General features: G+C 50.9%; 10 protein-coding genes and 1 non-coding gene across 14 annotated transcripts in view; 7 read left to right on the forward strand and 4 right to left on the reverse strand.

Annotated features, from left to right (window-relative positions):
• Positions 1-26,561: 26,561 nt before the first annotated feature.
• Positions 26,562-28,315, forward strand: LOC130596216 (cbp/p300-interacting transactivator 3). The gene is made up of 2 exons (XM_057403580.1): positions 26,562-26,647; positions 26,871-28,315. Exon 2 carries the CDS (start codon positions 26,883-26,885, stop codon positions 27,498-27,500), a length of 618 nt encoding a protein of 205 aa, XP_057259563.1. The 5' UTR covers positions 26,562-26,647; positions 26,871-26,882; the 3' UTR covers positions 27,501-28,315.
• Positions 28,316-34,844: 6,529 nt separating this feature from the next.
• STX12 (syntaxin 12) lies at positions 34,845-46,487 on the forward strand. Its single transcript, XM_057403583.1, has 9 exons — positions 34,845-35,002; positions 38,087-38,156; positions 40,014-40,113; positions 41,908-42,045; positions 42,919-42,962; positions 43,593-43,698; positions 44,173-44,245; positions 44,414-44,496; positions 45,036-46,487. Exons 1-9 carry the CDS (start codon positions 34,891-34,893, stop codon positions 45,126-45,128), a joined length of 819 nt encoding a protein of 272 aa, XP_057259566.1. The 5' UTR covers positions 34,845-34,890; the 3' UTR covers positions 45,129-46,487.
• Positions 46,488-47,594: 1,107 nt separating this feature from the next.
• PPP1R8 (protein phosphatase 1 regulatory subunit 8) lies at positions 47,595-58,571 on the forward strand. Of its 2 annotated transcripts, XM_057403581.1 has the most exons (7): positions 47,595-47,711; positions 51,995-52,055; positions 54,488-54,641; positions 55,259-55,479; positions 56,126-56,270; positions 56,973-57,037; positions 57,986-58,571. In XM_057403581.1, exons 1-7 carry the CDS (start codon positions 47,650-47,652, stop codon positions 58,337-58,339), a joined length of 1,062 nt encoding a protein of 353 aa, XP_057259564.1. In that variant the 5' UTR covers positions 47,595-47,649; the 3' UTR covers positions 58,340-58,571. The 2 variants fall into 2 exon arrangements, with proteins under 2 accessions (XP_057259564.1, XP_057259565.1); XM_057403582.1 differs by lacking the exons at positions 47,595-47,711; positions 51,995-52,055; positions 54,488-54,641; positions 55,259-55,479 and adding an exon at positions 55,755-55,921.
• Positions 53,362-53,527, forward strand: LOC130596224 (small Cajal body-specific RNA 1). Its single transcript, XR_008971489.1, has one exon. It is a non-coding gene; the product is annotated as a small Cajal body-specific RNA 1 (non-coding RNA).
• A 5,520-nt stretch (positions 58,572-64,091) lies between the features above and the next one.
• On the forward strand, positions 64,092-69,682 carry THEMIS2 (thymocyte selection associated family member 2). Its single transcript, XM_057403405.1, has 5 exons — positions 64,092-64,221; positions 65,567-65,745; positions 65,807-65,966; positions 67,351-68,460; positions 69,588-69,682. The coding sequence occupies exons 1-5, from the start codon at positions 64,128-64,130 to the stop codon at positions 69,680-69,682; spliced, it is 1,638 nt and encodes a 545-aa protein (XP_057259388.1). The 5' UTR covers positions 64,092-64,127.
• A 1,691-nt stretch (positions 69,683-71,373) lies between these two features.
• RPA2 (replication protein A2) lies at positions 71,374-74,798 on the reverse strand. Its single transcript, XM_057403406.1, has 9 exons — positions 74,777-74,798; positions 74,593-74,708; positions 74,412-74,513; positions 74,216-74,329; positions 73,499-73,573; positions 73,078-73,191; positions 72,680-72,787; positions 72,431-72,525; positions 71,374-71,995 (listed from the first exon to the last, which is right to left on the reverse strand). Exons 1-9 carry the CDS (start codon positions 74,796-74,798, stop codon positions 71,911-71,913), a joined length of 831 nt encoding a protein of 276 aa, XP_057259389.1. The 3' UTR covers positions 71,374-71,910.
• Positions 74,799-74,873: 75 nt separating this feature from the next.
• SMPDL3B (sphingomyelin phosphodiesterase acid like 3B) lies at positions 74,874-82,925 on the forward strand. The gene is made up of 8 exons (XM_057403584.1): positions 74,874-74,925; positions 75,022-75,235; positions 78,945-79,042; positions 79,556-79,699; positions 80,240-80,412; positions 80,581-80,761; positions 81,292-81,425; positions 82,329-82,925. The coding sequence occupies exons 1-8, from the start codon at positions 74,874-74,876 to the stop codon at positions 82,710-82,712; spliced, it is 1,380 nt and encodes a 459-aa protein (XP_057259567.1). The 3' UTR covers positions 82,713-82,925.
• A 1,324-nt stretch (positions 82,926-84,249) lies between these two features.
• On the forward strand, positions 84,250-86,584 carry XKR8 (XK related 8). The gene is made up of 3 exons (XM_057403397.1): positions 84,250-84,539; positions 85,053-85,249; positions 85,792-86,584. Exons 1-3 carry the CDS (start codon positions 84,259-84,261, stop codon positions 86,529-86,531), a joined length of 1,218 nt encoding a protein of 405 aa, XP_057259380.1. The 5' UTR covers positions 84,250-84,258; the 3' UTR covers positions 86,532-86,584.
• Positions 86,585-89,363: 2,779 nt separating this feature from the next.
• Positions 89,364-121,404, reverse strand: EYA3 (EYA transcriptional coactivator and phosphatase 3). 3 transcript variants are annotated; one of them, XM_057403585.1, is made up of 18 exons: positions 121,282-121,404; positions 110,670-110,763; positions 109,061-109,104; positions 107,959-108,038; positions 107,465-107,531; positions 106,664-106,806; positions 102,163-102,300; positions 98,548-98,630; positions 97,733-97,916; positions 95,748-95,887; positions 94,703-94,786; positions 94,027-94,116; positions 93,041-93,099; positions 92,346-92,506; positions 92,037-92,151; positions 91,508-91,629; positions 91,141-91,241; positions 89,364-90,408 (listed from the first exon to the last, which is right to left on the reverse strand). In XM_057403585.1, exons 2-18 carry the CDS (start codon positions 110,700-110,702, stop codon positions 90,328-90,330), a joined length of 1,725 nt encoding a protein of 574 aa, XP_057259568.1. In that variant the 5' UTR covers positions 110,703-110,763; positions 121,282-121,404; the 3' UTR covers positions 89,364-90,327. The 3 variants fall into 3 exon arrangements, with proteins under 3 accessions (XP_057259568.1, XP_057259569.1, XP_057259570.1); XM_057403586.1 differs by lacking the exon at positions 102,163-102,300; XM_057403587.1 differs by lacking the exons at positions 97,733-97,916; positions 98,548-98,630; positions 102,163-102,300.
• A 2,694-nt stretch (positions 121,405-124,098) lies between these two features.
• PTAFR (platelet activating factor receptor) lies at positions 124,099-129,566 on the reverse strand. Its single transcript, XM_057403588.1, has 2 exons — positions 129,020-129,566; positions 124,099-125,849 (listed from the first exon to the last, which is right to left on the reverse strand). Exon 2 carries the CDS (start codon positions 125,789-125,791, stop codon positions 124,730-124,732), a length of 1,062 nt encoding a protein of 353 aa, XP_057259571.1. The 5' UTR covers positions 125,792-125,849; positions 129,020-129,566; the 3' UTR covers positions 124,099-124,729.
• A 5,057-nt stretch (positions 129,567-134,623) lies between these two features.
• The window catches only part of DNAJC8 (DnaJ heat shock protein family (Hsp40) member C8), an 8,301-nt gene continuing 4,914 nt past the window's right edge, over positions 134,624-138,010 (reverse strand). Inside the window, exons 6-9 of the mRNA XM_057403589.1 lie at positions 137,435-137,506; positions 136,486-136,577; positions 135,922-135,997; positions 134,624-135,406 (exon numbers count right to left, since the gene is read on the reverse strand). Of these exons, the coding sequence (XP_057259572.1) occupies positions 135,284-135,406; positions 135,922-135,997; positions 136,486-136,577; positions 137,435-137,506 (363 nt within the window). The 3' untranslated portion in view covers positions 134,624-135,283. The remainder of the gene's footprint in view (positions 135,407-135,921; positions 135,998-136,485; positions 136,578-137,434; positions 137,507-138,010) is intronic.

Consider the following 138,010-nt stretch of genomic DNA (forward strand, 5'->3'; position numbering starts at 1 on the left):
CGGCTCCTCGTCTGCAGCCTGCAGGAGAAAACCTCTCATCTCAGATACCCTGGAAGCAAAAATAAAGAGCCCTCGGTTACACGAAGTCCTAAGGGGAGCCAGGAAATACGGAATTCCAGCTGAACAGAGACTTCCTTTGAGCAGTACCAAAAAGCTTGGAAATCGAAAGGGTCTTCATTTCAACCTAAAGCACAACACAGTAAAATTAATTTCTTGAACTCTTTGTCTCAATAATACAGTTAATTTTCAGTACTTAAATACATTTGGGGCAGAAGTCCCAGATGAGGTCTCGGTTCCTTTCAATATCTTTATGTTTCTGAGTGCGAGCAAATGACTGAGCTGGAATCACTTCCTTTTGTAATGAAACGGGATTTCATCCCAACTCTTTTTGCCTTCGTTTCCCGCACCTTTGTCCGGGGCCATTCCCCCCCCCAGCAATTCACACCTGCATGGGAAGGCATTTGTACCGCTTCACATGCCCTCGGGCATCTTCCTCACAAGCCAAAGGGTACGGAACATCCTTGGTCTGAGCAGACATGAGGTCAAGATTATTTTAGGAAGGTCATTAGTCACCTTCTAGCTTTACTGATGCACTCAGCATCCAGAATCCAGCACCCAACACCCAGCACCCAGAATCCATCACCCGCAGCACCAGCATCCTGCACCCAGCATCCAGAATCCAGCATCCAACACCCAGAATCCATCACCCGCAGCACCAGCATCCTGCACCCAGCATCCAGAATCCAGCATCCAACACACAGCACTCAACACACAACATCCAGCACCCAGCATCCAGAATCCAGCACCCAACACACAGCATCCAGCATCCAGCACCCACCACCAGCACCCAGCATCCAGAATCCATCACCCGCAGCACCAGCATCCTGCACCCAGCATCCAGAATCCAGCATCCAACACACAGCATCCAACCCACAACATCCAGCACCCAGCATCCAGAATCCAGCACCCAACACACAGCATCCAGCACCCAGCACTCAACACAGAGCATCCAGCACCCAGCACCCACCAATAGCATCCATCATCCAGCACCCAGCATCCGACATCCAGAATCCAGCACCCAGCATCTGACACACAGCATTCAGCACCCAGCATCCAGCACTCATCATCAGGCACCCAGCACCCAGCACCCAGCACTCATCATCAGGCACCCAGCACCCAGCACTCATCATCAGGCACCCAGCACCCAGAATCCATCCCCAGCAGCCAGCCCCACTGCTGGGCTGTCAAGCAGGCAGAAGCCCCAGCCGCACGGAGCCCATCTCTGCCGGCACCAGGAGCAGCTCAAAGGCGAGCGTCCCCTCTCCATGCTCTCCGTCGCCTCCCATTCCCTTTGAGCACAAAAACACAACAGAAAAAGAAAGAAAAGAAAGAAAGAAGAAAGGGGGGGGGGGGGAGGAAAGAAAAGAAAGGGGCGACTTCCAGCCAGGCAGTGAAATGCCATCTGTCTCCTGACAGCTCATGTGACACTGACAGACGTCCACTGCGAGCCGGAGCCAAAGGCACAGCAGCCCGTGGCCGAGCATCCCTTCCCCAGCTCCATCCCGACCGTGCCGGAGTCTTTGAGATAAGAGAAGATAAATCAGGCTCATCCCCTCTGCCCTTCCCACCGGGAACGGGCTGGAAGCGGCAGCGCTGGACTTTGGAGCAGGGCAGTCCCCGCGCTGGCTCTGGGATCCCCTGGATCCACCTGCTTCCCTTTCCAGCTCCTGGAGCACAAAGGCGCAGAGCAGCCGGCAGCCCAACCGCCGAGCGGCCCCCAGGGACAGCGCGGCGCTGACCCGGGGACCCTCCGGATGGAAGGGGCAGGGAGGACAAGGCTGCCCCGGCTGCCACAAAGGGGGGAGCTGCAGCTCCTGTTTCTGGGAGCACAGATGGCCCGGGATGACACAGGCACTTCCCAGAAAGAGATCCGGCCCGAAGCAGCCCCAGGCAGGCAGTGGGGAAGCCCCTGTGGAAGGGGAAAAGCCCCAGGTGTCACCAGTTTCCCTGGATTCCCCAGGGAATTTAAGGGACCTTAAAGCTCCTCCAGCTCCAACCCCTGCCACGGGCAGGGACACCTTCCATAGAGCAGCTTGCTCCAAGCCCCTGTGTCCAACCTGGCCTTGAACACTGCCAGGGATGGGGCAGCCACAGCTTCTCTGGCACACGGCTGCCAAGCAGACCCCCAGCATCACCTCACTCAGCATCTTTACAGCATCTGACCCCAGGGGTCCATCTGACCTCTGCAGCTATCCCTAACCCTGCAGTTACCTCAGGTGACACCTTAAGTCACTCCAAGCCATGTCCTGTTCCCCTCAATGCCTGCTCTGCCTGTGCTTCCTGGGCTCTTGCAGGAGGATGATGCCTGTGTCGATGAGGACCAGGGCTCAGGGCTGCCTTCGAGACAGGGAGAGTGCCACTACACCAAGGGCTTTGAGCCAAGATAAAAGGGTCACAGGGTGCAAAAGGCTCTAGGGAGACCCTGAAGAGTTTCTTGCTGTAGCAGAGGAAAAAGCTCTGATCATGCTGTGAATGATGGCGTGGGACTGGTTGGCCTCAGGCCATGGGAGGGATGGAGACAAGCCAGGTAGGGCTGGGAGGTGAGAAGCTGCTTCCACCCCAGCCCTGCAGGAGCCACCAGTTCTGGGTATGGAGAAACACTGCGAAACAGCCTGGCCCTGCTGTGTTTAACCTGGCTAATGATTAGCTAGCTAGGACGTGGCCATCCAAGGGCACACAGTGAAAACAGCCCTTCTGCCTTTGCTTACACAGCACACACAGCTGGGCCATTCCCACAGCCAGCACCCAGAGAGCCACAGCAGCAAGGAAATGCCAGCTCGGGAGCAGCATCCCAGGGCTTGGGCTGGGAGAGCAGCCTGGAGGAGGCTGCCCGACCCAGCTCTGCTCCGAGCATCACCCCAGCAAGAGCTGAGCCCCATGTACGCAACGGCATCTCTCTGCAGAGATGTTTCTGCATCCACAGGCAATCCAGGGAACCGGGATCTTGCTCTTTGTCCTTGTGGCATCCATCAGAAGCTGAGTCAGGAGTTTATGGGAAGCTCTAAGGTCACGGAAGAGGCTTCCTTGTGTGCCTCGTACTTGGACACCCCAGGAGGTTTGCTCCAACACCCTTGTCCCTGCCCAGAGAGCAGGGGCTTTCAGCTCCAGGGGCTCCTGCATCAGTTCCACAGCAGATTCCTTCCTCTCGCTACCCAGTTCAGCCTCCCACGTCCCCAGGATCCTGCCTGCAGGCTGCACACAGCTGCTGTGATGAAGAGCAACAGGTCTTTGACTGGGATGCGATCCCATCCCTGCAATGAGGGAGTGTGAAAACTGATAAACCAGAAGGGATCCCCGCCTAGCTGAGGAACCCCCTTCCGAAAACCTCTTCCAAAGCCACTCTCTTAAAGGTTGGATCAGTTGACCCTTGAGGTCCCTTGCAATCTGCTATTTGAGGATTGATTCTCTGACCAGAAGCTGAAGGCTTTCTCTGTGCCTCTCTCTCCTTTCCTTCCTATAAATTTTTCCTTTCCTTTCCTTTCCTTTCCTTTCCTTTCCTTTCCTTTCCTTTCCTCTTCCTTCTTTTTCCTCCACATCCATCTGAATGACAAAGGTTTCTGGTTGCAGTCCTCCTGAGGACTCAAACAGCCCGGCTGCTGCTCACCACTTCCTGACTGGCAGATGAAGGTAGATAAAGGGAGAGCTTTGCCTGTGGCCTCTGTGTTGCTGTGGCTCGTGCAAGGCCCGGCCAGGAGCGAGGGGGGATCTGACCCACATCAATAATAACGAGCAGCATTTTTAAACCAAATCATCTGGAAAATTCACAGATGATTCCGTCGGTTCCTTCTCTTGTGTCACCGGAGGCTCATAAATAATTCAGCCTTGCTCAAATATTTATGGAAATCCATTTAGCCTCAGTCCAACATCACCTCCCTCGGAAAACAGTTTCCTTTCCTATCGTCTCCAATGCAAACCGAGTGTCCCGTGTCGCACCAAACCTCACCAGGGCCAAGGGCACCTCTGTCCTCCCAGTAACATACCCAGCACCAGCCCAGCTGAGGGGGTCCCCAGCCAGCTCCGGGGCCATGGGATGATGCTGTGAGCACCCTCAGCTTCACCATGGGGATGTGCCCTGGCAGAGCCGCTGGCACATGGAGGGCAGCTCCTGTGCAGGTACCACCCGATGCTCAGGGCACTGAACCTGGTCCAGAGGAGAGGCTCCTGGAGGTGATGGAAGGTCACAAAGCAAACTGCCACAGGGGCCTCCCTGTACCCGCTCCCAGGGCAAGCTCCATGGGGCTGCAGGACCCACTGAGAGCAGGAGGACACAAGCCACGACCCAGCACTTGCATCCCGCTTCCCTGCCTCCTCTCCGGCTCACACAGCAAGGCTTCCCAAGACCTCTCTTTCCCCATCCACACGGCAAACCCACCCGGCTCTGAGCACCTCATTGATCCTGCTGGGAGCTCAGCAGCTCCGTGGGCTATTCTTGTCTCCTTATGGAAAACCCACTTCAAAGGAGCAGTGTCTGAATCTCTTCCAGCACCTTCACTGCACACAAAGAAACTGGACAAACCCCCAGGGTCAAAGAGCTCTCTTTGAGCTTTCCCCTCTCTTCTCCAGCCTTCACTTCTTGGCTCTTAATAAATTATTCAGCTTCCCTAAATACACAGAGGGGTCCCATTAACAACTAATTTTGCTTATTTAAAACAACTGTGTAATCAAACCACTATAGTGTTTGGCCTTTCTCATAGCCCTGATCATCATCCAGGGGTCAGATACGCTCGGAGGATGACTAAACAACCATACAAATCAAGATCACCCACTAGCTCAGCCACGGGAAGCCCGTGCCCATATGGAGAAGCCACATCCTCTCCAGCCTCTGTGTTCCCTGCAGCTTCTATAAGCATTACCTCTTAGGAGGCCACTTACCTGGCCTCTCCCCGAGTTTCTGCACCTATTTCTCTCCCCTGCTGCACTTTGCCTGGAACAACATGTGGAAACCCTGCATTGGTTCCCAAAGGGCAGGCAGCTTAAAGGGGAAAGGGCCATTGGAGCTCTCAGACCTGGCACAGGAAAGCTGCAGCGAGGCTCTGCCTGCACACTGAAGAGCAGCATGCTGCAGTCTGCCTGCAGCTCCCGGTGCAGGAACACATCTCCCTGAGCATGGGAGACAAAGGCATCAGGATGTGCACAGATGCTGACACAGAAGAGCTTCAGCGGGAATAATCAGCCCTCGTTGGGAGAAAATCCAGGGGAATTTTGTAAGAAAAAGGCAGGTAGAATCCTTTTCCTGTTTGTTGGGGTTTTTTTTCCCTCTCCCATCCTGGAGAAGCCCCTCTCCTGCCCAGCATTTATGACCTGAGGCCTTGGGAAATGGGCTCTCTTTGTCAGACTCCTGATTCATGACACACTGGGAAGAAATGGATGCTCCTGGGCTGCAGGGTCCTGCACTGCCTGACATTTGGGATGGCACCTAAGGATTCCCCTGCGTTCACAGCCCCGTTGTACAAGTGTCTGCACTCAGTGCCAGGACATCACCTGCTCCCTCTGCTCCATGAAAGCTCCATTCCAAAAGGGGTTAATTTGTGCCCTCTTCTCCCCCAGGCACAGTTACACAATCAGTCTCCAAAGAGCTGCTTGGCTTTCTCCTCCCTTCTCCAGCCTTCACTTCTTGGCTCTTAATAAATTATTCAGCTTTCCTAAATATGCAGAGGGGTCTCATTAACAACTAATTTTGCTTATTTAAAACAACTGCGTAATCAAACCACTATAGTGTTTCACCTTTCTCATAGCCCTGAATTATTCATGTGCTGGGAATCTGCATACCGATTTATTGATTCTTAAAAGGGTGCGTTTTTCACAGCCTGGAGAGAAAGAAAAAGGACCCCTGGTTCTTCTGGGTTTGAACATTTTGGCCCAAATTCCTTTTTAACAAATCCTATGGTGTTTTCCTGGGAACAGACAACAGGGAAACCCCCCCAGCATCACCTGGAATTCCAGGGTGCAACAAAAAGGGGGGTGTTTCCAACACTGCAATTCATCATTTGCAGAGTCTTGACTTGCAGCCTTATTCCAGAGTGCTAATGGCTTAGTGCTGCCGTATCCATTACACAAGTGACTTCTTGGTGCCTTCGGGTGCTCCCATACAAGCCACACAGCAGAATGCCTGGGAGAGGAAAGAACATGCATGCAAAGCCATCAGTATCACTGGATCCAATCTGGGCTTACCCCACAAAGCAAGCCCTGAAGGTCAAACAGACGACGGACCCCAGGAGAAACTTCCTTTAAACAGAACAGCAGGAACTTGACAGAAATCCCAGTTTTACAACAAGGGCCGTATTAACCAACCCCCTGCTGCAGCACTCGCGAGCAGCCAGGAGCAGCTCCAGTGACACTGCTTCAAGTGCATCTGAACACACGCTCTCAAGAGCTCATTCTGTACAGACAGCAGCCCTGAAACAGCAGCTTCTGGGGAACATTGCCAAGACAGACAGCAGGCAAGGAAAACAGACCCGTTTAAGCCTGGATGCTTGAAGAAGTCCTTGGCAGAGGGGCAAGAAGGTTTTGGCTCCTGTTGAAGAAGCAAGTTTGCGCTCTTGTTTTGGGCAGAAGGAGGTCTGAGTTCAAATGCAAGGCATCCAAATTACTTCAGCTAGGAGATTGCTCAGGAAAGAACAGAAATGTGGCAGGATGGGTCACTTAGCAGAGGGCAATCCACGTGTGCTTGAGACAGATCCTATCTCGCTCCAGGGGTCACAGCAAAGCAAGAAGAGTCCCATTCACGACCTTGAGATCGGAATGTGCACTCCATGGCCCCTTTCCACCTTAACAGGAGAGGAAAAAGGCACAAATACACTGGGTTTACACAGAGCACACTGCTGGTGGGCACCAGCAATGAGGACAAGGAACATGGAGCTTCCTGCAGAGGTTAATACGCCTCCAAAAATCAACCTGCTTAAGAGCTAAGTGCATCCCCTGACTGTGATGCAGAACTGGCCACCGGGTCCTGTGGAGGGTGGAGAAGGTGCTGTCCTTGATTTGCTGGGTGAGAAGGAGCCAGTCACCTTCCTCTTGCAGACCTTGTTATCCCAGGTGGAGCTGGTTCTATTTACCCACACTCATAAGTACAGTTTTACAGCCTCAGGTTAATGCTGGTTTTCAAGTGACTGCACTAAAGTCTCATCCAGCCCTCAGCACCCATCCAGAGCGCCCATCCTCTTCCCCAGCGCTTCAACTGCAAAGCAACACAGATGCATGAAGAAGCTGATACAGGCAGCATCAAAGCACAGCTCCTTCCTGCAGCTGATCTTCAGAGCGTGCTTCCCTGGGACAAACTCCTCACGCAGCACCAGAGAGGAGGAGATCACTTGACTCCTCCTGATGCCTTTTACCCATCACAGCTCTACCTGCTGGAGCATAGTCCAGATCTGCTCTTCAGAGATAGGTGTCTGACCTGCTCTTGACACCGGTGTCCAGGCAGAGCCCGACTGTCCTGGGTTCAGCAATAGCAGTCGTTTTTCTCCTTCTTAGTAGCTGGTGCAGTGCTGTGGTTTTGACTTTCAGCCTGGGAACAGTGCTGATAACACCGATGTCTTTAGTTGCTGCTCAGTAATGTTTAGTCTGACCAAGGACTTTGTGAGCCTCATGCTCTGCCAGGGAGGAGGGGAAGCCAGGAGGAAGCAGGGACAGGACACCTGACCCAAGCTAGCCAAAGAGGTATTCCACACCACAGCACGTCATGGCCACTACATAAACTGGGGGCAGTCACCCGGAAGGGTTAGATCACTGCTCGGTCGGGCTGGGTATCGGTTGGCGGGTGGTGAGCGGTTGTATTCTCTTCCCTTGTTATTTCCCTTATCATTATTGTTGTTGGTGGCAGCAGCAGTGGTTTGAGTTATACCTTAGTTACTGGGCTGTTCTTATCTCAACGTTCTTCTGATTCTCCTCCCCATCCCTCGAGGAGGGGAGGGAGGAAGGGGAGGGGGGGAGTGAGCAAAAGGCTGCGTGGTTTCTGAGCGACAGGCTGGGCTTAAAGCACACCACCAGCACACCCATTCCCTGTCTCCCCATGGGGAGATGAAGCAGATGAGACCCAGAAACACCCTGAGGACCGATGCACGAGCAGGTTGTTGTCGCACGTGTCTGAGTAGCTCCCTGCTGGACCACAGCGGGTGTGAGCACCGGTGCTGTCCGTTCACTGCCTGCTGCCCTCTCTGCCTGCCCCGTGGAAACAGGGAGCGGCAGGGAATGCCTGGATTCCACAAGAAGCTGAGGTACTCGTACAGGCAGCATTAATTACAACTCTTTAACATTTAATTACAGGTTCCCTTGGTTTCCACTGTATATTTACAGCTAATTCCTCTGTGTTTCCATAGCTCAGATGTGAACTCATGCTCTAGCAATGGCAGAAACACTCTTCGTGTTCCAGACCAGCTCGTGACCTTAATGATCCATCCCTCATCTGCAGGCCCCTAGAGAGAGGCAAGAGGAAGAGCTGGGTGTTCCCACCCTCACCCTGGCTCCCAACAGCATGTCCCAAAAACGGCCTCAAGCAGCTTCGAACAAGAATCCCCTTGAGATCCAAGAGTTGCAGAGTTGAGCCTTTAGGGCCAGTAATGTACAGGGAAGCTGGGACCTTCAAGGACACAAGACCCTGCTCCAGTGGAGCTCTTTCTAAATGGACTGCAAAAAGGATCTGACCTTAAGCAAAAAATCTGGGAGCTGATTGCTTGCAGAGTCACCCTCGGCGCTGCACCGAATGCCCACAGTGTCACAGGGATGTATGCGGGCACAGTGCAGCAGGGACAGCACGGGGACTCATATCGTGAAAGATCCCATCACATCCCTTTAGAGTTCCCTGTTCCCTTCCCATTCCCTGTGGTGTGCTGCTGCCCACGCTCGGGCAGAGGGTCTAAGCTGCCACAATGGGTTTGTGCTCCCCTTGGCGTGGCTCCATTGGCAGGGTGCAGTGAGAAGGGAGCATCCTTGTTTCTGCACCGGTTCCAGCCCTCTTCCAGGAAGCTGGACCTGCAGAGCTGGGCTTCAATTAGGACTTCAGACGCCCCTCTGGGCACTGGATGCCTGTTGTCTCGAGGCAGCTGCTTCCTCCAGCTGAATTAGGGGTCCTGTGACCCCACATTCTGTAAGCTCGACCCTTTTCCCCCAGCACTTGCCAAAGGGACAGGTCCAAGTGGACAGGAGGCACCTCGTGGTTCCCAGAACCAAACGTCACCCCTGCCCTCCCCAGACAGAGCCAGGGGAACACTCCCTGCCTTCCCTGGGAGCCGAGCTGCCACGGCAGGGATGCGCCCATGGGATGAGTGTGCAGCAGCTCCGCTCTACAGTGCTGAGGAGCAATGAGATGAACCCTCCCTTGGAAGGCAGGGAGCAGCAGTTGCCTTACCCATCCTCCTGCAGTCTTTTCCCATGGATTACACTGGCCCTGACTGTAGAGGGCTTGGAAATCTCTGTCTTATCACATCTAACGCACAAGCACCAACTGGCTCGAAGGGAACAGCAGGAAAACAACCCAACTTGCAAACACAAACCAGCACACATGAGACTGCTGGAGCTGCTTGGAGCACACAGCAAGCGTGCTCTCAGCTTGGCGCCATGCTCCCAGCAGCAAGACCATGTCACAGTGGCCCCTCCACCAGTTGCCCCATTAGGATCCTGCAGTTCCTTGCTCTGCAAGTAGCACTGGAGCTGCTGCATCCCTTCAGACGGCACTGAAAGAGAGAAAGGAGCAGTGACGTTCGTCTCATGGAGCTTGGAGCCCTGTGGCTCTGGGCCCCCAGCACCTTGGAAGCCCACATAACACAGTACCGGGGCTGTAGTGACAAAGAGGTCTTCATTTCTGTAAGGGAAGAAGGAGAATACACGCAGCACAGGAGAAACGTGACCGCTCCCTGCTGCACTCTGCCCTAGTTGGACGCAGACGAGATAAATCCTACTGACTCCCAGCTCATTCTCCTCCTGCTCTGCTTTTGCTCAGGCTAGCACACGGATACCAACATGCAGAGGCATCTGCATCGCCTGCTCATCATCGCTGCAGCTGGCCCCAGAAGAGCTAAGAGATCCCTCCGCAGCCAGGGCTCTTCTATCTAAAACCACCCTCCAAACCACAAATGGGATGGGTTCAACCACTGGGCTAAGCAGTGTGCGTGGGAAGGTGGGAATGCAACCGCCTCCATCCCACCACGCTGTGCAGCAAAGGTGATGGATGTGGGCCCAGAAGCTCTGCAAAGCAGCAGTGGTCCAGGGTGTGCTGCCTCTGAGGACACTTGAAGGGGAGGGTGGCTGCTGTTTGGAGCATGGCATGGAAACCCTGGCTTTCTTGCCTGTGTTGGTTACCCGGAGCCACCGAGGAACGGGGCTGCCTGGTGCCACCACTGGTTCTATGAGCTCTTCTAAAGAAGCATCCTCGCTGTGCCACTGGAGAAACCACCTGATGCACAACCACACCACTTGGGAATCCATCTCTCCTCTGGCACTTCCTTGCCCAAGCCAGCCCATGGCAGGCCTCAAGTCAGATGGTCGCAACAGGGCATTGTTTAGCCCATCCGCTGTTTCCCAAGGACAGATCCTTCACATCTTGGCTTAATGACCCAGCAGAGTCATCCAGGGAGTCATTCAGCCCTGGGCCACGTCTGGCCCCTCGTCCTTAGGACAAGACACAGCCATGCACTGCAATACAGAGACATGCCTGGAGCACAGCACAAAGACCAGCCTTAGACATCAACCAACCAACTGGCCCCGGGACACATGGATCTGTCCCTAGCAGGTGGCATCCATTGGTCCCTCTGCAGCCTGGAGAGACATGTCCTGTATGACAGCTGTGAAAAGGCATCTCGGTTATGACAACTGGGTGGAGAAAACACAAGGGGGAAAGTATCAGTCCCATCCTGCAAAGCACAGTCCTCTCCTGCTTGCCCTCCTTGTGGTTTGCTTGGGTCATAGAGGTGCAGGAGCATCAGGGTCACTACCCTGGGACAGCAGCTGTGATGGGGAGGAACCAGAGGTGGCTCCTGCCTGACTGCCTCATCGAAGCCACTGCTGCCAACTGCTGCTAGGACATCTTGGACCACTGCAGGGTGCCAGCCAGGGGACATCTTGCAGCGTAACCATCCGTGGGATGGAGGTTTCAGCCCAGACTCCCAAGCGCTCTCTCCTGCCATGCCATGCTCTTGTAACCCCCATGCTGCGCCCTGCAGCCCGTGTTCACTGGGAAGAGCTAGGTCTCCCCCATCACATCTGGTCCATCCTCCCCCCGGCCATGATCCCTCATGTACAAGCTTTTAACTACTTCCTTATGGCTCAGCCTCTTCACGTTCACCGTGGCCACAGCCTGGACACAGTTCATCAACAGCCCAACACCGGGGGTTGCTTTGTATTCAGAATTGCTGGACGCTGAGCAAGGTGCAACCCAGCTCTCATTAGAGCCAAGACAAGGACCCCTCTGGCCTTGGGAGGCTCTGAATGAGTCCTCACCGGCTCTCGGTCTATATGCAGTCTCATTCTTCAGCTCAGCCAGGCCCAAAGCTTTTCATTCCCATTTAGGGGAATTACCACATTTGCCTGTGTTTGTTACAAGCATCAGAATGAAACTCTTTGAATTCCATCTTAATGGGATCCTGCCCCTAAGGGACTAAACCTTTTTCTTCACAGCAGTCTCTGCCTGAGCCATGCATGAGTACTTGGAGACCTTCCCAGTGTTTACCTGGAGCTGCACAGAGCTGCCATTAGTTGAACTGAATGAAGTTAGAGCCTTTATGAGAGATTCCATCAAAGCTCCCCAGCGCTGCTCCTGCCTGCTGGGACTGAGCTGCAGGTGAGGCTGCTGCCTCTTTGCACCAAGGCTGCACCCGAGCTGCACCGAGGAGGAGCTCTGGCGTTGTGGATGGGCAGGAAGAAGGACCCGGTGCTGGTTAGAGCCCGTCAGCTTCCCGAGCCACTTCCAGCAATTAGGCTGAAGGACTCTCCTACTAAATTGACACAAATTGCTTCCTTCCCTCCTGTTCCTCGGAGCAGAGTCAGCAGAGCCTCCCCCAGAGCTGCCCATGCTTACGGTCAGGACAAGCCGTTCCTGAGACATCCGGGTGGAACCCAGATGCACCCAGGCAGACACCAGCACCGGGCACCCCAGGACCCTCATCTTCATTAATAACCAAGCAAGAGATAGCAAAGATATCGACCTTCAAGGAAGGTACACGGCGGGTGGAGCAATGTCCGCTCACAGCCCTGGAAGCTGGGCTGGGGTCAGGAATCGTTTGGATCGTTGCTAATAGATCCTGGGGGATTTGTGGACAGGCTGCTTCCCCTTTCCCCTCGGCACTGTACACTCATTCCTCTGGCTCTAATTTGGACAAGGCAGGACGCAGCCTTCCCCAGCCCCTGGGATACGGTCCCTTCCCATGCAGCAGGGCACCGACTCCAACCATGCCAACAGCCATTGCATGGGGCTGATTTGGATGAACACAAAGCTCTGTTTCCGAGGTTCTTTTCCCCCGTGTTAGCTCAGCCAGCACTGGCACAGAGGGAAGCAGGATCATGCCAGCAAGGGCAGGAGCCCTGGCAAGGTCGCAGAAGCCTCCCCTTAGATCAGCTCCTGCCACGTGAAGTGGATGGGACAGTTCCCCCCCTCCCTGCCTGCACGCCGTGTTCCTTCTCTTCCCCGTGTCCTTGCTGTAATGCAAGCTGCACCTTTCCATGGCAGAACAAACACGTTTTTCCTCTTGCAAAGCACCCTGTGACTGCATCAGAGTCCCCATCTCCCAGAGGGTCCATCCCCAGGAGGCAGAGCAGCAGGCAGCCTGCAGAGCAGCACGATCCACAGTGCATCCTTTGCATAGCAGAGGATGAAGAAGCAGAGCTTCCCGCAGCGTTCCCAAATGACAGGGATGGCATGGATGCACCCAGAGCCTGAGGAGATGAGCATGGACCTGCCCAGGCAAGGGTTTCCTGGACCACTTGGGCTGGGGAGCGTGGCAGGAGGGACCCAAAGGTCTCTTTTGCTCCAAGCAAGTTGTCAAGGGGTTGTCAAAGCAAGTCCTTGGGCTCAGCTTCTAATCGTGACAAAACCCAAGAAGGAACTCAAGCTGCCCTCCTGGCCCATCCGCTTTTCACTCAGTTGAAGGCCTCAGGAGGGTTTCCTTACACCTCCCCTGCTTCTGTCCCCATCCTATACGTTGGTCCCTTCGTGGTGGACACTTCATTGGCAAATGCAATGGGGCAGGGCCGTGCCTGAAGCCCCAGCACAGGGACCTTCTTCCCATGAGGACCATGCCGTGGAAGAGCGTTTGCTCTCGCTGTGCTAGCTCCCGGAGTTCACTCCTCTCAGGAAATGCAGCATTTACAATTTAAAAACATTCTGTCGATTTTGGCAGGTTTTCCATCTCCAAAACCTGTCAGTTTCCCCCCCACCCCCCCCAACTCCTCCTGGTCCCCAGGCCCACGTCAGTCTGGTTCTGAACCGCAAACACAGTGCTGCCACTTCCAGTCAAACAAAAATCCCGGGGCCATCTGATCGATAGCATCAGAGTTGCTTAACGATCATTTCAAACATCATTATTAAAAGTCACGGGGAACAGGGTTGCTGTGCTTTGCCATCTGTGCTTGAGCCTGAAGAGGTGACATTTCTGTCCAAGTGAATCCAACCCAAGACCCTTTTTCTTCGGTGACAGCTGAGATTGAGCTTGGCATCTCCTGCAGATGGAGCTTCCTTGGGGATCAGAACTTGCACGAGCACCAATTCTGTTCTCAATTTAAGCCCTGGGGCTTCCCAAATGCAAAACCTCAGGCAAGTTCCTCACAAAATGGCATGCAATATGGGCTTGGGGCTTCCTTCTCCTTCCGGCTCTGCCTCATGCAGCAGAAACCAGCAGAGAGCTCTTGCAGATATGGAGTGCAATAAATGAACCATAACAGGGGCTCAGGGAAGTTATCATCGGCCCTACTTGAGGTTATGCCTGGAATACGGGGATCAGCATTGGACCCCAGCTCAGGAGGGAGGTGAAACCTCTTGCCATGGGCAGGGACACCTTCCACTACATAAGGTTGGTCAAGGCCCCATCCAGGGGCCAGAGGGAACTGGACCATGCCCATGCAAGCTGATGAGCCTCACCTTCCTGGTGATCCAGCTGGGAGAGGGGAGGAGGGTGGCTTATTCCCTTGGAATACCCTAAATGTGGCCCCAGAGAATCTCCATCAGCCTTGATGATGAGGAGATGCACTGGGTGGTCTGTGGGTGTCTCCATAGGTGTTTTCCATCACCTGCTTATGGGTTGGGTACAGTCACCTTGACACATCTTCCCTTCCTCTCTTGGAGCTCTGCTGTCGGCAGGGGCTGGGCAGCAGAGCCAGGGGAGTGATGGCACAGTGAGAGGTGGCCCTTTCTCCTCCTCTCTCTGGAGATCTCAGTGGGTGCAAAGCCCTTGGAGCCACCCCAAACCCCCTTCTCCGGGAGTCCCTTCGCCATTCAAAGCAGCATCTTCGCACCAAACAGGCGTTGGTGAGACAGCGGCTGGGTCTGTCCCCAGCAGAACCCCACAGGTTGGGGTTCCTGGATGCACCTCACCCTCCTCCTCCTGCCTTGGTCCATGGAAAACCCACCCTGGCTTCCCCACGTGCTGCTTTCTAGAGCCACGGCAGTGCAGCTGGTCTGACGTGGAGCAGCAGGGCTTGGCTCTGCATGGGAGCAGCCAGTCCCTGCCTGGGGAAGGGGCGAGGTGTGCACAACGTGGCAGCATCTTCCCGCTGCCACAGGCAGCTGCCTGCACGCCGAGGATGCTGCTCGCTGGGGGAGCAGCTTCCTCCCCATGCCGCACAGGAAGCGATGCGGTATTTATAGCCCTCGTCTTGCACAAGCTCGGGAAAAACCCACACTCAAACCTACCCCCCATGCACCAGGGCTGCACTGGGAGCTGGCACCGCTGCTCAGCACCATCCTGGACCTGCAGGTCCTGAGGAGGGGTTGGAGGGCTGTCGCCACCATACAAATGTAGAATGGTTTGGGTTGGAAGGGACCTTAAAGCTCATCCAGTTCCAACCCCCTGCATGGGCAGGGACACCTTCCACTGGAGCAGCTTGCTCCAAGCCCCATCCAACCTCACCTGGAATAGAAACAACTCTGCACTTGTTATTTTAGGTAATTCTGAGTTTCCATTTCTATTCTGAGCCTTCCTTTAAGTGATTTTCTGCAATCACATAAAGCAGGAAAATATTGGGATTTCAAAACATCCACTTCAAAAGGAAACATGGGAATGTTTCACTCCCAAAGAGCTCTGAAACAGGTCCAATTACAGCTCTGAACTTTACTTCCCTGGATGAATTCTGCTCCATTTGGCCCAGTTCCACGATTTCTTGGTAGGTTTGTATAGGCTGAGGCAATACCAGCTGTAGGAAATTTTTCCCAACCAGTCTGGCCCTAACATCAGTCCTCTTCCAAGCTCAGCAGTGTTCATTTCCAGTTGATTTCCATGGGACCGGGGTGTCTGAAAACTCAGTCCACCAGCAGAATGCTCTTTGCTCATCCCCCCTGTGTCCTGTCTCTGCAGCTTAGGGAGAGCACGCAGAGGGATCTCCACCAGCATCATCCCAAGGAGGAGACACAGCTATAGCATCACTGTTATCTCCATCAGTATTTCCAGCGTGGTGAAGCTGGCTCCTGGCACTGCGGGCAGACATGGGTATGAGAGGCATGGGCACAGCAGGACTCGGTGCAGCATTCTCTCCTCTCCCATAGACATTTTGGAGGGGCCACAGAGGCCATTTTGGGTGCAGATCATTACAGCACTGCTCCTGAGCACATCGGATCTATAGCAGTGATACCCCAGGAGTGAACCCCAAGAGCCTCCCATGCTCATGTGAAATCAGACAGCGCTCAAAGCCCATCAGGACAGGTCCAAGGAGTTTCATTTCTGGAAGGCTACAGTCTTCAACCTTCTTTACATGCAGTTTTCAATGGCATTGGAGCCCGGAGCTGGTGCAGGCCACGTGGCAGGGAAGGAAACACATTCCCGGGATCACCAAAAATGGGAGAGAAAAGAAAACCCAACAAAACGCTCTTGTTCGGCAGGAAAGGAACCAGGAACAAAAAACCCATGCAACCAGGGTGCCAGCCAAGTGAAGGGGACTCTTAACGGCTCCTCTCTTTCATAACCTGCTTCCCTTGGAGAGCGGTGACACAACACAGCTCAGCGATGCGGGCAGCACTGTGCATGGAGACCTGCATCCTCCTCCACGCCAGCAACCACCAGTGCTTCTAGCCCTGCTGTATCCCTGCGAGGCAAGCCAAGGTTTCTGTTCCCATACTGCAACCTGATGGATCTCTGGGAGGTAAAGGCTCAACACTGGGGCATCTCAACATATGCAGCTGTGCAACTCCTGACGCTGGTGCCTTAGTCCACAGGGCAACTGAACTGTGGTACAGAGTCCTGTGCTCAGCCATTGCACACCTTCATCAGCTGGAGATATGGGAGAACTGCACAAACTCTGGTGGGGACCAAGGCTGCTTGAATCTGAGCCACCCTCCGTTATCTGCTCTGGCTGAGGACTTCCTCCTCATGAACGGTTCGTTATGAAGGGTCATTCACAACGAGTAGCCACTCCTCCCCAGGGGAGCACCCAGGGTTGCATGGTGCCTCTGAAAAGGTGACCACAGGAAGCCCTGAGGGTTCAGCATCTTGTCCTGCTTCCGAGAAAGGAGGTGGCAGATGACCAAGTCCATCTGCACTATCCCCACTCATCCCATCCCATCCATCTGTAGTGTCAGGGGCATCAACAAGGTAACCAAGAAGGACTACACCAAAGAACGTTTTACTTTATAGACACAATACATGAAACATCTGTGCTACAGCTCTGTATCCAGGGCCTTTTTCTGGATGAGCAGAACCCATCAACAGTCTTGGCTGCAGGGAGCTGATGGTTCCAGTATCCAGCAGGGAACGTAGGAAAGGTTTCTGATGTGACGGAATGCAGAACTGGCATGGGTTTTGCCATTTTGCCAGTGGCATTCCTCATAGCTGAGCCCACAGGGGCTGCCAGCAGATACCCCATACACCCTCCTTTAGCCCGCTGCCCCTCTCTCCATGCATAGCTGTTGTCAGGAAAGGTCTGCTTGGCTTTGGGAGCTGCGGAAGACGAAGCCCTGGAGCACAGGGAACAGGTTTCCATGGCCCCAGCTTCCACTGGCAGTGTGCAGAGATGCTCTGCCTTTGCCTGTGAGCCATCACCCCTGTCTTCACTGGGAAAGACCAAGGCTGAGGCTGCATCTTGAAGATAACTGCTAACATGGGAATATTTACGCAGGTCTCTCCTCTGGAGACAGGCCAAGCTGCCTGTGGTTTGTGGCCTCCACTGACAAACGTTACAGCAGAAGACAGTGTTTGTTTAACTGCTTGTTCTGTCAATACTGTAGCTTGCAAAAGCCCAGAGATTGCACAGCCGGAGCCGGCCATGTGTTGGAAAGGATCAGTTCGTGCCCCAAGAGCAGGGACTGTCTTAAGGCGAGGTGGGACTCTGCCAGGCTTCATTCCTTTCTGATCATAGAATCATGGGATGGTTTGGGTTGGAAAGGACCTTAACATCATCCAGTTCCAACGCCTGCCATGGGCAGGGACACCTCACACTAGACCATGTCACCCAATGGCTCTGTCCAACCTGGCCTTGAACACTGCCAGGGATGGAGCATTCACAGCTTCTCTGGGCACCCTGTGCCAGTGCCTCAGCACCCTCACAGGAAAGAACTTCTGTGTTATATCTAACCTGAACTTCCCCTGTTTGAACCCGGATCAGGGGGTGGGAGGGTGGGATGGGGGGGTCCCTGCTTTCCAGGAGCTCTGCTTCCCTGCTACACTCTGAGCTTGGAGATCTCCAGCATAAACCTGGCCTGGCCTGCATGGGTCCGACCGTGCTTTCAGCAGCAGCTCCTGCACCCCAGGTCTTTCCCTGCGGGAAGCAGGCATCCCTGTATTCATTTCAACTCCTGCTGTCTTGCTGATAGTTTCTTCCATGTCTGGCCCCAACATGGTGCCAAGTGGGGTATGATCCATTGATATCAGTATCTAGCCCTGGATATCAGTATATAGCCCAGGGTTGCAAAAGCAGAGCGAGTAAGAAGCCATGTGGTCCCTGCTCTAGCAGGTAGCTGTGCCCATAGGCTCCTGCCAGGATGCGGGTGAAGCCTGGGTGGAAGAGGTGAGCCCGGCCCGGGGCCAGCAGAAGCAGGGAACCTGCTCCTTTTGGCCTGTCCCTCCACAGAGCTCTTCCACTGCCCCCTCTGCAGCCCAGCCCCGCTTTCCTTTCCTCCTTGCCGAAGGTTTCAGGGCTCTCTCTGAAGTGGCTGGAGTCTGTTGTGAACCAGAACCCGAGCGCTGCGCTGGGAAAGCTGCCGGTTGCGTTGCTTCTTAGAATAGCAGCTCTGGTGGTTTTTTTTCTAAGCCTTATTTATAAACTGCTGCTGTTTGGGGTTGTGTTTTTTTTTATGACAAAGATAGCGAGTTCAGGAAATCAGCAGTGGTTTCTGTTATCTGGAGCACAACCACGCGAGAGAGGGAAGAGGGTGTCACCTCCAGGAGCCGGCTCATGGAAACTCGTATCTCGCTGCTTCGCCCCTTGAGAGACAGATATTTATAACCCCTCACGTCTCCTCTTCCTGCTCTTTGCTGTCACCAGCTTCAAAACTTGCTCATTCTTTCAACCCCACCAAAGTAGCCCGTGGGGGAGGCCCCCACTCTTCCCTTCCCCACTTTCCATGGTTAATTCATTGCTCACACGTTGCATTGACCACGGTCGCACCAGTTCGGGCCATCTCCCATAGACCTGACCTCCTGCCATGCCATGTCCTGGCCTTGAGGGTACCACATCATGCCATGAACATCTCCCGTTCCCCCTCCTCGGCACAGCTCAGGTTCACAATGAGCACTGATATGTCAGACCCAGCCAGAGCAGAGGGATGCAGCGAGGAGGGGTGGGCATGGGACAGCCCATGGGGACCTCTCTGACCCAGTGCTGGGTGTCACGGTGGTCAGAGCATAAGGGCATGGACACCCACGGTGGGTCCAGCTGCGTAATGCGGGGTGCAAATATACCAGCAGCAGAACACACTGAGGCATCCCCCACAAGAAGAGAAGGTGTTTGGAAGCTCAAAGGGATCTCAAGATCAGAAGGGACCTTATAAGAGTCTTCCAATACCTAAAGGGGCTACAGGAAACCTGGAGAGGGGCTGTGGACAAGGACCTGTAGGGACAGGACAAGGGGAATGGCTTTAACCTGCTAAAGGAGAGATTGAGATGAGCTCTTAGGCACATGTTCTTCCCTGTGAGGGTGCTGAGGCACTGGCACAGGGTGCCAAGCTCTGCATCCTTCATCAAGCCAGGGACCTCCTTGCCATGCAGCTCTCCTGCATCTCGCCCTGTGCCCACTAGCACCAACTATCCCCAAACCACATCTCCTGGAGCCCAGACAGGAGGAGCACAATGAGAGCAAGAACTACAAACGCCTTTCAAAAGCACACAGCATGGCCTGTGGCAAACAGGAGGACGGTTTCTCTCCCTGCCTGGCACTCCACTGCTTTCACCAGCTTGTCCCTTACACAACAGATGCCTTCAGCAATCAGTGTTCCCAAAAAGGGCAATTGCGCTTTAATCCTGACAATGGCAGCAGCAACACGAGCTGTTTTCCTAACATCACATATGCCAAAAGCTCCCATGGATTTCAATGGCTACCGGCCAGGAGCGCACATTTTCGGGCAGTGCATGTTTTCAGGTTACTCCCAATAAACTCATCACTCACTGAAGCATCCAGACCATTTTCCTTATTACAAAGGAAACGTGTCCATGGGGGATCTGCGCTTCCTTTGGCCACAGGTCCTGATGCTTTGGCTGACCTCCAGACATCTGGCCCACATCCACTGCACCGGGCCAGCAGTGCTGCTTGAGCCTGCTGGCACTGGCACCCTGCTGACGCAAGATGACTGAACTGCAGGCAGGTAGGAGCAGGATGGCTGCTCCGTGAGAGGTGCACAGAGGTGTTTCTGTCATCACGGAGGTTTTATTCCTTATTGCTCAGAAACGAGCCTGCAGCGTGAGCCAGGGTCCAGCACAGCTCACCCCTGATGCAGCAAGCGGACAAAGCCCAGCAAAGCCCTTTACCTGCTGCCATGCACAAGCCTCCATGCCCAAAGCTGCAGCCACGCGCTACAGAACCTGGAAGTCTCTGACAGCAAAGGCTGTGATGCTCTGCCCTGGCTTCGGAGGACGTTGGTCCCCAGCTGGAACTGGGGCTGTTCCCAATGGCACAGCCCAAGAGGAGCAGCTCCTGCTGCAGGCAGCCATGGGACTGGCACCGCTGCCCATGACCACACTGTACATGGACACCCTCCACCCTCTGATGCTGTGTGATGCCAGTCAGGTGGCAGCAACTGGATTTGTTTTCAGGAATACTGAGGCGATGAATAACAAAAATAGGAACCTGAGGAACAGGTCCCAGCGACCTGGATCCCAGGAGCAATCCCAGGACTGAACTTTCAGTTGCCCTGAGTCATCCACCCCATTCCTCCCCTGGCCACGCAAACCGGAGCCACCAGGCACACAGCCCACTGCGAGCTCACCACTTCCCAGGGCTGCCACAGCCACTGCTCAACACTCAGACTGGTTAGGAAATGAAAAGGCACTTGGGCAGGAATGAGGTTGGAGAAGCACCGTCATAGCCATGAGGGTCTGGAAATACCAGGCAGAGCATCATTGCTCCATCGACCCAGGGAAAACAACCACTGCCATGTGCAAAGGAGGTTGCATAACATGAAGGAAAGAGAAGGCAGATAAACAGCAACAGCTATTTCTGATGATAACAAAAGAAACTCCACACTGCAGCCCCCCCCCCCCCCCCAGAGAATCCCCACCACGGCCCTGACTACTCCACACTTCCCAATACATGACAGTTGCGTGAGGCAACTTGAGCAGAGCAAAGGAACCGCCACCAGCTAATCTGCCTCAAGACAGCAGCAACACAGGCACCAAGAGATAAGAAGAAATGACCTAAAAGCTCTCTGACTCCATGCTGTGCCTTCCAGGAGCAGTCATTCAGCTAGGAAAGCCTCACTGCTGCCCGTCTCCACCAGTCCCACTGCCATGCATGGGATGCCTCCATGGGAGGAACTGGCAGAGACACAGTGAATCAAACAGGGCCCCAGGAAGAGGTAGCCTTAACGCATGATGCCTGACTCAATAGGCTCCTTGCCAAAGAAACCACAGCACGCCTCTCTCCTTTTGTGCTTCAAATACAGCCTGAAGGAGACCACAATGACCAGGACATGCAGAGAGGCCACATGGGCAGAAAGATATGCCCAGACAGCAATGGGAGCCAGGCCTCAGGCAAAGCAGCTTCTTAACCTGAAGCAGACCTGTGGATGGCTCACATCAGAGATTACTCCTTGTCTTTAACAGGGAAAAGGACATGCGGGGAACCTGTGAAGGATGGTCATGGGATTGAAGGGACCATGCAAGAACAGAGCCTTGTGATATGAGGGGCTATGAGGGTGCTGAGGCACTGGCACAGGGTGCCCAGAGAAGCTGTGGCTGCCCCATCCCTGTCAGTGTTCAAGGCCAGGTTGGACACAGGGGCTTGGAGCAAGCTGCTCCTAGTGGAAGGGGTCCCTGCCTGTGGCAGGGGTTGGAGCTGGAGGAGCTGTAAGGCCCCTTCCAACCCAAACCATCCTGAGATGCTGTGATTCTGTGATGTTGCATGTGGACCATCCCTTTGACACTAGAGCCAGCTCGGTGTGCTGGTTCACAGGATGCGGACCACAGACACCACATGGAAACCTGGAAGACTCCAAGGTGGAAAGGAAGGAAGGAAGCCCCCATTGAGCCCATGCATGCTGGTGGCCCAGCCTGTGACCAGTAGGACAGGATCAGTGCCCCGGTTTCCTTGGCTGTGCTGCACAGGCAGGGTGACAGCACAGGGGACACGTGCAGCAGAGGCAGGAGCTGGTGACGTGCCTGGCCCCGCACCACGTCAGAGGCCATGCAGGCAAACTGGTCTGGCAGCTGCCTGCCCCTGCTGCCCCCAGCAGCACCCTCGGGGCCAGGCTCAGGCTGTGCATCCCTGGCTGGGTACTGCTCACTCCAAGGCAGGGCTGGCTTTCTGTGGCCAGAGCCCACACGGGAGGCCCCTGCAGGGTGGTAAGTGGGATGTGAGGGCAGAGTGGGGACAGGCTGTGTGTGCCTGGGGGTCAGGAGCCAACCCAGCTGAACTGGGGTTGGCTCTGCCTCAGGACTAGAAGCCTTTTAGCCCTTTGAGGTCAAAGTGCAGCCAACGCCTGCCATGGCACAGGTCCGAGCCCAGAGCGGCTGCACTGGCACAAGGTGAAGCTGCAGGGCAAAGAGCCAGGATTCTGAGCAGGACCTTGCCAGGTCCCACATCAGCTCTGCCCGCATCAGCGAGGAGAGGCCAGACCCCAGGCTCCCTCCTCCCCAGCCCCACGAGGACATCCCAGGGGGCACACGGCTGTGCCAGGCTCAGCTCCATCCCAGAGATGGAGAGCACAGTACAGCACGGAGCAGGGAGCAGGCAGCGCAAGGGGTGCGAGGCAGAGGAAAGCAAACAAGAGAAAGCAATTGAGGAAGCTCATGTCTCAGCCAAAGTCCAAAGCGGGAGGCGCTTGCAAAGGACACTGGAAGAATTCCAGTGATGTTATCTACCCCCACAGAGCAAGATTGGCCCGGAGGAGGAAAAAGGCCATTAGAAGAAGTTGTTTACAAGCCGGGCAAGGCAGCTCAGTGGTTGGAACACAGTAGCACTGGGGTCAGCTGCTGGCCTGGCTGCCACTTGGCAGGAAGCACCAAACCCCTCCATGCCCTGCTCTGGTCTCCATCACCTTTGCACCGTGTAGTGGTCCAGGCAGGTGAGTCGCTGTAGGTGCACACAGGGAGCCGTGCATCCCCGAGCACGTGTGCAGCGAGCTCGCACACAAGGCACGTGTGTCTTGGCAGCTCCCAGCGAGCTGAGCGGAGGCACAGCCTGCCCTTCCTCTGCTCCCGAGTCACACAGGTTAATGGCAAACACAGTGGAAGGTGGCCCTGCCCGTGGCAGGGGGTTGGAACTGGATGAGCTTTAAGGTCCCTTCAACCCAAACCAGGCTGGGATTCATTGGTTCCATCATCTCAGAGCAATCCAGAGACTCCGGTCAGACAGAGCTATACTTGATGACAAGAAGCTTAATATTTAATGTAACTTCTACATCTTGGCTTGTTGATGGATTTATTTAAAGACAAACTGGAGAAACTCCATTGGAATTTGCTCCTGGTTCAGTGTTTACAGCACTATGGCCTCTGCAGAGCGGGTGAGCTGCAAACCCTTCCCACTGCCCCCTTCCTTCTTCACATACCCAAAACGTAGAATCACAGAATGGTTAGGGTTGGAAGGAACCTTAAGATCATGCAGTTCCAACCCCCTGCCATGGGCAGGGACACCTCATGCTAGGCCATGTCACCTAAGGCTCTGTCCAAACTCGCCTTGATCATTGCCAAGGTCAAGGGATGGAGCATTTACCACTACTACGTTTACCACCATGTAGGTACCATCTTCACATGATGAGGGGCAGATGAGCTGAGGACACAAGGTTTATGGAGGAAAGGTAGATGGGAGATGGCTGCTGCCATGTTATGACTGCCTTGATGTTTTATAGCTGATCCTCCTGTTCGCTGTGTGCCCTTGACATTCTCCACCCTTGATGGAGCAAAATGCCTTAGTGATTCACATCTGGACTCCTCCAGCCCAAGATCTTCATCCATTGCTGCAAAGCCAACAGCGTGCAGGAGGAGCAGCTCACCTGATGCTGGTAAAACAATACTCCAGGAATCCTCTGTGATGCAGCTGAGAGCTCCAAGGAGTTTCAGCTGCTGCGAAGGTGATTTATGCACACTGCTGCCCTGCATTTGGCCATGGCCAGACTCGGATACAGCAATGACAAGCACTCGTATCTGCTTTGAAACTTGCAGGAGCTCTGCAGGGCCGAGCATTGACACAGCTGGGCGCCCAGTACTCTTTGGGTTCCTCAGATCCTTCCATCTACACCCAAATACAAAGCTCACATGATTACTCCAATCATTCTGCAATCTCCACGCAGAGATGAGTCCCACCCCACAGCAGTGGGTGGGTTGTACAATGAATTGTACAGTGAGAGTCGCTTGGGCAGAGGAAATCCCCCCAGAAACCCTCAACCCACTCTCCATTCATCAGCACATCCTACATCCTGCAAAGCTTTTTATACAAATGGTCTTTTTTGCTTCCCTCCCCTCAAAACTGAGATCTTGGGTTGTAGATCAGCAACTGGAATTAGCAATTAGCAGAACCAGTTCTGACCTAAGCAAAGCATTGCGAGATCAAGCGTTCACGTCTCTGCCCGTGCCACCTCTCTGGGAGCTTTGGGGACCTGATGTTATCACAGTAATGCCACTGGAGCTGTGCCTGATGATCGGGGGTCAAATACGAGGAGGCAACATCTTACCTAAGTAAAAGGAGAGGTGCCACAGCATCGCTGTGCATCAGGCTGCAAGCACCCTCCTAAGAGGGAAAAGGGAAGGTCTGCAACACGCTGGGGGTCAGATTCCTGAGCTAAGGCCCACCCACATGAATGCCTTAACCTGGACACACACACAGAGGAGGTGATTCTAGATCCCCAGTCATGCAGAGCCAAACCGGTGCCACTGGAGCAGCAGTGTGATTAATTCCCAGCCTGGGTAATCCACCCTGGATAACTCCGGGCTGATGACACCTGTACAGCCAGATTGGGCTGTCCCACGTCAGGAAGCCGTGAATGACACACTGCTGGAGGTGGTTTGTGTGCTGACCAGCTGACAGCCCCAGACAGTTTATCTGCTCCCCCAGAAAGGCCAGTCTGTGCAGGGCCTGTGACAGATGGCACCTCCATGGAGGAGGGCCTGCAGCTCGAGTCACTCACCGTGCCTTGTAAATACGGATGCAGTAGCTTGAGTCCTTCATGCTTGAGACCTCAGCACAAGGAACCACGGCTTGTTCTGGGCCAAAAAGACCAGTGAGAGAGATGCTACCAGGACTAGTCTTTAGCTGGGCAGAATGAAATGCATCAAAGTCTATGCTGGTCCCTATAAAGTAAGATATTACTGCTTTAAGAGCAGTTTGCATGACACAGAGCACAGGAAGGTGGCAAACAGGGAGGCTGTGGATCTGTGGACGCTTCCCTCCACTGCGATGCCCCTTCCTACCTGCTACTCCTGTCCAAGAACTCCTGCTCAGGACCTGCTCTACACACCGCACCTCCAAGTGGGAGAGGTCTTTATGGCTGGATGCACCTGCAAAGATGAGGGCAGACACTCCTCTTGTGCTTGTTTCTCGCCTGGGTGTGCGTCTGTGTGTGCACTCTCAGGCAGGTCTATGGGAGTGTTTGTCACAATCTCCGGAGTCAAAACCCAATCATGATGTAATTCCAGTAAACAATTATCCAACTGCTTCATCGGCTGAGGCTCCACAGCCTGAAACTCATCCCAGGCCCAATCCTTACCCCAAGGCACATAAGTGGGGTAGAGAACAGGGATGACCCAAGTTTCCTGCAGCCAAGTATCCCTGAAGGAATCATGGTGCCCACACCACACTGAGGGATCCACGCTGGGGACACCATCCCTTGTTCCAGCCACCTCCATGTCCCTTGCCCTTGTTGATGCTGATATGGAAAAGCAGAATGGTGCACGCACCATCTGTGGGCATGGTGACACCAGGCACAGCACGGCTGGACCATGGCACCCTGCTCAGGAGCAGAGTTTGGACTTGGGGGGATGCTCACCCTCAGCAGGGTATCAGTGGGAAATTGGGGGTGCTGGCCCCTGGCACTGGATGCTGTCTGATGCTTTCCTCCCCAGCCTGCCCGAGGTGTCTGCACCTCAGATCCCAGGGGGAGCACCCAAACCCAGCGCTCTGATTGTGGGGATTTGCCAACATCATAGAACCACCTGTGTTGGAAAAAACCTTTAAGATCATCAAGTCCAACCGTTCCCCAGCACTGCCAAGGCCACCACTAACCCATGGCATTGAGCGCCTTGATTACACAGTGTGTGAACACTTGCAGGGACAGTGACTCCAGCCCTGCCCTGGGCAGCCTGTTCCAATGCCTGAGCACCCTCGGGGAAGGAATTGTTCATAATCTCCAGTCTAAATCTCCCCTGGAGTAGCTTGAGGCCGTTTCCTCTTGTCCTGTCATTTGCTCCTTGGGAGCAGAGACCACCTCCGGGCTCCATCCCTTCAGGCAGTTGTAAAGAGCAGTGAGGACCCCCTGAGCCCTCTCCAGACTGAACACCCTCAGACTCGTGCTCTGGTGCCCTTCGTGCTGGAGACAGCCGGTCCCCCTCGAGATGGGCTCCGCTGGGACAACAGAGCGCGGCTCCCAGAGCCCGGCAGCGGCCGCCGAGCCGCGGCGGAGCCAACGAACCGCCCCGTCGGGGCTGGGCAGCCCCGCTCCGAGCTCCAATGGCTGGCGGGGGGCCGGGCCCGCCCCTGCCGCGGCTCTATAAGAGCCGGCTCCGGGACGCCGCGCATAGAACGAGCGGAGCCGAGTTCCAGCCGGAGGTTCGCTGCTGCCGCTGGAGTTGCTGCCCGCCGGAGCCCCGGATCGGTGCGTACCCGAGCGGGCAGAGCCCGGCTCCTCGGGGCGGTGCGGGGCCGCGCTTTGTCCGCGGGCAGACGGAAGACAGCAGCGGCTCCCGGGGAAGGGTGCGGAGCGGCGCCTTCCCCCCCCGGGGCGGCGGTGGGGATCCTCGTTCGGAGCCGGCTCGGACGGGTGCGGGACGCGGTGGTGTCCGCCGGAGCCTTGCCCTGAGCCGTGTGTCGCCTTGCAGGGGCCTGGAGCCATGGCCGAGCACATGATGATGTCCATGAGCCACGGTGGCAGCGGGCTGCAGGGTTACCGCATGGGGGTGAGCGGGCTGCAGGGACCCCCGCAGCATGGGCAGCACGTGCTGAGGACACTGCCTGCCGCCGGTCAGATGATGCCCTATGGAGGGGCCACCATGGATGGTGCGATGAGGCCAAGACCCAACCTCAACGGACAGATGAGCCACCACCAGATGCAGAGTGCGATGATGTTCAACAGCCCCAGCCAGCAGCAGCAGCAATACATGGGGCCGGTGGGCACCCAGCAGCTGATGGCCAGCATGCACCTACAAAAACTCAACACCCAGTACCAGGGTCACCCCCTGGGTATGAGCAATGGGCCCATGGGAGCTGGTGCCCAGCAGTACAGAGTGGGGCCAAGCCAGCACCCAGGCATGCAGCACATGCCCTCATCAGCGCTGACCTTGAACGTTATGGACACTGATCTCATAGATGAGGAGGTCTTGACATCCCTTGTCCTGGAACTGGGGTTGGACCGGATTCAGGAGCTGCCAGAGCTATTCTTGGGACAGAACGAGTTTGACTTCATTTCAGACTTTGTTAGCAAACAGCAACCCAGTGCCATCAGCTGTTGAGGAGCTTTGAGCTCCTCCTTGTGTCTTGGTGGTTTTGAGTTTGTTTCTAACTTCCTTCTCCACCTGCCATCCTCCTCCTTTCCCCTGCCTTGCCCTGCCCTGGATTCCTGACCTCCCCAAAGAGACAATCATCGGACACTGGCTTGCAATGGATTGCTTTTTGTTTTTTTTCCTTCTGTGTGGTTTTTCCTGTGTGGGAGTTCCTGGGGAGGGAGAGTGCATCCCAAACAGAGCAGATCAAGAGCTCTTGCTGTAGAGCTGCCTCCAAATGGCATTAACGGGATTTCTGGCTTAAGTAGAAGTAATGGACTTACGACTTTCCGCACCTCTGCTTCGGGTGCAGGCAGCGATGGGCAGCCCCGCTGGGAGCTGGATTTGCTCAAGGATTCTGTGGTGCCAGTGAAGTTAAAGGATCCCCTGAGAGAGGATTGTCTCCGTGGTGCATGGTTTGAACCAGTTTCCCCTTGCAGACAGGGGTGGGGTTAGATATTTGTTGGGACTTTCTACTGTGACAGTAAATAGGTCTTCAGTCCCGTGTGTCCAGCTCGGAAAGGGGGCACTTCCCCTGCAGCAGGCTTTTCTCTAACTGGCTGAGCAGAATAAAGGATGCCTTGGGGAAGGGTGTGCATACGTGCCTAAATGTTCATCTCTGGAACTTCAGCTCTCTGACCTGTACAGCCAATCAGCTGTAAAATATACCAAGTGTTTGAGGTTGATTCAGGCATAAAGGCTTAAAGCTGCAGTCTGGCTCCACTTTTTTCCACCTCTGAAACCAAATAAAGACCACGAAGCTGTATATTCCAGTTCTAATCTTATTTATTTTTTTTTCCCTATGATTATTTATTTGCGAAGGGCTGCTTTTTGTTATTTGGCTTTGGGACTGCTAGGAAGGATGCATGGAGAGTACTGCAGCTTTAAGATGCTGGCTTCCAAAAGCAAGCAAGCAAAGCCTGGGCTAGTTTTCAAGCTGCTCTGCAAAAAGTCACTTCCCCCCCCCGAGAGCTTTGTGCTGGACGCACAGGACTGAGAACCCAACACCTTTCCGAACGTGATAAAGATGACTCGGTTTCTCCTTCCCGCACTCAGGAGAGGGTCAACGGAAAGAAGCCGGTGGGGTTTTGTTTCCACCGCGGTCTCTCGTTTCCAGGCTCCTGTTAACTCCGGGTTGCTGCTGCCCCCTGCCGCTGTCAGCTCCTCTGGCAGCCCCCCCCCCTCCCTCAACCCAGCGCTATTGTACAGCCCGGTTTGCAAATAAAAGCTGACCCATCCGCGCTGTGCGTTCGTGTGCTGCTGTCGCTGGGGCTGAGCCAGCACCCGAGCTGCCAGGGTTCTATTTCCAGCCCTCACAGTGTGGCCGGCAGGATGAGGTGCTGCTCCTCGGCACTCGGGGTGAGATCCTAGCGGGAAGATGCTGCTCTGGTGCAGCCCTGCTGCTGCCTGACCCGAGGTGCTCGAATGAGGGGTGGTCCTTATGCTCCTTCCAGACCAAGCGCAGCTCTGCCACGAGCTCTCTGATGCAGTTTCTATAGCACAAGGGCTCTAAAACCAGGACATTCTTCGCTCTACTCTTCCAGAGCTTAGCTTGTTCCTTTTAAAGGTTCCCAGCCAGTCCTTCTGCAGACTTCACATGTCCTTCTTCTGCCTTGCAGCAATGGGGCTGTGGATGCTGGTACTGGAGTGGCTGCATCGCTTAGACCCCACTTTGGGTTGCCTGTCTGCGTCCCTGGCCTTGTTCTTTGCCCTACTCTAGAGCATTTGTTAAAGTCCTGTTCTTTTGGTGGTGATGCCTGTGCAATCTGGTCAAAAAGTCAATGGCAGGGCTTGTGTTGCAGGTGGGCGAGCCTTGCTTGGGATGTGAGCCCTATGGTGATGGGCTGGTTGAGGCCTAGAAGAGCTTTCCTGTCTCTGTGCACCTGCAGAATAGCAGAGGGCTTGGTCAGCAGATTGTGGGTAAGGAGCAAGGAGCCTGCAACTGCATTTGTTCTGTATAGTAAAAGTAGCTGAACCCCAGAACAAAGCAGCATGTCCCAGTGCTCCAGTGCGCTGGAAATGGGCTGCTGATTGAAGCTGCAGCAAGGGAGCTGGTGTGGCTCCAGAGGTGTGAAGTGACTGAGGGGTGTTACCTCTTCATTTCCTCAAAATTGACACTGTTAATCATGGTCAGCCTCTATGATTTCCTAGGCCAAAACCACTTCTGATTTCTGCTGCAGGCCCGTTGAGCTCTGCTTTTCCCATCTAGTTCACTCTGACCTCTCCATCCAGCAACAGGCAGGAGGGCAGCAGTGTGATGCCCCAAAGCACTGGTATCTTGACAGGCACTGCAGAGCAGTTTGAGAGCTTTGAGGACACAAGTGAACTCCTTACTTATGTCCACTTGTGTCTCCTCGCCGGAAAGTTTGCCTTTACAGAGAGCTGCTGGGAAACACCTCTCCTCTGAGATACCCTTCTTGGGATAGAAGGAAGGTTCTCCAGCCCCGCTGCCTGGGGATAGCTGGGCAGAACCACCTTGTTCCCACACCTAGGCTGGATCCTCTGCTATAGTCCAAGTGGATTTTGTAGCTATTCCTGTGCAAATCACATCTTGGGGCAGCCTCTGGGAGGATGCGAGTGTGAAAGTACAGCAAGACAATACATTGCTCTCCATCCCTGTATTTGACCACATGTGCTCTCAAAGTGAAGTTTGCTGATAGCACTCAGTGATTCAGAGCAGCAAAGATGAAAGCCCAGTGCAGGGAGCTGGTGAAGGATCTGCTAACATATGGGCAGTATGAAGAGTCTGTAAACACATAAAGATTTGTGTCTGTCTTAGGAGGCTTCAATAGCAGCAGAGTTAAGGGGTGGAAGGCTGACCAGGTATGCACTATCACACGTTTGCCTTGTGTTTGTGTTCTGGTAAAGGCATCTACTAAGGACAGCGCTGGGGGCAGGATGTGATAGTGTCTGTCAGGTCTTTTGGTTTGACCCAGGACACCTCTTATGCCACAGGATGTGGTAGGTGCTGAGACACATGGCCTCAAAGATCAGATAGACAAAAGACATGGGGAAAAAATCCACCCTAATGAAAAGATCCTGTTTCTGAGTCAGGAAGTCTTTGATCCAGGAAGTCTTTGAGCCACAGATCAGCAATGGAGAGCGATTGAACCTGGGAAGGACCATGGCACATGTGTCACCATCCTCTGCCCTAGGCGCTGCTGTCAGCCACAGGTAGAAGCAGTGCTCTGCATGCCAGGAACCTGTGGTGTGACCAGCAGAGGGGTGACCCATGAGCGTGTGCCCCCACTCTCGCTGCCCATTGCAGCCAAAGGGTTTAACCTCAAGTGAGAACTGCCAGGGAAGGACAAGGCAAAAGCCCATCTAGCCCTACCTGCCCTCTGGGACTAGGTTGTCAGGGAGGATTGATGGTCCTCAGGATGCTCCTTCACAGCTTTCAGAAAGGAGTGGTCCAAGGAGTTGTGAGCCACAGGTTATGTCTTTACCATGTTAAATACCCTGCTGTGGACCTACCCACCCTATACTTGCAATCACTTGTTAATTCACAGGTACGTTTTACTTCAGCAACACCTTCTGCCAATGAAATCCACAGGGCAGTTGTGAAGATGTAACCAAGCTCTTCATAAGAAGCTTAAGCTCTGTGAGCTCCTCTTCATTTTAAACCTGCCACCCACTCACTGTGTTGGGTGTCCCAGTTCCCAACCATTTCTTGGTCACCTTCTCCATTTTATAGCCCCAGTGATGTTCCCTCCTGAGTCTCTCCCCATTCAAGGATCACTTTGTGTTGTAGATTGTTTTGAGCACTTGTTTCTGCCCTCTCTCTAGTTTTATGGGATGGAGGAGGGAACAGCACTGGTTTAAGCCATAGATGTGTCATGGGTTTCTCCAATGCTATAATTAGATCTGGTTGTTCCGTATTTCCATCATTCATCACAGAATCACAGAAAGATTTAGGCTGGAAGGGACCTCTGGAGGTCACTCAGTCTGCTCCAGGCAGGGCTGCACTGAAAGGCAGGGCAGCTGCTCAGGGTCTAGGCCAGGCAAACGTGGAAATCATATTTCTTAAGGATTTCTTAAGGATCTTAAGGTCTTTTCCAGCCCTAACTATTCTATGATTCTATAAATCTTCAGAGACTGGAATTTCTCTGGACACTTAAAAGCTGAGGGTCTCTTCTGGGGCATCATTTATGGCACATTACAACACTCCTGGTTTTCAGATGCTGGTTACACTCTGCCGTTAGGTTGCTTCATAATTGCTCCACCAAGGTATGGACCAAGTCCTGCTTTTCCTGTTTCAACTGCAAATACAAATGACAGTTGATTGCAGGGCACTGTAGTGAGTTGAGAAAAGCTTTGACAAGGCAGCCAGCTCCTGCTGCTGGTTGTGTGTGAAGCTCAGCAGCACTCTCAGTGTGCAGGGGGCTGTGCTGCATCCTGCAGCCTCCGGATGGGAGATTGTTTCCTTCCCAGATCTGCCAGAAATGCCACTGAGTTCACGTTTTCAGGGAATTCTGCAAGCTCAGCCTGCTACAAGAGTGCGTGACCTGCTCGTGACCACTGGAATGCCACAGGGGTGAAGGGACCTCAGTTTTCTGATCTTCTCCCATTCTTGGCTCTGACCCACGTGTCCATCCTCACTAGTTCAGCTGTGTTTGGTGTGTGGAGCCACACTGACATCTGGCTCTCTGTTTATGGATGGAGAGTTGCATAGTCTGCCCCATCCTCTCCCAGCTTGTGGTGCTGCTGGATGGTAGCATTATCTTTGATTTACTGACACTTCAAGGATGCTGGAGAGGGGCTCTTCATCAGGGATTGCAGCGATAGGACAAGGGGTGATGGGTTCAAACTGAAACAGGGGAAGTTCAGATTGGATATAAGGGAAACCCTCTGCACATCTCTACCTTTCTCCAACACCACCAAGGCATCAGAAGGGGACAGGGAGGTTTTCTTTCACTCTTTCAGTTTAGGTCAAACCCCTGTGTATGGCTTTGTATTGCACATGGACTTCTGTGCCGGGCTACTAAGAGCCACAACTAAAAGCCACCCCATCACTGGGAAAATCTGGGTGAGGCTGTGGTGCTGCATTGTGAGCAGTGCCAAAAGCAAACCTTGTTTGCAAAGGGACACAGCACTGTGCTTTTAATAATTAAACCTAGTCCTAGCTTCCCTGGAGTTCCGGTGGGGTTCCAAAGAGGATCCCATTGTCCCTGAAGGAAGAGGAGCTCAGCAGTGCCCACAGAGCCACAGGCCTGCTGGGGCAAGGCAAGGCAGAGATGCCAGCATCCCTCAGCAATTAAACTGGGTAAAATCCTAAGAAAGGCATCTCGTGGAGATGAGTTTTGAAGGTGCCTATTTCTCTCCTTTGCCATGGAAAGAGAGCTAGCTCAGGCTTGGAGACTGCATTTTAGATATCTTGGAGCAGACAAATCATAGAATCAGATCCTAGAATGGTTTGGGTCGGAAGGGACCTTAAGATGACCTAGTTCCAGATCCCACCTCCAGTGTGTGCATAGAGGGATTGCTGAACTGTTGAGTAGTTTGGAAAGATGCGACTAAACCTGCTGATTTCTGCCTGCACATCACAAGCATCATCCCCTCCGGACAAGCACAGCTGCTTCATGCATTAAAACCACGACTGCCACAAGGGACTGATTTCTCCTGCAAAGCCTTTGCAAGGATGCAGGGCTCTGAACAGCACTGACTGCACAGCCAAAGAGGTCCAAGCTGAATTAGACCCTCAGTGGCGTTTGGTAACTCCAAAGGGTCACGGAAAGGTGCCCCCAGGAGATGGTCAGCACGATCTGCTCCATCTGCTCCTGTCTGAAGGAGCTCAGGGTGAATTCAAGGCAGCAAAAGAAAAGCTTCAGGATCCCTCCCTGCCCCCTTGCAAGGGCAGGCTCAGCACAGCAGCCTGATATAAATAGCCGGCTTCAGGAAAAGGCACTTTCCGTTCTGGTGTCAGTGCACTGTAAAGAATAAACAGCTTTCAGAGCTGAAAAAAGCCCTCCTTATCGTCTCAGTATGCAAAACCCTGCATCTGCTACCGTGCGTGCAGCCAGCTCAGGCACTCGGGGCACGGCAGGAGGCTGCTGGGTGCAGGCAGGGGAGCATCTGTAGGGTGGAGGGGAGGAAAAGCGCTGCGGAGAGCTGGGTTTTGAACTTGGCTGTGGTGTCCACTGTAGGGACATGGAGTGAGAAGCCTTTCCTCCCTGTCCCGGCATGGCTGTCCCAGGGGAGGCGGGACACTGGGGGCTGGTCACCCAGGGGCCATCGATGGTGGCACAGGCACCGCTATCCAGCCGTGGTACCCAACGGAGCCAGGCGGGCAGGAAGGGTCCCAGCCTCCCAACAGCACCCAGGGACACGCAGGGACCCCCATGGGCAGATCCCCATGGGCAGACCCTCAGGGGCGCGGGGAGCTCCCGCGGGGCGCTGCTGCCCCCCGGTGGCACCGGGCGAGATCGACAGCCCAGGCCTTGCGAAGCAGAACGCGGTGGGAGCGCAACAGGGTCACCGGCGTCTGCCCGAAGCTATTTCTGCTGCTTTAACTCCTTCTACAACCTCCTTTTTGTGCCCCATGAGTCCCCCCATCCCCTCTCCACGCTTCCGCTGGAGCAGAGCCTGTCCTGGTCCACCAGCCCTGCTCCAGGTCCTGCTCCCGCACCAGGACCTCGTGTGCTGGGGATCTCCCACCCCAAACCGCTCACCAGGTCCTGCAAGCACCTATTGATGCTTTCTGCGTCCTGGATCCAAGAAGCTGGACATGCTGGGGACAGGACATGGCCCAGCCATTAGAGTGGCACAGCACCAAACCCGTGCACCTATTGTCGGGGAATGGCTTCATTCAGCCTAAATCAGAAGTCAGATGGCACAGGTCTGCTTCGAGCTGTGCCACAGACGTCCTGTGCGGGCTCAGACAAACCTTTTCACCTCCCCTCCATTCCAGTTTCCCGTCTGCTCCACGATGCTCGCAGGGAAGATCTTCTTCCTAACGTCTGATCTCCATCTGCCCTCCGCATCAATCCCGCTGTCCATGTCACTGACACACGCTGCACAGCTCCCGTCCCAGCACTCTTTACAAACTCATCACGAACTTAAACGGACTGATTACAAATCCTGGGTCATTCTGAAAGCCGGGAGCATCCCCTGCATCCCAGCGGCTCTCCAGCAGGATTCACGCAGCACACGGGCTGCCCTGCTCCGCTCCGCACCCCCAAACCGGGCGCTGTGGCCTGTGCTTCCCGAGCTGGGGGACCCGGGCCAGCTCCCGGTGCCCCGTTGCCATGGCAGCCCGCGGGCTTGCAGCGCGCAGGCGCCGGCGGCCGCGCCTCACGGATATGCGGCGGTGGCGCCTGCGCGGAGCGGTGAGAGTCGGGCCCGGTGCCGCTTGCTCCCGGCCATGTCGCTCGGGCCGCTGGACACCGCCCGGCCCGGGCCGGCCTCCCCGCCGAGGGACTTCGGCGGCATCATCCAGACATGCAGCGGCAACGTGCAGCGCATCGCGCAGTACAGTGAGTGCCGGGGCCTCCCGGGGGTGGGGGGACAGCAGGGAGCGGGGCCGCGTCCTCCGTGCGCTGTAACCAGTGTCCGCCGGCCCCGGGGGATGCGCGTTCTGCGCTCCCGGTGTCGGTGTCAGTGTCAGTGGTGCTGAGCTGCGCCCTTCCCCTGTGGGACGGAGCTGGAGCCCCCCCTGTCATCCTGGGAGGGCCCGGCCGCTCCTGGGCCTGTAGGAGCCGTCAGCGAGGTGTGAGGGGCCGGGGTGGAAGCAGGGAGGCAAAGGTTGTCACCCGCCTCGTGCGGGGTGTCGGGGAGAAGCTGCTGGAGCAGAGGGATCTGAAGGCTGATGGAACCGGTGTCCAGTGCCTGTTAACTGCGCTGACAGGGTTCATGTTACATGAATGCGGCCTGGTTTGGGTTGGAAGGGACCTTAAAGCTTGTCCAGTGCCAACCCAAGGACCCCTTCCACTAGCGCAGCTTGCTCCAAGCCCCTTGAACACTGCCAGGGATGGGGCAGCCACAGCTTCTGGGGCACCCTGTGCCAGCGCCTCAGCACCCTCACAGGGAAGAGCTTCTGCCTAAGAGCTCATCTCAGTCTCCTCTCTGGCAGGTTAAATCCTGCAGGGAAGCATTCTGCTGAGCAGACTGTGGTGCAGTAAATGGTGCTGCAGTTTCTCGGTCATATGGTTGTCATTAGAGAAAGTTCTGGCTATTGTAAGCTAATGGTTAAAATCCTACTGCTGATTGCTGAAATATTGCTTGCTAAATTAGTCCCCTCCAAACGAGTGTTTGACATAACCCCTTCCTAAAGATACTGCCTTTGCTAAAAAAGGCAATAACTGTCCAAGTACCCGTGTGTTTTAGGGGTGAAGTCAGTTGAAGATGTTGGCTCTTCTGAAAGTGAGCTCCTCCGATTCAATTATACAGCGCTATTAATGTTGCTGCAACTGCTTTGCTTTTGCTCAGTCACGGTCATTTCCTCTTGGTACAGGCATGGCTGGTCGTTGAGTCCCTCAAATACCACTGGCAGTCTGGGGATTTTCCCTTCCGTGGGACTTCCACAACCCCCTTCTAAGTGCTTCAGCTTCTCTTTCTCATAGGACAGGTTGGCACTGTCTCATGACCAGCAGCTGTCCTATCTCAGTGCTCTGTCTGCTTCAGACAGAACAAATGGCCATTCAGCTTTTATCGGGGTGGGTGGGAACACACAGCGCATCTGACTCAATGTTACGGTAATTTACTTTATTACATGTTTTATAAAAGCTTTCCATTCAAGCCTAGGAGGAGATACCAAAGCCTTAAGCCTGTCCTCATTTCTCCTTTCATTCTCTGTCAGGAAAACAGGAAGCAAACAATGGGCACTCCTTTTGGGAAACTGTAGACTTAGCATTTCACAGAAAACACACCAGAAACTGGTGACCTGAGCAGGCAAAACTGTTGCTTGCAAGACAGTTGCATGAACTGAGCACCTAGAGCAGAGGTTGAAATGCTTTAAGTGATCTTAAGTGTAGAATAGTCAGTATGTGGAAGGCTTTAGAGTCTAAAACTGAAAGGGTTTGGAGACTGAAAGCTGTTCACCGAGGGGGAAGTCTCTGTCGATACATACACCAGCTGTCCAAAGAATAAAGACGAAGAGCTTCAGCCCCGTCCTTTGGCCTCCCAGACACTTTGCTCTCATTTTGCTCAGCAATTCATGCATTGCTGTTGGCTGAGATAGACTAAACGCAGTGAACTGCTGAACCTGGCTCAGACCAGGGCAAAAAGCCCAGCGCCTGGCATGGAAATGGGACTCACACAAGCATCTCCTCCAGTGGAGGAAAAAATACATCCCCGAGTACCTTGACACTGTAGTGCAAATGCCATGTGCAAGGTGATACCTGCACACAGAGCATGGTCTGTGTGCCTGAGTCAAGTTAAATGGACAGATGAACTCTTCTGACCCTGCTGTGGGTGACAGAGCTGTGGTCTTGCTGCTAGAAGGCATCCTCAGCTCAGTGTATATGGAGTTGCTAAACAATCCTTCATTGTATGAGCTAACAGAAGTCTACAATTCTCAGTGAGACCCTCTTGCTGGGTGCAAAGCTGGAATTCTTGCCTATTTACTGATTAAACCACATTGCAGCCCTCCTGAACTGCCACTGTTACAAGCCATCACTTTAAAAGTGGTCATTGTATGAATGTGATTTTCTTCAGCAACACCTTTAGCCAACTGCAGTGGCTTACTCCAGGCTGAAAACAGGAATTGCAGCAGTATGATATCACTGAATTACTAAACTCATGGGGTATTTCAACTCAGTTCTGCTGCCCTTTCTATAATAAGCTGCACCTCCTCAGCTTTGCTTCTCTCCATGATGATGGGGTAGCATGATTTCATGGTCGATTTGCACCCATGGAACCTTGTACTGCTGTCGCAAGTGCTGTACCCAGCATCTTTAGTAATGCTAAACATTGTGCAGCCACAGAATAAAGCAGATCAGTTTGTTAAGCTGTCAAAAAAAGTAATCTTCTATGGAAAAGGGAATGGGGAGAGAACTTGGTACTTGCTTTTCAGGCACACAGTGGTTTGATGTGGTTCATTGTGTGTTTGCATGATCCCCAGTGCCTATACAAGGAAAACAGTGGGAAAACGGGAGGTAGGGGAGAAAGAGGGCTGGAACAGCTCTTCTTGCTACCGCATGATGTCAGATTGATGCAAACTGACCATGAAGTGCACCAGTGCTATCTGCTGCTCTTGAAAGATTGTTTATGCCGGTGTTGTGGAAGGTTTGGGCTATTATGAGTAGGCAAATTCAGATATAGTTTAACTGATAGGAAGATGAATGCACAAGGTTTTAGCCCCACAGACTTGTCTTCAGGGGATGTATTGCTTGCTATCACTTTCTTATCTGAAAGTTAGTCTGTTAGAGTGGATCATGTCTAAATGGGGGTGTTTAAAATACACTCTGCATTTAAAGCAAAGAACATAAGCGCTGTCTTACCAGTGTAAGTCAAACATTGAGAGGAGCCCTATAGGGAAAGCTAGAAGAATACATTAAAGAAGCAATAAAATACACTAGAACTTGTCTTACTAACTCATCATATGATCTCTTTATCTTCAGCTGCGCAAATAAGGAATTTGATGAGCCAGCTGGGAACCAAGCAGGATTCCAGCAAGCTTCAGGAGAACTTGTAAGTATTAAATAAGCTAACATTTGTATAGGTTCTCTTCCATTTCTGTCTGTATTCTTAGAGGAACTGGGTTACTTGCTTTGGCGAGATGCTGTATTTGATAGGTTTAATAAAGTCCTACAAAACAAACGTGACTAGATGCATTAAGTAGTTTACTAGATGAATTAAGGAGTTAATTCTGGAGAAGCCATTCAAAACTGGTGGATAACAATGGTTAGAAATGGTGTAGCTTATTTTAAAAGGGTAGCAGCCCATCAGCCATGCATTAGCTGTACTCTTGAGGACTAGCCATAGTAGCTTTGCTTGTGGTTTAGATGAAGATAATGCCATACTAGGTACTTGGTCCTCACGTAAGAGCAACAAAGGAAAATGGGAAGGAAGACCCATAATAGTTGAAAAAGTAGCTGTAGTACAAATGGATTTAGGCACTACAAAGTTTAGCAATCTTGTATGGCAGCTAAAATGGCACATGTGCTTTCAGAAGAATATGTCAGCAGAGGGACAATAGAGGAGACATTAAGCAGGTATAGTCCAGACTGATTCCTACAGAGACTGAACAGGGAGACTGTAGGCCTGTGCATCTTCTCAAACTTGAAAAGCATAAATAGCAAGTGATGAGAAGAATAATTTCTGGAGTCATAAAAGGAAACTTGAAAGTTCTTCCATTATCTCTTCATGTGACTGTACCTCCAATCTTGGAATATGCAACTTCCCCATCTTTTATAACAGCTGTTTTTTGGAGAAGTTCATATGCTACATTTGAAGGATGAGATTGGCCAGGTTGGGAGAGAAAAGAATTTGTTTGCTTGAGCTGCTTGGTTGACCCAGTCTGAATTGAATCAGATTGAAGAACTAATCGCTAGTGACCAAACATGTAATTTTGTTGTCAAAAAGGCCCTCTTCAGGGTGAGAACGGTTGCACTCCACAGAGCATCAGCTGCCATACAAATTGTATACAAAAATGCAGGGGTGGTTTATTTGGCTCACATACTGCGGGTCAACTTACACAATAGTGCAGCCTGAATACTTTCATTTTTATGTTTATTGGGCTGTAATGGGTGACTTTCACTCACTTGTATCCATTGAACACTAAAAGATGCGTTCTTGGTTTAGTGTTTTGTGTCTTCTAGTTTGCAGTATTAGCTTTTACGCATATGGCTGCAAAATACAATATGTGGTTCTGTTCTCTGTGAAGCACTGTTTCTTATAAACTGCATCTTTGTCAAGACATCACCTTGTACATCAGGGGCACTAGTGTCTCTCTGTAATGTGGTACAAAGGAAGGTGCGGCTGCACCAGATCCTGTGCAACAATAGCTGTGAACTGCAGCTGTTGGAATTGTTGGAAACATAAAGGCTCAAGGGAAAGCCTTGCATTTCTCAAAGCAGAAGCTGGATCATTCCTCTCTGACCACCAATTGGCACATAAATGTAAGAATTGAGTATCTCCCAGTCTGTACTTTTATCAAATGTACGTGAGCCAATGGTGGTTGCCAGGTGAACAGTTAGTTGCCAACTGTACCACAAGGAATTCACTCTGAAAGACCGATTGTGTTCACTGAATAAAGTTGTCTCTCCCTTGAATTTCTCTCTCTTATGCCATGGGAGAAAAGTCTTTTTAAAACTACCAAATTACACCAGTTAGCAGGGAGCACAGAACTTTGAATCTTTTTATAAATATAGTCCAGAGTCAATGGTAAAAGCTAAAAGTACATCTCTCATCCATTAGGATGACAAAAAAACCCTAAAGATGTGTGATCTCAGGACCCCTATTCAGTCATTATTCTGGAAATTGAAATGCTCAGAGACTGCTTTTTAGGCAGAAGCTTGTGTAACTGCTTTTGAACTTCTGTTTCAGACAACAGCTACAGCATTCTGCAAACCGCCTTGCCAAAGAGACCAATGAATACCTAAAGGAGTTGGGGTCTCTACCGCTTCCTCTGTCCGCTTCTGAACAGGTCAGCATATAGAATTTGGCTGGATCTACTTTTAAATCGCTCATTTCAGGAAACTAGCTTAGAGCACAGCCTCACAAAGCTTGAACTGGCACATTCTGGTGAAGAATGGTGGTGAAGTAGGGAAACAAACCGAGTACATCCCAGGTGGTTATACAACACTGGGAAAACAGTATTTCCCAGTGGCAAATAGGTATAAAACTTGCTCACATGAGAGTAAGAAGCCCTAAATGTTTGGGAAGAGCTGAGCATGTCTTTCGGAGTACATATCTGAAAAATAAACCTGTCACAAGGTGCCTGGTGATGTGAGCGTCGTTTTAGGATAAGAACTCCTTGCAAACTGCATGACAGTGTGATCATGCCTAAAAGCCTTCCCCTGCATGTGAGGGGAGAAGTTGACTCACCTTGCTCATATTTGAATACAGGAAAATACAGCAAGGCATTGATTATGACTTTCTCTCTTGCCAAATGGTCTTTTGAGTTCCCCCTGCCCATGGGAAAGAGAAGGAACAGTCTTCTGCTGTTGTCATTTTCCTTCTGTTTTGAATCACTGCCATGCTTTGTGATACTGCTGTGGGATGATCTGTGGATATGGGTCAGCAGATGTTGTCTTAGTCTGTATTTAAAGGTTTATACCAGTTGTATGCATGGCCATGGTTTGCCTGATTGTTCAGCAGTTATTTTTCAGTTAATCTCCCCCTGGTGAATAAATTCCCATCACGTGCATAGCACTGAATGCAGCAGCGACTTTTGAAGCCTAATGAAGCCTGTGGGAACAGTCCAGTCAAAATCTGCAGGAGCTGGCATCAACATGCTGAGGATCTCCTCTGGCAGAAGGGCTGTTGCTTCCAGACAGCTCAGATGGAAGCTGCAGTGTATTCTGAGGCTGCTGTAGTGACTTTAGAATTGGAAAAATAAGTAATTGAAAACATTTATTTCTTTGAAATTGCTATTGAATTGATACAAACTTGTTGAAGGATTCCGATACTGGAAAGCTGCAATTTGAGACACCTGTTGGGAATCTCTCTAATGGAAAACATAAGAACTGACGAGAGTATAGAGTGTCCTTTGGGATAAGGTTTTTCACAACTTCTGGTTTCCTGTAACTGGGATGTCACAGCACTCAAAGCAGATGTCCTGTAGTGGCTGAATAATTTGATTCTGTAAAATGAGGATGAAACAGGGTACTGCAAGTAATGTATTTGGAGAACAACTAAACTGAAATGGTTATTGGGACTAAGGATGTTCTCTGATCAAATATCAGCAGGCTTGTAGTTTGGCATGGCTGGAAGAGATGGCTTACAAAACTGTGGTCACGGTGTTGTCATTAATCCTGGAAGTGTGGGGCTTCCTATATTTGTAAGAAAGTTAAGAAGGGGGATGTCTTACCAGGACAAGAGCAAGTTAAGTACTACCAGGTTGGCTAAGTAAAGAAATGGGGGGTAAAGGCATTGTAGGTATCCAAAAGGTATGTAATTAAATGTGGGAGATTACTGGGATGTGGTCTGAATAAAAGTAATGGCGTAGAAGACCTCTCCGTCAGACTTCAGACTAGGTTGAAAGAAGAGAACCTGATTACACAGAGCTGTTCTGCACTAGGTAAGGCATAGAGCATTTGGCACAACTAGTTAAAATATGGTGGGCTTTTTGTTCTCTCCAGTGCCCCAGAATGCTGGAACTGAAAGACACTTTGAGTGCCAGCATTTGTTGTTGTTTTGATGGTGTTTTACTCAGTCTGACAGTTCCATTATCATGAATGGGAGTATCTGAACACTTCTTTCTGTGTCAATTCTTTAGCGCCAACAGAGACTTCAGAAAGAACGTTTAATGAATGACTTCTCCGCGGCCTTAAATAACTTCCAGGCAGTCCAGAGACGAGTGTCAGAGAAGGAAAAAGAGACTGTAGCAAGGGCAAGAGCTGGCTCCCGAATCTCTGTAAGTATTTGGAGGAATTCTGTATTGATAAAGCAAGTCTTCTGAGAGATCTTGTACTTCACCATCTTGTACTAACTTCATGTCTACAGGCACATTGCCGAGTGTAGTTGATGCCTCAGTGCATCAGTTTTGTCATTTAAGACGTTTTAAGTAGGCACTCGTTTCAGTGTACCCCTTGTCAATGTTAGCAGAGGAGGGAAGGAATCCTGGTAGTTGGAAATGTTGTGGAGGATGAGATGCACAGTCACAGTGTAGTTAATAGCAAAGTATCGCAGGCTTGCTTTTTGCTTGACGTCAGCCCTAGATTATAACTTTTAAGAGGTCAGTTGGAAGCTTTCCACACCTTAAATTACACCTTACGTCTCACACAATGTTTATTTTCTTATAGCTTCTGTCTCACTACTATCTCCAGTGTATGTTCAAAACCTCCCTGTTATGTTTTCACAAATCCCTGTAGCTACTAAATCCTCATAATAAAAAGGCCAGTGAAAGCATTTCTCTCCCCTTGCCTTGGGGCTCTGTTAGGTGTGCGTTCCGAATTTCTACCAGGGAGCACATTTATCCTTTGGCTTATGCTCTAAATCTTTTGCTACATGTTGAGAACAGATGTGACAAACAACATCTGAGTAAAGGGACTCGCTGCTTCTGATTGCGCAGTTGCCTCTGATTTGCAGAGATAATCTGAATTTAAAAACTAAATGTAAAGGTGAGTCTAGATCTAATCTTAACTAACTTAAATCTGGAAGCTAAAGGGACAGTGGTGTTCTTGGAGAACTCTCTGCACAGTTTATGCCTTTGTTTTCAAGATACTCCTGTTGATTTACAAGGGGTCTTGGTAGTCTGTGAGACTCACAACTCCTTTATCTCTTCCAGGCAGATGAGCGGTTCAGAGAAGAACAGCTCGTTTCATTTGATAGGTAACAACTTCTTGTCCTTTGATGTTATACTTTTAACTATACAAATGACTAAGGTTTTGATGCAAGATATGTCAGTGTAACCTGGGCCAGGCTCTGCTAACTGAATGCAAAGCAGAAAGATTTGAAATGCAATTATTACAGCACTTGTAATACACAACGTACAAAATTAACTGCACACAACAGGATTTTATCCTCCTTAAATGTCGCTTGTGTGATTATTGCCCTGAGGAAAATAGTCACCTTTCAGACAGTAACAGTGTCTGTCATAGTAGATAGCTAAGTTTGTAAAATGTTGTGTCAGCTCTACAGTGTGGTAAAGAGGACGCTCCAGAAGCTTCTGTGATCACTGTGCCTGTTTCTACTGTATGTGTGTTTGAGAAAACTGGGATGAAATCTGCTGGCCCTGTCTGTATAAATCCTTTAACAAGAGACCTAGCTCACATGTCTCATCCCTCTGCAAATGTTGTCACAGATGAGTGCTGTCTCTATACAGTTGCAGGACCAGGAATCTGGGGGTTGTTCTGTAGGAAACCTTTCAAGTTTCAACTCGCTGCTGCTTTACTTACAAAGGGAGGGTGGAAGTCCCTGTGCACAGAGAAAGAGTTGTAATTTCTTTCCATCTCTTTCCAGTGGTGAAGATTGGAATCAAATGCAGTCTCAGGAAGAAGATGTGGCAATAACTGAACAGGACCTTGAACTCATTAAAGAAAGAGAAACGGCAATCAGGCAATTAGAGGTGACCAGTAGATCCTGCATAGTTAACAGTATTGGGAGATAAGCCAAAGAGGTCATGCAGTGCTAACTAATGGGATGGGCTGAGGAGATCTGAAGGTGGAGGAACAGAGTTCCTTGTAGAGAGGATTGATGCCAAGATCAATCTCCCTGCCCCTGTGGAAGGAGAATAGGTATATTTTCCTTCAGTGTTGACTGGTGGTCCTTCAGATGGTAGAAGCAACTCATGGTACAATGTTCATCTCAATTCCATACTGTGCTAATTGCTAGTGGAATGAATCCAATATCCAGTGGCAGGAATATTGTAGGCTCCTGTGTTAATCCCAGCTTCCACAGATAGCAGCATCAAGTCACCTCAGTCAGTGAGTGATGGCATCTGTTCTGACGCTTTGAGCAATGATCAGAAGAGGTACTAAGAATGAGGCTTAAAAACATTGGAACCAGTGTTTGTTGTAACTTGTTAAACTGTTATCTTCAGGCAGACATTTTGGATGTCAATCAGATATTTAAGGATTTAGCCATGATGATTCATGACCAAGGAGATATGATTGGTAAGTGTGTTTGGGTAATGGGAAGTCTCTTCTTAGTTCCATTGCATGTTTTGCCTACATAGATTAAATTTTCTAGTATTTTGCATAAAAAGGCTTGCATTTCTGATTGATTTTCTTAAACACTGAAGGTCTGAAGTGTTTTACATTGAGTTCTTTATTTTTCCATAGATAGCATAGAGGCAAATGTGGAAAGTGCAGAAGTCCATGTGGAGAGAGCCAGTGAGCAGTTACAGAGAGCTGCCTATTATCAGGTAAATTCTGTATTGTCAGTGTATAGTTGAGCAGTAATAGGACAGGCATAGCAAGACACATATAGAGGTTTGCAGCACACCAGACAACCCAAACCACTCTGTGATTTAAACTGTAGAAATGCAATACTATTTCTATACCAACCCCAAGTGACCAAGAGAAGATTGTATGAGAAAACTACTGAAGATGTTTGGCTTTCTTTGAAGCTGTACTCTGGTCTAATAGGATGAAAAGTGGTAGGTGATGTCACGTTCTCTTTTTGTAGCCAACATGCAATAAAGCTGGCATTTTCCTTTAGAGAAGCAGAACTTGTCACATTCTGACTTAACTGCATCTCTTAGACCACATGCTCCTAAAACTAAGGCATTTATCTGTAGGTTAAGTAAAAATGTTCAGACTACACTGGTTACTTCTCTTGAGTAAGCATGGGCATCTAGTGCTCTAGTTCACCAAAGTTAGCACCATTAACTGATAGACCTGCTTTTTCCTCTTGTCATCTGCTTCTGGTGTCAGTGGCTTTTCTTGTTTTTCCTTTTATTAGAAGAAATCCCGTAAGAAGATCTGCATCCTGATTCTTGGTCTTGCTGTGACTTCTGTAATCATAGGATTCATTATCTGGCAGGCAACAGGATGAAATCTTCCCATGGAACCTAATCTCATTGCTGAGATCTTTTCCCCTCCCTCAGAGCGAGCAGGCTGTCAAGTCTCAAAATTGAATTGACCACCCTGAGAGAGCACAAGCTGGAACTACTTCTAGTCATAGATATTAGCAACTAATGTGCAGATAACTAGTATTTGGAATTAGTGAGCCATGGAGACGGTATTTATCAGTTTATATACAAATTATATTGTTTTATGTAACTAAAATCTTGTGGGTTTGCTTTCTGTAATGTATTACTCCCTGTCCCAACTGTATGCTGAAGTGTGATCGATAATTGGAGATGTCTTCTTGTTGACGAGTGGCACAACATTAACATTTTATATGTATAGGTAACTTTGTTGGACTGGAATAAGAATGACATTCAATGATGGCACACCACCGATTCACATCACCTTAATCCAGCAGTTTCTAAAGTCTCCAGGATCTGCCCCATGGTTTTATTAGTCTCCAAGTGGCTGTGGCTCTAGATTCTCTTCAAGAGGTGTTGTTGCCAATTGGAAAGGCAAGAAGTATGCATGGGTGATAGCTGGAACCACTGGGTGCTGGTCAGTTCACCTTTGAGGCTTGTAATTGTGGTGGTGAATTTTTTTGAGCGTGGTTGGGGTTGTTCTTTTCCAAAATGCCTCATTTGAGGACAGGATCTTCTTTGACTTTTAATCTAACACTGCAACTTCCTTAGAGACACTAGCTGGTGGTTTATTGTTGGACAGGTAAATATCTTCCAATGCTGACTCTCAAGCACTAGAAATACGAAGTTTTAGCTGTTCACTCCTAAGTGGTTTTAGAAGCTTCCAGGGAGAAAATCACACAAAGATGAGGAAGTGGGCACCTGAGTTTACAGGATAGACGAGTATTAGCTGAAATCTTGCTTCTGAAGAAGTGCTCTTGAAGCTCACTTGTAGTGCACTAGTAAATACTATGTGGGGCTTGTGAACACCTGGTCTTTTCCACTCTTTATGAACCAGAAAGTGTAGAAACTGGCTGAGTGAGATGAGGTGCTTTTCAGGCTGAGGATGTGTGTGCAATGGAAAAGAGTGCTGGTTCCAGCTGTCTTGCTACCCGAGCTGGACAGGATCTAGCAGCCACTCCCCCCTTCAACGTAGCTCTGAGCTGACATGCACTGAGGGAACACTAATCTGCCCAAAGCCCAATGGAGTGCGGTAAATGCAGCATACTGACCCATTTTGTATTTAATCCTTATTCCATGTCTCCTGTATAATAAAGTAAATGTGAAAGCTGGGAAGGGAGCACGTTCTCCCACTTCCACAGTGGTTTGCACTATTGCGCCGTCATTCCATCGAATAACCGTCAATAAACACTTTTAAAAGCCTATCTTGGAGCTTCTGTCTCTTGCAGTTTGGACACTGGCACTCGTTTGTGGTTCCCTCTGTAAGCAGGGTAAAAGACTTTGCATGTTACAGCTGTCTTTCCACCAGCTTCAGGTCTGTGGTCTCTCATTGTGAAGAATGAAACAAGTGAATTGCTTTCACTTGGACACACACAAAGCTCCTGTGCAACAGTCGAGGGCAGAAACATGAATCTGATGCCTAGATCAGTGTTGGGTCAACTTTGACTGTTTGCCTGTTGCTGCAAATTGGAGTCTTTGCTGAGCCTGTCCAGTGAAATCAGACTTGAAAACAAGGAACCAGTGTGTGGTTCTGCTCCTGATTCAAAATAACTCCTATATAGCAGAGCCTGGGGCTTTTTGTGCTGCCTGCTGCACTGGGACAGTCCTCTGGATGTCACACCTCCATATCTTACAAAGGAGCCTGGGTACAGTATTTGTAGGATCCATCCTTTCTTGGGCCTGTTTTGGTCCTCTAACAACTGGCATTGAGGACACGAGTCCAGCTCGCTGGACTCAGCATGGCTGTAATGGCTTGATACTTTCTCCTCTTTCTTTCCATCACTGAACCTAGCAGTAGGGCTGCTGCAGGAGCTATTTTTAGCAGTCTTGGCTATGTTCCTGATCATGAAGAACCACCAGACCTGCCATGGCTGCTGCTGCAGCATCCTGGCGCTCGGCTGTGTTTCCTACCACTCGGAGCAGCTGGGACCTGGCTCTGGTGCTGGCTGTGGGAGCCAGCCAGGGGATGAGGCCTCTGGGAAAGGGCTCTCCGTGGGGATACTGGAGAAATGGGAATGATCCTAGAATCCTGGAATGGTTTGGGTTGAAGGGACCTTAAAGCTCCTCCACCTCCAACCCCTGCTACGGGCAGCGACACCTTCCACTAGAGCAGCTTGCTCCAAGCGCTGTCCAACCCGTCCCTGAGCACTCCGCTGTCCCGCACCATGTCCCCCGCGTCACTTGCAGCCCCGTTTCTCGGCCGTTCATTGCACACCGAGTCCCGGAGCCGCTCCCGGTCCCCTCGGACCCGCTCCGCTCCCGCGCCCTTCCCCTCAGCGCCTCTCGCCGCGCAGTGCACGCTGGGATCGCGCCTCTCCTCCCGCCTCCCGTCGTGCCCCGGGCGCGCCTGAATGGGGCAGACACAAGATGGCGGCGAACGCGAACCCCGCCGGTGGCGGAGGCCTCTCGCTCTTCGAGTGCCCCAGCTGGTGAGCGGCGGGACGGAGCCATGACCGGCACCGGGGCAGAGACTGTGGCTGCCGCACCGGGCCCATCGCGTCTGCGTTTGCCGCGGGCTGCCGGCCGCGCCGGGCCGGGGGAGTGGCTGTGGGGCCGGGGCGTGGGGCGGGAAGGGCCCGGGCCTGCGCTCCCGTCTCCGCGGGGCCGGTGCTGTCGCTGGCGGAGCCGGGAGCAGGCCGCGTCCAGCGGCTACCGCGGCTTTAGGCTGCTCCCGGCGATGCTGCGGCTTCAACAGAACGGGTGATGGAGCGCAGATTCAGCGTTGTGCTCGAGCTGTGTGTGCAGCACGAGAGATCCATCGGCTTGAGGCTGGCCGGGGGGGGGTTATTGCATTAAAACCCCGGAGCAGAGCGGCGTGTGGGAGCAGCAGGGTCAGGACCATGAGTATGGCTGGTTTCGAGCCGTAGTTGGAGGGGATCTCTGGAAATCAGCTGCTCCTGCTGCAGGCAGCGCCTTGGGTTAGGTTACCTGGGCTGCGTTTGCTTTGATTTGTTTAATGCAGTACTAAATAGATCTCTGCTGTGCCGTCGTCTTTGGGGGTTGGAGCATTGATTGTCCTGGGGTTGTGCAGTTGTGTTTTAAATGACATAGAAAATGAGACAACGTTATGACTGAAAAGTGAAGCATTGGTGGGAGCTGGCTCTGTATGTGCATGCACAATTGCAGGCTTTAATTGCACAGTCATCTGAGGTTTACCACAGATCCCCTGCCTCTCCGTGCTGCGACGATGGTGCTCAGTGAATGGATGCTCAGTGAATCTGCCTTATAATTTAACCTGGTTTAGGAGTGCCTGCTTTAGCTGGTAAAACCATCTCACCCTCTCACGAGGAGGAATTGCTCCTGTGTTTTAGTAGATCATTTGTGCTGAACGTACCCAGTAAGAAGCATCTCTGTGAGACAAGATGGTGCTCCATAAAATGATGGCATGATAGAGTAGATAAAACCCGATTCTGGGTGTTCAGCCTGATACTTGAAATACCTCTTTAGATAGATATATTTTGTACAACAGTGTGCACAACTTGCATTATATTCAGTGGTAAATCTGAATTACTTCTGCCTTTGCAAGCTGTAGGTTGACCAGCTGGAGAAGTAGAACTTTTGCAGTGCTCAGTTGCAGTTACTTGCGTGCTATTGCAGAAGGATTCCTAAATAAATACCACCTAAAGAGAGGATTGTTACACCTGCCTCTGTGAAGGCCTCTTTAGTTACATATATTCTGGTTTCTACTGCAGACAGGGCATGTCTTGCATAGCTTCACTGGGCTGGTGCTGACCTGATTTGGGTCTGAAGCACATCCTGTTGTGTTGAATGATGGAGACATGAGGGCAAAGGGGCGTTAGGGGGATGATCCAGGCTAGGGTTTCACACCCAGGAGTGGGAGGTTGTGTTCAGGTGCCAGGCTCTGGTTTATGCTGACATTTCTCAGATTTTTGGCAAGTTGCTTTTTTGCAGCCTGAATGTCCTTTTGCTGTTGTGTCTTAAAATCCATTTATTTCTGGTTTATTTTTCTAATCTGCAAAAAAAAAGTAGATTCAATTTCCTGTTAAAGCTTTCTGTGACTTGGGGTGGATCTGCTGAATTGCAGAGTCTGGCTCACAGTTTTAACGTGTTTGCTTCTTTCAGAGCAGCCCAGAGAGGACGCAGGTATGATAATTGAATTGAAAAACTGCTATGGAATTGAATCAGTATTGATACTGGGTGATGGGTCTTTCCCAGCAGCAGGCCTGGACCAGTAGTATTGTTATTTGAAGCTCTGACTTCCAGAAAGTCTCAGTGTATACGTATCTTGCAGGATCTTTGGTGTCTTGCGCAGCACCCAGAAGTCTTCTGTTTAGGTAGCAGTATAGATCCTGGTACAGAGAGCTTTGGGTGACCAAAACCATGGACTTGCAGAGGGGCTTTGTGGTCAGTTGCAGCTTCTTCTGTAGTGAATTAGCTTCAATGTCATCAGCCTATATTAAAATCAAGATCAGAGTCTATTTATCTGGTTTTCTGCCTCTAAGCAGATCTGGTTTGGGGACTGCAAACACCAGTTGTACGAGAAATGGATCTTAAATGTAATCAACAGAAATAGCTTTTTTCCCTTGCCTTTAAATTGCCCATATTTTTGAGGTTTGCCTTAATCATCGTACCCATCTTTCCTAACGTGATTAGTGGTTTAGTATCCAGTTTCCAGAAAAGACTTCCACTCTGAAATTCAAGGTTTTCAATCAGTTCAATTTCCAGGGTTGAAGTTCTGCCTTTGATTTAGTTTTTGTTCTGTTAGAAGGTACTTCTTCAGAGTCCATAAAACGCATTATTCTTTCTTTTCTTGTGCTTCCAACAGTTAAACTAGCTCGAGACAATGACAAATGAGGAATGTTGTCTTCATAGTGCTTGTTTGTGCCAGCACTTGTGTATGCATCCACTGTAATTCCTCCCTAAGTGTTGGCAAAGGCATGGGCTGTGCATTTGAAATGGAAATAAAGGTGTTGCCGATACTGTGGATCAAAATTGAGCCAAACCATGACATTGGAAGATGTGTTCAGATAACAATGACATACCCTGGTGTTACGAAGATTTTTGCTTTGCTTTTGAGCTGATTTTAGTGAGTAAAAGTCATTCCTGTGTGGTACAGATGATCCGGGGTGTAGTTTTGGGGGTGACCCTCAGATGTTTAATGACCACTGTGGTCTAACCTGTGTTTGGGATGGTGAATCTTCCTTTACTCCCTCTCTCGACGCACCAGGAGTTGGGAGGTTGTTCTGGAACATACACACATTTGAAGTAGGGTGTTTTAAAGGTAACAATGATTTCAGTTGCTTTGAGCCAACAACAGGCTATTCCTGGCTGGGATTGTACACAGATTTCTGGAGGGGATGAGCTTTAGAGTTCTGGAAGTGCCACCTTGTCCTTGAAGTTGGGCATGGAGATGCATACAATAGGCACACAGGCCAAGATTTTTAGGAAGTAGCTAAATTTAGGCTTTTGAATCCACATTTAGAAACTTAAATAATTGACCTCATTTTAAACTATAACACAACAGAATTCAAGCTGTCCTGTCCATGTCTTTCATAGCTACAGCTCAGATTTTCTCTTTCAACTGGGTATGACTGAGTCAGTGCTGTTGGAGAAGGCACTGATGAAAATAGAGAGTCTGTTACCTGTGCTTAATAAAGCTCGAGTCAAACCGAACCAGATGCCTTAGGGAAACAGGGACCTTAGTGTGGGCCAGAACAGAGCTTAAGCTGTCTAATAAAATAAAACCAACACTGCTTTTCACTGGGTAGAGGATTTTTAAAGAGGCATGGTACTGGGGAGCCCTCCCTTACAGCTGAAGGGAAAGAGCGAAAAATATAGGATGGCAATGAAAGGGTTTGATCAGAAATGTAGGATGGAAATCAAACTGTCAGAATAACAAGGCTGTGGAGCAGCTTTCTGGTAGGCATAAAGGTTACAGTCGTGTCTTTCCTTCCTCTGATGTCTACACTTCCAACATACCTGTTCTCTGAAAAAGTAGGAATAATCTTACCAAATAGTCAGTGCATTGTTCCTCACTCCTTAATATTCATTTTCCTATTTAATTCGGTGCTGTTTCATCTCAGTTTTTGATGCCATAAACCCTGTAGTTCTCTCTAATAGAATATTTATGGGCCCTGCTCTCAGGAATTAATTTTTTGTACACAATTTCCAAATTTCACTGTATTCCATGGAGACTTTGCTCCTGAGTAAGTAACCAAGGGAACCAGTGGGAACCAGTAGAATCGAGTTCTGTGCGGAACTGCATTGTAACAAGAAAACATACATAGTGCCAAGGTGAAGTTAGGCAAATGCTTTAATACAAATGGAATGCTTTGTTCAGTCGAAGCAGCCACGTCTCTCATCAGAAAGCTTCCATAAAATACTCCTAAAACACAGTGCAATTGTTTTGTGTTCAGGATAAGTCTGTAATCGCCAAGTTTGAACCATGAGCTTTTTGAAGTGTATTTCTTACAACTGAAAGCTTGGTGGGAATTATTTTAATGCTTCTAAGAGCAGAGGGAATCATAAATGCCTGCCATCAACCTGCACGGGTTTGTAAAAAATGATGAGTTATGTGTTGGCCAAAGGCATCTGCAGGGAGGAGAAAATGAGGAGATTTTCGTATTTTTCCCCCAAATAATCCTGCTTACATTTGTGTAGGTTTGAGCTGTAGCTCTAATAGAATATTAGCTCTAACCCTAATAAATGTTCTATGAAGTGTTTTGATGCTATATTTTCCTTTCTTTTCCAGGGCAGGGAAGCCACCACCTGGCTTACATCTGGATGTGGTCAAAGGAGACAAACTCATTGAGGTATGAAAATAGGGTTTGTGTGTATTGGGTAGATCATGTACATAGGCGTCAGCAATAGAACATTTCCCAGCATTTTCAACACTTCCTCATGAGCATTTAGCTTCTCTCTCGTGTTCATGATGTTCACATCAGTTTATTTTACTCTGAAACTTCAGAAGGAAGGGAATTCCATCAGTTATCTTCTGATTAGATGCACTGCGCAGGGGTACAAAACTGCCCTGCTCAGGTAGCAGACAGTGACAGTTGGCTTCCTGAAGGTTAAACCTGTCTTAATAAGAGAGAGAGTTAAAGTAAAATGCTTCCAAACTTAATTTTGGATTAAACTTGACATTTTGTTCCCTACAAGACGCTTACAGAGTACTGGGACTGCATCAGGGCTGGCCTTAACTGACTCTTTCTAGGCACTGTAGCATTCAGACCCTTTGCATTTGTCTTCAATCCATAACCCATGGATTCTGCTTCTCCAGTTCTGAAACTGATGCGTGTTCAGAATCAGTTTGAGAGATCAGAGAGCTGCAGTAGGCTGCAGCTCAGCCTTCTCACTGCCATGCCAGCAGCACCAGCTGGGTGCAGGTTGTACTTGGCATTGGGTTTTCCAGTCTTCCTTTCAGGCCATGTAATGAAATTCAGTGAGCAAAGCCAAATGGCTTTGTGACTTTGGGGGTTTTGGTGTGTGGCAAGTGGCCAGACATAATGCAGCCTTCCCACCTGGGAGACTGATTCTGTAAGATGGATTTTCTCTTGTCATATTTCCTTTGGATTCTTGAGCTTGGAGAGGGAGCTTTAGGATGAAAGGGTTTACATGGACTTCTCTGCTAAATGAATCCTCTGGTGCTTAGCAAATGTCTGTCACAGAAGTCCTGCTCAGGACTGAAAAACAAAGCAGCAAAATGCCATATGGAAGCTGAGGGTGCACCATTGCTTTTGGTAAGGGATGGGCAAAGTTGGTGTTGATAAATGTCAGTCATGAGGCGTATTGTGCTGGTGGTGTCAGGCTCTGAGGCTCTGCTGGCCAAAGCTTTTCTGAGGCCCAGGCTGGCTTGGCAGGGAAGTCCTAGTGCACTGTTCCATGCAGCATCCATGGGTGCTTGTGTGGCTGCCTTGTGGCCTTACACACTGTACTGGTGACAGCTTGAGTCCTCTAGACTGCAGTGTTTACATCAAACAGTGAGCTGTGCTCATGTTTGGGAGCTGTGCAACACATGAACAGCATTGAATGTGATCCATCTCTTTCCCTATTTGGTACATGTGGCAAATAGCTTTTCAGTTTTATGGTAAGAACTTTATTAAATCTTCCTGGATTACTGAGCACTTGATACTAACCAAGCCATCCGTATCGGAGGCCTTGTGCTGAGGTCTGTGGTACACCATGTGATTGCTGGGTCTGAAAAGTGCTACATTAAAACAAGCCATGAAGTGTTTAAGCTCAGTGTGTAAAGGAAGACACTGGGTTATAACTCAGAGGCACAGAAAAATATGGAAACTTATCTTGGAGTAAAGGCAATAGAATTATTTTCCCCTGTTGATTTGTGACAATATTTCCAATGTATTAATTCACTTCTGTATTTGCAAAATCTCTTGAATGCTGCCAAGTCAAAGACAAAGGGAATGGCTTTAACCTGGCAGAGGGGAGACTGAGATGAGCTCTTAGGCAGAAGCTCTTCCCTGTGAGGGTGCTGAGGCGCTGGCACAGGGTGCCCAGAGAAGCTGTGGCTGCCCCATCCCTGGCAGTGTTCAAGGCCAGGTTGGAGCAAGCTGCTCTATGGAAGGGGTCCCTGCCTGTGGCAGGGGTTGGAACTGGATGAGCTTTAAGAAAATGTAGTAGAAAATGTAGTTCATGTGGTTTTTTTTTGCTTGGAGATAAGGCAGAGGAATAGAAATACTGTGTCTTATTCCAAGCTGTCTCATTTTCTGCATGACTTTGTAGTGCTACAGAATTTAGGTGCTCATAGTGTCAGTCTTTCTGATAGCTTGAAAACCCCCCAGACCAGCTACCTGTAACTAGTCTGATGCATTGGATCTCCAGCTGACCAAAACTAGGAGCTAACAACTGAGTGACGTGAATGCTACTGCCAGAGTGGGAGATCCTTCCTCGTCCCACAGTCCTGGTGCCTATATCAGCCCTTTGTGGGAATACCCATCTGCCTGAAGGCAAATTAATTCAGTCCAGTATGGCAGCAGAAGACTTAACGTAGCAGAGGAGTGCTTTGGAAGCTGAGAACGCTGGGACTTTTCCATATTCAGCTGCTCTGTTTTTACAAAGAGAAGATTTGAGTTTCTGTGTTTAAGTGTCAGGCAAAACTGAAATATTGATGAGCTGTTGATGCTGTGTTTAGAACTTGCTCTGTTTATTCATGTGCTTGAATTTTTTCAGGAAGACCCACAAGGTGATAGGAGTCTAATACACTTCTCTGTTTGATATTCTACCTCAGAAACTCATCATTGATGAGAAGAAATACTATCTCTTTGGGAGAAATCCTGATCTGTGCGATTTTACCATTGACCACCAGTCTTGCTCTCGGGTCCATGCTGCCTTGGTCTATCACAAACATCTCAAGAGGGTTTTCCTCATAGATCTAAACAGCAGTAAGTAATGTGACATTTAACCAGCTAGAAGCACAATATTTCAGTGCTTAAGCATTCCTGAATCTGAGACACTTTTTCCTTTGGTGGTGTTGTTTCGCTGTGTGGATAGATGACTGTACTCTGAGATGGCATCCTAGGGAGAGATTGTAATGGGTTTGGAGCAAAGAAGTGATTGCTCCAGTGAGCTTCCATCTGCTTCACTTGGTGTTTAAAAGAACATTTCTAGACTTAAGAGGCTAAGGGAAAAGAGGAAGGTGACTTTGCCTTCCCTTCAGGATTTCATGAGGTTTTCTTTACTGAGGGTGGTTTCCCAAGATCTAAAACCTGTTTTTTCCACTGAGGTACTGATTCCAGACATGGTATCTTGGGACCTGTAAGAATCCAAAAAGTAAATGGTGTTTGTACTTTGTTTCCATGACTTTTTGGGGACTTCTCATGCGTGTTACCTTAGTTCATGAGACGATGGGTGGTATGTGCATAGCTTCTGTTTTCAGAGTACCTCAGGGACTTGTATCTCAGAGGAACCCTGTAGTTTCTGAATTTCTCAAGACTTGAACTTGAATATTTTGAGCCCAAGCTGATAACTAACAGCCTGTTTTGCATTTTGATGTTCTCAGCACATGGCACATTCTTGGGTCATATCCGTTTGGAACCTCACAAACCCCAACAGATACCCATTGACTCCACGGTTTCATTTGGTGCTTCTACACGGGCATACACGCTGCGGGAGAAGCCTCAGACGCTTCCATCGGCAGTTAAGGGAGATGAGAAAATGGGCAGCGAAGATGAAGAGCTGAAGGGCTTGCTGGGCCTGCCAGAGGAGGAGACAGAACTTGACGTGAGTGCAGTGTCACACTCTACCTCGATGGTGTTTCTAGCTAAACAGATAGCGTTCCGCTTTTGTTTGCTTAGGTTCAGGCTCTTCGTTTCTTGGCCTTGAAGGTGGTCCAAGGTGTGTTCTGCTGGCAGATACACACAAAGTGTCTCATTCTGCTGTGATCATGCAGCTTCCCAGAATCCACTGACCTAATAATCCTCTTCCAGTGGTCTGCTCACAATGGCTCTCCGGGGAGTTACTCTCTCCCCAGCTACCCCAGGTCAAGGATGATTTCCCAGTAACTGAATGCTGCCCTGTTTCCTGCAGTTAACTAGAGAAAAAGGAAAAAGCAGCACATGTGGCATTCACAGAATTGTTGAGGTTGGAAAGAAACTCTCAGGATCATCTAGTCCAGTCCTCCAGCTAAGCAAGGTCACCTACAGCAGGTTGCCCCAGGATCATGGTCAGTCATGTTCTGAGTATTCTCAGGCAGATACCATAACCTTTCTGAGCAGCCTATTGCAGTACTGGAGCACTCTTTCTTCCTATGGTTCTAAAGTTGAAACTAAACATTGTGCTGTGGTTTTCTGATACGCACAATTGCATGGTTAAATGAAACTTCATACGCTACTTGCTTAAACTATTTCATCTCCATTTTTATCACTAGAACCTGACAGAGTTTAATACGGCCCACAACAAAAGAATTTCCACACTAACCATTGAGGAAGGGAACTTGGATATTCAGAGACCAAAGAGAAAACGGAAGAACTCCAGAGTGACATTCAGTGATGACGATGAAATCATCAATCCGGGTAAGTAGTTTGCTTTAGTCTTTAGTTGATGCCCTTAAGGCCCCCTTTCCAGTGTTCTCATAGGGATTCCTCCTGGCTGCATATGGATAAGAAGAGAAGTTTGGCAGTCGATGTTTGGGATCTGCTATTTTTGAGAAGCTGCCACATGTCTCACTTAAGTCTTTGACTTAATTCAACACCAGCCAGAAAAACCATTTTAATTTAGAAGGTTATGCAGTTCAGTGCTCAAAACATCCCAATGTAAACAGCAGTCTTCTGCATTACAAAAAGGATAATGTTTTCAGAGTTTTGGAGCCTGTACCTTGAATTCCTTCAACTCCTCCTTCAAGGTTCCCCCAAGGACTTCTGGGGATGGCTGCTGTGCCTTTGAGCATGTGCAGGGGCTTGTCAGCTGCAGTTTTCAGCCCAGAACTCCAGTGTGATCAGAGAAAGCCACCCATCCATACATTCACCTCCCTGTTCTCCACTGCAGTTGAAAGCTTTTCTTACCAGCATATCTCATGAGCCCACCTGGAGCCAAAGCCACTAGGTGTCCTCCTGTCTCCTCTCTTCATCTGGGCATGCTTGTGCTTCCTGAGCATCACTAGAGGACTGGCTTGGAGAAAGTCCATGTACTAGTTCCTCAGTAGGCTCCTTTACCTGACAGATGCTCTGTCTCTTCCTGTATTCTTACTGAAGGCATTGCTGTTCTTGCTTTTGCAGAGGATGTGGACCCTTCTGTTGGACGTTTCAGGAACATGGTACAGACAGCAGTAGTCCCTGTTAAGGTACAGAGTAACTCAATTTTCTAATGAATGCATTGCATTGATGAACTCATGATTGATTACATGAACTCATTTTATGACTTATACCTTGAGAACATAATGTTCTGTGGTGAGAAGTGTTTTAGTGTTAGCAAGTCGTGTTCATGTTTCACAATTGTAGTCTTTAGTAGATTTGACTGTTTCCCTTCAAATCCAGCTTTTGCTCTTTAATAACACGTGGGAGCAATGGCAGTAATTTTTCCCTCACAAAAAGAGACACTTCCCAGAATTCCAGTACAGTGGTTCTAGGCATTGGTTAAAGTTATGGGAAGCGTGGAAAATAGAAAGTAAAAAAGAGAGGTTGTTTAAATCCTGTAAGTGCTGAAGATTTCCTAAGGTTGTCTACTAGAACTAGCAGGGTTTAGCTGTTGCTCCAAGACTAAAGTGTGTTGCCTGTGCTATATTTAACTTGAATATTTGTAAAGCTTCAGAGTAGCTAAGCAACAGTGTGATAGTGACTTCACTTGTTGCTGGTATGCATGAAATAATGTGTGTGGAAAAGGGTAATTCTACATAAACCCCAGGCTGCAGGAGATCCAGATGATCTCCTGCAGACAAAAACACCCAGGTGATCTGGGAGTTCCAGTTTGTTACTGGGGGGAGGAGGGTCTGTGTTACTGACTAAAGACCTCCTCAGTCTTGTGTTTAGGACAAGCTCAAGACTGCCAGGTGTGTATAGGAGATAAAGAAGTGCTCAGACCTGATCTAAGTTCAGCTCCTGTCACCCCTTCCTGCATTGTGCACCTTTAAGAGTTTATTATTAAGTGGTTTTCAGAGAAACCCAGAAGAAATCTACTGGAACATGGTCTGTAACCACTTTGCATGGCTGGTCAAGGTGCCTTCTGGGGGCCAGTTTCTACAGCTTGCTTATTTCATGTATTCTGACTAATGTTAAAATGCTTCCGTCTCCAGAAGAAGCGGTTGGAGAACGCAGGCTCCCTGACCACAGATGATTCTGCATCACGACGGATGCAAAACTTCCCCTACAGCGGAGGATTGTACGGGGGTCTACCTCCAACCCACAATGAGGCAGGGTCCCAGTCGCACGGTGGCCATGGGACAGCACTCATTGGTGGCCTGCCAATGCCCTACCCCAATCTCGCCCCAGATGTGGACTTGACTCCTGTTGCGCCCTCAACAGTCAACATGAACCCAGCTCCAAACCCTGCTGTCTTTAATCCCGAAGCTGTGAATGAACCCAAGAAGAAGAAATATGCAAAGGAGGCATGGCCAGGCAAGAAGCCAACCCCTTCCCTGCTGATCTGAGCTGGAGTTTGTGGAGTGAGGGTGGGAGTCACGAACTCCAGAAACTGTTGCTGTGCAGTATCGTCTTTTTAAGATTTCAATGTCCTAACCAGATGTAATACCAAGATTGAAGAAGTGAAACATCCTTTAAAGATCTGTCTTCAAACGTTTTTATATGTCTGTTAAAGGAAAAAAAAAGAATTACAGCTCCCATCTCCTTTTGAACAAAAATATCTGGCAGCCTTTTCTTCGCCATTACTGTCCCCAGAGGTCTTTACTCTCAGTTTTGATCCAGAGGTTGAAGGGGCAGCATCACACAACTTTATTCTCATTTATGGCATGACCCTGCAAATCCATGTTTGGAGGCGGTGTGCTCACTACAAGTCATGTTGTTGCCACTGGACTTGCACGTAGCAGGTCAGCTCTGTCAGAAGTGAATGGTTGTGGGGCCAAGCCTTTCAAAATCTCATTAACAGGAGTTCTAAAACTTGCAAAATATAGGTCAGCTTTTCTTTTGTACATTTTCCAAACCCACCAATGTGTGGGACATTGTTGGGGGTTTTTTTTGTATTACTTTAGTTCAGCTACAGCTTTGGGGTTTTTTCCACCTCAAACACTACAGCATCCCATTAGTTCATGAGGACATGGAGTTAATGGACAAAAATAGATGGGTTTCCCAAGCTGTGGCCCAGTATTTGGAGGACTAAAGGGGTGCACATGTGGGTGGATGGGAGCTTGTGTTGGTGCTACCGGGCATGGGAAGCCTCAGAGCGTTTGAAAGGTGGGTAGGCACTGCCTATAAATAACCAAGTCAGGTTGATCTCACTCCCTGTGATCACTTAAGGTGGAGTTAACCCAGAGGAAACCAGTTCCTTTTGAACTTGGTGGCCCTTTTAACTTAGATAGTTCCATTTGTATTTGCAAATGGAAGTTGTGAGCTTAGAGCATGTGTGAGATGCAACAAGAGACACACAAAAATGACCAACCATCAGCATGTTTAACAACTAAAACCACAATCTGCTGGTTTGGCCACATCCCTTGGTTCAAGGGATGAGAACACAGTGCTGCTTAGAGCTAGAATATCAGTTCTGAGTAGAGAATCTGCCTCACCTTGAATAAAACACTGCACGAGTTGGTTTTATCATAGTACATTTTTTTGACTACTTCACTTTCTCCTATTGAATAAAATAAGCTTGATTTGGATTGTAGCTCTGACACTTCAGATCCTCAAGTTTAGGTTTCACCACCTGATTCACACGTATTGAGACACAGTATCTTCTCTTTATACCAGGTAAGGCCAGAGCTCTGTTTTGCCTGGATTGTTTTTACATTGGATAATGCAGTTCAGCTTTGTGGTGACATTCCTCTGTTGTTTGGGGATTTCTCCACCACAATGACAGAGTGTGCCCAGCTCTTCATTCCATACAGTACTGTGGCTACCTGGCCAAGTTGAGGTGTGCACATCTGGTGGTTGCTGGAGCAGTGTGACAGTGCTTCTGGTGTGCTGTGTGCATGGGACCTGGTTTGGACACATGCTCCAAAATCAGTGTGACTTCTGTGTCTGAAGAGTGATTGCTATCATGTTCCTGAGCTAAAAATGAGCTGGGAGCTACCCCGTTCCCAAGAGGGATGGCTTCAGAGACTGGTTTGTCCCCCTCCCTGCACCATCTAGCTCAGGCTGTTAGATGGGTGAGCACAGGAACTCTGCAGGATAGTTGTGCTGCTGTGACTCTGATTCAGTCCTCATTCTGCTTCCAGACACTCCGTGTGGACTGAGAATCTTTCTCCCTTTAGGTTTGCTTCTTCCTGGTACGTAGAATTGTCTTTTTCCAGCCAGTCTGCTTTATGAAGGCAACTCTTTAGGGTAAGGCTAGTTAGGGCAAGTGAAAAGTCGAGCAGGTTTTCTTCTTGGTTTGGTTTGGTTTTTCTTTTTGGATGGGTGGTTTTTGTTTTGTTCTTTGCAAGGTTTTTCTTGAAAAGGGAAGCTTTACTGCTCATTGCTTTTCAAGCTCCTCTCCTCTCTGGGTTTGAACAAGCTCTCATTATTGTAGAGCTTAGGGGACACAGCTGGTACAGGAGGGGACGGTGTAACATCTAGGGGCTTTGTACAGATGTTTGTACACTTGTGTAATAGGCCTTTTCACACTTTCTGTTGAGCTTTTTACCTGTAACCTTTACTATGTTGTAAATTAAATGCAGATTTTGCCAGCTTGGAGAGTGTAGTGTGTTCGTTCCCAGCCTGCGCTCCCGCAGCTGAGGCTGTACCTTTATTCTGTGGCTTATGGGATGGATTTGTGCTGTGGCCAAGTGCTGCTGTCACTGCAGGTCTTGTTCATGTGGCTGGCTCAGGCTGCAGCTCTTAAAGCTGCTCCAGCTCCTCTGCTCGTGACCTGCTTTGCTGCCTGGTGCTGCAGTGCACAAGAGGGACACTTAAGAGTGGATTTTAAACAGCAGTTGCCTTTGTTTTGTGAGTGAAGTTCTACCAGCTTCTGCCATAATCCTCCCTCCACAAAAGTTATTTAGAGCCCAGTTTTGCTCTTCTTATTGCCCAGTTTGTTGCCTATGGCATATAGAGGAACCTTGGATCTGAATGCACCGTCCTTTGTCACAGTGGGTCTGCAGCTTGTCCCAGACTCACTGGGGAGAGCTACAGTGAAAACCAGTAAACTGGGACTTGGTTAAAGGTGCCTGCAGGGGAGGGTTGAGCTGTTTAGGCTGCAGATGAGTACTTCTCAATGCAGCAATATCCACTGGGCAGTTTCATTCCTGTGTCAGCAGGAGGCTGAATCTTCACAAGGTGTACAAGCTGCTGATGTGCGTAGGTAAAAATAGTTGGTACAGGTCAAGTAGTTAGCTTTGTGGTCTGATATTCTAAGTGTTGGTGTGGTTAGCAGTTAATTTCCTGTGTTAAAGGAAAGGAGTCTGCTTGCATGATAATCTAAAGCACTCTCTGTGATGTGGAATGCAGACCAAAGAGGTAAAGTCTGCAGCTAACTGAGCTATAGTGGTAGTGTTTTCCAGGCCCATTTGTCCTTACAGCATTACCTGGATTGTCATTGTAACCCCTCTTCAATCTTGGTTTTAGAAGGCTGCAGTACCCAGCAGGTATCCCAGGAGCTAGTAACACACTGATGCAAGTTGTTCTGTTCCCAGTGTGCTGTGCACTAAGGTACCTCTGTGTTAGAGACCTGCCTGAAACAAGGGCTTCTTGGAGAGGAGGTGAGTTTTCCCTGGGCCCTTTTAGGAGAGCAGGAAAAGCTTCCAGCACGGAGCAGGTGAGTGAGCAGCCACAGCGTGCACGCCTCTGATCATACCAAGTGCTTTGAGTCACCTGGGAGGCAGCAGTGCAGGAATACTCCAGCCATGCTGGTGAACTGCAGCAAGAGCTTCCCTCACCCCCAGAACTTAACAGCTCTTCCCTTGTTTCTGCTGAATCAGCTGCTCAGGAGCAGCTTTGTGTAACTTACATGAATTGTTTGCTGTGTGCTCATTGCTTCCCGTTGGGTGGTGGGGTTTGGGGTTTGTTTTTTGGGGAGGGGGATGGAAGAGGGGAGCAGAATAACCAATTGCACGAATAACCAGTCTCTAGTAAAAGGGCTATGTCTGCCTAGCCTGTCTTTTGCAAAAGGCAAAAAGCAAAGCTGATAGTAACATGACAAGTGAGTTTCTAGCTAGCAGTTTCCTCATTAGCTATCACTGGGCCCATCTGTTAGAGAGTTTTTATGTTTTTCTTGTTACCTCTTCACAACTTTATCTCAGTTACTCAGTGTGCAGAACACAACCACTTACACCAAGATGCAGGCTTTACAGTTGGCTGCTGCTGGCCAGAATCCTGGTCAAGGCCCTTGCTTGTACCTGGTTGAGCATCTGAATTTCTGCAAACCCTTTCCAACAGGCTTTTCACCTCCTCTTCTCCGTGCTGTTAATGGTAGGTGTGTTTTGTTCCTCTTGGGCAAATGCACAACCGGAGGGGAAAAGGCAACTGCATCGTTTCCTGGCTCACTGCATGAGCAACTTCCTCTGGTGCAACTCCCCTGCTCCTGCTGCTCCCCATCCTCATCACCCGTGTTGGAGCCTCACGAGGGTACGAAACAAAACCACTCATGGGAAAGGAAAGCTCTTCCCACAGCGCGTGGGGAGCGCTGCTGAGGGGAACCGAGGGCTCTTGGTGGAAGGGGCCGGGCTGGTTTCACTGAGCACTTGAACGGAAGCCGCAGCTCCGAGGGTTTCACTGGCCCTGCCCTCGAGGGCACCTGCCTGGCAGCGAGCAGGAGGAAGTGAAAACATCCCAGCCCTTCCTCAGCTCAAGGCTTGGACAGGTTCGCTGCCTCTTCCTCCCCCAGCTGCCCTGCTGTCCCACAGGCATCCCAAGCCTCCCGAAGCCCTGCAAAGCAGCAGCCTCCCTGGCTCATCCCCTGATGTACTCGGGCTCAAGGCTAAGCTCCCAGCAGAGGAACACGGGCATCATCACCCCCAAAGCTCAGCCTTATGGCCTGCAGTGAGCTGTCTTCACCATCTCTCTGCCTCTCCTCACTCCCCTTCTCTTGCAGCCCTTTCCCATCCCTGAAGGGATGCTGCTTCCACCTTGGCTCTTGTTCTCCATGGCCCATCCCTGGCTCTTAGCTGCTGGAGCTCAGCAGCCTGGTGCCTTGCTCCTAGAAGCCTCTTCCAGGCAGGAGCCAGTGGGCTTTTGAGCTGAGCTCTCACCCTCTGCTCCATCCTTGTAGGTTGTCAAGACTTTGACCTCTCTGACTTGCCCTGGTGGTAAGGGTAGTGCAGCTCCGAGTGTCAGTTTGTCCTCTAGATGTTCTCTAGATGTCCCTGCGGCTGTGACACCCGGCGTGGCGTGCTGCAGGCGCCTCGTGCAGGGGGAGTCTCCATGTGCCTGCACTCCCTGTCAGTCAGGTGGCTTCAGCCTGCACCGAGTGATGGGAAGCACCAATTCCAGTCAGCGCAGCCACTTCTGCAGCTGGAGGCAAAGCAGAAAGAGCTCTCTTCCTGCATCTCCCGAGTTTCATTTCCATGTTGTCCCATCCTGCTCCCACTCCTAGGCTGCAGCTTCAGGGCACTGTGACTCATAGGGCAAGCTGAAGGAAAACCCTTACAGAGATGAGCAGCAGCAGCAGCTCTCAGAACCCATGGAGCTGGTGGCTGCAGGGACCATGGTCGGATGCTTTGTTGAAGGATGGGGATGTCTCTTCTCCTGTCCTGGAGACATGGGAATTTGGGTTTGCCTTTCCCATGGCTGCAGTGACCAGAACCAGTGACTCCCCTCTCCTGACACGCTGAGCACAGCCAGGACGTGATGTTTGTTATGGGGGTGAGTGGGGTCTGAAAGCCCAGAGGTGAGCCGGGATGGAGGTGCCGGTGTGTCTGTAAAGGGAGAGGGATGTTTGGACACAGCCCTTTGCTTCCTCCGCAGCGGTCTACCCAGACCTGTCGCACAGCACCATCGCTGTCTGGCCCCAGCAGGGCAGGAGGGTCCATGGGAAATGTGTGATGGGGACAGCCTGGGTGGGACACGACCCGGCAGAGCTGGGGCCTGGTGCCTTCATCCACATCACCAGCAGGGCCGGGACGGGGGGATCCCAAGCCGTGATGGAGTCAGGAAGAGGACTGACCCGCAGCGCATAGGTCAGGCCGTGCAGGCTGCAGAGGTGCTGCTGGCGCAGCTCTGTGGCCAGAAAGGGAAGTCTCCGCTGCTAGAAACAGAAGTGAAAAGTGGGCAGAAGTGAAAGCAAAGCTCAGATCTGCTTCCCACACAGTTCCCATCTCTGCAGAGCGCCCTGGAGCACCCAGCAGCACGGCCATGGAGCCCCTCTCCCTCCAGGAATACATCTGCTCCCTGGACCCCACCACCCTGCCCCGCATCCTCAGGATTTGCTCCGGTGTCTACTTCCAAGGTGAGTGCTGGGTGCCCCCTGCCTCCAAAGGGTGCCCCAAGGCTGTGCCACCTCCCTGTGCCCTGCCACCAGAGAGGCACAGGGTCCCGTGCCACCACCAGACACTGTGTTTAAGCTACAGCTGCTTTCAGTTATGCTTTTGGGGCACCAAACCCCGTCCAGGCTGGTCCTTCACTTCCTGCACTGCCCTCATCCCAGGCAGTGAATCACCTGCTGGCAGCAGGTCTGGCAGGGATGGAGTGTACCTGAGGAACCATTATCCCTGGCCCCAAGGGGAGGAGACCAGCAAGGGCACAGAGCCTGGTCTGAGCATCCTGCTTCCTCCTGCACCATGTCCCTGGAGGCATCTTAGGTGGAGGAGAAGCCTTGGCTGCCGTGGCTTTTGAAGAGCAGAAGTGGTTGGGGTGGCCTCACTGCTCACTTGAGGTGGATGCTCAGCTTTCCCACAGGCTTCTGGTGGCCTCAATGACATCTTAGTGTTGCTAAATGAGCAATAATGCCGCTGCTGCACCGGCAGCAGACCCCCTGTCCTGCCCTTGCTGCAGTCCTGGTGAGGCTGGTGGTGCTTTCTGCTTTGCACAGCAAGGGCTTTGTCCGAGGTTCATCCCAGAGAGGTTTGGGGTGCACGGAAGGTTTGGTAGCAGCTCAGTGAAGGCAGAGATTTAAAGGCACCAGGGGGCATTGCTGGTGTTGGAGGGTGCTGAGAGGTGAGAGCGTAGCCTGAGGAGTTCCTGTGCCCCGACTGTGAGCAAGCCCTGAACCTTTCCTGCTGCGTTTCCCCTCCGAGGGGCATCGGTTCAGCCTCCAGCCGCTCCTGCTGTGCTCTTCTGCACTGCTCTTTACCCCATCGCAATCCTGCGCAGCTCCCAGCACTGGAAGCTTCCCAGGACACGGGCTGTACAAGCTTCCAGGTATTCCTGATTCCTTGGAAACACACATCAGCCCAAGAGAGCCCCCTCAGCCAGCCCGGCTGTGTGCTCCTTCGGCTGCCGGTGAGCGGTGCTGGACCCTGGGGATGAACCCCTGTGGCACCCTGCAGGCGCCGTGTCCTACACCGATGCTGTTCCTTGACCCCTGGTGCTGTTTCTGGGTTTCCTGCTGTCACTGGAGGTCTCGCTGCTTGTGGTTTTCGGTGGCAAAGCTTTGGCTGGGTTCCCAAGATGCCAAACAGAACCGCTGCCGGTCATGGCCCCTTCTCGGGCTCCTCTCCCAGCCTCCACTCGCCAGCTCTGCGCTGGAGCTGGATGAGCTTTGAGGCCCCTTCCAACCCAAACCTCTCTGTGGTTCTATGGAGCGCTGGAGGAGGCGTTTCCTTTGAGGACCCCCCCCTTTTCTCCCCCCATAGGGTCCGTGTACGAGATCTCGGGCAACGAATGCTGCTTGTCCACGGGCGACCTGCTCAAGGTGACAGCCGTGGCGCTGCAGAAGGTCATCTGTGAGGATGTGGGCACGGGGCAGACCACGGAGCTGCCACCGACCTTTAAGGGTGAGCGGGGCTGCCCTGCCCCATCCCGCACCCCAGGGGTGCCCCTTCCCCTCTGCAGCGCCCATGGGCTCAGCCCCATCGCCCCCAGGCGTGTTCCAGCCGGCACCGTCGGGACCCGTCCCGGAGGGCGGCAGGGACCGGGGGCTGACGCTGCAGCAGGCACTGGGCAAGGGGCAGTCACAGCCGGTGCTGTGCCGAGACCTGGGCCCCCGAGCGCTGATCCTGCGCCCCGTCTATGAGGTGCACGCTGCTATGGACCGTGAGTGAGCAGGGCAGTGGGTGGGGTGGGCATGGGGGGTGTCGGGGTGGGGGGTGCCCCTGGGTCAGGGCAGGGAGCGCTGTGGGATGGATGCGGTGGGGTTGGATGGGATGCTGTGGTGGGGTTGGATTGGGATGCTGTGGGGTTGGGATGGATGCTGTGGTTGGGGTTGGATGGGATGCTGTGGTGGGGTTGGATGGGATGTTGTGGTGGGGTTGAATTGGGATGCTGTGGTGGGGTTGGATTGGGATGCTGTGGGGTTGGGATGGATGCTGTGGTTGGGGTTGGATGGGATGCTGTGGTTGGGGTTGGATGGGATGCTGTGGTGGGGTTGGATGGGATGCTGTGGGGTTGGGATGGATGCTGTGGTTGGGGTTGGATGGGATGCTGTGGTGGGGTTGGATGGGATGTTGTGGTGGGGTTGGATTGGGATGCTGTGGTGGGGTTGGATGGGATGTTGTGGGGTTGGGATGGATGCTGTGGTTGGGGTTGGATGGGACGCTATGGGGTTGTGCTGGGACGCTGTGGGGTTGTGCTGGGACGCTGTGGGGTTGTGCTGGGATGCTGTGGGGTTGGATGGGCTGCTGTGGGGTTGGATGGGATGCTATGGTTGGGGTTGTGTTGGGACGCTGTGGGGTTGTGCTGGGGCGCTGTGGGGTTGGATGGGATGCTATGGTTGGGGTTGTGCTGGGGCGCTGTGGGGTTGTGCTGGGGCGCTGTGGGGTTGTGCTGGGACGCTGTGGGGTTGTGCTGGGGCGCTGTGGGGTTGTGCTGGGACGCTGTGGGGTTGGATAGGATGCTATGGTTGGGGTTGTGCTGGGATGCTGTGGGGTTGTGCTGGGGCGCTGTGGGGTTGGATGGGATGCTATGGTTGGGGTTGTGTTGGGACGCTGTGGGGTTGGATAGGATGCTATGGTTGGGGTTGTGCTGGGACGCTGTGAGGTTGTGCTGGGATGCTGTGGGGTTGTGCTGGGGCGCTGTGGGGTTGGATGGGATGCTATGGTTGGGGTTGTGCTGGGGCGCTGTGGGGTTGTGCTGTGGGGTTGTGCTGGGGCGCTGTGGGGTTGTGCTGGGACGCTGTGGGGTTGGATAGGATGCTATGGTTGGGGTTGTGTTGGGACGCTGTGGGGTTGGATAGGATGCTATGGTTGGGGTTGTGCTGGGACGCTGTGGGGTTGGATAGGATGCTATGGTTGGGGTTGTGCTGGGACGCTGTGGGGTTGGATAGGATGCTATGGTTGGGGTTGTGCTGGGACGCTGTGGGGTTGCGCTGGAGGTGCTGCAGGGTCAGGAGCCTACACCAGCTTGGTGCTGGGACCGCAGAGGGGGTGCCTGTGCTGGGCTCCTCTCCCACACGGGGCCGGTGAGAGCTGCGCTCCCGCAGTGCGCAGGGACGTGGTGAAGATCCCCTCCACGCTGGAGGTGGACGTGGAGGACGTCACGGCCGAGGCGCAGCACGCCCGCTTCTCCCAGCCGCTGCTGCTGAGCGAGGTGCTGGCCATGGCGCACGTGCTGCCGGTCCAGGCCGAGATCCTGGAGGGCCCGGCCGGCCCCGCCGTCTTCCAGAGCTCCTGGGTGCCGCGGCTGCGCCAGGGGCAGCGGCTGCAGCTCCACGGCTGCTCCGGCGCATGGCGAGTGCTGGCCTCGGCCCCGGGCAGGCGCCGCCATTTCCTGCTCGCCAGCACCTACCGGGGCCAGCTCCGGATGCGGCCGCGCCAGTTCACGGGGGTGCAGGAGCTGGCGGCCGCCGTGTGCCCGGGCCGGGCCCTGCGCGTGGTGGTGACGCAGGACTGCGAGGGACGAGGCCTCCACGTGCCCCCGCTCAGCGTCGGCGACCGCCTGGAGGCCATGGGGCTGCAGGGGCACGGCCCCGGCACCCGCCTGCGCTGCCACCGCCACAGCGGCGACGAGGAGGAGGAGGAGGAAGGCGAGGAGCTGCTGCTGCCGCTGGACCTGGGCGGCAGCTTCGTGGAGGAGGCACGTGGCAGCAGGAGGTACGGGCTCGAGGAGCTGCTGGAGCGGCGGGCGCTGCCCTGCGACGTGCGCGTGGTGGCCCCGGACCCGGCGCTGGCGGGGGACGCGCTGGGCACCCTGCCCGCCCTGCGCCTCGAGGTGCGCCTGCACCTGCCCGTCCTCGTGGGCAGCTTCTGCGAGGAGCCCGAGCAGGGCTTCGAGGTGCCGCCGCGGTGGATGGACTGCTCCGTCCTGCTGCGCCAGGGCCCCGTGCGCCCCGCGCCCCACTGCGCCCCCGTGCAGGAGCTCACCGAGGACTTCTACTACCGCTTGCTGGCACAGCTGCCCCGCAGCGAGGCCCCGCCGCCCCCCCGGCCCCCCAAGCCAGTGCAGGCGGGGATGGCACCAAGGGGGAACCCCCCCTCTTCGGCACCCCAATCCCCTGGCCCCGCGCTGATGGGTGCCTGCGCGGCTCCTCCAGTGCTGCCCCAGAGGAGCGCTTCCAGCCTGTGTGGACAGCGGGGGTGCCCCGGGGATGCAGGTGAGCCGGGTGATGTACGCATGTGAGCACGTTTGTTGTACAGACCCAAGTCTCAGGTGTGAGATGCTCTGAGCCAGCCTCTCACCTTGCAGCGCCTGCATCTCATGTCTGTGGAGCACGAGCACCCTACTTCAGGCTGGGGCAGTGGCCAGGAGGGGTGGTGTGGTCCCACGCTGAATCCGAGGTGTCTGAAAGCGCTGCAGCCCGTGGCTATTGACACCACGGGTGCACATGTACCTTTTACATGACCGACAGACTGGTTACCTGCTCCCATGTCCCCAGCCTGATGGATGGAGGCTGATGCTCTCAAGTGAGGCTTTGCTCATGAGGCATTCAGGGGAGCCAGGACAACCGCTAGGCATTTATATAACTTTTATTTTTATTGAAATCTGACAGACATACCCACATCTTGATTCTCATTACTTAAATCCACCTTGAGAGACTCCAGGATTTTGGCTTCTCACCTCACACCATGTGCTTCATAGCGTGTGACACCTCCTGGTCCCCCCCATGGGGCTCAGCACAGAGATGCGCTGCCCAGGCAGGAGGATGAGGCCTCCCCCCCAGCATCAGTGGGTTGTGTTTAACTGGGGGTGCTGGTGGCCACCAGTCCCTGGGGCTGTCCTCATGCGGACCTGGGCAGGGATGCTCAGGTGATGTCTGCACCCCAACAGCCAGCTGGGCCCCCGTGGGGGCTGCACCTCCCCATCCCCTTGTCCCAGATGCAGGAGGGAACCCACAAGTCGTTGCCCAACCCCTGTGTCCTCAGGGTCTCCCCCATCCTCCTGTCCCACAAACACAGGGGCACATGGGGAGGCCACCCAGCCCCATTGTCCCACACAGGGACCATGATGAAGGGCAGCAAGGCTCGACCTCAAGGGCGATGGGGCAGTAAACACCGCCGCAAGCCGTGGACCTCCACCCCCCAGATCACAGGAGCTGTGGCCCCAGAGGCTGGTGTTTGTGGTAGCAGAGCATCACGAGAGGCCCTTCTCCCCCTGCATCCTCAGCCCTCATCATATCCGCGTGCAGCTCAGACGGGGGAGGTTGGCAGAGCAGGTCGGGGGGTCCCCCATGAGGTTTGTGGTGTGCAGGTTCCTGTCCACAGCCTCTGCTTTCTCTTCCAGACCCAGGAAGTGACAGCTCTGAGCATGATTACGAAACCATCGACGACGCCATCCAAAAGCCAGTGCACAAAATGCAGGCAATTTTCCCCTTCTAGTCCTGCACCCTGTGAAAGCCACCGAGCCTCCAACCACCCCGAGACCTTGTGTGCCATTGGCTGCTTGCAGAGGCTAACTCCAGCCCTGGGGATGCACAGCAGAGCCCTCAGTTGTCTCAGTCCTTGCAGAGCAGTGCCCACGTTCCTCAAAGGCAAAGCAGCCTGCATGGGCCAGCCCCGGGCACAGGATGAGTCCCCTTGTTGCGCTGTGCCCTCGGCTGTCACCCGTGGGACTCTCCAACAGCACCAGAGCAGCATGGTGCTGGGTGGCCACTGAGATGCCAGCACAGGCCCTGGGACATGGACCATGCTCTGCTCTGCTGACAAGGGGGCCTGGGCTGGGATTAGGGGGTGCTTCCAGGCGGGTATGTGATGGGGCCAGCACATCTGTGGCACGTGGGGAGAGGTGGAATCATGACAAGGCCCTTTAACACAGCACAAGCTGTGCCCCAGTGCACCCAGCACCACGGCTTTGCAGTTGCCTCTCAGAAACCCTCTTCTCTAAGGCAGAAGCTGCGTTTTTCTCGAGGGCAGCCAAAGCTGCTTCTCCCTCTGGCCTCATTTCTACACCAAGGTTGTAGAAACACTGTAAGAATGCGGTGGCTTTGGGTTTTGCGGGGTTTCTCACTTAGGTTGAACTGCACTTGGAGCTGGAAGCAATGTCTGTCCTGTGGAGCCCCCTCCTGCTTGCAGGCATGCTTGTGGCACTCTTTCAGGCTCTTGGCACCTAGAAAGGGGCCAATGAGCTGCCCTAATGGCATTGGATGCAAAAATATAACCTGAAACCCAAATAAGGACCAAAGTTCAAGTTTTCTTTCCCTGGAAATTTGGCAAAAGCCCCAGGGAAGTGGCAGAGACAAAGACCTCATGGTCCTGATGTGCATTAATGGAGAAGAGCAGCTGCTGAGGGGAGAGCTTTATCCCGAAAGCAGGCAGGGGTGTCACTCCTGTATCACGCACTGCACTCCTTTCCAATCAGAGCTGGAAAATAAATCATGGATTTCACTTCAGATCAAATTGCTGGGTTCTTTCCCCTCTCCCAGTGGAGAGCTTTGATTTTTCAGTTATTCCTCACTCAGCGCCTAGGGCAGAATCCCAGTGCTGCAGAGAGGAGCTCATTCATTCCAACTTGGCTCGACTCCCATCCAACCTGGCCTTGAGCACTGCCAGGGATGGGGCAAGCCACAGCTTCTCTGGGCTCCCCGTTATCTCCACCCTGACACATCATCAGCAAGAACCCTGCTGGTTCCTGACTTAATGTTATGCTTCAAAGATAAAGAAGAAAAACCTGTTCCAGGCCATGCGGTTAATGTGACCTTCAGCTAAAATGCCTTTGGTGGCAGAAATGATCCCAGCTCCATCCCTGGCGGTGTTCAAGGCCAGGCTGGACAAAGCCTTGGGTGAGATGGTTTAGTGTGAGGTGTCCATGCCCATGGCAGGGGGTTGGAACTGGATGATCTGAAGGTCCTTTCCAACCCGAACTATTCTATGATTCTATTTGTAACACTGGTAAGTGGCACTTTCTTCGCTAGTACTAACAAATTATTTGTCCAGACATTTACTTTAAAAACTAAGGAAAAAAGAACTAAAAAAACTCCAAAAGCAGGAGCTGGGTTTTACCCATATGGGTAGGTTCTGGCAAGGCAGACAGTGTTCTTTAGGGAAGAAAAGCCGCTGAAGCCACACACAGACAAGGCTACCAAAGTTAGAAGTTTACTGGAAATGTTCAAAAGCTCTAGTAACCAGATCACCTCATAGTACAAATATAGATCTAAATGTATAAAGTAAACCAGGGAAAAATCAAATCATGATTACTGTACCTCACTGGAATCTTACTCTGGGCTACCCACTTTGTGAAGGAAATGGAATGAAAGCTGAGTCAGCAAAAACAGCTCTAGAAACAAAAGACAGAACAAGGTTTGAAAGAGGTTCTTTCTAACACAGGCATCCTCTAAGAAGTCAAACACAAACTGAAGGCTCCGAAGCTTTGAAGAGCTCAGTCTTCCATATCTGTCCATGCTTTCAAGTCACTGCATATAACTGACTCCACTTAATAGAATCCTACACGTTTTGCTTATCCTTGATTTCCAAGGAGGAGGTGCTCAGAATAACTGGGACTTTCAGAGGCTAGAAAGGGCAAAAACCACCTTCCATGTCGCAAAACTCAGCAGGATAACTTGAATCACGGACGAGCATTTGCTTAGAACTAAATCCAGTTGGAAGCAGCTTCACTCAGCATCCGTTGACTTGTAGTGATCATCGTCCACAGTGGAGTAGATGTGTCCCTCGCTGCTAAGGAATTCAACAGCTTGTCTTGAAGGAAAAAAACAACCCAACAATTGCTGACTAACTCTTATCAAGCCCCTCTACTGATTTCCTAAGCCTCAGGAAGAAGTTGTAAGAGACAGCAAAGGAGAACAGAAACAGCCTATTCCCAAGCTTTGAGCAGCGTGCAGAGAGTAAGGTAGGCCTTGAACAGGAGAAACTACTGCTGAGACACTGAAGCACTCCTGGTGCTGTTGGTTTGCTACTGAGCTGTGGGGAGCAAAGCACTTTATCACCCCTTCAAGTGCCACTGGCTCATTCTAAGCTCACTACTGCGTCCTACTGGGAACACCTGAAATTACCAGCGCTGTTCCACAAGCAAGGATCAGGGCTTGCTCACTATTTCCCTCCCTGCCTCCTTTGACCCGACTCCAGGAAGGACTCCCTGCATTTCCAGAACATCCTTTGTTTCTATAGACTTACTTGATGGTTGACATGCTGACGTTGTGGAGCTGAACCTTCAGCTCTTGAAGACTCATACCTTCTGGGACAGGGCAGCTTTTAATCAAGTTCAGCACCTGGAAAAGCAAGAACCACCATTAGCACACAGCTGAGCTGCTCTTATCGTGGATGGAGAACAAGGCTGGGAAAGAACCATCCACCTTCAAGGAGTCACTGAGCTTTGTCCTACATCACTGCAGCAGCCTCCACTGCGGAGCTGTTGGCACCTACCTGAGTCTGGTGCGCTGTGAGCCCGTTCACTGGCAGGCTGCCACCTCCTCCATAGCCCCCCACGTTACCCATCCCAGTGCCGAAGGACTGAGGTGCTTTTGATGCTGACTGAAATACAAGAGTAAAACTGCTGTGGTGAGGCTGGTTAAAAGACTCACTGTTACTGCAGTAATTACAAACAGACACCCCAAAGAAACCACTGGAAACAGACTGCAACACAATCGCTCTCTCCAAGGAAGCCAGGATTCCTGTTACACCTTCAGTGCTCCACCAGCTTTAAGCTTCCCAGCCCCACAAGTGGTCTACAACTTCCCCACAAACCAAGAGGTCCCTCTCTCTGGCAGACAACCAGTGAGCCAGTCAGGGCCAAGAGCAAATGAGGATCTTCAAACACATACCATAAGATTTCTCCTGAGGATCATATGTGCATTGACAATCTCTACCATGTGTGTGGTGAACTCGTTCATGTTTTCCAGAGGCATGATCTTAAACGCCACCAAACTTTTCTTATTCTTTCAGGGAGGAAAAAGAAGAAAGGAAGGAATGAAAACTAATACCACAGCAGCAGGAAAGTGCCAGAACCCCCCCTGGTGGTGGTAGAGACAAAGACAAATGGCATGCCTAGGAAGAGCAGCTACCTAAACATAGCCACACATAAAAGAGAACAAAATACTTGTTCACTGGAGTGCAATGAGAGGATGAGCAAGGACCACAATGAAGTGGATATTCTAAAGGAAACCCGCTAACACTGAGCCAGATCATCAGGCCACTGCTCCAGCCTCAGGACCTGGTACCCAGCCATGGGTGACATGATCTTACCTGGAAAGACCGAAGATGACCAGCAACTTTGACATAAGTTCCTGGAGGTACCACCACATTCTCGCTACCCACTTCCTGACAGAGAGGAAAAGGAGAAAGGGGGGGGTTTCTCATTCATAGTTATACGTCCTAATAGATGGCTTAGGAAAGGAGGCTTATCTCAAGCAAACACAAATGGCACAGCCAGGAAGAGCAGTTAGATAAGCGTAATAAATAAAAGGGAACAGAATACTTGTTCATTGGAGCCACCATACATGTGCTTTGAAGGTGTCCCTGCCTATGGCAGGGGGTTGGAACCGGATGCACTTTAAAGCCCCTTCCAACCCAAACCATTCCAGGATTCTATGCAAATCTCTGTTCGCTCTCTGTATTTCCATGGGAGTCCTGAGCACACATCTCTCAGTTCAGCTGTGAAGTAATGGTTCCGCTTCAGCTACTACACTCTGTTATACACAGTGATTCAACATAGAATTACATGTGAATTAGAAAACAGAAAGGTCACAGCACACCAGTGATCTCTGCTCCAGCAGCATCTCCTGTGGATTTCAGATACATCACCCCCTTAAATGCATCCACATCTTTTTGCTCAAATATCCTGGGAGAAGCAGGGAATTGGACATGATGATCCTTATGGGCTCCCGACCCCATAGCTTCCCTCCCTTCACTGCTCCCAAAAAGCTTTCACTGAAGCACATCTGTAACGCATCCGAGCCTTACGTCGGTGTCGACCCACTGCCTGACATCCATCGGGGCCGCCGTCATGTCGTCCACCTTGTACAGGATGTTCGTCGGTGCCTTCTCCGCATGCCGGATGATCCCCACGATGGTGACCTGTGGCGGAGCAGGCTCCTCTGTTCACCCGGGGAGCCCCGGGGCCCGCCCGCCCTCCCTCCCTCCCTCCGCAGGGGCTCACCTGGGCGATCTCCACGTCGCCGATCCGGAAGGTCTCCTCGACCTGCTCCGCCGCCAGCAGCTGCGACACGGTGCAGGGCACGATGTTCTGCGAGCGGAGCCGCTGCAAGGGGCGGCAGGGCCGTCAGCGCCGAGGGGACCCCGCGGCCCCGGCCCTGCCCCAAGGCCCTGCCCCGGCCTACCTGCTTCTTCTCCGCCTGGCTGCCGGCCGGGGAGCTGAAGCCGCCGCCGGCGGGGGAGTTGAAGCCGCCCGCGGACCTCGCGGCGCCCACGCTGCCGTAGCCGCTGTCGAGAGCACCTGAGGGGGGGAAAGGGAGCGCGTGAACGGGTAGCGGTGGCCCCGCACCCCCGCCGCCATCACAGCACACCCTGTGTGGACTGCGGACATAACCCCCCCGCCACGCCCCGCCTTGTCCCGATTCAAGCGCTCCGTCTTCGGCTCCCTTGGAGCTGCCTGGGTACCATGCGCTCCGCCGCGCTCCTCCTGCTCTGCCCGCTGGCCGCCGCCCTCTCAGGTAAGGGGAGGCCGGGCGGGGGGTCCCGAGCGGTGCCCGGTGGCAGCACCCCGTATCCCGGCCCCGCTGAGCCCCGGCGTGTCCCGGCGGCGGCAGGGCGGTTCTGGCACATCACCGACCTCCACTGGGACCCCGACTACGACCCGGCGGCGGGCGCAGGGCAGATGTGCCCGTCGGGAGGCTCCCGGGCCGGACCCGCCGGAGGACCCTGGGGCACTTACCTCTGCGATGCGCCCTGGCGCCTGCTCGCCTCCGCCGTGCGCGCTATGAGGAGCCTCCTGCAGCGCCCGGACTTCGTGCTCTGGACCGGGTGAGGACGGGAAGGGGACGGGGCTGGGAGGGGGATCTGTGCCCGGCCGCCCCCGCAGCTCCTCGAAGGCACCCGGGAGACTCGTGTGACCTAGGGGCTGTTCTGATTTAGGAGCACCAAGAACCTCAGGTCTCCTCCAAGTGGTCTGCAGAAGGGCGTCCCCTATTGTATGCCACGCCGTAGTAGCACCGTTACATCAGGCTGTGACCTGCTGTCACCTCCAGCCCCAGTCTGCAGGGCTGTTTTCTAACCCCGTGTTTTCTGCCTCTGCGGGTGCTTGTTCCTACTTAGAAGCAGTTCTAGAGCCTTATGACTTCATGTTGAGTCTTCTTTTTCCTTCAGACTCGTTCACCCCGTTGTTGGACATCATTCGATGGGCTTGTTAACAGCCCAGGGTCTGCTGCAGGCGCCATAAGCATGTCAGTGAGAAGGCAGACTCTGAGGCAGACCTTGATCCCTGCCTTGGTGGAGGCATTCCCTTGGTTCAGTTACACAGTATCACAGTATGCTAGAGATTGGAAGGGACCTCAACAGATCATCTAGTCCAATCCCCCTGCTGGAGCAGGAACATTACACAGGAATGCGTTCAGGCGGGTTTGGAATGTCTCCAGGGAAGGAGACTCCACAACCTCCCTGGGCAGCCTGTTCCAGTGTTCCGTCACCCTCACTGAGAAGAAGTTTCTTCTCAAGTTTAAGTGGAACCTCTTGTGTTCCAGTTTGTACCCATTACCCCTTGTCCTGTCATTGTTTGCCACTGAGCAGAGCCTGGCTCCATCCTCGTGACACTCCCCCTTTATATATTTATAGACACTGATAAGGTCACCCCTCAGTCTCCTCTTCTCTAAACTATAGAGACCCAGCTCCCTCAGTCTTTCCTCATAAGGGAGATGCTCCACTCCCTTAATCATCTTTGTTGCCCTGTGCTGGACTCTCTCCAGCAGCTCCATGTCCTTCTTGAACTGAGGGGCCCAGAACTGGACACAATATTCCAGATGGGGTCTCACCAGGGCAGAGTAGAGGGGAAGGAGGACCTCTCTCGTCCTGCTAACCACCCCCCTTCTAATACACCCCAGGATGTCATTGGCCACAAGGGCACAGTGTTGGCTCATGGTCATCCTGTCATCCACTAGGACCCCCAGGTCCCTCTCCCCTACACTGCTCTCTAACAGGTCGTTTCCCAAGCTATACTGGAACCTGGGGTTGTTCCTGCCCAGATGCAGGACTACACTTTCCCTTGTTATATTTCATCAAGTTACTCCCTGCCCAACTCTCCAGCCTATCCAGGTCTCGCTGGATGGCAGCACAGCCTTCTGGCGTGTCAGCCACTCCTCCCAGCTTAGTGTCCTCAGCAAACTTGCTGATAGTACACTCAATTCCCTCATCTAAATCATTGATGAACATAGTAAATAATACCGGTCCCAGTACTGCCCCCTGAGGCACTCCACTAGTTACAGGCCTCCAACTAGACTCTGCCCCATAGACTACAACTCTCTGGCTTCTCTCCTTCAGCCAGTTCGCAGTCCACCTCACTGCCTGATCATCCAGACCACACTTCCTCAATTGAGCTGTGAGGATGCTGTGGGAGACTGTGTCAAATGCTTTGCTGAAGTCAAGGTAGACCACATCCACCGCTCTGCCATCATCCATCCACCGTGTTATTTCCTCATAAAAGGCTAAGAGATTGGTCAAGCATGATTTCCCCCTGGTGAAGCCATGTTGACTGCCCCTCATAACCTTCTTATCCTTGATATGCCTTAAGATGGCACCAAGGATAAGGTGTTCCATCACTTTCTCAGGGATGGAGGTGAGGCTGACCGGTCTATAGTTACCCGGGTCCTCCTTCTTGCCCTTTTTGAAGACTGGAGTGACATTTGCTTTCCTCCAGTCCTCAGGCACCTCTCCCGTTTCCCAAGACTTGGTAAAGATGATGGAGAGTGGTCTAGCAATGACTTCCGCCAGTTCCCTCAGCACCCGCGGGTGCATCCCATCTGGACCCATGGATTTATGGATGTCCAGATTGCTCAACTGGTCTCTAACCCATTCCTCATCGACTAAGGCAAACCGCTCCGTTGCCCTGACTTCATCTAAGGTCTCAGGGGTACAGGGCTCTTCAGGACTGCCTGCAGCAGAGTAGACAGAGACAAAGAAGGCATTCAGTAACTCTGCCATCTCTGTATCTTCTGTCACCAGGGCACCCATCCCGTTCATCAGTGGGCCTACATTGCCTCTGGTGTTAGTTTTATCTGCCATGTATTTGAAAAAGCTCTTTTTGCTGTCCTTGACCCTTCTCGCCAGGTTTAATTCTAAGGAGGCCTTAGTCCTCCTAGCTGCCTTCCTACATCCTCTAGCAGCAGCCTTATATTCCTCCCAAGTGGCCAGCCCCTCCTTCCATGACCTGTGAACTCTCCTCTTCCACTTGAGCATACCCAGCAATTCCCTATTTAGCCACACAGGTCTCCTGGCCCTCTTCCTTGACTTCCTACGTGTCGGGATGCTCCGATCTTGAGCTCAGAAAACGCAATCCTTGAATGTCAACCAACTATCTTGGGCCCCTTTACCTTCAAACAGCCTTGCCCATGGGATTTCCCCTAGCAATTGCTTGAAAAGGCCAAAGTTTGCCCTGCTAAAGTCCAGGGTTGCAATTCTACTTGCTATTCTACTAGTCCTGCCACACAAGATCCTGAACTCCACCATCTCGTGGTTGCTGCAACCAAGGCAGCCCTCAACCCTTCCTGCTTCGACCAGATCCTCCTTGTTAGTGAGGATGAGATCCAGCAGCGCTCCTCTCCTGGTTGCCTCATCCACCATTTGCAGGAGGAAGTTATCATCCACACACTGGAGGAACCTCCTGGGTTGCTGAGTGGTCCTTCCAGCAAACATCAGGGAAGTTAAAATCCCCCACGACGACCACGGCCTGTGACTGTGAGGCCGTTCTCAGTTGCCTCATCAACTTCCTCACCCTGCTCTGGTGGTCTGTAACAGACACCCACAACAGTATCCCCCCTGCCAGCCTGCCCCTTCATTCTCACCCACAGACTCTCAACTCGCTCATCATCTGTCCCTGGACAGAACTCAGTGCATCGTAGCTGCTCCCGCACACAAAGAGCAACCCCACCACCCCTCCTGGCTGGCCTGTCTTTCCTGAAGAGGACATAGCCCTCCATGACTATATTCCAGCCATGTGAGCTGTCCCACCACGTCTCTGGAATTGCCACCAGATCATAGTCTCCCCACTTAACACGTTTCCAACTCCTCCTGCTTATTTCCCATGCTGCGCGCGTTGGTGTACAGCTGAATGAGAGTTGGTGTTCTGCTGTTCAAAGAGCTGCGTTACCAGCTTTGCTTCACTACTGCCAAGCAGATGCTCACCTGAGATTACAAAATGCTGTTTCTCGCAGTGTTTCTTGCCAGCTTTAGTGTCTGTTAAGCGCACCAAGGCAGAGTGAGCCTCCACTTCCTATGCTTACGTGTAGGGTTTTCAAGGCAGAATAACGTGGAACCTGTTTTCACTTTGAATAATTCCTTGGAAACAGACTGCAGTGCCTTGGCCAGTCCCTATGGTGGTGGTTCCTGCCCCCAAAAGCTTCAACTATGCCCCTTTATTTTCTAGGAGGCACAAAGAGAAGTAAGCACGTTTCTCTGTCTGGCTCATCGCGTGAAGCTTATGCCCTGTTAGTCACAGACAGTGACTGTGCTTTTGTTCTTCCAGAGATGATACTCCTCACGTGCCCAATGAGAAGCTCGGAGAAGAAAAGGTTCTGCACATAATAGAGAAACTGACTTCTCTTATAAGGGAGACGTTTCCAGGTGGGATCTGAGGGGATGAGAAGGGCAGAGGGGTACAAAGCCTGATGGGAAGAGCTTACCAGGGTGGAGAAATGACAGAATTGGGGAGGGGAAAGGCACGGTAGGGCTGTGGTTGCTGGGACTTGTTTGTTCCCTCCCTGGTTGCTGTATGGCGTGAGGCATGTCTGAATTGAGGCGTCTGGGGCGTGCTCAGTGGTTCAGGTGAGCTCAGAAGAGAGGGAAAGGAACGCTTCTGTCGTTAGTCATTGGGACAGAAAAGGCTGCAAGATTTCCTTGAGCTTAATCCGTGTCAGCAGTGGGGGAAGGAGCATTATTGGTGGTGAGAGCTCATGAACTCACCTGCAAAGCCATAGCTTGTCCCAAGGAGGGGTGGTCTTTGCAGACAATGCAACCAGGTGGCTGTTTGCAAAGCCCTCAAGTCAGGTGGTTCTTTCCAAGCCTGTGAGTACCTCAGGGAGCTTTAGTGCTGAGGCAAGCATGGATTGCTCTGCACCTCCTTTTCTCTGCCTCTAGATACCAAAGTCTACGCGGCGCTGGGCAATCATGACTTCCATCCCAAGAACCAGTTTCCAGGGAAGGACCACAGGATCTACAGCCAAACAGCTGAACTGTGGCGTCCCTGGCTAAACAATGCTTCCATTACTCTCTTCAGAGCAGGTTGGGTACCACTAACTGATGTTGACAGGACTCTGGGGGGTACGGGTGGTTAGGAGAAAGCCATGAATGGTTTTCCCTGCTTCTATGCTCAGAGCAATAGTACTTATAGAGTATGTGTGGAGAAAGGGCCCTGTTTGATGCTGATTTCTGGCACTGAGCTCTCTTGCTTGAGAGAAAATAAATGTGTGCTTTAGCAGTGACTCATTTTCGCAAGTTACTGGCAAGTGTCCCTCCAGAGGATGCAGTGGGATGAAGAAGGATCTCCTAAGGAAGCTGCTGGTGTTGGCAGCACTGTGGCTTCCTGAGCTGCCCAGCTCCTGGTGCTCCTTCACCTCGAGAGCCATCGACGTGACAAGAGGCACACGAGGGGAGGAGTTGCTCCAAATCCCCATCCTGGAGTGGTCACAGCACTGCTGGCCCTGTGTGGGGATGGTGACTCTGCCAAGGGGATCTGAGAGGGATGGAAACAAAGGGCTCTGGGGCCGTAGCAAGCAGCGTGAGCAGAGCTGCAGCTCTTGCCCTCTTGATTGCATTTTTCAGGAGGTTTCTACAGCGAGAAGCTGCCTGGCTCAAGGACAAGGGGGCGAATGGTTGTCCTCAACACCAATCTGTACTATGACCAGAACAATGAGACTGCTGGTGAGGAGGATCCTGCGGGGCAGTTCCGGTGGCTGGAGGAAACGCTGACCAACGCCTCTAGAGCAGATGAAATGGTATTGAAAGAAATCCATATGAAATGGTATTGAAAGAAATCCATAAACTCCGTAGAGGGCTTCTCCCAGCCTGGCAGCTCATCCTGCTCCGGCTCTCCCCTCTGCGCGGTCACAGCAGGGCAGTGGGATGCGTGGGCTTTGCCTTCAGTGCAGCTCTTGCCTTTGTAGGTGTACATCGTGGGCCACGTCCCTCCTGGCTTCTTCGAGAAGAAGCGAGGCAAAGCCTGGTTCCGGAGTGGCTTTAATGAGCGATACCTGCAAATGGTGCAGAAGCACCACAGGGTCATCGCTGCTCAGTTCTTTGGGCACCACCACACGGACACCTTCCGGATGTTCTACAGTGATACAGGTACCGGTTCTGGTTGGAGTTGTCCGTGGCTGTTAGGCTGAATGCAGCTGAGAAGCCAGAAAAGGCTTGTGAAATGCTTTGCTCAACGAGAGACAGCAGTGGTTTTGATCTCCACCTCCAGTCCTCCTCCAAAGAGGAAGGAGCAGACTTTGTTGTTTCCCCTCAGTGCCTTGCAGCTTCTTGCCCCCCTATTGATGGGGTTTGGACATCAGCCAGGACTTAAGGGTTCAGTTACGAGTCTGTGTTGGGGTTACAGGTGCTGCTCTGGTCTCCTTTGCTGAGCGCGGTTCTCTTCCGCCTCAGCCCTCGCTGCATGAGTCTTTGGCAGCAGTGGAAAGCTCTCATCTGCAGCAGTCCCATGTTCAGTCCCTGGTGCCATTCCAGGTGCTAATCTTTGTGTATGTGGTGGTGTGACTCAGGCTGGTGGCAGAGCTGCTGTTTGCAGCAGGGCGCTCACTGCAGTGCGGACAGGGTGTGTGTGGCACTACCCAAGGTCTCCCATTCATGGGTTGTTTTGCCCTTCTGTTCAGGTTCTCCAATCAATGTCATGTTCCTGGCACCTGGAGTGACCCCCTGGAAAACAACATTGCCTGGAGTGAAGAATGGAGCCAACAACCCTGGGATTCGGGTGATCGACTACGACCCAGACACCCTTCAGGTGTTGGTAGGGGATCCCTATGTGCTGCACACTGCTGTCCTAGGGCGGTACTTCAATTCCTCCACGTGGTTTTAAGAGGCAGGACTACAGGAGCCAAGCAGCTATGTGGGAGAGGACCTCAACTAAGATGCTTGTCTCTTGTGTAGCACAAGGATTTAGCAAGAGCATCAGTGAGTAAAGGCAGGGTGACCCCAGCCAACCTGGGACCAGCTCCCCAGGGCAGCACAGGACAGGTTTGGTCGTGTTCTTCATGCCTTTTAGCTAGTTTCCTTTGGCACTTGGTTTGCTGGCCGGGTAACTTGGATTGCAGAACTGCTCTTTGAAGACACACACTTGTCAAAACCCCCTCCAAAAACTTTTAACCATCTAGAAAATGATTTAGGCCTCCCTCCTTGCGGAATGGATTCATTTGTAATGGATCTGAATTGAGGTGGATTGTAGGGGCAGCTTCTGCTCCCTGTGTCTCTTATTTGTAGAGGATGGGGTGTCCGTGCCTTTCTTTGCAATGGGTAAAGCAGCTCTGTAGATGCTGTTTATGGCATAAGACATGAATGCTAAAATAAGCTGTGGAAGGCTAGGGAGGTAGTGGGGCAGAGGCTGAGAACAGAAGCTGTGAATCTTCAGTTGATTCACAGCTGACAAAATGACCTCCCTGAGTCAGTAACACTCCTCCAGCCTTGGCTGGCAGTAAATAACAGGCCAGGCTCAGTGTCCTGATGTGTGCAGGAAAAAGTGGAGCAGAGAAGAGCCATCCCTGTACAAACAGGATGCCTTTGTGGTGAGCTCTGAGGTGCCTGTCCCCAGCTGGGCAGGGGTTTGGTGCTGCCACCCAGGCCATCCTATCCCATGTTTCACTCCAGGACCGATCCTCTCTTGATTTGTCCTCGTTCTGTTTTTCTCCCTCTGCAGGACATGGTGACTTACTACTTGAACCTAACTCATGCCAACTTGATGGAGGAAAAGTCCCCAGTGTGGGAGGAAGAGTACCGGCTGACAGAGGCCTTCCAGGTCCCAGATGGCTCTGCGCACTCCATGCAGACAGTGCTGGAGAGGATCCAGCATGATCCATACTCCCTGCAGCAGTACTATGAGTTCAACTCTGTCAGCTATGATCTGGCCCCGTGTGAGGAGTCCTGCCACATCGATCACGTCTGTGCCATCAGGGAGCTTGATTTTCCACGTTACGAGGAGTGTGTTGGAACCAGTAGCTCTGCCTCTGCCCTTGTTGGCGATTGGCCCTTCTTTTCCTGCTTGCTCTTAGGGCTCATCAGTCTCCAGCAAGCGGTGCAGTGACTGAGAGGAAGGGGAAATGGAGAGAGAGCTCAAGTTGACGAGGCGCATGAATCGGTAATTGTGAATGTTTTGGCACTGAGAATCCACTTGGAAACCAAGATGGAATTGGTGGCTTTTACTAAAAGCTCTGTGATACTGATTTTAAATTGTCCAGAAAAGCTTCAGGTACAAGGATGGGGCAGGGACCGTCACAAAACCTTGTGCCAGGCTGACCTGCACAAGGAAACCGTCTTCCTTCGCTGGCACTTCCGAGGTGAGCTCATAAATCAGAAGAGGACCAGCATCAGTCATGGACTTCACCCTGGTGGGTTCCTCACATCAGCGCCCGCTTCTCCTCAGGGAAGACCACGACTGGTACCCGGAAAAGTCGTGTTTTGGTGGCCTCGTACAGCAGTTGCCTCACCCGTGGCTGCGGTGGGATTGGCTCTTCCTGTGCCAGAGGATGAGCTTCGGCAAGCTTGGGCTGGGAATTCCACGTGTCGGTGCCCAAGGTGAGGCTCCGGAGGAAGAAGCTGGATTGTTATCAATACTGTAGCCAATTTCGGTTTAAAGTATAAGCTTTATTAACCTGAGTAAGCGATAGCAGATAAAACAGCCCTGGCTGCGCTGGCTGCGCCAGGGACTCCTCCGCTCAGCCCAAGACACGCACAGGCGGTCCCTGGGAGGCGGTCCTTTATCTTCTCCGGTTCAAGGCCCCAGCCAATCCTGTCGCCGCGCCTCACTCGGATGTTGACGTGGCTCTTCCCCATTGGTTCCCTTTGTTGCAGGGGTCTCACTACCGAGAAGCTTCGGGAAGTTTCGAGAAGCTCCCAGAGGCTTCGAGAAGCGTCCGCTGCCAGCCTGCTCACCGTCACAGCCTCCTCCCCTCAAGCGTTGCAACAAGACACTGCTTCGAGCCACCCGGCCCCCCTTTTCTCTCTCACAATCCTGTGCAACACTACAACTGACCTCCCCCCCGTTACCTACAGAGTACAACAGGTACAGAGTCATCAAGCAGTATTGTTTCACATAACGACAGCCACAGAGTGCCTCCGTCCCCCCAGACTTCTTGATGAACAAACCCCACACATTATTGTTATTATCTTTTAAATGAAAATTGCAGAGCATAAACAGCTTTTCCCTTCGTGTTCTCCCGCTTTGTCTGCACTTGGGTTCTTCCTTCTGCTGGGCATTGCCTGCTGACCTTGCCCCCTTCCCTGCTCGCACCCTGAACCACACACACGTGGTTTACCGGGGCTGTGCCAGCTTCTCCATGAACCTCGAGGGCCCCAGCCCAGCGCTGGCGCAGGGAAGGGAAGGGACACCCGTGTTACCCGTGACACGCAGCTCGCCCGGCAGGGCCGCGGGTGGCAGGGCAGGGATGCGAACGGGATGGGCGCTGCCAGGGCAGCCGCAGCGCGCCGGGTCCATCAGTGCCGCGGGCACCGGAGCGGGCGCTGCCGCCGGGGTTTGCCCCGGTACCGCCCGGAGCGCGAGCAGGGCGGGTCCCGGGGGGGCGGTGCTGGGCGGAGCCGCGCCGGGGGCGCTGCGGGTGCCGGTGCCGCCGATGGCGCGGGCGTTCGGGCCGCTGCAGCTCGTGCTGGCGGCCGCGGGGACGGCGGCGGCGGCGCTGGACGTGTGCGCGGACGGGTGGGTGGCGGCGGGGTACGCGCGGGGCGGGCGGCCCGGCCTGGCCGCGCTGGTGCTGGCGCTGCGCGCCGCGGGCTCGGTCCTCACCCAGGCCTGCAGCTGGCTCTGGCTGCGCTCCGACCCGCCCGCCCTGCGCCCCGCCGCGCCCCCGCCGCTGCTCGCTGCCCTGCACCTCCTCCAGCTCGGCTTCCTCTGCAGGTACCGCGTCCCCCGGGACCCCTCCGCTCCCCGCCCCTTCCCGGGGGGGGTCCCCGACACCGGGGGATGAGGGTGGAGGTCCCCGGTGCGGCCCGGCCCCGCTTGGCGCCGGCTGCGTCCCAAAGCCCCGGCTCTGCTCCAGCTCCTGAGGCCGGAGCTTTGGAGCCGGGAGCGCCCCGGAGCCCCCTCCCGTCCCGTCCCGTCCCGGGCTCTCCCCGCTGTGCCGGGGCCTTGGAGCCCCGAACGCCCCGGAGCCCCATCCCGAACCGTTCCGGGCTCTCCCCGCTGTGCCGGCGCCTTGGAGCCGGGAACTCCCCGGAGCCCCGTCCCGTCCCGGGCTCTCCCCGCTGTGCCGGCTTCCTGCCGAGCCCGATGCTCCCCTCAGCGCTGTGGCCGCTGCCTGGGAAGGGGCGGGGAGGGGTTTGGGCAGGAACGGGGGTGTTTGGAGCCGTCCTCCGGGTCCTGCAGCGCTCGCAGCCCGCAGCCCCTCAGCGCTGCCCTTCTCCGGCTCAGGTGCCTCCATGCGCTGAAGGTGGGCTGGAAGGTGTGCAGGGCGAAGGAGGAGGCCGGCGAGGAGCAGAGCCACATGGCTTTCCTGTGCCACGACATCAGCATGCTGCGCCTCTTCGAGACCTTCCTGGAGAACACCCCGCAGCTCACCCTGCTCCTCTGCGTTATCCTGCAGACCAACAAGGCAGAGCCCTTCCAGGGTGAGGGGCTGGGGGGCTGCAGGCTGGGGGTCAGAGCGGTTGAATGGGGCAGACGGGATGGGCTGGGGTGGCTGGGTTGAAGCTGAGGGAGCTCCGTGGACCTTCCCCTGCATGCCCTGCAGGGGGGGAACTCGGGAGCCCGCTGGGGATGCTGAGTGGATGTGGATGTGGATGTGGGCATGGGCAGAGGGGGGAGCGCAGGGCACCAAGGAGGTGCTCTGAGGGTGCTGAGGTGGGGAGTGTCACTGCAGTGGAAGGGGAGCCGGCATTCGTTGTGTGCCCGTGTGTGCTGGGGGCTGCCCTGGCCGGGACTGGGCTCTGCGGAGCTGCTCGGCCCCATTGCTGCTTCCCCATCCCTTGGGAGAGGCCAGGTTCTGCCTCCACCATGGGGAGCCACAGGTGCTGAGGCTCTGCCCCCACTGCAGGAGCTGCTTTGGAGCTGGTGGGAAGCTCATTTTAGCAATGCTGGGCATGGGGGGTGGCTTGAGCTGAGCCGGACCCCGCTCAATCTGCCCTCAACATCTGCACCACTGTGCTTGCAGGACTGGGGCTCTGCGTCACGTTCCTGTGTGTGACCTGGTCTCTGCTGGACTATCACCAGTCCCTGCGCTCCTTCTTGCAGGATAAGTACGAGCTGAGCGTGAGCTCCTCCATCGTCTACTTCCTGTGGAACCTCTTCCTCATCTGCCCCCGCATCCTGACGGTCGCCCTCTTTTCCCTGCTCTGGCCCTATGCTGTGGCTGTGCACTTCCCACTCGTGTGGCTGGCCATGTTCCTCTGGGTGAGCCTGCAGGGCACGGACTTCATGGAGTCACCCGGCCCCGAGCAGCTCTACCGGGCCATGGTGGCCGTGATCCTCTACTTCAGCTGGTTCAACGTGTCCCCGGGGAGGACGCTGCACCGCAGCATCATCTACCACAGCTTCATCCTGGTGGACAGCACGCTGCTGGCCCTCTCCTGGCTCTGGTGCCGCTCCCCCTCTGAGGAGCACTCCTACCTCATCCCGGTGGTCTCGGCAGCCCTGCCCTGCTACCTGCTGGGGCTGGCGCTGAGGGTCACCTACTACAAGTGGCTGCACCCCAGCCTGCGGGCACAGGAGGACCGCGGCTTTGACGAGGTGGATGCCAACGGGACGAGCGGTGGGATGGAGCTCCCGTCGTCCTCGGAGCCAGACCTCGTGAACAGGCGGATGCGGTGGCTGGTCCAGACCCAGTTCTCCATCTCCTGGCCCGTGGGGCAGCACTTCCTGAATGGGGCTGCTGCTGCGGAGTCTGCTGCCTGAGGCCCGTTCCTCCAGAGTGACTTGCCCAGGATTTGTTCATCCTGCTCCTGGTTCTGTTCCCCCAGGGCTGTTTTGGGCAGCCGGGGGGGGCCCCACATCTCCCCTGGCTGTGCCCTTGGGTTCGGGCCATGTGGCTGTGCTGCCTTGTAGCTTTTCTTTCTATTTATTAGCTTTTTGAAAAAAAAAACCACCCCAAAACAAGGCAAGGGTGAGTTCTGTGTGTGCCGCTGCTGCGGGAGCCAAGCTCCCGCTTGAGCTTCCTGTCCCCAACCAGGACCTGCCTCCTGCTTTGCTGTCGCGGTCAAAGACTGCCCGTTATCATTATCTCTGCGCTCAGGGAGGGACAGGGAAGGGATCAGGCGGCAGGGACAGCAGCCGCAGGGCGGCTCAGCACAGACACCTCGGGGTCCCTTTGCTGTGTTCCCGCTCCCTGGCCCGTGCCTCTGATGCTGGGGGCAGGCTGGAGGTGGCCACGGCCAGGTCTCAGCTGTAGGGGTGCGATGTGGTCGCTGCTTCCCCTCTGGGGCTGCCCCCGGCTCCGTGCCACCACCTGAGCAGGGCCCAGCACATCCTGGCTGCTCCCCATCACCCACCCTCCCGGCAGGACCCTGTCCCAGGAGGGACCCCCCCACACACACACTGGGGCAGGGCTGGGGGAGGCAGCTCCCTTCACTGCTGCTCCTATGGCAAGATGAGCCCAAGGCCAAGGCCAGGGGCACGGCAGCAGCGGCTGGGAGGAGGGCTCATTGCTGGTGTTTGTGCAGGACTATCCAAGCACCGTGAGCCCCCCCACAGCCACCACAGCAGAGCCGGTACCTCTGGGTGCCTCCACCGTTGCCTCCCATAGGACCCCCCCCTTAATGATGCCGGTGCCCCCAAGCCCAGCCCTGGGGGTGCAGGGGACAGAAGAGGCTGGAGCAGTGACTATAGAAAATAAAGACTTTATTTGTTTTCCAGTTCACAGGACAGTTCCCATTGCAGACCACGAACAGGCAACGGCTCCGCAGCCAGCGGTGCCCAGGGCTCGTCCCCGTCCCGCTGCAGCGGGGCTGGGAGCGCAGCAGGGGCTGCACTGGGGCCCTGCTGCTCCCAGCTCACCCCTGGAGGCAGAGAATAGAGCGGGGCAGGGGGGGTTAAGCCTCAGTGGTGAAGCTGGAGGGGAGGCAGCAGCACATGGGGGGGGCACAGCACTGCTGCTGCCCCTGCACTGGCTTTGGTACCAGGTCAGGGGGAACAGGAGAGCACAGAGACAGGAAAACCCAGAGGGACAGAGCTGCTGCTCTGGACCCACACGAGATGGGAACCCTTAAAAGAGCCAGGGCAGCCTGTATTAGACATGAACACAGAACGTACCAACAGCCTCCAGTTAGACAAGGACTTCACATACATTCAAAGACCAGTGTGGAGCATCCCTGGCTGCAGCCATTCCACACTCAGGGAAAAGGCTGCTGAAATCTTAGCATTCCCTTAAAGCAGTTTGAAGTCAAGGCAGCTGAAGGTGAGCCTGGGGGGGCGGGGGGGGGCAGCACCCCCTCTGCAGCCTGCTGCAGGCCCTGGGGAGCCGGGTGGTGGGAGGTTAAGGCACAGGGTTTAATCCCAAAGTTCAACTGCAGGAGCCAGCGTGCTCCCACCAGGCTGGGACAGCTCCAGGAGGGCTCTGGAAGGGCTGGGGACCTGCAGGATCCAGCACAGCCTCTGACTACGGGTGAGTCCTGACCCTCGGTACCGTTTCAGCCCCTGGGAGCAATGGGGCTGCTCCTTGGCACAGCACATTTCCCACAGGATGCACTCCAGCTGAGGGAGAGACCCCCAGGTCTCTTTGTGGACCCGGCCACAACGGAGCTGCAGCCCTGCAGCGTCTCTGCTTGCTCTGCACGGGGCCCAGGCTGCTGTGGAACCCCAGCACACACCATGGGGACATGCCTGAGCTCCCCATGTGCTGTGTGTGGCAGATGGAAGAACATCTCCCATGGGCTCCTGGCTTCTCCTCAACCCAGCCTGCTCCATCCCCTCCTCTGAGCTGCTCAGTAACACCCACAGCACGAACTGGCTCCTCTAATGGGACCGGAGGGCAGGTTGCTCACAGGCAGGTCCTAGACAAGGGGCATGGTCCTAAAGCAGAGTTCCTGGGGAAATAACAGACCCAGAGCGTCCACCTGAGATCAGAGCACGAGGCCAACAGCTAGCAAGGAGCTGGATGGAAAGCAGAGCCCTCTTGTGACCACCAATAGAATCTCCTCTGATCAAAAACCAGGAAGCAAAACTGGAGGCTGGGACATCTGAACCCCGGTGACACCTCTGTGTGCAGCCCCTGAGCGTCAGGGATCCAAACCCCCTGCTCCAGGCACATCTCCATGATGGTCCCCAGCACTGATGGAAATCGCTCCTCAGTCACTAATGCCATGAAAGGTCTGCAGCAAACGCAGCATCCATGGCTGTGGTACAGCATCCTCCCTGCAGCGCCGTGGGGTCAGCCCTGGCCCTGTGTGTCCCAGGAGGGTGATGCTGGGCTGGGGACCGGAGGTCTGGAGGGGTTTGGGCTCAGCAGAGGTGTGTGGTGGGACAGAGCAGACTTCTCTACACAGGGACCCCCCAGCACTGCCTGGGTTGGTGGCCTGGAGGTACAGGGAGGAGGCAGAAACCACTGAACCTAGCCTGACCTGGCACAGTTCCTGGTTCCTGGCACTGCAGGGCACGGACTCCAGCCTCTTTCCAACGAGCCATCATTCCCAAAGCCAACGGGCTCCAGGCTGCTGAGGCACAGTGTCTTCCAAAAGCAAGTCCCTTTTAACAAGGGGTTTGTTTCTAACTATGTCATTAGGCAAAGAAGAATACAAGAAAATGGAATCAGATTCTACTAAAAGGAACCTCTTCTCACAATGAAGTCAGGAAAGTGGAGGTGAAGGTTAATAACCATTCCCTTCTTCGTAACACCCATCAGGATTCAGTCCTCTCAAACTATTCCTAGTCCAGATGAGGGCTGTTCCCACTGGAGCAGTCTGCAGTGCTGTTGTGCTGTACCTAACGTTCACAGGCAGTTGTATTCCTGGTTCAGGGAAAATCTGTGGGATCTATGGCCTGGGTCACGGATGGAATCCAGCGATCTGCTGCTGGTTAACAGGCTTGAGCACACACTGACTGGAAGCCATCAGGATCAACTCAACACCAGGACCTTCCTCTACAAGGACCCACGTAGCCCAGGACCATTCCCCTTCTCTATTTTCCAGTAATCCCACACTGAGGAAATAACATGAGGACACTGTAATAAATTAACTGCTTTGAACACCCAGGGAAGGAGAGAGGACACATTTCACAGCAGTGGAGGTATTTTTGCCATTTTCATTAGTATTTCCTATGAAAGGCCCACAGCTCTCATTGGAACAAGGGAGCTTCAGCTCTGCCATCAGGATTTCTCTATAAAAATAAGGTTTTGTGGTTACTTGGGTTCTACAACTAAGCTGAACAGAAGGGAGAAAGCTCCTACAAGCACTTGTGTTGGCTCACCCTCTCCCTCCGGAGACTACCTGCTAGAGGAGCTCAGCTGGCTTCTGTGAGTCTCTTCTTCAGACGAGCTCCAGCTCTGCTGAGTCCAGAGCTTCCTCATAGGACACCTCTGTACTTGGCAAGGCCCCTGCTCCTGAGGTCGTGCCCTGGGGCCGCGTTGTGCTGCACAGTTCTCCTTGGGTATGTTTTCTTCATCAAGCTGAAAAGTGAGTCCCCAAATGTACGAGGTTTCTGCCTCCCCAGTGCTGGAGAGGGCTTGCAGGAGCTGCAGTCACACCTTTGCTCCGGCTTCCTACAGGAAGTCTAGCTCCAGGGCTTGGTGAAGGGACACGAGGTCTGCGTGGTTTGTGATCCTCCAGAAAGGCATGTTGTGCTGTAAGAGACGACAAAGGCAGCTTTACTGGGCTGATTTCACAGCGAGGTGGAAGCAGGCAAGGTTCAGCTGCAGGGTTGTGCAATGCGAGGTTGTGACACACCACATTCAGGAAGGATCTCAGCTGCATGGTGTGTATCTGAAGCCTGATCTTGTTAGCACATCTATTTATGACAGGTACCAGCGCTAGCAGCTGCTTGGCATGCTCCTGATGGAAACCCCAGCTGCTGCTTTACCCTGGAAAGCCTTTCCTGGGAAGTGACAACTCTGGCACGTGGCAGGCATGTGGAGCCTGCAGAGGTGATGTCCTGACATCAACCTGTGTGCTTCACTGCCTTTAGTTGGCAGGACTGAACAACCAGTTTGCTCCTTGTTTGTCACTCGGACCAATGGGAGATGCTCTGTATCGATCTGGCCGATGACAGACGCCCTCTGTGCTTCTGAGAAACTGCATTTATCCCAACTAATAGCTCCATGATCAAGACATGCCACATCAAGATACTGTCTTACAGGGACAATGTTATACACAATGCTAAACAACAGTAAAACGCAAACTTTAAACCCCCAAGCCACAGAATTCCCCCTCTTAACGCAGTAAGATCTCTCTTGCGTCAAAGGCAAAGTTTCCCCTTGGCCTGAAGAGTTCAGCCCTAGAAAGAGGGTCCCTGCAGAAAACAACTGCAAACTTCCCTTTGCATGGACCCACATCCCAGCTCTGCAGTCAGAACTCACCTGCTTAGCTGCCACCTCTTCATCTCGCCCATCTCCAATCACCACATAGGTGACTTTCTTTCCAAACCGTGACACGATCCTCTCAAAACAGCTCTCTTTACCTGCCAAAGGAATCCCACTATCATGAGCCTCAGGCAGAGAACAGGCAAAGCCTGAACAGGTCCCTTCTTCCCAGCACAGAAACACATTCTCATCTTACTGGGAAGCAGATAACACCCAGTTCAGCTTGTGAGGCCAGAAGCCATCACTTTTACATGGCCAGAGGGACCACAGCAGCCAAGGGGGCTGCTCAGCTGCAGGAACTGTGTTTCCTATATAAAAATCCACAGCAGACAGCCCAGTGCCAGGCACCAGCACAACCCCTTACCTATTTTTGTAGCACTATAAATATTTTCAATGGGAAACACCTCTCCCAATCCATAGAGGAGAACTTTGGCAAGAGCTGGCACCAGCTGGGTGGTTGTGATCAGGATGTTCTCACAGTTTTTCCTGAAAGAAGAAAAAACACTTGTAAAAGCCCATCTATGGGCAGTGGTGCCAGGGCCACCCTGGGCAGCTTGCTCAGCTTCCCAAAGTGCCACGTGCTTCACTGTCCTGCCTTCAAGAGGCTTGATTTGTGGGTTTGGTTTGGTTGCTTTTTGTTTAAACCAGGAATTCTCTGGCAGAAATGGAATTCTGTGTGAGCACAGTCCTATTATGGGGATCATCCTAAAACACATGATGCAGTAGAAAAACCCCAAGGAGTGGAATGCCTGCTCTCACTCCTTTTGCTTGTCAGTACCTGTGACAAACGTCAGCAGTATTACACACAGGCACTGCTGCAACACAGCACTCAACACCAATCAGAGTGAGAGAAAGGGCTGAGAAAGCAATATACACATTTCCAGTTTCCATACCTGGACTGTATGAGTAGCAGGGACTTTAGTGCAGTTTCCAGCCAGGAATCTGTTAGCACTTCTATATCAGTCCTTAGCTGCTGCAGAGCCTCCCTCTTCTGCGGGCTCAGAAGGCCTGCAAGGCAAGAGCCACAGGTTTTCCCAGCTGAGTGGGCAAGTCCAACACAGAGAGGGGCAGCCCAGAGTTCAACTGCCTCTTCTGCAGTAAATAACAGCACTGAGGGCACCTGGAAGCTGAGACTGTTTCAAGGCAATGGGAGAAGCCACCACAGGTTGAGTGCTCAGATACTGGTGTAGGTGAACACTCACCTCCAACATTGGTCTTGTACTTGTCATAGATCTCTCGCACCCTGCGGTAGCGGAAGGCCAGTTTTCGCATCCAGTCCACTCCTCCCTGGACACCAACTGAGGAGCTGTGGTTTGTGTTACTGCCTGAGCCACTGAAGCCATCCGTGGAGAAATTGTAGTTGCTGTTTCAGAAAAGCAGATGTGAGACGTGTTCTGCCTCAGCAGCAGAATCACTGCAGCTTTCCTGGGGGAGGCAGGCTTGATGGCAGCAGCTAGAAAAGCACCTTGAAGAGGAGCTCTGCTTCACCACTTGCCCTGTATTTCTCTCTCCCTGACAGACAGGCACTTCTCAGACCTTTCCATGAGCCCACCCAGCTCTCATACCCTCACCCCTCTGACAGCCTGCACAGTCAGCTCACAGATGGATGTAAATGAGACTGTCAAAGCTCAAGATCATGAGGTCTGGAGTGTTGGTTCTCCATCACTGAGCACACAGGCAACATTCAGCAGTGGACAATATAATTCACACTATAATTCTGAAAGCCTGCATGTTTTGTAGGTCTTCAAAGAAACCCCCCCCAGCAAACAAACACCATTTGCCAAGTGTCAGCCCTCGCACAATGCTGACCTCCCTCCCCTAACCTCATTTGGGTTTGAAGTCCCCACAAAAACCAGACTGCATCAGCTATACATTTCAGACATTCGTCATACAGCACCTTAAATCCTGGCCATTGTCATCAGATGCCACATCTTCTATGTGTACCTGGTCACACTCCTGTTTAAGAAACAAAGTCATGTCATAATCCACAAACAGACTGAAATTGGCAGGTTAAAGAACATGTGATCTAAACCAAGCCTGTATTGGATGCTTTGTTTCTTTCTGGGGCAGGGAGGTAACTGTCATTACCACCTTTGCAAGCAGTCACAGTCACTTAAACTTCATTTAAGTTTCTATTTGCATCAACAAACCCATCATTTTTCCATGATGTGCATCAGTGATGCACCTAAAATTAACCGTTCACTGTTCATATTCAGCCTTCAGTGGAAGTGGTGTGGAACAGTGAGATGTATTTAATTTGGCAAAGAATACTGTGCATGAAAGAGGATGGGAGTTGATCAGAAGTCCTTGAGGCAGGATAGGAATGAGAAGCAGCAGAGAGAGCTTGCAGGAAGGACAGATGGAAGGTGCTGTGGGACCTCCTCACGTGCAGCATGCCTATGGAAGCGTGTCCTTCACGCTTGTTATGCTGCCAGTGTAATGTCCTGAGACACTGGTTGAGATGCACAAGCTGTGCTCTGTCCTTGGCTTAGTCAAAGCCCCTGAGATCTGACATTCTCAAGGTCACTTTTTCCCCCACATCTCTGCTCTTCCTTTCAAAACAGAATCTGTGACAGCAAAGTGCTTACCAGTCCGGCGTGCAAATAGAAGGCAAAGCAGAAATCACTCCTCTTATTTATACAGGACCAAGTAGAAACCCACCAGAGAGCTATGAGAGCTCATGAAACTAGAAATCTGCAGAATGCCTGTCTCAGCTAAAGGAGTCCACCTCTGATTTGGTTGTGCCTAGAACCACTTCAGGTTTGCAGACTGTTGTGTTTCAGCACTAAGTGGCTTGGAAGCACAAGAGCCCTCACAAAGGGTGCAGTGCAGCTCTAACCAGGTAATGTGGAGCTTTGCCTTTCAAAACCATTTGCCACGTACCTCCAAGTCATTGAAAAACAAGTGGGTGTCAGCTACTTCAAAAATCATCTCCTCCATTGACAGACCTGAGCCAATCACTATAGTTGGGTCCTGGCAAAGCAGAAAGAGGTAAATTCACTGTGGTTACAGGCAGGAGTAAATTGGGATCAATCTTCCACCAGTTACACTGCACAGTGTTTCCACTGCCTATCAAGCCTGATGTAATTCCATCTGCATTCAATGGTGTAAACTACAATTTCTCTAATATTTAATATTTCATACATTGACCCAAAGTGTAATAAAGCACTGCAGCACTGCACAGCAAAGCACTGCAGCACTGCACAGCAAAGCACTGCACAGCAATGCACTGCACACCAGGGACTGCTGCATTGTCAGAGGCAACACAAACAAAACATTTGCAAGATCTTCAATACATTTTAAAGGAGAAAATGTCCTTCCTTTCATTATGTACTGTGACCTCAACGATTCCCAATGATGGTAACAGTCTGACTTTTAAAGACTGTGATGTCTGTGTCCTAGCTCTGTGTAAAGCTCAGAGTTTAGTGCTCTTTCCCCAACAAAAGTATCACCTCATACATTTCAACCAAATTATCATGATCTGTTCCTTTTGCAAAGATCAATATTTAATTGTACACGACAGATACACTCTTTCTTCCACAGAGAAGACAATTATTACCTTGCCATATTTTTGAGCATAAGACCCTGTGAGAAGCGAATGGAAGATTATGATGGTCTCATCCAGGTCCCAGAGAAACACTCGCTGCACAGAGAACAAAAGCAGGTTAGAGCTGAGATACCCCAAGCACTGAGCTACAATGGAGCAGCAAGTTTTAGGGTTAATTCTGTGGTTAGTTGCTGCATGCTTTTAACAGGTATGAACAACAGTATTCATGTCACAGGCTGAACGCATTAAACTTTCAGCTTATTGCGGTGGAGTTTATATACTGCTAGAGCGCACCAACACACTTCAAGAGTAAGGCTCTCTTGGTCAAAACTGTTTCCAAAAGCTTTTCTTGCTTTTATAGTTATAAAACCAAATCAGAGTTCTAATGAACTTTAGAGCCCTGCTAGGGCAGTTTACTGCCTGTGATCTGGAGAGCACCTAGTAAATGACTTTGGTGTTTATCAGAAACACCTCTGTTATGATAAATAAGTAGGATCAGCTGCCATGAGGAATAGCAGTTTCATATAGAAGGACTCTGATAAACTGGAGAACTGGACTAACAGGAACTAGAAGTTCAGTAACTGAAGAATCTGCATGTGAGGTAGAATAACCCCTTCTATGGGTCCTAGCTGGGAGGAGCTGGAGGGTGCAAGTGCAGTATGAGCCAGCAGCACTCTCTGTGTGATAAGATGAACTGCCAAGTGTGCCTGGCTGATAGAAGGAAGGTGCTGTCTCACCCTACTTGGCACTAGGAAGGTCACCCCAGATGGCAGCCCCCGTTCAAGACTTATGTGAGGAAACCAGAGCAGCCAGCAAAAGGCTGTCGAGATGGTCAGCAGCCTATAGAAGAGGCTGAGGGAGCTGTGATGATTCATCTCACCAAAGAGGAGACAAGCAGACCACAGCTAATTAAAAGGGAACTGAGAAGATGATGGAGACAAATTGTTCTCAGTAATGGCAGATGGAAAATTGCCATGGAGACAGAATGAAAGAAAGAGGACTTTTACCACCACACTATTCTGCAATGCTACCTATAGAAAACAAGATTACTATTTACCTCCAGTTCACTGTCCTGTGAGGAAGAAGTATCTGCTTTCCTCTTTCCCCTGTTCTTCCCAGGGATGTTTTTTCTTGCCTGCTCATCTAACTCTTTACTTGCTGTTGCTCTTGATAATGAAGGACTTGTGGATGCATCTCCTAGAAGAAAGAAATCACAGAGGTCTCACCCCCCATCTCTCAAAACAAAACACCAACATAAAGCTGATAATATTTGGCCACAAACCTTTGCGAAAGGAAGACGTTACCTTGCTTTATTGATGCAGTAGTAGTTGAACCCTTAGTAGAACATAAAACATGAGTTCTTTGTCCCATCATTTCAAAGCAGCTCTGTTTCCTCCATTCAGTACACTAGGACCAAGCTACTTACTGCATTCTGCCTGCAGCACAAAGCCAAGGACAGAGCACCCTCCACCCCAAGGCCTGTAACCCCTCAGGTGTCTCACAACCATGGATCTGCTTTATTCCTCAATGGTTTCTTTTAATACTTCTTGAGAGAACACCAGAATCCCTCAGTCTGGAATGAGTGTACAAAGGAAAGTATTTCAAGATGCTTCTCCCTCTCAGATTTCCTGGTCAAACACCTTTTGGAGCAAGCAGCACTATACAACACATGCTGTTACCCCCTCCACACTATTTGCTCCTGTGCCACTGAAAGCCTTTGACTACCAGTTAAATAATAGCCAGAGCAGAGAGTTACCTGGAGTGTGGTAATCACACACAAATGCACAGCGTGCTGGGAAACACACCGCAGCTCCATTGCCCTATCTGAGAATTAGTAAAGGATAACAGGGACGAATTGGTCCAGGAAGCACAGATATGGCCAAGCACCATGGCCATGGCTGATGGAGATACATGATGGAGCCTATTCTGCTACTGGTAAGAGCACCCTTCCCAGGGAAATGGTAGAGCACCACCATAAAAAAAAACATAAAAATCAATGCTTTGATGTGCAGAATGTTACTGCCATGATGGGAGATACCCTCTGAATCCTTTACTAAGAGTTCAGGCAGAAGAGGTAACATCCCAGACCTCTGCCTGATTAATTCACAAATAGGACCAGAACTGTAGTGAGAAGGCAGAGGGCAAAGGGGGCTTGAGAAAGCCTGAATTCAGTCTGGGTCTTTCAAGACAAGACACAGGAATTCCTTTGGAAATTCATGCAAAATGTTAACCTTGGAGAATTTCAGAGCTAAGAAAATGGCAAGAAAACATTAACAATTGGGTCATTCCCTGGCCAGTGCCTTGAAATAACAGGTCAATTCCACAGAGTTGCAATATCAACTAAGAAACATTCTCATGGGTAAATCTGATGTTGCTCACCACAACTAGAAGGCAACTGCTTCCTGAAAGAGGGCAAGAAGCTGTGATAACACATCACAGTGTGGTCAACTGTCATTTCAAAACCACTTTACACGATAAAGCAGAAAGAAAGAAAGGATGTGTTTCTCAGCACATCAGCAACAACTCGTTGAGAGGTGATGGCCAAACTACAGCTCTTGACAAGGCATGTGGGAGTCCCATCATGGGACTAGCATCTATGCCATGGCTGTCACGCAATCTGAATACCTGGCTGCGGCATTCAGGTTCAGAGATCCTGGAGCTAACAGGAGCTTTGAGAGTGGGTATCATCCACTGCCCTGCAGTGAACACCCAGCCCCAACACATGTCAATCAACAGTCCCCAGGTAGCTGCTGTTGACAACTCTTCAAGCCACCCCTGGAATTCCCTCTCTCTAGGGCATCCAGAGCATGTACTGGGTGTCTCCTGAATTGTCATAGTTATATATCTTCCTATACCTAAGCTCTTAAACCCTGCACACCAGTGAGACCAGTCTGACAACAGAAGGCAAATATCCTGTCTGTCCAGGCCAGCATGCAAAGGTGCTGCAATTACCTTTTGGACAAAAAGCTTTCCCCATGTGTGCACTCTGCACTGTTTATGTCAGGTACTCTGCAGGCACCCTGCTAAAGATCCAGCCATTACCAGAGGAATGTCTCTGCACCGCCCGTGTAGGCACCATGGCGCTTGGCTTCTCGGCTGGGTACGTGGCTGTGGCTAACGCAGTGGTCTCTGTGTTGCTCTCTGCTGGTGTCACCACTCCAAAGCCAGAACTCGGGTAACACGTCTGGTACTGACTTTGGCCAAGGATTGTGTAGGTGGGATAGTCCTGTTAGAGGAAAGGATGAGTTGTGACAGGTGACTTCTTTCAGAAAACGTTCTATATTAAGATGAGTTTTATGCTAGAATGTGCCTGTGAAAAAGAAATCCCTGCAAGAGCAGTCAGACTTCATACGAGCTCTTTCTGCGTATCTAAGACATCCCCAAAAAGGGTTGAGAGCTCAGAGTTCCCAAGGGCACAGGCAGGTCTGCGAGCAGTGACAGGCACTCCTCTTTCTCCACATTCTTCACAAATGAATTCATTATGAATGATGTGACAGTAACAGGGCAGTATCAAGTGGATACCGCGGTGTCACTCCCCTCTCTCTGTGCTCTGCTATTTGTGGTTTAGTCTTGGGTTTTATTTTCTGATACCAGATGTACTGACAGCAACAGAAAGTGGTCTTGGTACTGGCTGAGTGTGCAATACCAGACACAAGAGCCGCAGGATAAACTGCCTTTACTCATGCCCTGACTTCAGCAAGCAACTGTTTTGCATGCTGTGACTAAAGGTATCCATTTATGAAGACTATTTACTTGTTGAGATCACTGAGCACCTGAAGCTGTGCTTGAGGTCTTTAATTTCTGCTAGTTTAATTTTACTGATGCTGCACATAAACATGATAAGGAAGAAGTTTTACCTGTGAGATGCTGGCTACTGCTGACGTGGAAATATTGACAACAGTTGAGGATGTAGAGACTGGACTGGCATTGGTAGTTGATGCTGTAAAATGAAGAATTACTGCATTAAATGCTTCTAGGAAAGCACAAGAGACGAGACCAATCCAAGCTGTGAAAGAAGTACTTACTATGTGCAAGCATCTGTGCTCCCAGCAGCACTCTGCTTGTAACAGCCATAAAAGAAGTGGGGTGTACTTTGAAACCAGTAACCTTTCAACTGGGCTTAGAGGGAAGGAGAGCCAATACACCTGCAAACCCAGGGGTTTCAGAACCCTTTCCTCCACCCCTGCCAAGCAATTGGAGCATCATTAAAATGGCTTCATATCTTGACTAGAAGTTTGGAGAAGACAACAACCACCTTCTGATGTTCAATAGTAGCAGACGAAGATGAATCAGGATGAATCAGTGAAATGAATGTGAATGTCTTTAAACGAGCTCTGATAAATTCTCTCTGCATTTGACTCAACATATTTTGTCTCATTAGAACAGGAAATTGAAGGAAACAGTAACAATAGTTCCAATAGTATAAAAAGGGTGTTTCCTACTAAGGAAAGCAGCGTATTTCCCCAAATCCCTGGGACACTACAGATGAGGCTTTCTGCAATGATTTGTCAACAGCTTACAGGTCAAATTATCAGAGACAGGTATTTGGGAATATGAATTTTAAGCCTTTCTGTCACTGCATTCAGTTCTTCCAAAACCCAGAAGAGGCTGCTCTGGGAACACCAGTCATTTAGTAGATTGTGTGGTTTTACACTCCATTGAACACCACTCCACGTGGGGGTTTGGGGCCCTCGAGGATTAGTGAAAACACAGAATGAAATTAGCATGAGCAACATCAGGGTGTACTAAAGCGGGTGCCACCAAGAAATATTCTCTTTTGCTAAACCTTCTTTCTCTGCACGCAAATAAAACCAAAACTCACTTTCAGATGCTTATGAAAACACTTGCAGAAATCCACAGTCTTGCCTCTACTTTACCATCACTGACAAAATCCCTCCCTTTCTGCAGATGACACCCATGGGGAATTCACCCCAAGCCTGAAGAACTCGAGCTTCTGAAGGCTTCAGTCTTTCTACCCAAGGAAACAGACCCCACCATGAACTCTTAATGTACAGTGTGTTATGTCAAGCGCACATGCTTCCTGGTGAACAGCTCCAGCAAAAAGGAATGGATCCAAAATACGCCTCAAAAAAAGATGAAAACCAAAAGGAACAGACCTTGAAAGAGGTGCAGAAATACAGAGCATCTACAAGAGGTGAGCAAGGAGAAGGGTGGCATCTTCCTAGAAGCAGAAACAAAGGTAGCCCCTGGGAATCCCCACATAGGAAGGAGCAGCAGTGTTCAAATCCAGATGGGAGAGAATACGGAAGAGAAGACTTAGAAAATGGAAGACAAGCTGCACTGAGCAGCAATAACAGTAATGAAGACACTCAAGTACCTACAGTAGCTGTGCAGCTACTAGGAGCACAGTTGTGAGAGTCAGGTACCCATCACAGATACTCCTCATAAGCAACTGTTGGAGAATAGGGGTTAGTTTCCTAATAAAACTCCTTCCACCTATCCAGGTTACAGGAACAATCAAGGCTGTTACAGCTAAAGAGAATGGCACTTCCCAGGGCACTGTGAAGAGCAGCTCTCCAGAGAAGAGCCTCTTCTCTGCAGATGAGCTACATGGAAGACACTATTGTACCACCTCTCTCAGGATGGTCACAGAGAGCACACAGAAAGCCATTCTCATCTGTAGTGCTCTGAAGAGGCTGTGGCTGACCTGAGATAAAGAACACAAGAAACCATGGAAAAAAAGATTCCAAGTGCTGGGATTCTGGTAAAAACAGGTTCCCTGTGTATGAATTTCATCTTTAGCTTAACCCTGGTCTCCTTCCAGTGTTTCTTTATTACCCTTTCTCTACCCAGTGCTACACATCAGATCCTTACAAACAGCTCCCACCACAGAGACTAACGTTCTTTCTGCACTGGGGGTCAGATCCTTTACCTGTGAATGGGCAAAAACCATGCAAAAACCTTTGGCATGGATGTGCCAGAAGGGACCAACCGCTTCATGGCCTCAGCAAACCCAAATACTGCCTTGAAGATGCTGTAACTCTCTTCTTTCTTCCCAACATCCAGACCTCATTTCAGACCTTGTATCTCTACCTCCCCTGCCTTATTCATCCTATTTGGTTTTGCTTCAGTTGTTTTCAAAGATGCTTCAAGCCCATTCTTGTGCTGGGAAATGGCAATGAGTGCATTTCATGTCTCACTTGGCTGCCCTGCTCCCCCAGGGCAGGAAGAGGTGAGGCAAGAAGCAGCCATTCCTCCCCTGTCACTCCCAGTGCTTTCAAGCACCTCTGTGATGTACCACCATGGCCAAGCACAGCAAGCAAATGCTCAATCACTAAGTGCACTTGGCACTCATTAGATCACATCTGGACGCTGCATTGGGTCTGGGGCCTCAAGCACAGCAAACATGTTGATAAAATTCAGTGGGTCTGGCAAAGAGGCACCAAAACACTCCGGGAGCTGGAACATGCACCCTGTGAGGGGCAGCAGGGGGAGCAGGACAGCCCAGCCTGCAGAAGAGATGGCTTTGGGGGACCTGCCAGCAGCCTGCTCCTACCTGCATGGAAGTGATGGAGAAGACAGAGCCAGGCTGCTTTTGCAGGGGCACAAGCAGGAGGAGGAGAGGAACAGTCACAATGGGAAACAGGGGATGCCCCAGGTTGACAACAGAGAAAAGGGTTCTCTTTTGTGCTGACAGCCAGGCACTGGAACTGGAGAAACCTCCATCCTCAGAGGCTTTTGAGACCCAAGTGGACAAAGCCCTGAGTAACCTGGTTCTGAACTCACAGTCAACTCTTCTTTGGGGCTGAACTAAAATTCTCCTGAAGTCCCTGAGTTATTCTATGAAAACATCACACAAGAAATAAAGAATTCTTGAAATGCTTTTTAAAAAACTACAGAGACAAACTTTCACAATTCATCACCCAAATAAAATGGCAAAAATCCCACCTAAACCCCCCATGTCAATTTGCACATATTTGCCATAAGCAACAATGTTCCATTACTCAACCAAGTGGCACATTTACTCCTAACAACTGCTTTGGAAGCTGGTGAAATTCAGCACCTGCCTTCTCTGATGTGGCACTTCCAGCAGTTGGAATATTTGAAGGCTTTTCCTATAGTGAGAAATTCACTTTCTACCAGATCTACCAACCTGGGCAGTGTGTGTGCCACACTTTAGTTCCTGATGTCAAGCTAAAGCCCACCATAAAGAGTTTTAGCTGCAAGAGCATTTGCAATAAAGGCATGCAAGAACACAACATTTAGTCTCATCTCCCCTTCCCATTTGCTTTTCACCCTGTTAAGTCCATCAGCATGGCACCAACAAGCCAGCCTGGTGCATACAGAGGTACGTAGCAAACACAAACCCAAACACATACACACACACAAAAAAAGAGGCAAAGCATAAAGAAGCATGCACAAAGCAAGGACAAACGTGCAAGCCTCTCTAGTTGTGGTATCTGGACTCAATTAGGTGGAGAGAGATGCAGATAAAAACCATGCCAAGTTACCTTCAATGGAATAAGAATAATGTGCTGGGCTGGGCTGGCTTGTGGTTAACCCTGTAGTGCAGGTAAGAACACTGTGCTGACTTGTAGATGCAGTCTGAATTAAACCACTTTCAGGTTTCATACCTGGCCACAGTGCACCTGAATCAGATAAATTGGACCAGTTACAAACAGATCTGCTGGCACCAAAGAGCATGCTGCGACCTCAGATGCAGATTTTTGCTCATCACAAAAGCAAGTAACAAATGACACATGAGAAATGTTGAATTTCTGACTGTCAGGCTGTGCATGGGTTAGACCTGCTGACAAAAAGCCTGGAAAAGAGAAAATTAGAAGCACCAACAAGACCAATTTCCAAAGCTTGCAACTAAAAATCTGGTAGTGTCACAGAAGGATGAACCACTCATCAGTGTAAGGAACCTGCTGATCCCTCTTTGGTGCACAGCCCTGCAAAGGACCTCAGCTGTACATGCTGAGGCTGAGCTGGTATCTATCAAGGTCAAGGACAACGCTTCCACTGCTTTGCTGGGCTTTGGGTTGAGTATGTTAAAACAAGCCACAAGTCAGTAGCTTCCACAGACTGACAACAGCAAAAATAGAGCTTAAAACAAGGGAAAAAAAAACATCTAAATGTTTCATCTAGATTTCCTGCTGTTCTGGAAAGCCTTGGTAACAATACTGGGCAGAGCACAGAGCCAGCAAACCACTGTAGTTCCTCTGTTCAAGGCACACAACAGCACTGTGGGTCCAGCTCAGGTGCCGCATTAGGGTCTAGTCTACTGCACTGACAGGGTAAAAACAGTGTCCTACTGAAGCAGCTCAGCTCAGGCCTGGTTCTTCAGGGCTCCTCAGGCTTTTGTTTAAGTGTTTCCAGACCTAGAGTCAAAGTCAAAGGCATTTGTCCCTGGCCCTGGTTAGAAAGCAGGAATCAGTTGAGAAGATCTATGTAAAAACAAGCAGAAGTGTGCAAAGCAGAGGGACAAAGGACGTGTGGAGCTAGACACAAAGTTCAGGGCCAGCAGAAAGACCACCCTTCTCCTTAAACCCCCCCAACACCAGCATCAAGACCTCGAAAACCACCTGCAGCCTTTCACACAGTGTATGTAGCAGGATAAGCCTCAGGCTATGAGCTCCACTTCTTACCCAGAAGACATGGGAGATGCTGTAGAGCTGGGCAAGTGCAGCTCACTCCATGCTGCTGCTTTGTCAGAATGAAACTCTTCAGTGGCTCTTTGATTTATTTACATACCTGATCTCAAACTGTCACCTATGAGTCAAATTAAGTCATTCACCTATCTGTACAGCACACCAGGGTTTTGAGTCTTCAAAGCTGTGTCTTCATTGCTGTTTCAAACCTCTAGAACCATGTTAGCAAACAAAAGGGAAGGGCTGATTTAAGAAAGTCCAGAATAAAACATATGGGAAACAAACGCTCTAAGGAGAGTGGGAAAAGCTGTATTTGTTTAGTCTGGAAAGGGAGTGCCATGATCTTCAAATAGGTGAGGAGTTTTTAGAGGGAACAGTAACGAACAGTTCCTTACAATGCAAGATAGATGGACAAGGAGCCAACAGCAACATAATGAAAGGGTCCCAGAACACACAGAAGTGCCTGACAATGAAACACAAACCACCTCTAATGCATGAGGAGTTAACAACAGGTCAGACACACACAGCAGATGTGCTTGCAGGGGTGGTTGGATGCGAGTGCAGGAACTGATTCAGGCTGTGTGGTAAAGCATCCTTCAGCCCCTGCTTTCCATGACTGTCTCTGTCATCTCTCAGTACAGACAAGTTCTACTTCCATACAGCAAGGCACACTCTTGGCATAGTGGCACACATCTGTCCCTCTCATTCTGCAAGACAGTGATAATAAGACAGCACAGTCTTGAAGGCGACAGAGAGGGGGAAACAAGACCCCTCTGTGTGCAATGGCAGCAGCAGGAGACATCTGTGTACGTGGAAAGGCCCCAGAGGATAGCCCATCACCTGTAGTTTCCTGAGTTAATGTAAACCATCACATCCACACTGCTTCTACCACCAACATACAGCCACATATAAGCAGCTCGTATGTCACTACTCTCATTTTACTGCTTCTTTAATGAAACCTCTCTAGATCACAAGTATGTCCCATACAGAACAATACACTAAAAACCATCCAAAAAGTACCACACTACAAGGAAAGGTGACAAATTGGCAAGAACATGGGTCATCACTTCTCTGAAAGCATCATCATGACCCAAGTGTTCTCAAGACTACACTTGTCAACTTGCTTGGACTTCATACTTCAAATACACCTGTTTTGTTCCAGCTAGATAATCCATGATGCCTCCTTCTTTTTTGGCATGGAAACAAATACACAGTAGAAAGTCATGCAAAGCTCTGGAACAGGCCCTTCCATAAGGGTAAAACATCTGATCAGGCTGGCCAAGTCCTCACCTGCTCATGGACATTGTGAGCAGGAACAAACTGTATCACTCCCTCTGCACTGTGCATGCTCAGTCCTTTACCCTCCATTGTCCATCTCATCCATCTTCTCAGTATGATCAAGCAGGTACTACTCCAGTATGATGTCCATTACTCATAAGATGACTTCTAACATTCTCCTAACACTTAAATTCAGACTAAAAATACTGGTATTTAATAACAGACCTCAACATCCATACCAAGACATTTCAGTAATTGATCACATTTCAAAAGATGTTTAACAGAAAGAAGTTCCTCTGAAGTCAACAGAAATGATGACCTCTTGCCTTGGTCTTAAGGAGAATTTCTCCTGTTACATTCAGAGTATTATACTAAGTAGGGAAGCACCCTTGAATTCCAGAACCTTGGGATAAAACAACCCAAAACACATCCCCCCAGTACAGCCACCACTACCACCACCACCAAACATCACATACACGAAACATTAACAAACCTCCCCACATCCTTCCTACTCCCCTAATTTTAGAATTAAGTCTAAAACACCTTTTCAAACATCTTGGCCTAACACTTCAAGAGAGCATTTCACATATGCACACAGATTTGCCTTAAAGAAACCCAACCACACTACACAGTAACACACCTGAGCACTTCCAAAGCAGCCCCCATGCACTGTCCACAGCAAACTATCAATAAACACCAAATAAATGAAGTCAAGAAAACCACCAGCCACTGTTCAGATACAGCTGAAACAGTGCAACAAGGCACTGAAACCAAAGTGCAGGCACCCAGGGAACAGCAGGATGTTCCAGCAACCATAACACAGGGTTTGTAGAATCACAGAGTGGTTTGGTTTGTGTTGGAAGGGACCTTAAAGCTCATCCAGTTCCAACCCCCTGCCACGGGCAAGGACACCTTCCATTAGAGCAGTTTGCTCCAAGCCCCATCCAGCCTGGCCTTGACACTGCCAGGGAAGTAGGTAACAGACCATCGTGACAACACACAACACTACAATCAGACAAAAAAATAAGGAAGGCAGTGTCTAGAAAGCCAGCAAACAAACTGCACTGGTAACTGAAGACTGGAGTACGGATACAGCATCAGGCTTCTCCATACTCGTTCAGCTTTCAGGGCAAAGCGCTCCTGGAGGAATGAAGTGAGCTCAGGCAGAGAACCTTGGCACCCCAGGACACGTAACACAGAGTCAACTATGTCCTCATCTACTAGAAATCCCAAGCCCATGGCAGGAGGGACTGAGGATCTCATGCCAGCATCCTTTTACACTTCAAGGCATGAAGATTTTAGCACTACAGGTAAATCTGACAGAGGCTCTGTTCATTCAGTTCTACAGCGTGACCACAAGCCCTGAGACAGACACCTGTGGCTCAGCCACTGCCATGCTGCTCACGATAGCACCCAGGTGCTCTCCCAGGTTACCTGCATGGAAGGGGATGTTACCCCCAAATCCATCAGTGCTTGATGCTAAGGGGCAGAACAGTCTCTGCCACTGTACATTTTTGAGATCATGATACAGTATTTCAGCTGGTCACTTACAGCACTCTTACCCTTCAAGCATCTGCAAAAACTGGAGAGGCTATTAAAGGGCTCAAGTATTAGAGCAACTTAAGTCAACTTATTTGCCCAGCAAACTTGGAGACTTTTTAGCATGAAATCTGTATTTGGTGACAGGTGAAACAACAAAAAAGCCTTAATCCTGGTCAGCAAAAAGGAAAGGAAAAACACCTTCATCCTACAGAGATGCTGTAGCATGAGCTCTTGTGGGATTTCCCTGACAATGAAACTGCACAAACACAGCTATACACATCTAGAGAACATTATGATCCCATCTGACACAGTTCATGGGGAGGCACCTAAATTAATGGCCAGGAAAAGAGCTTTGTAATAAATAACATCCTATGAATCCCATCTAGAGATCAGTACTGATCTACAGTTCAAGTCAGGCACATGCTTTCCTACAGACTCTTCTCTCCAGCACACCTGGTTAAGCTTAACAACATCTTTTTCATGAGAGAGGAGACAAGAACTGCAGGCCCTGAGAAGTCTTTGAGAAGTTACTTCTTACCAAAAGGAGGTAGTCCGTAGGTTTGGGTGGTCTGGGGGTAGATGGTGTAGGGCTGAGACTGCTGCAGTGCTTGGTACTGAGGCTGACCAGGGTAAGGGCTCATGGTTTCCGATACAGGTACAGAAAGGATATGTGCATATGGCCTTATTAAATGGAAAGAACAGAAGTTAAAAAGAGCTATTTACGTGATGCATCTCTCAGCCTAAAAACCAGAAGATATACTAAAAAAAATGCTTCAGAAAGCAGAAACAATACACACTGATCTGTGCTTTGGTGTAATAACCCACTTGTGTTTCCCAGAAGGGCAGGCTCTTGGATTTACAGACACCGCCTGGTTCTTGCTGTGACACCAGGGGAAGCTCTCCCAATCACAATGCCAAAGTACCAGTGCTTACTCCAGGGCTGAGGGGAAGAACAAACTCCCCACTGCAACAGGCAAGAGCAATTAGCTTCACTTATCGTGCCCCTTGTGCTGCAATGGGAAGAACTTTTAAGATCTCCAAACGTGGTGAATGATGAGAAAATCCTACATTCCCCTTAATTTATGTCCAATTTGTTTGTTCCCCAAATATTATGGGCATTATTCAACAAGTTGCATTGTTAATTACTTGAAGGGGCTTACTTAGCCTTGTGATCATTAAACAACAGCCACGGAACCCAAAGAGTGACTTGTGTCAGCTTCAGTGTCCGCAGCAACGAGTATCTGTTGCCAGCACATATGAAAGTGTGATTTACAGCAGCCCAAAAACGCTTCAGAAAGAAAGGAGAGTTATAGAACTCAGTGAAGAATGTTTGACTTACTTTGCAGAATACATTTGTGAGGTATAGTCATTTGATGACCTTGGGATATAATCAGTGCATGTCATAACTGAAAAAAGAAACAGTTTGTGTCATTACATAGGTGGTTTCAAAGCCCAACAAATAAAGCCAATGGAATATCAGCATGCACAGTACACTTTAAACAATACAAAAGGATTTACAAAGGTTTCTTAGTGAATATCTTTAATATTTGAATACCTTTTTCAAAGCAAAGGTTCAAAAAAAGCACTGTTAAGCCAGCACAAAACGGTTTTATTGCCAGTTCACAGCAGGTGGATGATTCAGTCAATACCACTTCTCTCTTTGTAACAGTGCTTTTCTCTTTACTAGTTGCTACCATCATCTTTTGCAACTGTCATGAGAAAACTTTGATTTCAGTCCTGCCCAAATCTTGTGTTTCCTGAAGCAAAGTAACAAGGCCACTGAAAGAAAGGAGTAAAGACAGTGGGACCAGAAGCACTCTGGAAGATACTTACTCTCACTGGACATGGGAAGGTTTGAACCAAGGCTTGAAGATTCAGGTTTCTCATCGCTGACTTCTGCATTGCTCACATGACTGCCAGGACAAACAAAGGCTAATCGTGAGCATTATGAACTCTTAAATGAACATCCTTGGGCATTGTAACTCAAGATTTGGCCTTCCTAACTGAGGCAAACTGGCTCTCAACAGAAACTAGCTCTGCACTCTTTGCTATTTCACACAAAGATCCTAAGAGAGAGATTTGCAGCTCTAATTTAGACCTTAAACTGTACTGGATTTGCACTGCAATGTCTGGTAGTGGGGGGCTGCAGGGGTGCACTGAAGCTGGGAATACACTGAAGCAGAATCACCACCATTCACTCTGGCACGTTCAGACCTGCTTGTGCTGCCCTCAGCTCCTCTGCAGCCAACAGAGAGAAAAAATCCTCCTACGACTTGGTTCATCTCACCTCCTACCAGCTAGACAGACTTCTGCCTAAGAGCTCATCCCAATCTCCCCTCTGGCAGGTTAAAGCCATTCCCCTTGTCCTGTCCCTACAGGCCTTTGTCAAAAAAGAAATTGCTCTCCACAGTATTTGGGACTACTCACAGGAACAGAACGAACCCAAATGGAGCTATTCTCAGAATATGTAAGAATATTGATAAATTCCTAAATATGATATACATCAGGAAGCACCTCTGAGACTAAAAATAGTACCAGAGAATGGCTTTAAATAGAATAGGCTATTGATTTGAGAGGGTTTAACTTCTCAGATCAGTAACCCACAGAGTTCTGCTGAGAATCATAGCACACATATTACTTTTAGTATATCCTGATTCTCACCAGAATCAATGCCTGTTATGTGCAGAACATGACAGTCCCATCAGATTCTGTGAAAAACAGGATGCTTGAGGATGCAATGAAGACTCTTTGTAGCTGAATACCAAAGTGTCAGTTTATGTGTTGTAACTGGGAACTCAAAATTACAGCAAATACAAAATTGACTCCTATTTGCCTTGAAAGAGAAAACAGCATGCAAGCTTCTAAAATGGAAACTTCTAATGATAAAAGAACAGCAACAACAGTCCCACACTAAATCAAACTGAACATTACATACCTCAAACTTTGTTCTCTGGATTCCTGCATCTTGGCTTTTTTCACCTGTGAAGACACAAAGGTTCAGGCACAAGTGAGGAGAGCTGTCCTTGAGAGAACCTGTGCAGCAGATCCCCCCCAGCAGGAACTCCCAGCAGTGGTTAAACACAGAAAACCTTGCACTGAGCTAATACAGTATCAAGAGTGGGCTACAAGCCTGACAGGGTTTTTGCAAAGCTGACTTCACTTTGCTCTTGTTCTTTTATGAGGAAAATTCACTTGGTTTAAGAATGGTCTCACTACAAAAAAACCAAACCCCAGTGGTTGTTCTTTTTATTTCTTCCTGCAAGAATGTGCCACTAAAAATACCACCTCACTTACTAGTTGTGATCAGTAGTCTCACATTATGTCTCAGAATGACTGACTGGCATAAGATAGTTAAAAGGAATTACCAAGAAGATCTTCAGCTGAAAATTACAGCAGAATCTCTTACAGAGGGTGCTTTCACGCACCAAACATTAGCTGCACCCTGTCTCTCATGCCCTGTATAAAGACAGTTTTCTCCATGTAAGGATGTAATTACATGATACTTCCTTTCTTAATACACACATTTCATTCAGTTTTAAATCCTGTATGTATCTGGAGTTCAACTGTTCTGGTTTTGCTGATTTGCTTCACATTTTGTGCACACTGACTCTTGCCCATAACCTGCGTGTTGTGTCACACAATCTTTTGAACAACTGGAAATTTCCATTCCCATTTCATTCAGTGCCATTACAATGTGTTTTCTAACTGGTTAACTGAAGAACACCAAATTCTCACATGCAAAAAGCATCAGAATCTTTTCAATGAGGAGGTTGCCCACTTGCCCTCAGTGTTTTACTCTGGTTCGTGTGCGTGTGAACAGGTCTCCAAAACGAAAATCAGCTTCACTCTCATGGTAACGTGGCAACTGCTTGCGGAGTTCACATCAAGTTTAATTTGGGACTATTACATTAATACAAACTTTATTGTTTAATTCCTGGGCTGTCATGTTTTAGACATACAAATTTAACTTCGTATCATACTGTATTAGTAACAGCTCTATGAAGCTCCTGCAAGGTGATGTTATCAGCTACTGATAACACAGGCAGGATCACAAAGAGGTAAGATGTTTGGACAACAGCTTTTAGCCTAAGACACACTTCCCTGCTCAAACTCACTGTTAAATAAAGAACTAAAATGCTTTCCCCCTGTGGAGCTGATGATCATAGCATCTTTTCAACGTCCCAAGCCCAAGAAGAATTACAGACTATTCACACTGTAACATGCTGCTTCTGTCATTGAAATAGTGAATTTTCATTTCTCTACAACAGGCTTGAAACAGTCTGGTTTTCTGAGCATAACAAGTAATTATTTGACACAGCAACATTACAGAGTTCAAGCACACATAACTATTCCTTTTCTTACTATTGCCTGTAAAATTGTAGTAAATTAAGTGCACAACACATTTTACTAAGAGCAAAATGATTCTTTACCTCTAGATAAATATACTCAGAATAAGCCTTACTTTCCATTCTTAATCACAGTAACGCTACACTGCATTTGGGAGATCACCAATGCTCATTTTTAGCCTTTTCAAATGTACTTACTGGTTGTTCGGGTAAGTCTTGAGGCTCTTCCATGGGTATTACTATTTTAATGCTTAAATGAGTCGAATCGTGTGTTCTTGGCAGTCTTCAAAGCCTGTCAAAAAAAGGTGTTCATAGCTTTATGTACTTTTTTGGGGGGCTTATCATTTAGGCTATCAGAGAACATTAATTGTTACATATTCCACCCACCAGCTTTCCAAACTCATGTTGCCATCTCCCAAATAAAAGACAAAATTCATATATGGAAAGATTTCATAAACAAGGGATTTAGCTTTAAGCTTCCAAGAGCCAGATTTTTTTACGCACGTGGCACATTTCTGCATCATTTACTTGTGCCACACTGACTCCAGAAGCTAAAGTATCAATCAGACATGTGCCCCGTGATTTGAAACACACTTTAAATGATCAAGCCTGGTCTAGTAGGTCAGTAAACAGCGTGATTCAATCTAACCTGTTTTAATTTAGAACATTTATATAACGAACAAAAAAAAAACCAGGACAAGCCTCTACACCTAAATGCATTCAGATGCAGGAGTGCTCATTGCCAAAGTCACCGAGCAAGGTGGTTGCTTCAAGTGCACCCTTCAGAAGGAGAAGTTTGATGAACATTTATAAAAGCATTTTTATGTTGGAAGCTAAGGTACCCCAGTAGGGCTGAGCAGAGGGATCCCACATCCTAACACCGGAGCTGCTATCCCCTGCGTTTTAAAAACAGGAAAAGGGAATTTTGCAGATTACTTGCACAACCTGATTCAGTTTTGCAGCTTGCTAGGCAAAAGAGAAAGGTCCATGTCCTCCACTGCTTCCCCCTCACCCAACTAGTGCTCACCAACAGTGGGACCCTGCTGCTCCCCTTTCACCCTCTCATTTCTCACCCAGTTCATTAAAACCAACCCTGACCGCTTCAGCCAAGCCCCATCTCCACTGCACCAAAGGCCAGCAGGAGCCTCCTCTCCCAGCCCAGCAGAGCTGGCTCTTCCACATGCACACATGTACACTACTGCACACAGAGGACAAATTCAATGGGTTACAGAAACCAGGAGAAATCACATCATCATAGAACAGTTTGGGTTGGAAGGGACCTTAAAGATCACCCAGTTCCAACCCCCCTTTTGGAAATCAATCACTGTGTATGGGGAGAAGATCAGCAGAGGATCTATCCATAACACAGAGCTTGGAGGGCTGATCATAGAGTACTTCCCACAATTTTCTTACCAGTTACTGACTGGACTTCCGAGGTTTTAACAGAGAAGCAGCAAGGGAGACATGCTCAACAACACTTTGTGGTTTGTAAGAAATCAAATACAGTGACGTTTTGTGCTGAGGTTCAACCTATTCCTGCCTCCACAGCCACAGAAGTTGGGCTGTAAACTTCAGTGGGAATGCAGAGGCTCTTCACCTCTTTGTTTTCCCAACCTGTCTGGAGCATTCACCAACACATCATGAGACTGTCCCCATGCAAAGTGACTGAAGAACTCAACTCTCTGGTGCCCTAAAAGCACTTGCTCTTTCCCATCCTGGCCCTTCCAGACCTACTTAAGCTCCCTGCACGTGTAGGCAGCCTGCAGCCAGCCCCACGTGCCGAGCGCAGGGATGCTTTGCAGCTGGGATAATGCCCTATTAACCAGGAAAACACAAAGGATTCCTTCTCCCTTATTCGATGACAGGTCAGGGTCTGGCATGCCACATATGCCAGGGTAAAATTTCATTGAGGGTTAAATGTTCTCCTCCCCTAACAGCTGCCTCCCCTAACCAAAGACTTACCTGTATTCCCTCAACCGTAAATCAACTGAAGTCACAAGAACTCTATTCAACAGCGCTTTTGAAATGACCCTACTCACACCGCACACAAAGCAGTCTACAATACAAAGTACTACTGTTAGTATTCCAGGTTTCCCCCTCATCACTTTTAATTGGATTTATTTTACAAATCAAAGCTTGTTTCCTTTAAACTTGCAGGTATAACAGAGAAAAATCAAGGCTGGAAAGAAACCCTGGCAGTCAAAGATCATGAAGAGCAGTGTAAAGTACAACGGCCAACAGCAAGAATATATGAAATAGGTACCAATGGGTCCTGTCCTGTTTCTTGTTACCAGTCTGATTCTACGAAGAAGGTCTCACATCACACTTTGATCCATACAGCAGTAACTTCCCATTCTATGCTCTGTTTAAAAGCTCTGAGCAGCAGTTTTAGTTTTGAGAAGGACTTAAATAATTAGAAAGACAAGAAGATTCCCAGAACACGTTAGTTACACTTGTGACAAAACTCTCTTCCCAAATGAGTAGGGCATCCTGGAGCACCTGGAAGCAAATGAATGAATCATAGGATCACAGAATAGTTTGGGTAATGAGCAGTAATTATACTGAGTAGAAAAAAAGCCTGTTTGAATAGGGGATTACATTACTTTCAAATAGCCACTTTCCCCAAGAACAAAGCTTTGGTTAACTAAATTATAGGTGTTATACAGAAAGTGAAAATAAAATAATAGAATCATTTAGGTTGGAAAAGACCTTTAGGATCACAAAGTCCAACCGTTCCCCAGCACTGCCAAGGCCACCACTACCCCATGGCACTGAGGCCTCGTCTCCACGCTGTGTGGACACTTGCAGGGCCGGTGACTGCAGCCCTGCCCTGGGCAGCCTGTTCCAATGCCTGAGCACCCTTTGGGGCAGGAATTCTTCCTCAGCTCCATCTAAACCTGTCCTGGTGCAGCTTGAGGCCGTTTCCTCTTGTCCCACCCCTTGCTCCTTGGGAGCAGAGCCCAGCCCCTCCTGGCTCCATCCTCCTCTCAGGCACTTGTAGGGAGCCATCAGGTCCCCCCTGAGCCTTCTCTTCTCCAGACTGAACCCCCCAGGTCCCTCAGCTGCTCCCCATCACACTTGTGCTCCAGGCCCTGCACCAGCTCCATTGCCCTTCTCTGGCCCTGCTCCAGCACCTCAATGTCTCTCTTGTAGTGAGGGGCACAGAACTGAGCACAGGATTTGAGGTGCAGCCTCACCAGTGCCCAGTACAGGGGGCACTGAGGTCATGCTAACAGGCCTGGAGTTGCCTCCTTCCAGCACTTCCTGTAAATGGGCATCACATTTGGTAACCTCCAGTGAACTGGGAGCTCCCCAGTGAGCCATAACTGCTGATCAGTGATGGAACGTGGCTCGGTGAGCACCTCCAGCTCCCCCAGCACCCTTGGGTGGACCCCATGCAGCCCTAGACTCTGTGTGTCTCAGTGATGTAGCAGGTCACTGACCGTATGGGGGCTTCATTCTACTCCCCATCCCTGTCTCCCAGCACAGGGGCACAGGTATCCCAAGAACAACTAGTCTTACTATTAAAGACAGAGTGAAAGAAGGCATTAAGTACCACGTTTTTTTCCTCGTTGTCACTACAATTCCCCCCACATCCAATAAAGGTTGGAGAGTGTCCTTAGCCACCCTTTTGTTGCCAAAGTATTTACAAAAACATTTTTGTCTCTTGCAGCAGTACCTATAATGTTTTGTATGCATAATAATGTCACCTATGCAGTTATCACCACTCCTTTTCACTCAAGGACCAGCACCTTACCATGAATAGCAAAGAATATGTGAATTAAGCACCAGCAGAAGAGTCTAATGCTTCCAGCGGAGCATTTCATGCTAATCTATCCCACGCACATGGGATCAGAGAGCGCAGCCAAAGCGACCTATGGCATCCCCCCAACCAGAGCTGGGTTTTTCCTTGCAATGTGCTTTTACCCTGTGCCACTCCGCACGTGACAAACCGCTTCGTTCAGGGAAGAGCACAACTTGGCACGGTGGGAAGTAGTGGATTCCCCAGTCCCTTCTTGGTTTTCAATTTAATTAAAAACACATAAAGAAATAAAGAGTGAAAAGATGCACACTGTGACATTGCTGTGCACTGCACAGCACCGACTGCTTTTTATTCTGCAGGTTTATAACTGAAGGTCTAATCTTCAGGCAAAGAACGCTACTGACAATCTCCCCATGGTGGCAGCAACCTTTGCCCCCCACACCAGGATGTGAGCAGGTGAATGCATAGAACCCCCTCACTCCACAGCAAAGTCCCTCCACAGTTTTATCCTCCTCCATATCTCAGCATTCCTACATCCAACTGTGATAATGTTTCATCAGCCAAGCTGCTGATATACTTCAGACCTGGTATCCATCATAGGCAAAGCTGTGACTCCAGCGAGAGCCAGCCTGCTGCCGGCTCCTGCAGGGATCTCTCGTGAGGGTTTGGCAAAACCAGGCATTCCCTGAAGTTTGGAAGAATCTCCCAGTTTTGAAACAGCTTAATTAAAGCTGACACGAAATGATAGCATCAGCTTGGGTCCCAGTTGGGCTGTGCAATAAACCAGCCCCTTAAGGAGCTGTCAGGAACTGAACAGTTTTTATACTAAAGCTGCATTTTTCCTTCCTTCAGGCAAAACCGAGTTAATGGAAATTCTTCATAAGGTTGTACCATCACAATGATGCAACAAAACGAGGGAGTAAATAGATTCCTGGGTGTGTAAAATGTTCTATCTGGCGAGGCTGACTACAAACTCCAAAAGCTTTAAAGATACTTTAAAGAGAAGGGAATCACAGTTTTTAAAACACTCATGCCACCCAGTGATGTGCAAAGAGACAGACAGTGGTGAGCAGGAGAGGAGGGGCTCATCCAGCTTCTCTCCTCCATTAAGGAACAAAATATTTAAGACAAATCACTTGCTCTCACAAATTCTTGCAGGTATCACAATGCATGATTTCCTTCCTACTGCATTCACATGTTCATTTATAAATGGCCTACTTGTTATGGCTGCTCATGCAGTACCTGACAGCCAAGCGGAACTGAAGAGGTGTGTTACTCCAGTGTTTGAACAGACAAATGAGGTAAGAGGGAAAAGGAACTCAGGTTTCTAACTTCAAACCCTACTTTATTACACAACAACCAACTCAGACAACAGTCTTGCTCTCCAGAACAACTGTGAAAAATTCCTTCTCACATCCATCTTCAAGCTTTGCCTGTTACATCCACCCCCTTTGTAGCACAGCTCTCTCCTCAGTTCCTTTTCCAGCAGCAAAGAGCAGCTGTTTAAAACCAAGAAAATGGGATAGAGTTAATGAATGAAAGCTGTGCTGCTCACCAGTCTGCTCATCTCCCATCGGAACAAATCCAGTGCACCTCCCAGCAAAAATTTACCTGCTATCCTCTGCACATCTCACACCCCCAGATACACACGCACAACACATGGATAGTCTCAAAACACCGTGGAGAATAGCGAAGGATAAATCTCTGTGGGTTTGCTGTCTGCTCCCCCCTGCAGGCCCTCTTCCCTTCTTTACTGTAAGGGTGGTGAGGCGCTGGAATGGGTTGCCCAGGGAGGTTGTGAATGCTCCATCCCTGGCAGTGTTCAAGGGCAGGTTGGACAGAGCCTTGGGCGACATGGTGTAGTGTGATGCGGCCCTGCCCATGGCAGGGGGTTGGAACTGGATGATCTTAAGCCCCTTTCCAACCCAAACCATTCTGTGATTCTATGATTCTATGGAAAGTTTGGTGGGAGGCAGAGGGGATGTCCTATTTTGTAGGTACAAGAGGCTATAACAAGCACAGTCCTGATGGGATGGAAAACCAGGGTTTGATTAAAATGTCATAATCTTAAAATGGAAATGAAAATATTAAAAAAAGTATTTATAAAGTGAGAAAATTACTGACATAACATGTGGTAGCACAAATACATCCTACCCTAAGCAATGCCTGTTTCATTAATAGGAATCCCTGAAGGGCTGTCAGCAGCACGGCTCTGGGCAGTCGCTTCACACAGACCATGCACTGGCTGCCCAGTCCTTACACAATCCTTTTCAATTGGATTTTGAATCACAGCAGGGATTTTTTTAATGGAGAAAAGAACTGTTTGCACAAAAGGAAGATTTGGAAATAACAACTTCATACTTGAGAAAAACAACTCCCACTGAGCCCAGAAAGAAGTCAGCAATCTCTTCTAGCTAGAGCTAACATGGCACAAACTGCCATTAACCTTTTAGCTACAAAACACATCACAGGAATTTATGCAAATGGAAGCAAAGTAGAAAACTCCATCATAGCATCCCAGCCTGGTTTGGGTTGGAAAGAACCTTAAAGCTCATCCAGTTCCAAACCCTGCCATGGGCAGGGTCACCTTCCACTACAGCAGCTTGCTCCCCAGTCCAACCTGGCCTTGAGCGCTGCCAGGGATGGGGCAGCCACAGCTTCTCTGGGCACCCTGTGCCAGCGCCTCAGCACCCTAAATACATATCAAAAAGTCATGTAAATAGTACCAGGAAATTAATCCACAGTTCTAGCAGAGAAACTGCTTCAGTTTCTCAACCTGCACCAGGATTTTATTAAAAAGGTTGTGACTCCAGCAAATTTGTTATTTTGCATTAGAGGAGCCATGGTATTTATCACAGTGCCATCAGTTCTGAGCACATCTGTAGCTATTTGTGTCTTAGCAACAACAGTTGCTAGAGTAACCTGCTCGAAAAATTAAAGAATGAAGTGCTGGATATTTGAGATATTTTACTGGGTTTAAAACCCGGTTTAAATGCTGGTGTTTGATGCTCAGCTGCTTGCTAACACCCGCTGCTTTTTCATCAAGCAGACTGACTGCACCATTTGCTTCACACCGCATCAGTCCTGCTGGCAGAGCCAGCCGGGAGCGCTGGGCAGACAAATGGTCCCTCCAGGAAAAGCCACCAGTGGTGATAAAGGGAGCCTGGCCACCACCCCCCCAACCGGGAGCCACATCCCTGCTTGTCCTCCAGCACTCACTCACAGACCTGTTCCCCACCGTCCACTCCCTCTCTGAAGCTCCCACAGCCACCCAGGGCAGTTCATGACCTGTCACAAGGAGAACGTGGCTGGCTCACAGCCGTCTCCAGTGAGTTTCTGAGTGCCGTCAGTCCTGGTACAGCAGGATTGGGCGAGCAGCTCTGCTCTCAGCACATCCCCTGCCTCCAGGATTTTGTACACCTTGGTTACAATCTCTCTCCAAATCAGAGTCCCAACTTCCAACACCCCTCCAGAAGACATCTGCTCCATCCCCTACGGTCACTGCTCTGCCTCTCTCTGCTCCCTCTTGAGACACATTGACCAGAGCTGCACATACTATAGCCTTTACTCCGAGGGTGCTGAGGTGCTGGCACAGGGTGCCCAGAGAAGCTGTGACTGCCCCATCCCTGGCAGTGTTCAAGGCCAGGTTGGACACAGGGGCTTGGAGCAAGCTGCTCTAGTGGAAGGTGTCCCTGCCAGAGGCAGGGGGCTGGAACTGGATGAGCCTTAAGGTCCTTTCCAACCCAAACCATTCCATGATTCTATGGAAGGTGACATACTGGCTAAGGACACTGGAAAGGTGGAGGTATCCAGTGCCTTCCTTGCTTCAGGCTTTACCATCAACTGTAAAAAGGAGCTGCATGACACACACTGGATTCTGGTGGCAGTTCAGCAAGAACGCTTTCAGTAAAGACCAGTTACGTGTGCTTTTTAGAACAGCATCCATAGAAAAAGGTCATTTCACTCAAAGATCACAGAAACTTCCTCAACAGCTTGGTGCTGTTTTTTCTTCAGCATAAAGTTGAATTATTTAGTTCCTGGAAAGCCACTGCACAGGTTAACATTTCACAGAACTGTCAAACTACTTTTGCTATCTTGTTTGGAAATGGTGAGAGCAGTGGTACCATTGACTCATGGGGACTTTTTTTGCTTTCTTCAGGTCAGGCAAAAGTGAGTATTTTGTAACTTCCTTTTCTTTAAGCCAGAAGAATTCATTTTTCCTCATATCCAGAAAGGTTAACGTAGCAGCAGGCTTGGCATGAGAGCTAACAAAAGACAAAATACTACGGTAGGAAAGCATTAAACCTCAGGTGTCTTTGTAGTTCTGCAGAGTACCAAGGTAACACTTCAAGATAACGAAGAAAAAAGTTATCTCCGAGTCCCTTCATCTTGTAGAAAGGCCAGCTCCCCTCCTGACACCCCAGAAGTTCTCGATGGACAGGAAATGGGGGTTTAAGTACACAGTATAATCAAGGCAACAGCTTCTGAAATCTCAAGAGCTATTCTAAAGGCATGGAACAAAACATCAGACTGCAAAGGGGACCAGACTTCTGTGTTAAACTTCAAAGCCTTGAACCAGCAGGGTTGTTTTCTGTGACAGCATCTTCCCCAATAGGTAGATGAGAACAATGGTGCCTTTACCAGGAAAGCAGCATGAAGAAACTGGTGGGACACTGGTGACTGAGAATACCTCCACGTGGTTCTGAGGACAGCTGCTGCTCTAATTTCAGCTCCGAAGAACAATCACCTCCTTTTTCAAATGATCCTGGTCCAGAATAAGCATTTTCCTGTCCTGATCATCTTAAAAATCAATCATGTTTAATGAAGATTTTCTTAAACTCTCTCAAATAGAATAGAAAAAAAACTGTCACAGAAAGGACATTAATATGAGACTGATTTGTAGGATCTTCAGAATGGACTTACAGGTGATGGTATGATAGTTATAGAAATATGAACCATCCCCCAAGGTTTAGAGCTGCCATCTACTTTATGCTGTGTTCCAGTTAAGGACTCTCAGAGGAACAGCACTGTCAGCATCTAAACAAAAGCAACACAAATTTCAAGACCTCAGAAGAAGCTCCTGGGATGTGGACAGCTCCTGTAGGCTGGTCTCAACTGATCATCTGCTTTAAGCTTTGAATCTTCAGGCACACCATGACTTGCACAGGGGAACACACTTGCCAGGCTCTTAATTCAATTGAAACATTGCAGTATAGTTTATCCAGTTTTATGTTTAGTCATATATAACTACCCTTTGGTACACAAAAGTTAGGAAATCATACATTAAACTGCCATAGAGGTAGTCCAACCCATTACATGGAAACCCGTTTAATAAAGTGTACTCCAACATATTCAATTCCAAACCCATTCAACATCTGGATATTTAGAGGTAGTCCAACCCACTACAAGGAAACCCATTTAATAAAGTGTACTCCAACATATTGAATTCCAAACACATTCAACGTCTGGATATTTAAAGAGCAAAGTTCTGAGAAGCTGTAAGTCCTTCCCAAGTCACCAATTACTCAGGAATTATTACAGCTCTTGCACACAGTTGTGATGGGCAGGTGACAGGTTTTCAATCCCATTTGTTGCACAACCCAATAGTCATTGAGGTGCCACAACTACTGCTGGGGTTGCATGGAAGAGCCAAGGAGGAGGCAAACGCTGCAGGAAGACTCTGTAGAACAATCCAGGTGGCTTGTAAACAGTGACACCTTCACCTCTGCTGGCTGCTGGACACAGACGGTGCCTGCGTATTGCTGCTTGCCTGGCAAAAATGAGACTGCAGAACTGCACAAGCAAGAAGTATCACACCACAAGGTGATAAATGGAACCCCTAAACATGACAGGTACAGGCTCAGAGGTCAGCAGTTTTGCAGGAAGCCACTATCTTTATATGCACTTTTATAAGTAGCTATTACAAAAACAGTGACTGGAGGCATGTGAATTGCTGTGATTCTCAACAAACCTCACTCAGTATCATGAACTTAAGATAATCTGCAACAGACAAAGCTGAAGGAAACCACACAACACAGGCAGATCACAGTAATCACAGGAATCTTATCTTAATCAGTATAGTTGGCTTTTAATTACCAGCTGGAAGTTATTACACTACCGACTGAGTGCCTCACAGAAGCAGAGCTTAGCTCCATAGCGAAAGCAAAGTCCACCAGGACTTTTCTGTACAATGCTCCATCTGAATGAACGTTCACCTCCTTGAACACTGCCAGGGGTGAATGCTCCATCCCTGGCAGCATTCAAGGCCAGGATGCACAGAGCCTTGGGGGTCATGGTTTAGGTGAGGTGTCCCTGGCTGTGGCAGGGGGTTGGAACTGAATGATCCTAAGGTCTTTTCCAACCGCTCTGTTGATTCTGTGAATTACCACAGCTATGGCACACCAAGAACTAGCTCCCGTCTGGAAACGATTTAGCCATACCATGCAGAGTACAAACCAAATAAGCCATACTGCGCTTGAGCTGCCTTCACACGAAGCTTCAGCAGCTCTGCACAGCATTCCCAGAACCAGGAGCATCCAGGAGAGTTCATCTGGGTCCAACACACGTTGTGAAGCCCAACTGGTCACGACTCTACCCAGACCAAACACCTCCTCTCGAACTTGTATGCACAACCTCCGGTACAAGCAACCAGCCCCATCCAACACTAACCACTGCAGATGTTTAAACGCTTTCTTGCTCGGTTTGAGTGGGGCTCCCCACAACCCCACGGGGAGGGGGGCCCAGGCCGAGCTCTTTATCCCGGGCACAAGCATCCCCTCATCACCGCCAAGGGGCTCTTTCTGCACCTCATGGCTGTCTCCCACCAGCGGCTGGGCCACCGGCACCAGCGGGAGGCGGGCAGGGAAGCGGGGGTCGGCTGCGCTGCGGCCTCATCGGCTCCACAGGCCCGCGGGCGGGAGCGTCCACTCCGCACACGCGTGGTCCCCGCGAGTCCCCGTGGGCGGCGAGATGGGGCCCGCGGGCCACCGGCCCGCGGGCCCCATCTCGTCGCCCACGGGGACAACCGTGCTCGGGGCGGGCTCTTACCGAGAGGCGGCTCCGGCGCCGGGCCCGGCAGCGCGTCCCGCAGCGGACATGGCAGCCCCTCCCTCTCCTCAGCGCCGCCCGGAAGCAGCGCTCGGCCGCGGAAGTGACGAGCCGGCCCGCGGGGCGAGGAGCTGCGGGGGCTTCGTCCGTGCTGGGCTCGGGGTCGGGCGCTTCGATGGGGTTGGGGCTGCGGTTGCTGCCTCAGCGCTGTTGGGGTCACTTAAAGCAGGGATGGGGCGGACACTGCTGCTCTGGGCACCCTGGGCCAGCGCCTCAGCACCCTCACAGGGAAGAGCTTCTGCCTCAGAGCTCACCTCAGTCTCACCTCGGGCAGGTTAAAGCCATTCCCCTTGCTCAAAGCCCCTCAAGGCTTCTTCAAGACCCCCTTCAGGTGCTTTCAAAAATGGCACTGGTGGGATGTTTTTACCAGATACTGTTTTACTTCAGGAATGTCTAGGTTAAAACAAATGTAGGCAAGTTAGAAAGCAGTAGGAACCACAGCGGGGAAACAGGACCCAGAAAACCTGTTTGCTTATAGTCTAAGAAGCTCCAGGTGCAGCAGACTAACGATTTAAATGATCTTATCTAAGAACCCTCAAGCAGAAAAGCCTTAAAACAGTCACTGCGCAGCGGCAGGGATGGGGCAGCCACAGCTTCTCTGGGCACCCTGGGCCAGCGCCTCAGCACCCTCACAGGGAAGAGCTTCTGCCTCAGAGCTCATCTCAGTCTCCCCTCTGGCAGGTTAAAGCCATTCCCCTTGGCCTGGCCCTACAGGCCCTTGTCCCAAGCCCCTCTCCATGTTTCCTGCACCCCTTCAGGCACTGGAGCTGCTCTCAGGTCTCCCCTTCAGGAGCCTTCTCTTCCCCAGGCTGCCCCAGCCCAGCTCTCTCAGCCTGGCTCCAGAGCAGAGCTTCTCCAGCCCTCGCAGCATCTCCATGGCCTCCTCTGGCCTTGCTCCAACAGCTCCATGTCCCTCTTGTGCTGCTGCCCCAGAGCTGGACCAGGACTGCAGGGGGGTCACCCCAGAGCACGCTGCTGCTCACACTGGGGATGCAGCGCGGTACCAAGGCTCATCCCTTGGGTATAAACGCAGAAAGATGAGAAGTTAAAGGACAAAACGCTTGAGGACCACGCTTTATTTAAAAGAACTTCTGAGGATCCATTTTATTGCAAGGTAAAGCAGAGCCATGCAACAGCGCGGTAAAACCGACAGGGATTCCAGGAACGGAAGCAGAAGCTCAGGCTGGTGTTTAGGAACGCATTACTGCACATCTCCTGAAGCATCCTCAGGGCTTCTTCCTCCCACTTACCCTTTTCCTCCGATACAGGTTTATATTTGTTCTCTGAGCCCCCGCTGGCCTCACAGCTGTTTTCTGGGGAGTGCAGCATGCTGTTTACCCCCGGCGAGCAAGCTAAGCTGCAAGCTCTGTTCCAGGCTTTCCAGGAATGAACAGAAGATCTCGTATTTACCAGATCCCCACGTAAAATCCCTTCCTATCTCCTCCAAGCCCTGCCAGGCTCCATCTGTTCGGTGCTCTGGGGGCTGTGCAGCAGGCGCGCTCGGCTGGCTCACCGGCTGGCAAAGGGAGGAGAGGAGCGCTCCAAAGCTCCTCCTCTGCCACTACAGGAGCTCCTCAGGCAGAAGGTGCTACCCAGGGAGGGCAGAAATCCAGAGGTAGGTTCCTTTAGCAAGCAGGAATTGGGATTTGAATTCCAGGAATCATTCCCCTTGCTGTGTGCCGTGGCTCGGATGGCTGCACATGCAGGGCAAAGCTTTGCTCGTGGCTGAGGGGCACGGTCAAGGAGTTCTCCCTCTGCCAAGAGGTGCCAGCCGGGCATCTTTATGGGTGACCATTACTGGAGCAGGGTCCAGGGCCAGGAGGGAAATGCAATTGGATCAAATTGTGGCATCCAATTGGAATTGCCATTGGAATCCAGTGTGATCGGATTCTTTCCTCTGCCTGGCACTGGGTCTCGAGTGCCTGGCTGGCCCTGGCACATGGCATTAGAGGAAGAATCATCTCATTTCCTTTGCCTGTTGGCACAGGACAGCATAAGCTGCCTGAGGATCTTCAGGAGATGCCTCTGAAGGACTCGTATCTCCACTGAATGTAGGCAAGGCCTCATACAGATGTTAGTCCTATCTATCTTTGGAAAGACTGGGGCTTATCTTTCACATTCTCTGGTGTGTGTGGGCAGGCTGCTGTCCTTGCCCGTGATTAATCCGTGCCACAGGTCAATGCACTTCTCCTGTCATCAAACAGACTCTCTGCTGTAGTTTAGGGAACCAAAAACTGTTGTGCAAACACGTAAGTTCCCGTCCTTGCCCAATTTCCTGTGCTGGATTGAGCAATTTGGGTTAGAAAAAGAACCTGCAGTGTCTCATGATTGGTAACTGAACTCAGCACCCTTGGAAAACCACTTTGCCCCAACTGACTGCAGGCAGCCCTGAGCGAGGGGTCTCCAGCCTTGTCAGAGTACATGAGTTACGTGTGTGTCATGTGTGCTGTATCACTGCACAGCTCTGATGCACTCAGAAGGTGGCCATGACCTGGTACTTCACTTGTGGTAGCATCTCAAGAACTACTCAGCTTCATTTCTTCACAGCAGCAATAGAAAGACTGGGGGGAAGGATTAAGGCAAAGTTGCTTGCTACAGCCCTAATCGAAATAAACAAGAACAAAGATATTGAAGCATTTTAAGCTGTTCTTAACATAATGCCCATGCTGACAATAACCTTCTGTTATCTAGAGCCTCCAAAGTGAGACTGGATTTCCACGGACACATGCAGTCAGCCTGGGGTTAACTAAACTGATCCAAGAGCTGGGAGCAGAGGCAAAAGTCTGTGATAGCTCCTGCTAGGCACGTCAGGTCTGGGCCCCACCAGACCATGCAAGTAGGCAAGAAGGGATCAGAGGTACAGATCTCTTCTTTGAAGGCATTTGAGGAACTCTTTGGACTACAACCCCTCTAGGCACTCAAGAACAGCTCAGACTCTCTTCACAGAACCGTGCTTACAAAAGTCACTCGAGATGAGCAGCTCTGTTCTTCCAGGTCTTTTAGGAGTCTCTGATGCTGGATTCTTCATGGGAGCTGGGCAGGCAGAGGACCAGGGACGGTGCTGGGGGGATTTCAGTGCACTCAGCTTCTACCTGCTCAGCGCACAGACCTGGTGACACATTTCTCTCACATAAAAGCAGACCATGTGAACTGTTCTGGGTGCCCATGAGAACATCAGCCCAGACAGAAGGTGCTTTTCTGCCAGACTGCTACAGGCTCCAGTTCTGCCAGTTGCATGTGATAGAAGAAATGAGCATCCATTTTTCTGTCTAATGGGAAAAAGGAAATGTAAGATCCTGCTGCTCTGCTGTGTCCCTCAGTGCCTCTCCTTGAGAAAAGATGGGTGACTCACTCACACATCTCAATCTGCAGTCGGAGCAGGGCTGAGCTAGATCCCAATGGCATCCTCCTGGTGAATGGTGCCCTCAATCACTGTGTCTGTGGTTTGCCTGGAGCACTTGCGACTCCCTTTCATGCTTTTCAGTTTTTCTGAAAGATGCTTCTGGAACTTCTTGGTGAGGAAACAGTAAATGATAGGGTCCAACACACAGTTTGTACTCAAGAGGCACAAAGTCACCTGGTGAGCATCATTGAGCTGTTGGCGCAACTGGCAGTTTTCTCTCTTCCACTGCTCCAGAACAGTCAGGGTCCAGGGCAGATGCACCAGGTGATGAGGTACAAAGCTTATGATGAACACAGCTAGCACTGTGCACACCATCCAGAGTGCCCTTTGCTTGACATGAGCACTCTTCCGTGGCTGTGTTGGTTTGGAGAACAGGGTCCTGATAATGATGATGTTCCAGCCTAGTATAAAGATGAAAATGATATAGAAGAGGATGCAGATGATGACGTGGATGGCGAGAACAGCTGAAACACTGCCAGAAGAGTCATAGTGTTCAAAGCACCGCGTGACATTCCTAGATTTGACCTCCTCCTTGTTAGTATTATTGTCAAAAAGGTAATACAAAGAGCTGCCCACGATTATAATCCAGATAGCTGCTGATAAGTAGATCCCCCTTCGCTGGGTGGTAAACTGAGCAGCTTTAATGGGGTTAGTCACAGCTTGGTAACGGTTGTATGTGATGACCATCAGGAAGGCAACAGAAGAGTAGGTGTTCACAAAAAATAGAGTGCCAGCCACGTTACAGAGGAACTCGGGCATGATCCAGTCTCCACGGTGGTGATAGTAAACAATCCACATTGGCATCGTAACCAAGAAGAGCAGGTCAGCTACTGTCAGGTTCACCATGAATATCTTGATCTCATTGAGTTTCTTGGTGGGGTAAATGCGGCTGAAAATCCAGAGCACGTAGCAGTTGGCAGCAAAGCCCAGAATGAAAATGATGCTGTAGAAAACAGTGAAGAGGTTGTAGCGAAACTCTGAGTCGATGTAGCAGGAAATGTAGGAACCAGCACCACCTGCAGCACTGCCTTTATCCTTTCCAGCCATCGTGGTGCTGAGCGGGCACGTTTGAAGTAGAATTCCCTGCTGTAGCTTCCCTTCTCACCTGAAAACATACAGCATAAAATGAGTTCATAGGTGCCATTGCTGACCCAAACCCCACCTTTCCTTTTGAGCTCTCTGTGACCCCAGGACCCCTGCTTGTGTGACAGGACACGCAACAGAACACAGGAGAGCTTTTCTCTTCAAGCAGTGTTGTTTGCTGCAGTGAGGATCGCAGATCACACATGTCTAATCTCAAAAGGCTTTTCTGCTTGAGGGTTCTTAGATAAGATCATTTAAATCACGTTAGTCTGCTCCATCTGAAGCTTCTTAATCTTTGACTATAAGCAAACAGGTTTTCTGGGTCCTGTTTCCCCGCTGTGGTTCCTACTGCTTTCTAACTTGCCTACATTTGTTTTAACCTAGAAATTCCTGAAGTGAAACAATATCTGGTAAAAACATCCAACTAGTGCCATTTCCAGAGTTGCTCTCTAGTGTTTTCTGATATATTCCTGCTTACACTTGTACTTCCTTAGTTGCAAGCACCTGAAGGGGGCCTTGAAGAAACCTGGAGAGGGGCTTTGGACAAGGGCCTGTAGAGCCAGGCCAAGGGGAACGGCTTTAACCTGGCAGAGGGGAGACTGAGATGAGCTCTTAGGCAGAAGCTCTTCCCTGTGAGGGTGCTGAGGCGCTGGCACAGGGTGCCCAGAGAAGCTGTGGCTGCCCCATCCCTGGCAGTGCTCAAGGCCAGGTTGGACACAGGGGCTTGGAGCAAGCTGCTCTAGTGGAAGGTGTCCCTGCCCATGGCAGGGGTTGGAACTGGAGGAGCCTTAAGGTCCCTTCAACACAAACCAAAGTCATTCTATGACTCAATGATTTCACATTCACTTCATAGACTACCAGACCTCCCAGTTTTTTCACTGAGTGATGTACAAAATGAGTTACTAATCCTAAAGGGTGGTGTTTTGTGGTACATCGCTGATTTTTCCTACAGTTTCTCTCTCTTCAAATCCTGGCTGTTATCTATCATGCCATCATTTTGAGCTGCCATCAAACCCATTTGTCTCCCTTCCCCTTGTTTCTGGAGCAGATGCAAGTGTCAGCAGCAGCAGTTCCTGTGTCACTGGTGAGGCTGACAGACACTGTCCCTAAAGAGATGTCCCCACCTCAGTTGGCATTTCTTCAACTCTTGCTTGAGTTTGGACGTACCAAATTCCTACCTCACCACTCCTGTATGTGTTCCTGGCTCAGACTTACATGGATTGGGTCTAATCTCTTGTATAGTTCCAGCTGCTGCTTTCACCATCCAGAGGATGTACACACCTGCTCTTGGCCCTGGTGCCAACTCCCTGTCTGATGGACTCACCTCTCCTCTGATGGACACAACCCTGCAGATCAGCTTGGTTTTGTCTCCCTCTTCCTTCCTGGAGTGCTGCACGTTGCAATGTACTTGCCTTGGCTCTGCCAGCTCTACAGCATTTCCCCCCAAAGACTTGCTGCCTCCTGAGAAGGCACCATCCTGCCTCAAAACTCTCTGGATCTTCCCCAGCGGTAGTGGCATGAGCCCCCATCGCACCCTCCCTGGGCTGAGTCTCTTTCTCATGTCCATGTGTTGTTGGTTCCCCATTTGCAACTTCCCACTGCAGATGGGGAAGTCAGCTCTAGCTCAGGAAAGCTCTCCCTTTCTTCAGCAGACTCTGCAACCCCCTCACTATCTCTTTCCACTTGTTAAGAGAGGAAGACAAGAGTCATCTTGCCAAGCCTGTCCCTCCTTGACCCTCACAGGTCCCCTAAGAACAACTCAGGATATCCACAACGTGCTCTTGGACCTTCAGGCAGCACTGGGGTTTGGGTGCCTTTAATCTTTGAGGCAGGTTCCCTGTGAATTAATAAGTAGGTGTGACAGTGCCAGTGGTTGGCCAGGGGACAGATGTGTTTGTCCTCTCCCACCTTGCTGAGACGTCTAGAGGGCAGTAGCCAACTGGGGGTGGTACCCAGGAGGTGAGGATGCTCTGGGCTATGACACCTCGGGGTCTGGCCACACAGGTCTGGCACATCCCTGAGGAGAGGTCCCAGAGGAGGCAGGGGACCACCTCCATTCCCTGCTCTGCCTTTGATTCACACAGGACCCAAGGCAGGTCCTACTGGTCATCTCATGGATGTTTCCACACCCTCATCTGGATAGGAAAAGTCATTGTCACAACATGGCCTTAAATGAATGCCCAACTCTCCCACCCACTGCGGGACCATCTAAGGTAAAGAAGGGTTTGCATCTCTGAGCTTGGGATGGCACCTACCAGATGCAGACATTCAGGGAGGGGGTGAGGCTGTGCAGGGGCAGGAGAAGCTAATGGGGAGCTCTGTGTTTGAAACCCTGTGGCCTGGAGAGGGAAAAGCAAAGCCCTGCACTGCAGGTGGGTTTGAGTTATGGGGCTGCATGAGATGAATGCAAGGACGTGCTCTGGTTTTAAGTCTGACAGAAATCTCTGGCAGAGGTGGGCTGTGGGAGACGGCCGTGGTGTCTCCTGGCCACAACAGCACTTGGTAGAGCTCATCAGGTTTGCAGCAGCGGCTGTGCAGTGCCAGTGCCAAGGTCCTCCAGGGAATCACGGGAGTGTTGTTTTTCCCTTCCTGCTTTAAGCCAGATACTCAACAGAATGCAGCTAGAAGAGAGTGTGGCACCATTCCCCTAAATGTACTCAATTCCCACTTCCCTCTTCAGTCGGAGGACCTCAGGATTACGTGTCCCATGTACTTGTGAGCTGTCCTAAACCCTAGACACTGGAGCATGGTCTGGGGCATCTCACTCAGCCTCTCCCTTTGAATAAAGCAGGTCAATATTGTCCATGCCAGCAGAAAGGAGGAGGGGTGCAGTGGTTAGAGTGGGGCTGGAAGGTGGGGGTCCTGTGCTCTGCTGCAGCAGCCAGTGCTGCTGCCTTACCCAAATCCCTGGAAACTTGAGCCCAAACCCAAGCCAAGCCCAAGCCACTACCAGTACCCCAGTACCCCAGCTGGTAATCCCAAGTGGTTTATAGCATCATCTCCACTCTATGCAGAACCAGAGGTTCCAGGAGCGGACTCTGCTCCCAGTCTGCACCCTGGGCCATGCTCTCCCGATGAGGATTTACAAGCTTATGGCTGCAGAGTGCAAAACCCACGCTAACACAAGCTATGCCATCAGCAATAGTATATTCCAAGAGGAGTTATACTAATGAAGTGTGGTTTTGTGCTTACCAGAGTCGAAAGGTTTCAGCACGATTTGTCCATCTTCAGCTTCAGTAGAGCGGTGATGGGTGTTTTACTGAAGATGCTTGATCTTCTTCCAAGCATTATTTTCTCTGACCTGGGGCTGGAAGGTCTCCACGCAGGCAGCTCTCAAGAACAGGACACCAAGAACAGGAGCAACTGCAGCCTGACTGCAGAGTCACTAGAGAAGAGGAAACGGGTGACATCAGCTCAAAGGAAATGAGAAATAAAATAGGCCGTAGAGGAAAGGCAATTAACCACAGCAAAGATCTGGAAAGCCCTTAAAGCTGCTTCCTCCAAGTACCGCTGCTTCTCGTGATCCTAGAAGAGGGCAAAGTTGGGATTTTCCTCCTAAAGGCAGAATAGGAATCCACTTTGTGTCCCTGGTTAGATCTGGGATTAGACAGCATCTGAGCATCCTTCCAGCCTATGAATGACAGAAGCCAGGAGCTTTCACTTAGTAACTTCGAGGAAAGGAAGTGCCAGGAAACTCATACATCCCATGGACAGAGCCATTCCCTAGCAGAGTCTCACTCACACTTGTGCTGGAGCTAAACAGACCCAGGATCCAGCCATCCCAAGTCCCTTTTTTATCTCTGGGACCTTGAGCAGACACCAAGACACCACACAGACCTATAATCACTGCAGGAGCCTCATCTCACCCTTCAGGTCCCCCCAGCGTGGCCTGACAGAGCCAAAGCCTGGCTGTCCCCTGGTCCCCAGCTCCATACAGCCAGTGCAGGCAGTGCAGGGTCTCCCACCACACAGCGCTGGTGCTGTCACTGCAGCTCCCTCGTGCTGGGGGAGGTTGGGTCCTGCTCAGCTCAAGTGGCTCCCGACCCCCTTGGACACCCCACACTGCTGCTGCTGTGGGGTACAAGGGTGACCCTGCAGCAGCTCAGGGCTGTGGTGCCCGTGCCCCTCTGGGTGTTCCGGGCCTGGAGCAGCAGGACATCCCGCTTGGTGCAGCAGATTGCTCTGGAATGGTCCTGGGGAAGTCCGGCTGCACCCTCGGAAAGGAGCTGACCCAGGAAGAGAAGCCCAGAGCAGTGCTGGGTTGGGGACATCCAGCTCCCAGCATAGACAGAGGGTGGCTTCCAGCACCGCTCTGGCTGCCCCGATGCTGCACAGCCCATTGTGTTGAGGTGCCTGAGGCCAGGCAAGCCAACCTCAGCATCTTGGCAGAGCAGCATTGCTGCCATCCACCTTGTCCCCACCATCAGTGCCCCGTGTCCCCAGCTCATGAGGAGGATGCTCTGTCAGTGGTGCCCTCCCTCTTTCCTCCTCCTCTGTTAACTGCTGTAAGGATGGGCCAAGGAACCTGACCCTTCGTGGACCAGACAGAGCCCCAGTTGTGCCCCAGGTGCTTCAGGGAGCTTCAGTCCAAACCAAAACACAAGCGTGCTGATGAGGGTGGCTGGCAGCCAGTTTGTGCCTTTGTCAACAGCAGCCAGGTCAGGAGGGAAGGGGAGCGCTGGCAAAGCCTGCAGCAATGGCCAAACAAAGCTCCTGTCCTGCTGCAGCCAAGTGCTTAGAGGAAATGAAAGCCCTGGGGCTGGGTTGGAGCTCCCATCAGAAATGTCCATCCTTCCTCTGCTCAGCCCCGTGACAGCTCCGCCGGGCAGGGCCCACGCACGTTACCCACGGGCCAGCACAGGGGAGCTGTTGTAAACCCCACAGAGCCACCAGCAGGGACCAGGCAGGCTCGGTGCTGATGGACCCCTCAGGGCTGGAAGCTCTCACTGGTGCTTTCACAAGCTCTGCTTTCTGAATCAAGCACTCCCACTGCAGGCAGGACACCTCGCCCCGGGACCGGGACTGTGCTCCCCAGTGCCCCCTCGCTGCTCCCCAAACTTACTCATTCTCCACCTTTGCCTCCAATGCTCAGCGAGGCCTCAAGCTATTGAGATGCACGGAAGCACCCAGAACAGCCCCTGCGTTGTGTACACCAGCCTCTTGCCACGCTTTGCACTTGTCCACCTCTTAATGCTGGGGGAGTTCCCTTCCTCTTCAGCTCCATTTTCAGCTCTTGCATTGAAAACATGAAAAGCTGAAGAGGGCCCAAATTCTGCACTTCCAGAGCCACGGCAATGGGGAAAGGCTGTGAACAGTGCCATCCCCCCTGAACTGCAGGGAACAGCACCGCTGGAGCTGGGCTGGCTTTGGCAGCCGCGCTGCACAGGGCAGAAGGTGAGCTCCATGGACCACTGCATCAGGACTTGTGTTCACAGCCCCGGCTGTGGTGGCTCTGCTGGAGGAGAAAGGCTTCATGAAGCCCCCATGGCCAGGGCACTGCTCCCGCTGCAAGTTACCTCCTGGCAGAGGGGTAAGGTACCTGCCTGACCAGGGCCATGCACGAGCAGGATGAGGGCTCCTGGAGAGGCTCCGAGCATTGCCTGAAGGTCTAAAGCAGGGCTCCTCACCCCACTCTGCAGTGTCCAAAGCTGTTCTTGCCACCCAGCATGGTGAGATGGGACCTTGATGAGGGCAGTCCCCATCCACACAGCCCCAAAGGCAATGGTAGTGCCAGCCTGACTCATCCCCGCTTCCTGAGCGCGGGGAGTGAGCACACACACATCCTCCCAGCGCACCCCAACGGGGACCACGAGATGGCTCTGACGGATCCAGGAGGGACGTGCAGCCTGCTCATGTCCTGAGACACCGAGGAGCAGAAGGAGCCTGTGGAGCACGGGGAGGGAGAGCAAGCAAAGGGGAAGAAGTCTCTTACCTTGGGGACACAGCACCCGCTCCGCAAGCGGAGCCACCGGAGCCTCTGCCCAGGAGCAGGCTCGTGCGGAAGGAGGGTGCCGCTCGCTCCATGTGACTCACTTCCCTCTTGGCACTTGCAACACGGCTCAGACCTGCCCCGGCTGCGCCCTGGAGCTTGACACCAGCTCCCGAGGCCCTTCCTTGAGCAGCAGAGGCTCTGTCCTGGCCAGGGGCTCATCCTGCTCCTGTCACCCCGAGCCTCGCAGGCCCTGCCTGCAGCAGCTCCAGGGCAGGGGCATTCCCTGGCCAGGCAGGGGTGGTGTGGGCTTGGTAAGGGGGTCAGCACCTTCAGCAGATCCATCCTCTGGGCTTCTCGTTTCCTTCCAGACACTAGGACTGGGAGCCAGCACAGCATCAAGTCCTTGTTCAACTGCTGCTATTGAAGGTGAAGCCTTCACCTTGGCTGCCGCAGGGCAAAGCATCAGGATGAGACCACTTTGCTGCGTGAGTCATTCTGGGCTGGGGCAGGCAGTTTCCTGCCCTCTCTGCAGCATCATAACCCCCCTCAGTTGTGCTTCTTCAGCCTGGAAAGACAGGGTGGGTGGGCACACGGGGACCTGCTGCTCTGCCTGCCGCAGCCCCAGCTCTGCCCTAGTTCTGCTCTCAGGTGGGATTTCCCCAGATGCCTGCTGTGGTACCACATAACATCCACCTGAGTCACCCGTGTTACACAAGGGCTGCTCGACAAGGAAACGTTGGCTTTTCTTTGCTGGGAAAAACTGGCACTGGTTTCTGCAAGGTTTCCGAGACAGCCCCCAAGGGCCTCACAGTCACAGCTGGGTGGTGAAAGCCTGTGAGAGCCCATGAGAGCAGGTACAACCTGCGCTGCTGCTAGGAGGCTGTTGGCACGTCCTCTAGTGCCCCATCTTAGGCTGCCAGACACATACCCCAATTCCCCACCCTACAGCAAAGCTGCACCGGGTCTACTGTGGCCTTTCTCAGCAGAGGCTGAAAATGCTGCACCTAAACCAGGGTGTGCAGCTCAAAAGGGAGGTGCAGAACGGGAGCGGCACTGGCAAGAGAGCTGCCACCATGGGCTGAGGGACCAAAGCTTCCCAGGTCCCCTCCAGGGGAACAGAGGAACCTCTAGCAAAGGCTGGGTATTTCCCTCCTGCTGCTGCTGCAGCCTGGCTGGCCGATGGGAAGCTTTGCAGCCCTTGGCCGAGTAGATAAGACAGGACAAACACTGCATCATCAGACAGAAGCGTATCAGAGGCAGGACAGAAGGAAAGGAAACAGGAACAGCTAAACTGGGAATGAAACAGCCTTGTCCTAAGCTACATATTCTGCTGCCTTAACCAAGTCATGCCCGGGGCAAGAAACAACACCAACACAGCAGGTCCCATGGGAGCTACAGGGCTCTGGCCACAGACACTGCAAGAGAGCCTGGGGCAGGCCCCACCATGGCCCAAAGGCTCATAAACACACAGCATCGAGCAGCAGAACCCAAAGCATAACATGGGTCTTACAAACACTGCAAGTTCTCACAGAACTCATCCTGAGCTACCTGAAGAGCTACTGGAAGGTGAGTTCCATCAGTCAGCTCAAGCTCTCTAACTAGCAGGTGATGCATGGCAGGACAAATAGAATCCCAGACTGGTTTGGGTTAGAAGGGACCTCAAAGCTCATCCAGTTCCAATCCCCTACCATGGGCAGAGACACCTTCACTAGAGCAGCTTGCTCCAAGCCCCTGTGTCCAACCTGACCTTGAACACTGCCAGGGATGGGGCAGCCACAGCTTCTCTGTGCCTCAGCACCAAGTAAGGTGACAAAACTGCATTCCTTTGCTTACATAGAAAATAGGAACTGTATCCTACTGCTCCAAGAACTAGTTAATGTATAAAACACCAAAATACCTTACTTTTACTAGAGAAGGATGTTCCATTTTACATCTGGTCACACGGACCAGTACATGAGAAGAAAAGAAGAAACAAAGGCGTGTTGAGAGCACCAGCCACCTTTCAGCAGATCGCCTCAGTCCTGGGCGCTGTCAGGCAGCAGAACCTTCCTTGGGAGCTGCTTTTCCTGCAGCAATCTGTGTGGTAACACAGCTCGATGGCGTTGCTCCTCCCCAGCAGGCAGAAATAGAAGGCAATTAATCAAAACTTAAGAGTTGAGACACCAGAAGATGTAGGGGCAGCAGAACCAATCTTTCCAGAGAGACCTTGCCTGAGACACAGAGCAGCACAAAGGATTGTGCTCCTTTAAAGATGAGGGTACACAGACAGCACATCCAAGTGAAAGGAGCTGGCTAACGGCAGCAAGGAGAAAGAAGAGCAGTATCTTCATGGAAACAGCTCCCCACAGGACCCAAATATGAGGACGACCATTAGGACAGATGGAAGGTCTCCAGAGGAGTCTGCCAGGCACATGAATCCACAGCACACTCCACTTTCAACACCTTTAAACAGCTGAGAATCCCTTAAAGGCTTTCAGGGCACACACAAAGTAGGAGTTTACAAACCAAACCCCTTGTGTCTGAGCTCATCCCATAGCTCTAGGGAGCTACACTCCTAACAGATGCCCAAGTCCTCCCAACCCATCACCACTCCCCAGAGGCACAGCAAGAAGCTTAGCTTTCAGCACAGACTCTGTCCCACCAGCATCCACCCGGGCAGCATCCAGAGAAGGGAGATCCTCCCCCCGTCCTCCTGGTGCCACTTGGACTGTCACAGTTCCATCGCAACAGACTTTGGGATGAGAGCAGGTCCTTACCAGGGCAACGTTCCTGCTGGAGAGCAGCAGCACGCACCCCAGTGGCCAGCACTCCATTCACACCTTTCAGCTGTAGTTTGGAGTAATTCCAAGAAAAAGCAGCCCTGGTAACTTGGGTAAAAATTTATTTTACATACAGACCACTGCAACTGAACTATGAATCAAGAGAAGTTATTTTTCCTTTACAGGAAGGGACCAGCTGGCCTGAGATTAACAGAAGTCTAAGCCTGAGAGCTGGGATTTTAGGTTGGAAATCAGATCTTGGGGTGTGTGGGGAGGCGTCTTTCCAAGCACCACCCAGTTCAGTGAGAGCTGCAGGACTCAAACTGCAGGTCAGACGCACTGCATAGTGCTGGAAGCAGATTCCCAGAGTCAGCTCGGACCTTTCCGAAGCTGAACCTGCTGAGAAAGATGATGCCTGGAAAGGCACGGATGCATTTCCAGTGCTTTGTTCAGCTCTCAAACTGGAAACGGAAGTGGTGAAACACACAATGTGTGTGAAGTACAAAACATCGAGTTACAGGGCAGCAGACAAACAGGACAGCAATAATGGTGGGGACCTCCTAAGCCAAGTGCTCTACATGTAGCGGGGTCCTGGCTGACTTCCTACTATGGCCCTAGTTCAAATGGACAGAGTACAAAAAAAATACTTCGACCAATAATTATACTGAAACCAAACTCAACTGAAAAGCAATTCTTACTCTAGGTGCCAATGAGTCCTTAAAAGCAGGGAGGGGACTGAGGAGCTGCGCCTGGGCAGTGCCAGGATCATTCCCGTTGCTCCATTTTTACTTTGGGAGGTCTCAGGAAGGTCCTGTTTTTCTTCTCTTTCTTCCCCTTTGTATTGGCCTGGAAATTCCTCCAGCTGTCCACACGACCATCCCGGCTTTCCTGGGAACAACAGGGAGGAGGCAGAGAGTTAAGAAGTCCAAGAGCCAGAGAATGTCTGCTATGTATAAGAGATCATAACAGCAATGTCCCCCTTATGCAGCATGTAGCGCCCCGGCTGCTGGGACACACACTGTGAAGACAGCCCAGTGAAACTACAACTGAGTTTACACCACAAGCACCAGTGCAAGTCCCATGCTGGTTTCTTGTTTCAGAAGCAAGCAGCTTGGGTTGTGCCGTCCCCACTACAGCCTACTGAGTCCTCTGGTGTGCAAAGGAAACAAGAAACCTCATCTCCAGGGGATTTTCCTAATCTGTCAGCACAGAACAACGTGCCATCTTCTTACTCTGGCCTCACATCCTTGAGATGGCTCCCCTAGTGCTGCAGCTGTAAGTCAGAGAGGAGAGAGAAGGGAAACCTCTGCCTTCTCTCCCTCTCCTTGCCCCAAGCTTTGACACAAAGACACAATGAGGAAAGGTCTCTGGTGCACTCTTTCCTCCCCTCCCTGGCTGATTACCTCAAAGTTCTTCTGCCATTCTCGCTCTCGTTTAGCTTTCTCTTGTGCCTCTATTTCCTCTTCCCTCTGCCGCTTCCTGGAAGGGAAACCACAAAGAAGTTCTGAACCCACAACATCTGCTTTAAAGAAACACGGAATTGCTTTCAAAACACCTTGGGCAGCTCTTCTGATTTCCTGGCAGATTAAAGCGCTTCTCAGATCAGAAGAGACAAATACACAGCCCTGAGACAGCAAACAGCATGGAAGAACAGGAGCAGAGACGGTGGTTTGGCACCACTGACAGCACACATGTACTCAACTAGGGAGTCAGCTTCTTTTGCTCAGTAGAACAAGTTGGACTCCTTTATAGCTAGTGATAAGTAAGTGTTGAGAACACACGCTGTGAGAAGTGAATAAACACCTGAGCATGCAAGGCAAGAATGAATGCTCACCTGCCATCAAAAACAGTGCCCTGCAACTACCTCCCAGACTTAGACTTTTCCAAGACTCTGTGATTCCTTATCTTCCCTGAGGAAGCATGAAGGGGGAAGAGCCTGAACTGCACAAGCAGAATGCTGCTCATACCTTTCGTGCATTTCTTTCGCTTCTCTTTCTTTCCTCTTAATTTCCAGTTCAGCAAAGAGCTTCATCGTCTGCTTGTATACGGCTTGTTTGAACTGCGGAACACAAACCCAGCCTTACAATAATGCCCACTAACACAGGTAGAGAAGACTGCTTTACATAAGAATGTAAGAAGCATAAAAAGGAGGTGAACCATATGCTCATAAACGCCCATATTCTGCCTTGAGAGTAGCCAGTAGCAGTGAGATATGAGAAAGGCAAATCGGTCACTGTTCAGTAACTTCCCAGCAGATCATCTTGATGGGCTGTGAAAGGCACTGGCTTTCCAGTAGGGAATATCAGTATACTTAAACTTCATTATTAAAGAACAGCAAGAGATTTCTAAACATCAATGGAAAGTACAATTGTGATGGGATTACTGTGGTGAAATCAAGAGGGAAAAGAGAACGATGGCAATGGCAAGACCAGTGCTGTCAGTGTGTGATAATCATCCGTCGTTCTGTTCAAGCCTCTAGGATAACTTTTCAGGCTAGAACTCAGGTAAGAACAACCAGGTTTTAGGTCATGCCTTTTATATGAAACGTGATTTGTGGCCTAACAGCACATCTATCCTCAAGTGCTATTTAGAAGAAACAGCCAGAACAGCTCTTACTGCAAAACACCACTAACAGCATGTTTAGACTCGCTGCAGTGGGTTCTATACTGGCATCAAGAACACCACAGTTCCTGCATTCAAAATACAAGAAATTCAACACAAAAAGACAGCATGGTGCACAAGCCATGAAGACTTGCTCCAAAGAACATGGTATTTTGATCTATGTAATCTCAGGATAGATTTACTCTTTACACTACAGTTACATTATTTTCTAACATATACAGGTATTACCCAACACATGGTACTCTTGAAACAGATTTTGTCCTCCCCAGTTTCTCTGCCCAGTAAATGACTTACAACTTCAGGATCATCCTCTTCTACAGTGGCTGGTTTCCCATCCTTCTTCAACTGCTTCTTTTTTTCTTTCACCTACAGATTAGGAACAGAAGTGAGAGACAAAAGGTTTTATAGGGCTTGCAGAACTGTGCCCAAATAGTTCTGCATCCCTGCTCCACTGTGTGGGAAGCTCTCTGGATGACAGTGATTTCTTGATGTGGATCAGTACTTCGTTTTAGACCAAAACCTCCTGGTCCTAGATCCACATAAACACATATGAGATCACTACCACATGAACTGTAGTCATTAAAAATACCACGATAGACACTATTTATTCAACCCAATCCCTCTGGTGGGCTTTGTTCTTAAGTTATTTTTAAATCCAATACACACCATCCAAACCAGGAGGAAGTCTCTTTTGGTCTGTAATAGTCAAAAGACTAACAACAAGAAGCAGAAAATGAAGTGTTCCTTGGTTTAGAGTATCTGACTGCTCCCTTATCATCTGCTTTCTCAAGCTTGTTGTGTTTTAGTCCACCCACATCACTCAACTAACTTCTTGGCTAATGCAATCCAAGCTCCTTATCTTATAGGTCA

The sequence above is a fragment of the Pezoporus wallicus genome, unplaced genomic scaffold, assembly GCF_028554395.1.
Source record: "Pezoporus wallicus isolate ANWC-B61680 ecotype Strahan unplaced genomic scaffold, APGP_CSIRO_Pwel_v1 contig_8232, whole genome shotgun sequence".
NCBI lineage: Eukaryota > Metazoa > Chordata > Aves > Psittaciformes > Psittacidae > Pezoporus > Pezoporus wallicus.

Coding starts and splice junctions, on each gene's coding strand:
- LOC130596216 (XM_057403580.1), top strand. CDS start 26,883: ATGGCCGAGCACATGATGATGTCCATGAGCCACGGTGGCAGCGGGCTG.
- PTAFR (XM_057403588.1), bottom strand. CDS start 125,791: ATGGCTGGAAAGGATAAAGGCAGTGCTGCAGGTGGTGCTGGTTCCTAC.
- EYA3 (XM_057403585.1), bottom strand. CDS start 110,702: ATGGAAGAGCCTCAAGACTTACCCGAACAACCA. Junction 98,631..102,162: donor TTATTCTTATTCCATTGAAG/GTAACTTGGCAT, acceptor TTCATTTTACAG/CATCAACTACCAATGCCAGT. Junction 93,100..94,026: donor TGTTTTTCAATGACTTGGAG/GTACGTGGCAAA, acceptor TTTCTTAAACAG/GAGTGTGACCAGGTACACAT.
- STX12 (XM_057403583.1), top strand. CDS start 34,891: ATGTCGCTCGGGCCGCTGGACACCGCCCGGCCCGGGCCGGCCTCCCCG. Junction 35,003..38,086: donor GCAGCGCATCGCGCAGTACA/GTGAGTGCCGGG, acceptor CTTTATCTTCAG/CTGCGCAAATAAGGAATTTG. Junction 43,699..44,172: donor CGGCAATCAGGCAATTAGAG/GTGACCAGTAGA, acceptor TGTTATCTTCAG/GCAGACATTTTGGATGTCAA.
- PPP1R8 (XM_057403581.1), top strand. CDS start 47,650: ATGGCGGCGAACGCGAACCCCGCCGGTGGCGGAGGCCTCTCGCTCTTC. Junction 55,480..56,125: donor AGGAGGAGACAGAACTTGAC/GTGAGTGCAGTG, acceptor TTTTATCACTAG/AACCTGACAGAGTTTAATAC. Junction 57,038..57,985: donor CAGCAGTAGTCCCTGTTAAG/GTACAGAGTAAC, acceptor TTCCGTCTCCAG/AAGAAGCGGTTGGAGAACGC.
- RPA2 (XM_057403406.1), bottom strand. CDS start 74,798: ATGTCCGCAGTCCACACAGGGT. Junction 74,709..74,776: donor GTCCGCAGTCCACACAGGGT/GTGCTGTGATGG, acceptor TCCCCCCCTCAG/GTGCTCTCGACAGCGGCTAC. Junction 73,192..73,498: donor GTCATCTTCGGTCTTTCCAG/GTAAGATCATGT, acceptor CCTCCCTGAAAG/AATAAGAAAAGTTTGGTGGC.
- XKR8 (XM_057403397.1), top strand. CDS start 84,259: ATGGCGCGGGCGTTCGGGCCGCTGCAGCTCGTGCTGGCGGCCGCGGGG. Junction 84,540..85,052: donor CAGCTCGGCTTCCTCTGCAG/GTACCGCGTCCC, acceptor TCTCCGGCTCAG/GTGCCTCCATGCGCTGAAGG. Junction 85,250..85,791: donor CAAGGCAGAGCCCTTCCAGG/GTGAGGGGCTGG, acceptor CTGTGCTTGCAG/GACTGGGGCTCTGCGTCACG.
- THEMIS2 (XM_057403405.1), top strand. CDS start 64,128: ATGGAGCCCCTCTCCCTCCAGGAATACATCTGCTCCCTGGACCCCACC. Junction 65,746..65,806: donor CCCCATCCCGCACCCCAGGG/GTGCCCCTTCCC, acceptor GGCGTGTTCCAG/CCGGCACCGTCGGGACCCGT. Junction 68,461..69,587: donor GGGGTGCCCCGGGGATGCAG/GTGAGCCGGGTG, acceptor TTTCTCTTCCAG/ACCCAGGAAGTGACAGCTCT.
- SMPDL3B (XM_057403584.1), top strand. CDS start 74,874: ATGCGCTCCGCCGCGCTCCTCCTGCTCTGCCCGCTGGCCGCCGCCCTC. Junction 79,700..80,239: donor CATTACTCTCTTCAGAGCAG/GTTGGGTACCAC, acceptor TGCATTTTTCAG/GAGGTTTCTACAGCGAGAAG. Junction 80,413..80,580: donor CCTCTAGAGCAGATGAAATG/GTATTGAAAGAA, acceptor TTGCCTTTGTAG/GTGTACATCGTGGGCCACGT.